General features: G+C 49.0%; 1 protein-coding gene across 7 annotated transcripts; it reads right to left on the reverse strand.

Moving 5' to 3' along the window:
- Positions 1-30,283: 30,283 nt before the first annotated feature.
- Positions 30,284-112,713, reverse strand: PPARD (peroxisome proliferator activated receptor delta). Of its 7 annotated transcripts, XR_006785261.1 has the most exons (9): positions 112,577-112,713; positions 108,741-108,824; positions 45,527-45,757; positions 36,189-36,392; positions 35,283-35,421; positions 33,774-33,976; positions 33,164-33,614; positions 31,416-32,425; positions 30,284-31,277 (listed from the first exon to the last, which is right to left on the reverse strand). XR_006785261.1 is itself a non-coding variant. In XM_045835212.1 (8 exons), the coding sequence occupies exons 3-8, from the start codon at positions 45,654-45,656 to the stop codon at positions 32,178-32,180; spliced, it is 1,326 nt and encodes a 441-aa protein (XP_045691168.1). In that variant the 5' UTR covers positions 45,657-45,757; positions 108,741-108,824; positions 112,577-112,713; the 3' UTR covers positions 30,284-32,177. The 7 variants fall into 7 exon arrangements, 6 of the variants coding, with proteins under 6 accessions (XP_045691168.1, XP_045691164.1, XP_045691188.1 ...); XM_045835212.1 differs by having other exon boundaries at positions 30,284-32,425; positions 36,238-36,392; XM_045835208.1 differs by having other exon boundaries at positions 30,284-32,425.
- Between the last annotated feature and the right edge of the window lie 4,072 nt (positions 112,714-116,785).

The raw sequence follows: 116,785 nt of genomic DNA on the forward strand, positions 1-116,785 counted from the left end.
ATGTAGGGCCTTTTGTGGTTCCATATAAATTTTTGAAATAGTTGTTCTAGTTCTGTGAAATACATCATTAGAATCTTGATAGGAATTGCATTGGATCTATAGATTGCTTTGGGTAGTATGGACATTTTAATGATGTTAATTGTGCCTATCCATGAACATGGCATGTGCTTTCACTTATTTGTATCTTCTTCAATTTCTTTCTTCAGTGTCTTATAATTTTCTGAGTACAGGTCTTTTACATACTTGGTTAGGTTCATTCCTAGGTATTTTATTCTTCTTGTAGCAATTGTGAATGGGATTATTTTCTTAATTTCCTTTTCTGTTAGTTTGTTATTGACATATAAAAATACAACTGACTTCTGGATATTAATTTTATATCCTGATACTTTGCTGAATTCATTTATCAGTTCTAGCAGTATCTTGGTGGACTCCTTGGGGTCCTCTTTGTATAGTGTCATGTTATCCACAAAATAGGCAGTTTTACTTCTTCCTTTCCAATTTGGATACCTTTTATTCCTTCTTCTTGACTGATTGCTGTGGCTAAGACTTCTAGTTATATTTTGAATAAGAGAGGTAAAAGTGGACATCCCTGTTTTGTTCCCAATGTTAAGGGAACCCTTGTAATTTTTGCCCATGGAGTATGATGCTGGTAGTGGGTTTGTCATACATGACCTTTGTTATATTCAGGTATGTTCCCTCTATTCCCACTTTGCTGAGTTTTTATCATAAATGGGTGCTGGATTTTATCAAATGCTTTTTCTGCATCTATTAATATGATCATGTGGTTTTTAATCCTTCATTTTGTTTACATGGTGAATGTCATTTATTGATTTGTGAAAGTTGTACCAACCTTGCATCCCCAGAATATCGTTCAACACGTCGTTACTGTGCACCTAGAGCTGGGGGTACAGGGAACAAAACAAACACCCTTGCTCGCATTGTTGTTGACACTCAAGTGTGGAGACACAGATAACTAAATGAGTAAATAACAGAATGTTTCATTGTGACAGTTCTTTTAAGAATATAATAGGGAAGGGAGAGGTAATTTTAAATAGGTGGTCAGGTCTGTGGGGAGACCATTTTAATCAGTGGGAAGAGCAAATGCAAAGGCCCGGGGGCAGAAATGTGGCTGGAGTGTAATAAGAAATAAGATCAGAGAAATAGCCAGATCTATGAGGTTTTGTGGTCATAGAGGGGAACTTGGCTTTTCCTCTGAATAGTATGGGAAGCCATAAGAAATATTTTGAGCTGGATCTGATTTCCATTGGAACCAAAATTTAAAATCTGTTGTGCCCTGGCTGGTGTGGCTCAGTGGATTGAGCACTGGCCTGCTGACCAAAAGGTTGCCAAGTCTGATTCTCAGTCAGGGCACTTACCTGGGCTGCGAGCCAGGCCCTCAGTTGTGAGTGTGTGAGAGGAAATTGAGCAATGTGTCTCTCACACATAGATGTTTCTGTCCCTCTTTCTCCTTCCTTTCCCATCTCTCTAAAAATTAATAAATAAAATATTAAAAACGAATTTCCCCCAAATAATTTCAAGGCAGTTGTTGGAAAAGACTAAGGAGTATTTCTTGGCAGTACTTGCTCCACAAAGGCCAAAATAGCAGCCAAGAAACTTTTTTGCAGGTACCTCTATCTCAGGTTAGCAATTTTAACTTTAGAGGAGGTGTTTTTGGTCTTCCGATGAGCAGCTGTGGTAGGGGCAGGCCCTGACAAGTGGTGGGGCAGAGCCGGAACACTAAACAGGCCTCAGTGCCCTGCCCATCCGCCCTCAACTACCAGCTCGACTTCCTGGTGGCTCCAACCCATGCCCACCAAGGTCTGCATTCTCGCCAACACAAGGAGAGCAGGGAGGAAATTTCTAAGTGTGATTCAATAATGCTGGGGGAATCTTCCATATACCTATATGGGATCTGTGACAGCATTACTATTTTTATGGTACTAAAATGTCAGATGCCCTTTCCACTTATACTCTTGTGAGTGTTGAGTGAAGTTTTCCAGAGGCTGAGTGATGGCTGATACTGAAACAGACTGAGTGCAGAGCCCCCTTTGGTTGGATGGGGGTGGGGCACCTGGGCTGCGAGCAGACACTCTTCAGACACCAGCGGTGATGGCTTAGGTGCATTTTATTGGTTTTCTTTCACAAGCCTTCTACAAAGGAGCAAAGTTAAAATCCAAGTCCCTAGAGAGAGACAGCGCCCCCCCACCCTTCTTCCCTTGGTCACAGAGATGGAAGGCTGGCTACTTTCATCCCCCAACGAACCCCAAAAGGGAAGGTCCCCTCAGCCCCCGCCCCCATGAGATCCTGGCTACAGGAGACTGTGATAAGAACTGTTGGGATCCAGCAGGAGTTCGAAACCCCAGAAGGCCACGGCCAGGGCATAATCTGGGAGCACTGCGTCCTCTAGCAACGCCGTTGGGCCCCACACCTGGGAGTGAAGGGAGAAGTCAGTGAAAATCTGTCTGCTTCAGCCCGTATTGCCCAGGAATAACAGAATTGGGCTCCCGCATAAGGTCGGGCAGGTGCCACCATTAACATCATAGACGTCACACAGGTTTCACAATCGTCAGACATTTGTCATAAAACGCCCCATATCAATATGCTGTTACCTGCTGTTACCACCTCAGTCCCAGAAGCCAGCTGGAAACTCTGAGGGCAGGGAGGGTCCAAGGCCGGGGCCTCATCCGGGAGCTGGTGCAGGTAAATGCAGTCAGACTTGAAGGGGCAGTGGCTGTTCCCCCGCATGAAGAACCGGCACGGGGTCTGGCTATGGGGGGAGATGACAGGAGGAGAGAAGACCGCTCACCGCCTTCAGGCCCTATTGCCCCAGGAACAAGGGACACTCAAGGCTGACACACAAGGTTTGGCAGGTTGGACTCGGCACAAAGGCACCAACAACCAGCATCATAGTGTTGATTTCACATTTATTACAACTGTTCTCCAGCAGATGGCAGTAAAGTCTCAAGGAGGGGGGCCTTTCTCTAATTCCCAGTCTGGACTTCCTCCTGCAGTCAGCTGGGATCTTCTTTCCTCCTTTGATCTGTTTCAGTAATACCACCAAAGGAGGGGGGATAGCAGAGAACCCTAAAATATGTCTCTGTAACCAAGTTAGAACAATGTCCTATTCTTATGATTTGATAAATGCTAGTCAATGAAACTGATTAAGAAGTTTCTCACTTCTGAGGTTTCAAATTCACTCAGGGAAAGGTTAGATACAGGAGGGGTATGTGGGTAAATTGTGACCCACTTAAGTGAGAGCAGCGATCTTGTGAGAAAGACGGAGGAAGGGGACAGAGCTCATGTTTGTAGCCTTTTTCCTGCGCCATCACTCTGCACGATTCCAACAGTCCATTCTTCCCCACTTCCTCCGGTCCCAGTGTGAATGCGGGCCGCCCAAGCTGGAGGTCTGGGAATTCCTCTGAACAGCCACTTTTTTCTCTTCCTCCTCCTCCCATTTGACCAAAGCCAGCGCCAGGACCATTCTATCCCAACAGCCTACAAAACCCCCACTTTGACCAGTCCAAATTCCCATTAGCCCCCCTAGCCTAGCTCTCATGACAGCAGCAGTCCTGTGGTCACCAAAGTGGGGACATTAGTCATCTTGCATTTTCCTTTGAACCTTATGGCCAGTTGGCCACCCGGTCTTGCCCTTCTTCCTCTGAAGGCAGTATGGCCGCCACCATTCCTTCCGGCACCCACTGTGAGTCAGCCTGCCAGCTCAAACCCACTTCCTCACTCACGTCACACAGACAATACCTCAGTTTCCTCTTTTGCAGTGCGAGGACAGTCAGGGTCTCTACTTCACTGAGTTTATGGTGTGCAAAGTCTGTTGTACATAATAACCCCCCACGTTGTTGCCTACCCCCCCAGGTGAAGACCCCCAACTGGTACCCTAGCAGCCAGGAGTTCCCTGCCTGGGCCTCTCCCAGCCTGGAGTGCCTCCCTCTCCCCCCAGGAGCCTCTGCTCCTCTCCCAGCACCAGCTCAAATACTCCCGCCCTGTGAGACCCAGGTGTGTGTCTCAGTAACTTTGTTGATGGAGGTACTACAGTTCGCAGGCAAAATCCAGGTGTCTTCTCAACAAGGTTGAATGTCTCAAGGGTAGACAAAACCTTCTTTATGCCACCACTTATCCAAATATACTTTGCATATTGCAAGTGTAAAAAACCCTTTGGGAAGGTGGCATTAAGAACCTGGAGTTGTAGCTTAGTCCAGGTTTTGAATAAATGTCTTCCTTCCCCAAAAAGATTAAAACCTACCCAAATTTCCCCTCTCTCCAAGGGCTGCCTTTTAGTCTCCTCTGAGACTCAAATTTCCAAGGTTATTAAGCAAACAAATATGTATTCCTATCAATTTACTGTCCTGTTTTAAAAACATCAGAAATAAAAGCCAAGCAAGAACCAGAGTTGCCTGCATTGACCCTGAACCAGGCAAGAAGGGAAGCTTGATCTCGCTCTGCTGCTGCTGTTTCGGTCACTCGGGACAGGAATTTATTTATTGGGCTTTCAGAAATAGTGGAAATAGCTCAAACACTCGCCTGCCACCTCCATCACTTTGAACCTCCAGGATATGGGGGACCCTGCGTGGGGAAACCGTGGCTGAGCTGCAACAGACCAGGGGCCGCCTTCCCTTCTTCCCTAACCCCGGTCACGCCCCCCCTTCCAGCCCTGCCTGGTCTGAGCCCTGAAGTTCCTGATGAGCTGCTCCTTCTCAGCCCCCTTGCTCACCCAGAACCTGTGGGGGATGATGTAGCTGGAATGGACCCGGCACTGGGGGCAGGCCCTGCGAGGTAGGAGAACAGTCACAGCTCACAGGCTGGCCTCCAAGCCCATGCCCCTCTGGGGCACTCATCCCCCTCCCTGCTGACCTCTCCAAGACACTGACTTGATGACATCCAGCGGGAAGTCCTGCTGGTGCTTTCGCCAGGTGCTCAGGCAGCCCAGGCAGTGGGCGTGAGTGCAGTTGGGCAGGATGCCAAAGATCCGCTTGGCTTCTGGCTTGTCCCACACCTTGTCCATGCAGATGCCACACACGATGTCCCGACTGTCCTGCTCCCTCTGCAGCCATGGGAAGGGTCGGAGAACACCCACCCACACACAGACACTGCCACCCCAAATACGGCCCAGCAGGTCTGGGCATCCTAGGGTTACCGCATGGTCGCACCTCTCTCACTCTGCCTCCCCCTCCCCCACGACCTGCTGTACCTCCAGGTCCATGCTCTTGAATGAGGCCACCAGCTCCTGGACAGGCTGTGGCTTAGGCTGAGACTCCTGGGCGTGGCTGAGGTCTCCATCAGCAGCTATCGAGGAAAACTGGGTCCGTTCATTCATTTACTCATTCCAGCGGCATCCATGGATGGACTGCTGTGTGCAAGGCTCTGTGGGCGCACGAAGTCCTGCCTCCAGCAGCCCAGAGCCCAATGGTGACTGTAATGTCTCTAACACAGCCACCGGCGCAGCAGCCACTGGCCACAGGTGGTTACTGAGCACCTGACACAAAGCTAGTCCAAACTGAGATACGCTGTAATGTGCACATAAGATTTTGAAGCTTAGTATAAAAAAACTAAAATATTTCAGCCCTGACTGGCTTGGCTCAGTGGATTGAGCTCAGGCTGCGAACCAAAGTGTTGCAGGTTCGATTCCCAATCAGGGTACATGCCTGGGTTGCAGGCCATGACCCCCAGCAACTGCACATTGATGTTTCTCTCTCTCTCTCTTTCTCCCTCCCTTCCCTCTCTAAAAATAAGTAAATAAAATAAAAAAAAAGCTGTCTAAAAAAAAACTAAAATATTTCAGTAATAATTTTTATATTGATTACATGTCGAAATAATGGCATTGATATTAGATATATAACTTTTTATATATTGGGTTAAATAAAATATATTATTAAAACTAATTTTATCTGTTACTTTTTACTCTTTTAAGTGTGGCTACTGGAAAATTTTAAATTACATATGTGAATTATAAAATGATGTGACCTTTGAAAAAAGTTTGGCAGGTCCTCAAAACATGAACATGTCACCATACGACCCAGCAATCCCACTCCTATGTATTCACTCAGGAGAAGTGAAAATATATGTCCACACAAGAATTGGTACATGAATGCTGATAACAATATCACTCATAATAGTCAAAAAGCAAAAGCAACCCACATGTCCATCAATCGTTGAATAAACAAATCAGGAGCAGCAGTGTCTGTGCCATCGCACAGTACTCAGCCACAAAAAGGCACGAAGCACTGCTCTGTGCTACCTGTGTGAAGCTAGAAAATATCACGCCGAGTAAAAGAAGCCAGACCCAGAAGGCCACATATCATGTCACCCCATGTACATGAAGCGTCCAGAGAGTCCACAGAGATGGCAGGCACGTTAGTGGGAGCCAGTGGCTGGTAGGGGCTGGGGGAGGGTGAAGAACGACTACCGATGTGCTTCTTTTGGGGGTGATGAAAATCTCCCAAAATTAGATGGCGGTAATGTTTGTTCAACTCTGACCACACTGTATTATATTGAGTTGGATGCTTTAAATTGGTGAATTTTGGGGTTGTGAATTATATCTCAATAAAGCTGTTACAAAAAGTCATGTGTGACTTATATTTCTGTTAGACAGTGCTGAATTACAGCAAGTTTAATAACCACTAGCATTTAATGTTTTCTCTGTACCAGGTACTTGGTACTTTGCTAAGCATATCACATGTATGAACTCATCACACCCTCACACCACCCTGTGCAGTAGGTATTATTATCAGTGCTCATTTGTGGATGTGAAAACCGAGGCCCAGAGAGGTTAAGTGACTTGTCCAAGATCACACAGCCATTAAATGGTGGAGCTGACATTTGAAACTATGTGGTTTGGTGCCACAGGCACCAGGGTATTCTGCTTCTGGAACGCAGACCGCAGCCGAGGGGGAGGCAAGCTTCTCTAGCTGGGAATCTTGAGGAGGGAGAGAGGTGGGAGGAAACATGAACCTTGCTCAGGGAGAGCAGGAACCCAGGCCTCAGACCCCACTTGTGCCCACCTGCTGTGCCCCTGATGACTCACATGATGGTGGCAGGAACTTCCAGGAGCTGCCTCCAAGCTCCTCATTCTGGCTGGCCAGCACCTCCAGGCCAAGCTCCGTGCCCCAGCTGGCCCCAGCCCAACCGACAGCCACTGAGGGCAAGTAGGCAGGCTCCGAGCCCCTTTGGGTCAGCACCAGCAGGGGTCCTGGCAGAGTGACAAGTGGCTCCAAATGGTGGAATGGCGGAATGGCAGCGGCCCGCTGCAGGCAGCCAGGGGGCTGCAGGTGCTGATAGCTGCGTGGGGAGGAGAAGGTTGAGGTCACAGGGTCAGCCTCTCCAGGGCCTGGAGCTAGCTCGGCCTGGAAGTTGCTGCAGAGGGGAGAAGAGGCTCAAGGGAGACGCATGGTCCACGAGGGACAAGTCCTCCTGTGACCCCCACCCCACTCTCATTTGACGAGAAGAGGTGCTCACCTGCATCGATGTCCGTGGAAGCAGAAGCCTTGCTGGAAGTATCTGCAGACTCGGGACACCTTCCCATCTTGAGCCAAGTGTCTGTTCGACCCCCAGTGATAGGCCCCATGGGCAAAGGTCCTAAAAGATTATGAGTCAGTTGTTGGCAGGCTGTGTGATATGAGAAGGACACGAGCTCCAGAGTTGGTCCTGTGTTCAAATCCGAGCCCCACTGGGTAACCGTGGGTGGGAACTCACCCTTAAACATAAGGGTCAAAATGCCTCAGGGTCATTGTGAGGGTTTCTGAAGATTGTGCACAATGCACATAGCAGGTGCTCAGTAAATCACAGTGGTTACTAGTCCTTCCTCCAAGTGCTAGTCTTGTGGGTCCCAGAGTCAGAATTCTGGGTTCGAATGCTGGTAGCAGAGCTGGCTCCATGAGCACGAGCCTGTGCAGTCATGTGCTTTAACGCTGTGCTGGTGTCATCCGGAAGTTATTAAGTTGGGCTTTTTTTAAAGATTTTATTTATTTATATTTTAGAGAGGCAGAAGGAAAGGAGAAAGAGAGGGAGAGAAACATCAATGTGTGCTTGCCTCTTGCACACCCCACACTGGGGACCAGGCCAGGTAAGCCAAGCAGGTACCCTTATTGGGAATCGAACCCATGACCCTTTGGTTTGCAGTCCCATGCTCAAGCCACCGAGCCACATCAGCCAGGGCCTTGGAAGTTATTAAGTCTTTGAACAAGGGGCCCTGATTTTCATTTTGCACTGGGTCCCACAAATCGTATAGCCATTTCTGCCTGGTACTTCTTGGTCATGTGAGTCTGGACAAGGCACTCCACCTTTCCAAGCCTCAGTGTCTTCACTTGTAAAACGAACATAATATTAGTACCTACTTCATGGGGTGATGTCAAAGTTAAATGAGACAATGCATGTAAAGTATCTGGCACATAGCAAGCCCTTAATAAATATCAGTTGTTACCATTATTCTGCTGTTATCATTACCCTCACCATCACCACCTCCTCCGCCACCATCCTCACTACTACAGGGGCTTTTGAGGGTCAGGGTGTGAGGTGGAAAAGGGTGGGAGGAGGCTGAGCTGGGCAGACGTTCACTGAGAATCTACTCTATATGTCCGGGCCTGAGCCAGAGTCCGGGACAAGTGCAAAGTAGAGGGGACCACTACTCTTGTCATGTGCGTCCTTGCCTGGAGGGGGATAAGCCCACAGGTGACACGACAAGGGTATGAGGGGCGGGGATAGAAGTCACAGACTGCCTGCCGTGCAGGGAGCAGCCGCACCATCCCCCAGACCCTGTCTGAGGTGAGGCGCTGGCGGAGAAGCAAGCGAAGGGAGGGAAAGATGGGCGACCGGCACCAGGTCCTGCTGGTGAAGGTCCCAGACGCCATCACGTGGTCCTTCATTCACAACCACGGCTGAAGCCTCTGGCCGGGGAATCTGCCTTGGAAGCCCAGCCGAGGCGACAGGAGACGGAGCAGAGAACCTGGAAACCAGGGCCGGGACTGGGGGAGGCTAGGGAGCGCTCGCTCCAGATCCCAGACTTCCGGGGATACCAGTACAGCTCAGTGATAAGTAAGAAAGCACACTATAGAGCAACTTTTTAAAAGATTAAAATCAATGCAAACAATAGTCACAAAGAACAAGCAATCTACGGCTGGCGGGCCCGGCGCCTGCTTCAGACGGCAGCGGCAGCGAGGGAGGCCGCAGAGGCGGGGCCGGAGGTAATGATCATTATTTGTTAAAGTGATCAGGATTACAGCATTACATAATATATTTGTAATAATAACAGTAGTTACTCTTGTTATTTTTACGGAAGTTTTTATGAGGGCCTGGGGTAAGAAGTGAGATCTTTAAACAACCATTTTTGGGGATAGGCCACTGTAATTTTTGGCATTTAATCCAAAGGAAATTCAGAGAACTGAGTGCCTCTCCTACAACAAACTGCCGCTCATTTCCACCCACTTGTCCGTGTGAACAGGATCTCTCAGCGCTTCCGTTTATGACAATTATGAATTGAAGCTGATGCTGAACCCTGCCTTATGCTCGCAATAAGTAATATTCACTCATGGGTACACGAGCAGCAGTGCATCTATGTAGGAGAATACTTCTCTAAAGAAAATGTTTTATTATTTAGTAATTAATTGCTAAAGTGTGTAATATATTGAAACTGTTTTGATTGAGTGCTACTAATACCTAAATCTAAAAAAAAATTAAATTTCTGTTTCACAAAGATTTTTCTTGCAGGAATGTGCAATATTGTGATCAGTAAAAGACTTCTGAGAGTAAAAATATTGATATTAGAATAAAATTCTGTGGGGGAAATAGAATAGGCATTCAAGGAGAAAGAGGAATTATGTAAAACTGTAAGAGCCTGTTTATATATTTTTTTTCTTTTTCTTTTTCTTTTTAATCAATGTGTAGTTGCCTCTCACGTGTCCCCTACTGGGGACCTGGCCTGCAACCCAGGCATGTGCACTGACTGGGAATCGAACCAGCAACCCTTTGGTTTGCAGTCTGCACTCAATCCACTGAGCTACACCAGCCAGGCCTGTTTATATATTTTTAAGCAGATGACATTGTGTGTTAAATCTCTCTGGTACTTGGATGCTGCTGGATACACAAGAAGAATGCACTCGTTCAAACCCACCCTGCTTGCCTGCCCCTTCTGGGCAGCTGGCTGCACAGCAAGCTCACTGGCAGCCCCGCCCGAGCCACCTGGAATACCCTGGATGTGGGCTCCACACAGCCTGCAGCCAGCCCACCTGCGGTGCTCCACCCCCGCAGGTGGAAGATGGAGAAGCCCCCGCAGGAAGACCAAGGGCGAGTTTTGTGGGCTGACTGCTTTAAACACATCCCTTGCCCTGTCCGTGGGTCAGTTAGTTGAGCCTTGTCCCGCAAAGCAAAATGTCACCTATTCAATACCTGATCAGGGCACATGCCAGGGTTGCGTCCCAGTCCTGGGGCAATGGATGCATGTTTCTCTCCCCCTATTTCTCCCTCCCTTCCCCTCTCTCTAAGAATAAATAAGTAAAATCTTTAATAAGAATACACACATCCCTCAAAATCTTGCCTAAAGTGCCAGCCTTGGAGAAGAAAGATTCAGAAATGGTGAAAAGCATATGATTTAGTGATGTACCATACTTTTCAGACTATAAGACGCATGGTTTTTACCACATTTTTTGCTTCAAAAATTGTTTCCCTATTTTCCTCTTCTAAAACCTAGGTGCATCTTATGGATACCTAAGATCCATAAACCTAGGATACACCTAGGTTTTAGAGGAGGAAAATAGGGAAACAAATTTTGAAGCAAAAAATGTGGTAAAAACCATGTGTCTTATAGTCCAAAAATATAGTGACTTCTTTTTAAAATCTTTGGGCTTCTCATGAAGATGGCGCTGAAAGCAAATAAGGAAGCCCCTGCCACTTTGAAAGCCAAAGCCAAAGCCAAAGCCAAAGCAAAGGCTTCGAAGGCCAAGAAAGCAGCGTTGAAAGGCGTCCACAGCCACAGGTGGTCCGCACGGTCACCACCTTCCCATGGCCGAAGACACTGCAGCTCCAAAGGCAGCCCAAGTGCCCTTGGAAGGGCGCCCCACAGGTAACAGGCCTGACCACTGCGCCCTCACGGGTTCCCCTGACCACCGAGTCAGCCGCACAGGAGATAGAAGACAACACACCTGTGTTCACCGTGAGGTCAAGGCCAACAAGCCCGGGTCAAACAGACTGTGAGGAAGCTCTGTGACACTGACGCGGCCAAGGTCAACATCTGACCAGGCCTGACGGGGAGAGGGAGGCACGTGCTCGCCAGGCTCCCGGCTGTGACGCTTCGGACGTAGCCAACAGAACAGGATTATCTGCACCAAGTCCAGCTGGCTCATGCTGAATACTAAAATTTACACAGTAAAAAAAGTCTTTTGGAATAAAAAAACCCTGTAATATACTCATTTTATTTTAAAATAGGAACATTTATAGTACCTTAGAAATGATAACCTTTTATATCAAGACAAAAAGCATTAGGTAATTTGGAGCATGGAGGGGATTAGTGGGTTTTCCAGTTTCTTTTAGGAGGTTTATAGAAGATGCCTGAACTGCTGTTTCCGATCCCAGTTACAGTGTGGGGCGTAGCTGGGCAGGGGCTGGGCTGCGGTGGGACCAGATCAGTGGGTGACAGCTGGGAGGCCTGGATGAGGGGCGAGAGTCACTGTGGAAGCTGTGGGTGACCGTGAGAGGAAGGGCCCCTCACGTCCTAGGGGAGGGGTTGGTAACACCCAGAGGAAGCACTCACAGGCCTCACCCTGGTCCACCAACAGGAAGCCTGGCAGGGGGAAGCCGAGCTGGCAAAGCTTGGCTTTTTCCCTAAGACCACCCATGAGGCTGACCTCCAGGACTGCCTAGAGAGGCCGCCCCACTAGCTCCTTCACAAGCTGAGACGCCGGTGACAGAGCTCTCCCCACACTTCCAGAGGGGCTTAGCCCCTAGGTGAGGTTAAGAGCCTTGTGATCAAATCAATTTGAGAAACTCTTCCTATTATAGTTTCTTAGAACCATGTTGCATATTGCTTATTGTATATGAACACGTTAAAGGCTCTGATAAGTTCTGCAGAGGAGCCTGTTGGATGCCAGCCAGCATTGCTCAGACTTGTTTCTGTTGTTTGTTCACGCCTTCCATCCACACGGCCTTAACATACCCATAAAACACCTCTTGTTTGGGGAAATGTCAAATTAGCTAGTTTAATTCTCAAAACAAGCCTTGAAAGTCAGGAGTCATTTTTTGTTTTCAAGATCTGAGGCTCAGAGGGGCAAAGTAACAGAGCCGGCACTAACCCAGGTGTCCTCACTTCGCCCTGTGATTCCCTTGTTAACTTAGATCGACTTGTCACGGGTGCGGGGTGCTGGGCTTGGGGAGTTTCTGGAGCTAATTTCTGAGGCCAAGGGGTGGGGACAGGGAAGCCAGAGGTCACAGGAGGCAGCAGAGGGGTTGGTAGCAGTGTGTCTGGAGGCACAGACCCCTGAGCAGGGAGCCTGGTGAATCCGGACGGACTGTTGGGGCAGGGTGGGGGGTGGGAGGAGGGCAGGGACTGGGGAGGGCAGGGTTGCAGACAGAAGTGGGGGAGGCGGAGCCTGCCATGGGAGCCCCTGAGCAGGCTTTTGAAACTTGAAGGCCCAAAGTTAGCCTAGGATTGCCCCCTTCCTGGCCCTCTGCAGGGCCCAGAAAGAACCGAGTGAAACCTCCTTTAGAGAGCATCTACATTCTTGGCCCTTTTTTTCTCCCTCTAGCCACCTGGCCGCCTTTCCTCCACTAAAAGGAACCGGGAAAACCACTTCACACAGAGACCCTAGGATCTACAATTATCCCTCCCTTACCCAAACCCAGTTCTCTCTGGGGAGTCCATCTATTCCAGCTGTTGGCAAAATGAATTTGCACTAAGGTATTCAAATCTGATGGAAGGCCTAGTGCGCTAGCAGGCCCAGAAGAATGACTCTGTAATGGTGTGATGTTCAATCTGAAGTGTTTCCATTCAAATATTCATGAACACCTCGCCCTGTGCTGGGTCTGCAAAGGTGACCAGAAGACCAGGTCCCACCGGCACGGGGCTGGGAGGTGTTTCTGGGCAGAGAAACCTTTGTCAGGTGAAAGGGAAAGCAGGCGAGTAGAAACCCCTGCCCTGGAGGGTCAAACCTGAGCTAGCTGTGACCCACCTGCACAGCCCTAGTACACCTTTTACCCCCCTGGTCTCAGTCTCCTCCCTTGGACTTTAAGGAGCTGGGAGATGATCTCTAGGCTCTTCCAACACTGGGGTGGAGGACAAGGAAGTCCCTCCTCCCCTGAATTCACTCCCAAATTCTCAAAAATTTGGCTTTCAGTGGCCAGGTCAAACCCCAGAGAATTTCCCCCCCACCTCAACTGTGTCCCCCTGAGACCCAGATCCCTACCTGAATGGCCAGGGGGAGTGGGGTCTGCCCTCCCCATCATGGCCACTGTTGCCCTCCTGCCAGGCCGGTCTATCCGGGCTGCTGCCCCTAGTGAGAATGAGGCAGGGCACCTCTGGTGCCCCTTTATCCCTCCCTCTCTGGGAGGGGCCAATGGGAGGAGGGGCTCTGTGGCCAGGCCCACCCCTTCCCAGGCCCCCAGGCCTGCAGGCAGGAGGGATAGAGGGTGAAGGCAGGATTGCTGGGGACCTAGGATGTGGGTGGGATGGGCATGAAGGCAGTGGTTCCTGCAAGACACTGGGGGTTAGTTTAAGGACTTTAAGGGTCCAAGAAGGCAGGGTGACTTGGGAGGGGCTCATGAGGACCAAGGGCCTGGGAGGCTGGGAGTCTGAGAGGCCTGGGCCGGCGTCTGAGGGGATTTATAACTGAGGAGGCCGGAGGGGAGCTTCCCCCAACCTCGGGGCGGTGCGAACCCACACGTGGAGCTGAGGCCGATGGACAGATCGCAGGGTGGGCCGGGAGCCTTTGGAGCCTCGAGGACGTGGCGTGCACAGGTGTGCACAGGTAACCAGGTTCTTAGTGATCGAGGACAAAGAATTGAACCGAACACACAAAGTTTATAGCATAAAGAAAGAGGGGAGGTTTATTAAGTGATAGTACACACCACAGGACACGGGAGTGAGCCAGCTCTGAGCAGAGGGGAAAAAAAGGGCACGTGGGCTGGGGGGATTCTATTCTTATAGAGGCAGAAGCCCCCTGCTAGTCTTTGGCGGGCTTTTTCCTGCGCAGGTACAAGGAGTTGGATTTCAAAGCTACTGCGCATGCGTGGTTTCCCATGACTTTCTTGATTGGCTACTGGAGAAGGGAGTCCCACAATGTTATTTCATTATAATGATATTATAATGAATCAGGGGTAGCGCGCAGGCGCATTCTATGATTCAGAGTTGTCCCAGAAAACAGGAACAACCCGTCTTAGGGGGTCTTTGTCATGTATAGGTGTTTTCTACCTCAGCCCTGCGGGGCCTTGGGAGCTTCCTTCCTGACTACCTCCTGCCTCAACTTCCCCCTGAGAGACATGGTTCTCAAAAATCTTTTTGGGGTTGTTGAAGGATGAAGATCCGTCTTCCATAGCTGCTTCAGGCTTAGATTGGACAGTAGACCCTGCCTATTGAGAACCACGGAACTCTCGCCCTATTCTATCTAGGGGTTGAAGAGGAATTCCTGAGGCCACCGCAGATGCTGTATGTTGGTCAGCTTCGACATCGTTCTCAGGGATTGGTTGGAAACCTTGGAGCGTCATCAGTTTGACGTGGAACTGCTTAAGTCTAGAAGAAACAAATTTAACAAGTAGATTAAATAAGCAAGGTCCTAAAAGTAGTAAAACCAGCAGTGTTATTAAGGGCCCTAAGAAGGGTAATAACCATGTTAAGCCAGGGAACCAGGAGGTCAGGGCTTCCTTAATCCCTTGGCCCTGTTGATTATACTTATGTAGCCATTCTGCCTGTTCATAAATTTTCTTTATGTTAGTTTCGATCATTCCAGAATTATTTACATAGGTGCAGCAGGTTTTATTGATAACAGCACATACCCCTCCTTGTTCTGCTAGAAGATAGTCAAGGGCAAGGCGGTTATCCATGACTACATTTGCCAATGAGTCTACTGATCTTGAGAGTCCAGCTAGAGTACCAGCAGTATCTTTGGAGATTTCTTCTATAATCTTAGTGAGTTCCCTTAGAGTGGCCTCATGATAGGCGAAGCCTCCCCAGGGGGGCTGCAGCGGCTATAGTGGCAGCAGCTCCAGCCACTACTAGACCAAAAGCTCGTTTTTTTTCTGCTGAGAGATGGACTCCCAGGACCCATAGTTATATTTATAATGGTAAGGTCTTGGGGTGCCAAGGTCCCTAAGGTACAGTCACCCCCCATGTTTAGAGTTGCTGAGATGAGTATAAGCAATAGCTTCTTGAAGTTCTGAATGATCCGTTAGCCAGTTATTGGGAGTCCCACATAGCCAGACGAGCCCCGGGGGTGCTGCAATAACTGTGGCATTAGTGGAGTTATATTTGTTAAGGAGGGCATATGGCAAGGGGGGAAAGGCAGTCCTTAAAAGGGCCTAAGTTATTTCCTTGATCTTTCCCCCCTGCAGGAGGTGGTAGAAATTTTGCTAATACTCCTTGAAGAGATTGGTTTAATTTCCAAGTAACACATTTAGAAGTATCGTTTGTATCTGCATTGTGAGTTTTGTCAAAGCAACAATGGGTACTATTAGGAATACAGTTAGAATCATAATTCGGGTAGCATACTATATGTGACCAATTTAAAGGTTTGAAAATTTCTTCCTCAGAAAGATTCTCTAGAAAGCTGGAACTTGAAAGAGAAGCCAGGGCTTTAAATGGGTCAATGGCCCTTGTATGAGTATTATTATAACATGGGGTACATCCCATCGTACTGTTGCACTTAAGAGAGGTGCTGGAGTAGTTAAATGGCTTTAATTCTAGTGGGGTCATACGGAAACACAAAGGAGGATTTCTCTCCCATGTGACTCTTAAAGAAAAAGGGGAACGCGTGTAATTGGCAGAGGAATTCAAAGCACTGATTAAAGATTCATTAGCTATTGGGTAGGCTTTTATATGAGTATTATATCTGGAAGGAGTTTCCGGGTTAGGATGACATATCCAACATTGGGCCAGGTTTTCTCCTGCTGCTAAGGTTCGAGAAGCATTCACTAGAAAATTTTCATCCCATTCCGTTACACAGGGTGCAGGCGAGTAGAGAATGGTTAATAGAAACAACAAAGACATTTTCATTTTAGACAATCCACCCAGATACAATTCCACCCAGAAGGAAGTGAGCAAGCCTTTATATGAAGCAGAGGACCAGTACGAATAGGAAGTTTTCAAGAAGTGCAACTATCCAGAACAATGGTGATCTTAGTGCACTGTTATTGGTTATTACTTATCTTTTTTAGGGCTTCCTCCTTTTGAACAGGAACCTGAGGTCCTCCAGTGGCTCGCAGGTATAGTCTGGGCTTTGGGTCTCCAGCCGGTCCTGAGTCAGATTGGGATCCGTGGGGGGCTAGTTTTACCCTGGAAATATGAACCCAACTATCGACCCCCTAAGAGTTTCACAGCCATAGGGGTACTCAGGGCTACCTGGTAAGGCCCTTTCCATTTAGGGTTGAGTTGGTCTGCTGGTGATCCCTCCTTCCAGGTTTTAAGGAGTACCCAGTCTCCCGGAGATATGGCAGTTTGAAAATTCCCTTTTGGGGCTGGTAAAACTTTATTTCCATATTCCTGTAAAGCTTTCTGCACTTGTCCTAAGTTTATTATATACTTAATTGCTTGATGGGTTTCTGTATCAAATATTAGATCTAGAGTCAAAAAAGGGCCGGGCGTACAACATTTCAAATGGACTGAGTTTAGTATTGGCCTTAGGGGAGCCCCCTAATTCTCATGAGGGCTATAGGCAGTAACTTAGCCCAGTTTTCAGAAGTCTCTTGACAAAGTTTTGCTAATGTCCTTTTTAAAGTTTGATTTGCTCGTTCTACCTTTCCAGAGGACTGTGGTCTCCAAGCAGAATGAAGATAATATTTTATGCCTAGAGCTTCAGAAACTGCTTGAGTGATTTTAGAAGTGAAGGATGGCCCATTATCACTTTGTAGGGACCGTGGAAGACCAAACCTAGGTATTATTTCCTTTAAGAGAGCCTTTACTACTTCTGTGGCCTTCTCTGTCCTTGTCGGAAAGGCCTCAATCCATCCAGTAAAGGTATCTACCAGGACTAGTAAGTATTTGTATCCTTTACAAGGAGGCATTTTGGTAAAATCAATCTGCCAGTCCTCTCCAGGATAAGTCCCTCTTCGCTGAATAGGTTCTATCAGCGGGGGCAGGGATGGCTTTTGCCCAGGGTTGTTATAGGCACAAAGAGTACAAGCCTGGCAAATATTCTTTATGGTAGTAGCTATTCCCCTACCTATGAATAATTTGTTAACCATTGTCATTGTAGCATCCCTCCCAATGTGGAAGGAGTCATGCAAAGCTTTTAAGAACTTCCACTGGGAGGCTTGAGGAAGGAAGAGCCTCTGGCCAATATATATCCAGGGTCCTTCATGGATACCTCCTTGCTCCAAAGCCCAAGATATTTCCTCAGATGTATAGTTGGGCTTGATATCTGAGACATTTACAGGGGGGAATAAAGCCATTTGTCTATCAGTCCCTAGCGCTGCTTTCTTTGCTTCTTGGTCTGCTCTCCTATTTCCCTGAGAGATATGGGACATATCCTTTTGGTGGCCTTTGCAATGCATAACTGCCACTTGCTTAGGGAGCCTAACTGCTTCCAATAAATTTAAAATTTCTGGTCCATGTTTAATAGGGGAATTCTTAGCGGTGAGGAGCCCTCTTTCTTTCCATATGGCAGCATGAGCATGCAGAACAAGGAAGGCATATTTGGAGTCTGTATATATATTGACCCTTCTTCCTTGTCCTAGAATGAGAGCTCGGGTGAGGGCTATAATTTCAGCCTTTTGGGCCGAGGTTGAGGGTGGAAGGGGTTGTGCCTCAATGGTGTTATATAAACTAACTACTGCATATCCTGCTTTTCGCTGCCCATTCTGTACAAAGCTGCTCCCATCAGTGAACCACTCATCATCAGGGTTTTCTAAGGGCTGGTCTAATAAGTCAGTCCTGCTCGATTGAGTAAGACTAATAACGTCTGAGCAGGAATGGATCAAATCTGGGGATGATTCTGTAGGCATTAAGGAGGCTGGATTTAGGGTGTTACAGGTCTTTATAGTTACTTCAGGATTGTCTAGAAGAAGGGCTTGATATTTGGTCAGTCTATTTCCTGTTAGCCAGAGGTGCCCTTTCATTTCTAACACCCCTTGTACCTGATGTGGAGTTAAGACTTCTAACTTCTGCCCCGAGAGTTAGTTTACTAGCTTCCTCGGTTAGCATGGCTGTGGCTGCAACTGCTCTTAGACACGGAGGCCACCCAGCTGCTACAGTATCCAGTTTTTTTGAGAAATATGCAACTGGTTGAGGCTCATTCCCTAGTCGTTGGACTAAGACCCCTAAAGCTATCCCTTGCTTCTCTGCTATGTATAGAGAGAAAGGCTTGTTTAAGTTGGGGATGCCTAAGGCTGGGGCTTCGACTAGAGCCTGCTTGATTTTATTAAAAGCCTGATCACATTCTTTTTTCCCATATAATGGGTTCAGTGTCTGGCCCCTTAGTAGCTTCATACAGAGGTTTGGCGATTAGCCCAAAGTTGGGGATCCAAATCCTACAGAATCCTGCCATTCCTAAAAAGGAGCGAAGCTGCTGTTTAGTAGCAGGTGGAGTTAATTCAGTAATGGCTTTAATTCTCTCCTGTGATAATTGCCTACATCCAGGAGTCAAAATATACCCTAAGTAATTTACTTTTTTGTTTGGTAATCTGAGCCTTTTTCTTTGATACCCGATATCCTCTTTCAGCTAGGAAATTCAGAGTCTGGATGGTATTTTGATCAGAAGCCTCCTTGGAGGGGCTGCAGATTAGTATATCATCTACGTATTGTAAAATGGCCCCTCCTTGTAGCTGTAAATCTCTAAGATCCTTTTCTAATACCCTAGCAAAGAGATGGGGACTGTCCCTAAACCCTTGTGGCAATACAGTCCAAGTATATTGCTGATGTATCATTGTCTTTGGATCAGTCCACTCAAAAGCAAATAAATACTGAGAGTCAGGATGCAAAGGGATGCAGAAGAAGGCATCTTTTAGATCTAATACTGAATACCACTGAGCATCATCTGGTATCTGCGAGAGCAAGGTGTAAGGGTTAGCTACTATTGGATGTAAAGGGACTACTGCTTCATTGACTAACCTTAGGTCCTGGACTAGCCTGTATTCTCCTGTAGGTTTCATCACTGGTAAGATGGGAGTGTTGCAAGGAGACTGACAAGGGACTATGAGCCCATGTTGTATAAATTTAGTTATGATGGGCTGTAACCCCTCCAAAGCTTCTTGTTTAATAGGATACTGCTTCCTGTGAGGGTAATCTGACCTGGGTTTTAACTGGATTTTAACCGGTAATGCAGTCTTTGCTCTTCCAGGAACCCCTGACTCCCAAACTAGTGGGTTTACTGCATCCAGAACTGAACTTGGGATTTCTTCCTGATTTCGAACACTACTGATTATCATCACCTTACTTAACTCAAATGGCACTTCAGGGAACAACAAGATGGTTCCCATCCGAGCTAAAAGGTCCCGGCCTAACAGAGGAATAGGGCACTGAGGAACAATTAAAAAGGAGTGTTTGAATATTCGACTCTCAAATTGGCAAGTGATAGGGAATGTATAAAAAATATGCCTTAGGATTTCCTTCGACCCCCATTACCTTAACTGATTTGGAGGAAAGAGGTCCAGAGTAAGAGTTAAGGACAGAGTAAGTGGCCCCTGTATCAACAAGAAAGTCGATTTTCTTACCTGCCACATCTAGAGTTACCCGGGGCTCCTCGGTAGAGATGGGAATATGAGTATTCCCTGGGGCCGACCTGTTCCCCGGGCACCTTCAGTCCTCAAGAGTAGCCATGGCCTTGGGAGATGACCCCTTTCCACTATGGGAACGGGGGGCAGTCTACCTTCCAGTGCCAGGGATCAGAACTGAAGTTCTTGCATAGAGGACAGGGCCTCGGAGGTGGCTGAGTGCAGTTCTTTGACCAGTGTCCAGGGCGTTTGCACTTATAACAGGTCTGATCCTTTTGCCCCCTGATTCCTTTGAGGCCTCCCGAGCTCCCCTGATGGGGCTGGTTTCCGCCAATGGCACTACTAAAGGCTAGTGCAAGGAGCTCTGCTTGCCTCTCCCTTTCCTTCTTTCCCTGTTTTCTTTCCTCCAAATCCCTATTGTTAAAGACTGAAAAGGCTGTATCCATGAGCTGATCTAAGGGGGTCTGCGGGCCCATTTGTAATTTCTGAAGCTTCCTGCGAATATCAGGGGCAGATTGAATTATAAAATGCTGCCCTATCAAGATTCGACCCTCCGGGGATGAAGGGTCCAAGTTTGTATATTTTTGGAAGGCTTCTACTAGTCTGTTTCTGAAGAGAGCTGGGTTTTCTTCCTTGCCCTGAAAGATTTCCCTAACCTTTTCATAATTCACAGGTTTCTTGATGCAGTTTCTCATTCCTGCCAGTAAGCAATCTATCATTGCATCCCTACTCCGGATCCCTGCCTGAGTATTGTATTCCCAGTTAGGTTCCTGGTCCGGGACAGCTTGGGCAGCTGGCTGGTTAGTGCCAGGGTTCTGGGTATGCAGCTGATCTGCATACTTACGAGCCTCCTCCCAGATCCGCTGTTTCTCATCTGGGGAACAGCAGGTGGTCAGAATTATGTACAAATCCCTCCACGACATACTAAATGCTAGAGTAAGAGTCTGGAAATTACTAGTGAAACGTGAAGGGTCCTCTGAAAAACTCCCTAGCCTGTCTTTACATTGTTGTAAATCAGTTATAGAGAATGGCACTTGTACCCTTATAGCACCTTCAGGGCCTGCTACCTCCCTCAAGGGTAGGAGTGCAGAGGTGGTAGGGGAGATAAGAAGCGCCACTTCTAGTATGTCCTGCAGGGCTGGGTTTTTCCTCAGCTGGTGGCTTTAGGTTATCCATAGCATAAGGTGGTGGAGAGGTCGCTCCCTCTAAGGTAGGGGCAGAGACTTCAGAACTCTGGGGTTCCCTTAATCTCCCTTGAGAGACAGGTGGGGGAGCTAAGGAGGGTATCTTCTAATTGATCAACACTTGGGCCTGTAGGTTTTGTCAGGGTGGGGCTGGAGCAAAATGAGGGATCTCGGTACAGAGCCATAAACGCCTGCACGTAAGGAACTTCAGACCATTTGCCTTCCCTCCGGCAGAATAGATCTAGCTGTAGGATAGTATTATAATTTGTGCTCCCATTCTCAGGCCATATCTCTCCACCCCCTAATTTATACTGGGGCCAAACAGTGTTACAAAAGAAAACTAATCTCTTCTTTTTTAAATTTCTGGGGTCAAATTTATCCCAGTTGCTAAGAATGCAACCCAATGGTGATTTGGAAGGGATGGAAGATGTAGTTCCCATCTCGACTGCGGTGATCCTAAGAGAGAAGAAACACAAAGATACTCCTTTGCAGACTAGAGGCGTCCCTCTCTTTGCTGCCCTTAGGAGATTCCTAGTGGGCCATGGGCGTCCCCTGGGATCCCACCGAACTACCAGACGTCTCTGGCGAAAGAGATTCTAGTGAGAAAAATACTCCCTTGCAATCAAGAGGCGTCCCCCCTTTTCTTGCCTCAGGAGCTTCCTAGTGGGCCACAGGGCGTCCCCTGGGATCCCACCGAACTACCAGACGTCTCTGGCGAAAGAAATCCTAGTGAGTGTCGGCCGACAGAAATCGAAAAAGACTTGAGAGAATCACCACAGTCTACTTTTGTCTCTAACTATTGGGAAGGAACCAGTCCTGCATTCTTGAGCAATTGCCTATAATCCTGAAAATCCCAGACTCTACCCTTGTGGCCCTAGTACATTTCCATTTCTGTATTCTTCATCTACAGGGGACCCTCATTTTCCTGTAAGCTTTAAGATCTGGGGGAAAAGGAAGTGTCTTACTAGAAAAAATAATTTCTGGCCCTGTAAACCATTAAGAGGAGCACCAAGATGACCTTATTATAAAATGACTCCTTTCCAGATCACAAAGAAGACCCTTAAATATTCTATGTAATTTTCCAGAGCTTTAAGAAATTGTACCTGCGTCTGAAATCTCCCAGAAGGGACCTCAAGCGATGTCTAAATCACCACCCTTCATACTGGAGGCGTATCTCATGGAGGGACAATGAACTGAGAGGGGGAAATTAAAATACCCTTATAGAAACAAGTAAACCACCTTAGAATTCCAAATTCAATTAATTAGGTAAAAGTGGCTCTATGCAGCCATTCTAGTAACCAGCGACCAGCAGGTACCTGTTGTGCAGTTCTGAGCGATGTTGCTGCTTACAATGATAGTATACACGTGGCAAAGATGGGAGTGGCTCATTCCTGCAACTGTACTTAGCGCTAGCCTAACAATGACCCCCAAGGTAGATATCTTAGTACAAAGACAGCAGGAACCCTTCATACATAAAAAGGCAAGTGGGGTGTGAGTGAAGGTATAAAGATCAGAAGTCAGTTGGGGAGGAAAAGCATAAAAAGACTGTCCGTGGGCCTGATGAAAAGAATGCAAAAGGAAGTCACAGTGCAGGTGAGGTGGTGACTGATATCCCGCTTGGAAGGTCCGACTATGCCTGCTGGGGGGAGTGGCCGCGGGGTGGGGGCAGTGTTTTGTGCTTTCCACAGTGTGCCTGACCGTTGTGCGGACATTTTCTTGTACCTGGCGGGGGACTAAGGCTAACCCCGTTCCGCATCCAAGTTATCCTATCACAGGAGTCTTCAAGCGGCGGGCGCCCTTGTGGCTTTTAACTGCCCGACCTGTGCCCGCAAATTAGCGGCCGACCTTCCATCACGGAACATCAGAGTCACCGAAACAGAATAGGTGATAATGGAAAAGGGCATCCCGGGTGTCAGAGCAGCAAAGGGGGCTTACCACTCCGGTGTCTTCTCCTAAGCTGGCTCGCCAAAAACTGTCACAGGTGTGCACAGGTGTGCACAGGTAACCAGGTTCTTAGTGATCGAGGACAAAGAATTGAACCGAACACACAAAGTTTATAGCATAAAGAAAGAGGGGAGGTTTATTAAGTGATAGTACACACCACAGGACACGGGAGTGAGCCAGCTCTGAGCAGAGGAAAAAAAAAGGGCACGTGGGCTGGGGGATTCTATTCTTATAGAGGCAGAAGCCCCCTGCTAGTCTTTGGCGGGCTTTTTCCTGCGCAGGTACAAGGAGTTGGATTTCAAAGCTACTGCGCATGCGTGGTTTCCCATGACTTTCTTGATTGGCTACTGGAGAAGGGAGTCCCACAATGTTATTTCATTATAATGATATTATAATGAATCAGGGGGTAGCACGCAGGCGCATTCTATGATTCAGAGTTGTCCCAGAAAACAGGAACAACCCGTCTTAGGGGGTCTTTGTCATGTATAGGTGTTTTCTACCTCAGCCCTGCGGGGCCTTGGGAGCTTCCTTCCTGACTACCTCCTGCCTCAACTGGGGGTTAGTTTAAGGACTTTAAGGGTCCAAGAAGGCAGGGTGACTTGGGAGGGGCTCATGAGGACCAAGGGCCTGGGAGGCTGGGAGTCTGAGAGGCCTGGGCCGGCGTCTGAGGGGATTTATAACTGAGGAGGCCGGAGGGGAGCTTCCCCCAACCTCGGGGCGGTGCGAACCCACACGTGGAGCTGAGGCCGATGGACAGATCGCAGGGTGGGCCGGGAGCCTTTGGAGCCTCGAGGACGTGGCGTGAGCCAGGCGAGGACTACAGGGAGGCCTGTTCCAGGCTGGCCCTGTACTGGACAGACCCAAGAGGCTCTGGGGACCTGCCTCCAGACCTGAGATATTCTTTCTACAAAAAGGCACCGTGGTCTGGTCTGTTTCACTGTAGCCAGCCTGCTATCCTGATCACAAGAAATTAGACTAGTGTTGATGGCTCAGCAGCGGGGCCCCTCATGAGAGGTGGCCAGGAGGGGGCTTGCCTGAGGCTCTCTCCAATGAGGCGGTTCCAGATTGGCTGATAGCAAGTCCGATGATCCCAGCCTGCTCCTAGGCAGTACAGATGCCTGGTGGATTCTGGCTTGCAGCAGCCGGGAGGGGGAAGGGCTGGGCCCTTTGGGTCGAGGTGGGAGAGGGGAACTGTGACTTTGAAGAGTCTTTCCAGCCCTGACTACTTCTAAGCCCCCCTGCTCCCATGCTACTCCTCCAAAGCTGATGCTCTCTCCACTAGACTACCCCGGCCACTGAGGGAGGTAAATTGGGGAAGTTGAAAACCAGCAAATAAGAGAAATGTCCTTAAAAATTAAAAGGGAGATTTGAAAATTGAATTTAAACAACTCCCCATGTCTATCGGAAAATGGAGATGCTAGATTGGGAAACCAATAGTCCTGGACATCTAGTACTTCTTTTACTTTTGCTGTATCAAAATTATTTTAAAAAGTTTTTTCACAGGTGCTGCCAAGCCATTCTCTGAGGAGGCTGCGCCGGCTGATCCTGCCCCCACCGCAGAGCAAGGGCGCCTGTTTCGGCACAGCCTGGCCCGCACAATGCTGTCACACTGTGTGGCATCTGTTAATTCGGTAAGTAAAAAGCTGTATCTCGTAGCTTTAATGTATATATTTCTCTTACTGTGAGTGAGGTTAAGCATCTTTTCATTTGTTTAAGTGTTTCTTTTCCTGTTCATATCCTTTGCCTATTTTTCTATTCAGTTGCTCATTGATTTCTATATTAAGAAAGTTAGCCCTTTGCCTGATTATGTTACAATTTGTTTACATGGTTGATTTAAAAAAATTTTTTTTGTCCCTTGGAAATTTTAAAAATGTATATATGGTAAAATTTTTGTTTTTAAAATTTTATAGAAATTAAAACACTCTAAGTTTCATGGGTACTGCATGAAAGAAATTTGGGGGTATACACTAGACCTTTGAAAGGTTTATCCACTTCAAGATTATATACATTTTTCCCCATGTGTTTCTTTAGTTCTTTTCTTTTTTTCTTTTTTACATGTTACAAACATATCAAGTTTATCCATTTTACTGTTGAAGAACAACTTTGTTGTTTCCCAGATTTTGCTGTTGCTGCGACGAACACACATCCGAGGTGTCATCTGGTGGGTTTCACCGCCCAGTGTTGTCTTGGGCTGGTTTCTCCAGGAAACAGATTTGGAGGTTCACCGCAGGGCGCTGGCTTGGGAGTGCTCTTTGGAAGGACACCTGCAAGGAATTGAAGGAAACGGGACGGGGTACGGGGAGAAGCTGAACTGCAGCGCAGTTGTAGTAGATACTTCTGCTCTGGGGCTGGGATGGTCCAGCATGTTGTCCCAAACTGGGGCAAAGAAGCGTGGCCTTACACCCAGGTTGGGTATGGGCTGCCCTGAGGCGGAGGGGGAACGCTCATTGTGGGCAAGGCAGCTCCCTTCAGAAAGGGCAATTTCCTGAGAGAAACTCAGCTGCAAGCTCAGCAGCCAACTCTCTCAGCAGCATGGAAATGAGTGCCTGGGTCCTAAGGGGTGGAACGGGGGTGGGAGGGGTGGTGGTCGGGAGAGCCCACTGCATCCATAGGCACAATTTTTAAATGTATTTTATTGATTATGCTATTACAGTTGTCCCCTTTTCCCCCCTTCACTCCCCTCCACCCTGCACACCCTCTCCCACCCACATTCCCCCCCTTTAGTTCACGTCCATGGGTCATACTTGTAAGTTCTTTACCTTGTACATTTCCCTTACTATTCTTGCCCTCCCCCTGTCTATTTTCTACCTACCATCTGTTCTACTTATTCTCTGTGCCTTTTCCCCCTCTCGCCCCCTCCCATCCCCTGTTGATAACCCTCCATGTGATCTCCATTTCTGTGGTTCTGTTTCTGTTCTAGTTGTTTGCTTAGTTTCTTTTTGTTTTTGTTTTAGGTGTGGTTGTTCATAATTTTGAATTTGCTGTCATTTTACTACACATGTTTTTTATGTTCTTTTTCTTAGATAAGTCCCTTTAACATTTCATAAAATAAGGGCTTGGTGATGATGAACTCCCTTAACTTGACCTTATCTGAGAAGCACTTTCTCTGCCCTTCCATTCTAAATGAGAGCTGTGCTGGATAGAGCAATCTTGGATGTAGATCCTTGCCTTTCATGACTTGGAAGACTTCTTTCCAGACCCTTCTTGCCTGTAAGGTCTCTTTTGAGAAATCAGCTGACACTGTTATGGGAACTCCTTTGTAGGTAACTATCTCCTTATCTCTTGTTGCTTCTAGGATTCTCTCCTTCATTTTAACCTTGGGCAATGTAATTATGATGTGCCTTGGTGTGTTCCTCCTTGGGTCCAACTTCTTTGAGACTCTCTGAGCTTCCTGGACTTCCTGGAAGTTTATTTCCTTTGTCAGAATGGGGAAGTTCTCCTTTATTATTTGTTCAAATAACTTTTCCACTTGTTGCTCTTCCTCTTCTCCTTCTGGTACCCCTATAATTCAGATGTTGGAACATTTAAAGATGTCCTGGAGGTTCCTAAGCCTCTCTTAATTTTTTTAAATTCTTGTTGCTTCATTCTTTTCTGTTTGGTTGTATCTTTGTTCCTTCTGGTCCACTCCGTTGATTTGAGTCCCAGTTTCCTTCCCATCACTATTGGTTCTCTATGCATTTTCCTTTATTTCACTTATTGTACCCTTCATTTTTTCATCTAATTTGCAACCAAATTCAATAATTTCTGTGAGCATCCTGATTACCAGTGTTTTGAACTGTGCATCTGATAGGTTGGCTATCTCTTCTTTGCTTAGTTGTATTTGTTTTGGAGCTTTGATCTGTTCTTTCATTTGGGCCATTTTTTTGGTCTTGACGCACCTGTTACATATGTGGGGTGGAGCCTTAGGTGTTCACCAGGGCGGAGCAACTCACATCTCTGGGTTGTGACCTGTTTGTGGGGGAGGGGTCCAACAGGGAACAGTGGCGGTTGCTCTGCTGGTGCTGACTCCCGGGTGGGTAGGTTTGTGTATGTCGTAGGACCCTGTGGGTCTCCATAATGAACTCTCCTGTGAGGCTGGGAGTCTCTCCTGGCACCTCAGCCCCCACAGGTGTTTTCAACCGGTGTTTTGAGGCTTTATTTCCCCACAGTGGGGCCCTGGGTTTTGAGGTCTGTCTTGCTCCCCAGTTTTGCCTGGTTTATCTGTGAACAAATGTGGGACCACCCAGTGCATCAGCTGCCTTGCATGCCGCACCCCTCCGCAATCCAACACCTTGCCAGGTCCACCCACTGTCACTCAGCACCAGGGTCTGCCAGCTGCTGCTTTTCTTGCCGAGACCCCTGTCTGCCGGGCTACCCAACTCCGCCCCTCCTACCAGTCTGGATGAATGTGTCTATTTTAACTCCTTGGTTGTCGGACTTCCATACAGTTCAATTTTCTGTCAATTCTGGTTGGTTTTTTTGTTTCTAAATTTTTGTTGTCCTTTTGGTTGTGCAAGGAGGCACAGTGTGTCCACCCATGCTTCCATCTTGGCTGGAAGTCCCGCAGGCACATTTAACTTCAGTGATTTTGCTGAGTTGTTTTTCAGGTTGTTTGTACAAATGTCTGCACTATATGGGAGTTTGTATTGCTATTATTTCCATTCCCCATTTTCTATCTTGATTTTCCTGTACCAATTTCAGGATAATTTCTCCAGGTCTTTCTTGGTGTGCAAAAATTATCTCTTTGGGTATTTCTAGTCTTTTTTTTTCTTAACTCATTGAGTTTTCTTCTTTTTTCTGGAAGTCCCAGGTATTTCTTTAAATATATTTGTCTTTTTCCTTAAAAAGCAAATTATTCCTTTCTTATGGTTTTGATTTCTTTATATGTTTAAGAATATGAAACCTCTCCTATTCTATAATCAATGGTTCTGTTTCTTTGAAGCCCCAGGGCTCTAACCTCACTGGTGGTTGTGTCTGTGTGTTTCCCCGCGGGCTCATTTCCTCACACCCGTAGTTTTGGAGGAGCTCCGCGCTGCCTGCACCTGAGCCCGGCAGAGGCTTTGTGTCTGCTCCTTAAAGCCTGCTCAGGGGGTTCCCCTCTTTTTCTTTTCTTCCTTTGTCCTTTTCTATTTTAAGATTTTATTTATTCATTTATTTATTTTAAAGAGGGGAAGGGAGGAAGAAAGACAGGGAGAGAAACGTTGTGTGAAATATCAATTGGTTGCCTCTCGTATGACCCCAACAGGGACCCAATCTGCAACCCAGGCCTGTGCCCTGACTGGGGATGGAACCGGTGACTTTCCACTTTGCAGAACAACACCCAGCCGACTGAGCCACCCCAGTCAGGGCAGGCCCCGTCTTTCTCTTTTCCTCCTTCCCTCCTTCCCTCCTTCCTTCCTTCCTTCCTTCCTTCCTTCCTTCCTTTTCTTTACTTTTTTATTTCCTAAGAATTGTGTTAAATCATTGCAAAGATAGTATATTTTAATTCTCTTAAGGCTGCTTTCTTCTTTTTTAATCTCAATATTTGCTTCATTTGTCCTGACATCATGAAAAAGAGACCAGGTGACTCTACTGATTGTCCCCAAGGTTTTGCCCCTGGGTAGGAAGCGGAGCCCAAGGCCCTGGATCCACGCAGACCTGGGGACGCCTCTTCCTGGCTGAGTGACCCAGGCCGCGCTGCGCTTTGTCACTGCACTGCTCGTAGGGTTGTGGTGAATTGGAGGTGATACACGCACAATGCCTGGCACACAGTAGGTGCTTAATATAGAACATCCCTTAGCGATGGTAACGGCAGGTGCCAGGTAACAACAGAACATGGGTGCTGGCACTTAGCTTTTCTCTGAACTGAGTTGTTATTTTGTGCCCTGTTATATCCCTGGAGCACTGGGCAGAGGGCTGGCCCTGCGCCACTGAGCCACAGTCCTCCACTGATTTCCTCCCACCTGATGGTGTGGGAGGGTAGGGAGGTGGGAAAAATAAACCAAGCAAACTAGAGGAAGACTCCATCATAAGCAAGGCTTCTGCTTCAGAGGTGCCCATGTTCCAAGCATTCCTCCTCCTCTTTCCCTCCTCTTCCCCGGGGACTGTCACTCTCCTGGCTGAGACGAACCATGGGGACCTGACAGTTCCGCTGGCTCTGGCCGGCTGGTCAGCGAGAGAAAACAGGGTCAGACTTGACCACCACCTTAGTCTGTGAGTGCCCCCCCACCCCACCCCACCCCGCCCCTTGGGCCGCTGCGTGCACTTTGTGCTCATTTGCTGGCTCTTGGCTCTTCCACTTGCTCCTCCATCCCACAGGGGCTGGGAGTCTGCAAACTACATTCCCTAGACTCCCTTAGCTATTTTTTTTTTAGTGGGAGGTACAGGCAAGGGACTGGAAGACAGGGAGAAGGAAGACACTGTCCCTCCACCCCAAACTGATGGCACTTGTGGCAGGAGCAGCTGAGTTTCAGCTCCAGCCTTCTGCTCAAGTGGCCCGGTCCCAGGGCGGTGGAGCGGCAGTGGTGGTGGCCACCGGCACCCTGGCAGCCTGAGATGCACAGTGAGCGTGAACTGCTTCTAGTCAAACCAGCAGGCGGCTCGGACTCCTGGGCTTTGGCAGTGTTGGTGGGTATTTTAGACTCGGTGGCCTCCTGACAACATTTTCTGTCTAGCCCTGGGGGTGAGTGGCTTCCTGCAGTTACCAATGCCTGGATCTTTCAGTCCTTTCAATATTTTTGTAACGATGCCCTAGAGTCAACTCCCCACTTTGGAATATTTAGCAATGAGTGTTTTCTGGCTGGACAAGCACCAAGATGCAGCCTGACCTTGCTTCACACTGCAGGCAAGCCTACTGGTTGCCAAGGGCTGGGTGCCCTGGAGTCTCTGTGGAGACAGCACCCCAGAGAGTAAAGGAGAAAACTGGGGCGTTGGCAAAGGAAGAAAACCCTGATCGTTCGTGTGGGCACCAAACTGACAGTGAATGACAGGCTTTGGGTTTGCAAGGCCCACATTCTGCTCTCGGCCCAGGGTGGACAGCCACTCTGAGACCCTTCAGAGACCCTCCCCCCGGCCCCGGTCTGTCAGAGCGTGTCTTTCTGCCTTACACCCGCAACTCCCTGCAGGGTAGGGGTGCATCCTCTCTGTGCTCCGCAGCCCTTGCTGACAGAGGAGCAGCAGCGAGCAGCGGAGTGAGGGGAAGCCGGGGAGCGCCCGCCAGCCAGACTCTGCTGGCCCCCCAGTCCCACTTGCCCGACTGTCTCCGCCCCTGTGCAGCGGGCACGGAGTGGGGAAAGACACATGAGCCCCCCAGAAAAACACGCGGAGAACTGAGTCAGCCTAAGTCAACTCTTAAATAATTAGTTCCCATTTATTTAAAGTTCCACCAGTCTGTGTACACTATTTATATTAAAAACACAGAAAACGGGTGCTCCTAGCAAAAATATACATTTCCATTTTGGAGATTGTTTGGACACTGAGAAGAGCTGTACTCTCAGCACTAAGGCGGGAGGGGACCCCTGCCCCGCACCCCTGGTCAGCCATGGGTGGGATGGGAGAGGGAAGAATCTTGCCGGCAGGCAGTGATCCTGGGGCAGGAGGGCCACAGCACCGGCAGGGACCGACTCGGGGTTTGCCCTTGCTCTAGGGCATTTCCCACCAGGGCTGCAGTCAGACAGAAAGGCCCCTTTCCAAGGAGGATCACAGGACCCAGGAAGCCTGGGCTCTAACCCCAGGTTCTCAGAGATCCTAGTCAGCCCCTCCCCACTCAGGCCAGCTCCCTTCCTGCAAAGGCAGCCTGGGCCCGCCCTCCTGCTCAGACAGCGCAGCAGCTGTGCTTGAGCAACTTGTCTGTGGCACTGAGGGCACCGGGAGGGGTGCGGAGGGGCAGGGTGCAGAGGACCCTGACACTAGGGGCTGTGCGGGGCGGGGCGGGGGGTGTTACAGGTGACCAGCTGGGCTGAATACCGGGAAGGGGAGGGCAGCAGAGCTGCTGGGACAGATGTCTCAGTAAATAGGCTCAGTTCATCCCCGGCATGTTCCCCTGCGAGCAGGTGCTGGGCTGACTCACAGTACACGGCTGCTGACCAGAGATCTGGCCCAGCCCTGGGAGTGGGCTCAGCTCTGCCTGCCCACCTAGAGGCCCCTCTGGGCGCAACCCGCCTGGGGGTCGGGGGCTGCAGATAAAGTGAATTCAGTGCTTGTGCTGGAGTGGCGGCTCCAGGAGTGTGTGGGGCATGAGCGTCTCCCGCCTGGACAGAGGAACTGTTGTGGGTGAGGCCAGGCCTGGCCCTGAGGAGGGAGGTGACGGCCATGGCGCTGACAGGCGGGCTGAGGCTGCTGCAGACGGGTGGGCAGGTGAGTGCTGATGGGGGGCCACCCCCGAGGCCTGCTCACTGCTTCCCCACCAACCACTAACTCCCTTGAGACTCGCTCCTCTTCATGGGGGTGTGGGTTTCCCACCTGCAGGGAACCCACCTCCTTCCAGGCTGGGGACTGGTCCCCCAGCAGCCAGCGCAGGGGCCATCAGCAACACTGGCCTGGAAGACAGGCGAAAAGAACAAAAAGCGTGTTGGTGGGAGCAGGGCCGGAGGGGCTAGGGGGCGCCAGCCTCAGCCTTGGGAGGGCCGACGGTCTCAGGGAGGCACCCTGGCCTTCAGGGCAGGGGCACAGTGACAGGGGCCACTGCTGAGCCGGCCCAGGTGCTGTTTGGCTTCCCCAGGAAGCTGGGCCCAGGGCTTAGTGTTTCTCTGGAGGGCTCCAGTCCTTGCTGTGAAGACGGGGGCAGCATGGGGCCCCTGCCCCCAGCAGTGAGGGTCGGTGCAGAGGGCTGGCCCCGCTCCCTCCACACCGGGGCAGGGGCGGAAGCAGAGGTCCTGTTCTATGCTGCTGGTGAAATGACACAAACTGTCTCAAAGAGAGAAAGAGGCACACACGGGGACGGGGAGAAAGGGAGGGCAAGGGAGGAAGGAAAAGGGAAAGCTATGTGAAGGAAGAGAAGGAGCAAAGACATTAGAGAAGAAAGAGGAACTGAGAAAGAGGGAGAGGGGGAAGGGAAATTGGGGAGCGAGGTGAGGGTCTGTTCACGTGAGGGTGTGCGCCCGCTGCCTGGGCAGCGGCGCTAGCTGAGCCCTCGGGGGCAGCCAACAGGAGCGTCCCATGGTGGCCCCGTCCCGGCGAAGTCCGCCTGCCCCTGGCTCCCGGCTCCCAGAGGCCTGCTGGGAGGCCTGGGTGAGCCCTTCAGTACATGTCCTTGTAGATCTCCTGGAGCAGGGGGTGCAGCGAGGTCTCCGTCTCGGTCTTCTTGATCCGCTGCATCATCTGGGCGTGCTCGGTGACCAGCTGCCGCAGGTCAGCCATCTTCTGCAGCAGCTTGGGGAAGAGGTACTGGGCGTCGGGGTGGTTGGCATGCAGGTGGAACTCGAGGGCACGCAGGATGGTGTCCTGGATGGCCTCCACCTGTGACACGTTCATGAGGCCTGGCCGGTCTGTGGGGACACAGGCAGAGGTGTGGGAGGGAGTGGGCACACTCCGGGGGTCTCAGAAGGGCAGAGGAGCTCCCCTAGCCCACCCTGCGTGGGGGACCTGGCCCAGGGGCAGCAGGCCTCCTTACTGTGGCGGCCCCAGCTCCGTCCTGCCAGCGATCGCCTCGCTGAGTGCCCTCAACCCGAGTTTTCCTGACCGGTCAGTGCAGCGTCACGGTTACGAGACTCACTGCCTGATCCACACCCTGGCCCTGCAGGACCAGTGGCGAGGCTCTAGGCAAGCCCCTCAGCCCCTGGCCTGTCCCTCCCCTGTAACCCGGGGACACAGGAGTGCCTGTGCACAGGGACAATGTGAGGGTCAAATGAGGGACCGGCTAGGGAAAGGAGCTAGGACCAGGCCTGGCTCGCAGTAGCTCCTGGCCGCTGTCAGCATGATTCGTATTACAATGACTGTGTTGGAACAGAAAATGTTGGTAAAACACAGAAAACTTCACTGCCACCAGAAACAGCCCCTATCGCCATGCTGGTGCATGTCCCTTCGGTCTTCTTCCTGTCTCACCTGCACCTACGTGGGACAGAGCTGCCCCCCGATGTACGGTTGGTGCCTCGCACGACCCAGTGCCATCATCACAAGACGCTGCCCCCTGTGGCTCCCGCTCAGTCTCAGCGCCCTACAGGAGGGCCCGGCCCTCAGCGGGGCTGGCTGTGTTGGGCCGGCCCACCGGCCCCACCCTCACTTACCTCCACACAGAATGATGGCCGCGATGAAGAGAGCCAGGTCACTGTCATCAAGTTCCAGGGCATTGAACTTGACAGCAAACTCGAACTTGGGCTCAATGATATCGCTGAAGGGCTTGCGGAGGCTGCGCAGAAACTCACGGGTGACAAAACCAGTGCCGTTGGCCACCAGCAGCCCATCCTTGTTGACAATGGAGGCCAGCATGGCGAAGATGGCCTCATGCACTCCGTACTTGAGAAGGGTCACCTGGTCGTTGAGGAAGAGGCTGCCGAAGCTGGGGATGCTCTTGGCGAACTCGGTGAGCTCACGCACAGTCTCCACCGTGGTGCACTGGCAGCGGTAGAAGACGTGCACGCTGATCTCCTTGTAGGGCGGCAGGCCATTCACCAGCTGCTTCCACACCAGGCCCTTCTCTGCCTGCCACAAGGTCTCGATGTCGTGGATCACAAAGGGCTGAAAACCAGGCCCCATTAGAGGCCAGGCCCCAGGGCCCCTGCCCATGTGCTCCCCATAGCCCCTGGCCGTACAGTGGAGCTGGGGAGAGAGGGGTCTGGTTCTCCCAGGAGTTAGGCGGGCAGCCTTGGGGCCCGGAGCCAGGGCGGTGACACTCACCGCCGTGTGGCTGGTCTTGCCGGTAAGGATACCACGGGCCTTCTTTTTGGTCATGTTGAAGTTTTTCAGGTAGGCGCTGTAGATGTGCTTGGAGAAGGCCTTCAGGTCAGCCACCTGTGGGTTGTGCTGGCTTCCCTCACTCGACGTCAGCCCTGCCACCAGCTTCCTCTTCTCAGCCTCCGGCATCCGGCCAAAGCGGATGGCTGCACGGGGAGCAGGGGCGACAATCGTCAAGGAGTCCACACAGGTGCCAGCCCCTCTGACCTACTCACCCCTCTACAGGTGCGCTGGCCAAAGATGGAGACACATATTTTAAGCCCAGGGCCCTCAGAAGCCCTAGGGGCAGCAAGCTGGGATGTTGGGGAACCCCTCCAGGATGGAAGCTCTAGGGGTACAGGACCCTGTCTTCACAGTGCAGGGCACACAGGCCCTCACTCAGAGCGACTGCCCTGCATTGCTGGAGGGAGGCGGCGTTGCGTGACAGCTGGGAAGACGGCCGTGGCACCAGAGGCCTGGGCCCGAGCTCCAGCTCAGCAGCTTGCTGACAGCCCTGTGACTTCAGGCAGGCTGCTTTATCTTCTTTTTTCATTAGGAAAATGGGGCTGACACTTAAATCTCACTGGCTTATCAGAACAATTAAATAATTCCTATTGTAAGCACTTAAAAACTGCAGTCATTAGCAAGGGAACAGGAAACAAGTCCAGCTTCTCTCAAGAAAAAGCGAGAAGAATTCAGTCAGCTCTGAGGTCTCTGGGAAATGCCCTCACTCAGCCAAGGAACGGGGCTCGGGCAGATATGGACTGAGGGGAGGGGTCAACCCCCAGGCCTGCCAGGCGCTACCTCCTGAAAGAGCTGCAGCCAGAGCGCTCAGGTCCTGCCACCCTCTGAGATGCAAGGCAGTTAGGGTATCTGTGGGTGAGGACATTTAAACAGCAGGCTCTCCCTGACCTCTGGGGGTCTGAGCCAGAGGGGCAAAGAGGAGGCAACACCCTTCCCTGTGGGGTCTGAAGACGAGACTCTGCAGGAGGCCGAGAGCGCAGGGCAGGGCAGGGCGTCTCCCGGAGTGGCTGGCTTCCAGGACACTCCTGCCTTGCTCCTGGCAGCAGAAACACGTGGTCACTTCCTGGCTCCCACCTGCCCTCCATAACCAAGAGGGGCTGAGGGGATGCCAGGCCTTTGTGGTGGCCTTTCATGCTGTGCCAGGCCACCTGAGACAGCCTTGAGGTCCTGGGGGTGGTGTTTCCAACAGCAGTGGGGCTGGGGTCAATTCCCACTTCCCTCAAGGCCAGAGAGGTGGTGACTGCCCTGGCCTGGGACCCGTGGTGGACACTGGGCAGCCTGGGGGAGGCAGATCTTGGGCCGGCTTGTGCTGGCTCCAAGACTCCGAGTCCAGAGCAGCAAGGTCAGCAGCTGACACTTGGCAGCACCTACGGGTGCCAGGCACAGCTGAGGGCGCCCCCTTTCTAGGCTCCCTGAGACCGGCTCTAAGCTGCCCAGGTCGGCTCTCACCGTTGTGCGACATGCCCAGCGCCAGGCATTTCTGGAAGCGGCAGTACTGGCACTTATTGCGGTTCTTCTTCTGGATCTTGCAGCTCCGCTCGCACTTCTCGTATTCCAGCTTCATGCGGATCGTCCGCCGGAAGAAGCCCTGAGGGACGGTGCACGGGGAGGAAAAGCCACAGGGAAGGGACAGCCTGAGGGCCTGCTGCCCACCGGGGCCCCGCTGTGCACACAGATGTAAAAGTCCTGACACTCGGAAGGAGTGGGGGAATCTTCTGGAGGGGAGTAGAAGGGAGGTAAACAGCAACACACGCATCTGTGCTCACCAGGAATATTATCCCGTAGTTGCTTTTTTAAAATAGTTAAAATAATACACCACATTTACTTTAAATACTTCTTTGTTAATTTGGTAAACTGTACCATGACTAACTTGATTTATTCCTAATTGTAACTGGTTCTATGTATTTTTCTAGGTTTAATAAAATAATGTGAAATTTTGATGGGTGTGCAGTTAGGAGGAAGAACCCAAAAGCACCACTAAACAAAAAAGAAATGTAACGACTCCCCACCCCCCCAAAGAGTTCCCTTCAGGCTTTGGAGTGCAGACACCCCCGACCTCGGGAAGGCTCAGGAAGACGCCTCAGCCCAAGCCCTGGGTTTGGTCCACCTGTCTTTTCCAGCCAGGTCCCCAGGGGGCGCATGCAGCCCAGGGAGCCCAGGTAAGTGGCTGGATCAGCACTGCAGGTGGCCAGCAGGGCAGCCCTGACACGGGAACCCCTCTCTCCAGCAGGACCGAGAGCGGAGGCTTGGAATGGGCCCCAGACCCTGGCGGTGGCCCGGGCAGGAATTCCACAGTGGGTATATTCAGGGACCTGCCCCCTTGGCAGGGAAAGCCTTTTTGGCAGGTTAACTTACCATGTGACCACAGCCCTGCCAGCCAGCCAGCACCCCCCGCTGCCCATACCTTGCACCCCTCGCACGCGTGAACGCCGTAGTGGAAGCCTGATGCCTTGTCCCCGCACACGCGGCACTCCATGTTGAGGCTGCCACACGGAGCCCCGTCGCAGCCCGTCTGCAGCTGGTCCAGCAGCGAGGGTGGGGAGGCACTCCGGGAGAGGTCTGGGGACACAATGTGGGGGCTTCGCGTTCTGCCGGGCTGGGCCCGTGCGCCTCTCTCTCACGGCCTCAGCTCAGCTGAGAGCTGTGTGGCTGTAGAAGTCAGCCTTTCTGAGGACCAGTTTCTTCACCTAGAATGTGGGGTTAGACAGCTTCTCTGGGAGGATGGCACCTTTCCCAAAGCGTTCCCCCAGAGCTGACCCACAGCAGGTGTTCCAGAAATGGTGGCGGCTACTGCCTGGGGCAGGTCGGAGCCCCCCTGGGCTGAACTCACCCTCAGGGAGGAGAGGGTGTGGAGGGATGGTTGTGTCTGGGGAGGGGGAGGAAGCAGACGGAATCTCTTCAGATTGTCCCTAGGAAGTGGCCCTGTCGGGGTCGTGTGGAACGTGTTTTGTGCAGACGGCAGAGTGCAGACCTCTGCCGAACCCGCTCCACCCGGGAGATCTGATTTGTGCACGGACTCCAGGGATGCTGGTGGGGCAGGTCCAGCCCGAGGCCCAGGATGGCCATGAGTGCGGCCCAACACAAACTCGTAAATTTATTTAAAACATTATGAGGTTCTTTTTGTGATTACATGTCACAATGTATTTAACATGTGGCCCAAGATAACTCTTCTTCCAGTGTGGCCCACAGAGACCAAAAGGTTGGACTTCCCTGCAAGGATCTCCCAAGAAGCTGAAATTCATTCCCATGAAACTTGCTCATGTAGAAAGAGTGCAGGTATCAGTCACACTGACTGGGCAGCACACTGAATTTCCACGAGTGTTTTTCAATTAAACGTATGGATGTTTAAACCAGGTGCTGAGTGTCGGCAAGGAAAGCAGTCGGCCGCGGCTATGGCTTCAGGGTACACACACCGTCAGGCGACCCAGTAAGAAGTGCCGGGAGCCTCTCCTGAATCCCTGCCTTGGACACGCGGAGGTGAGGGCATCCCTCGGAAAGGGGACCTGCACTGAACCCCCGTCTCCTGACCGCCAGCCCAGGGCTGCGTGACCCGCGCTGCCTGCCCTGCCTCTGTCGCACTTGCCTGCCAATCTGCTGTCCTCTGCTCTCTTCCCTGGTGACCGAGCAACACCCTCGGGGTCAGGGTCCGAACCTCAAACCAGGGAACTGGTGGGTTAGAGCGGAGAGCTCTAAGGAGGACCCAAGCCATGGCAATAAGCCCAGACTTAACACTTTCTGCTCCGCAAAAGAGCCAATTTTCCTCACCATGGAGTAACCTCCGAACTGCACTCCACTTCTCCTACATCTCCCTCCCACTCCCCTCCTCCCCTGAGGTCCCAGGAGCACAGGAGGAAAGCCTCCAGTCTCCGCCAGCCCCCATCCCGGACACAGAAGGGGAGCACATGCACCAGCCCACAGCAGAGGACCCGGCCGCCTGCTCCCCTCCAGACGAGGGCAGGGGTAACAAAAGTCTTTGGTTCCTAAAACGCCCTGCCCTGTGCCAAAGCCTTAGCTCCCAGTCATCTGAGGGGTGTACTCCGCCCCTCACCCCAGTCCACTGATAGGGAAAGGGGAGTGGGCTCTGAGACTGCAGCCTGGGAGGAGGGGGAGGCCACTTTGGACTGCTCTGTAACCTTTTTTGGGTAAATTTAAAGATTTTATTTATTTAGAGGGGAAGGAAGGAAGGAGAGGGGAAGAAACATCAATTGGTTGCCTCTTACACACCCTCAACTGGGGACCTGGCCCACAACCCAGGCATGTGCCCTGACTGGGAATTGAACCCATGACCTTTTGGTTTACAGGACAATGCCCAATCCATTGAGCCACACCAGTCAGGGCTGCTCAGCAGCCTTGACACACCCAACGGCCTGTGTATTTCCGCCATTCTGGAGCCCCAATAGAATGTAAGGACCACAGGGCAGACACTCAGTGACTGTGGAATAAGCAGTCCTCGAGCTGCCAGGGCGTCCTGGCCTCAGCACCACTCCGCTGGGGGCAGCGCTGCCACTCCTGGAGGCATTAAACTGGGGCAGTGGAAGTCACATTCTCAGTTGCTGGGAGGAGAATGAGGCAGTGCAGAGACCCTGTGTAGAGACCGGCGCAGATGCTGGCCGAGGGGCTCCCGGCACTTCCTCCCCCGGACCGTGTGGTCTGTGTGTATGGGCACTTTCCCCTCGGAGCTCCAAGCCCCTTCCACAGGCACCAGGCACCTCAGAGTGTGCCCACCTTTCAGTGCTTCCCCGTTCTCCTGGCCCCGGGGCTCAGCAGGTGTCAGTCGTTTGGCTGCTCTTGGTGCTGCATGTAGCAATGCCACCCTCTCTTTCTGCCTGCTGAAATGCATTCAGCGGACATTTGATGGGCACCTGCTGTGTGCAGGGCAAGACCCAGACCCTGCCCTCGACTGGATGAGGTAAGAAAACCACAGCACACCGCAGCAAGTGGCCACACCGTCCAGCCAAGGGGCAGGCGGGGTGGTGCAGGGCTGCGAAGGAGCCGCCACCTGGGCATGAGGTGGTCAGGGAAGGTGACTGCTCCCCTCTTTAGCTCAAGGGTGCACGCTCTGGATGACCTCCAAGCCGGCTTCCAGGTGCTCGGAGACAGCAGGCGCGGAATAATGCGGCTCAGAAGCCACGCAGCCCAACGTCAATCAGTGTCCTGTGCTCACCACACAGCTCCACCCACTGCGCCTCAGTTTCCCGCTCTGTCAAAGAGGGATGGCAATGGTACCTGTCTCAGAGTCGCCTCACTGTGAAGCACACAGGAGTTAATACAGAGAAAGCTCTTGAAACTTAGAAGTGCTATGTAAATATCAGCGTATGAGGGGGACCCCCAAAACCCAGAATTTACTTATAAAAAATTATTTATTCTTACATGTTTAAACTTCAGTCACCTTCAAAGTACTCTCTATTAGATGCCATCAATACACTTATTGAGATTTTTTTCCCCACTGCTCAAAAAAGGTTTTGAACTTGATTTTGATGCCGTTTAGTGCTCCTGCTGTTTTTTGTCTCACTTTTTCCACACCAGAGAAACATTTCTCTTTGAGGACTTTTTTCATCCCAGTAAACAAAAAAAAATCACTCAGGGCAAGACTGGGTGAATAGGGAGGGTGGGCGGTGCATGAGGGTCATGCTATTTTTGGTCCAAAACTACTGAACACTCAGTGCAGTGTGGGCAGATGCGCTCATTATGAAATGGGCAAATGCATTGCAAGTCTCCAAAAAAAATTCACTGAGGCAGAGTGCAGCCTCTCACAACACCACCAGCTGGTACACTAATACAGAAGAGTTCCTAGAACACTCACCTAGCGGGCGAAGCCTATGCTACAAGGGGCCCGCCCTCCAGATGATAAATCTGGGTTTTTCTGGGTCCCCCCTCATAAGTTCAGGTGATGCTCACTAGAAAGCTGCGATCTCGCAGTTTCCCAGCGGTGTGCCCCACACAGATAGGGACTGCCCTTGCCTCTTCTCTTCCTTCTGGTTATCTCTCCCCTCACCCCCCACAGCTTCACAGAAACCCAGGGTGTGTGAATATGTGGAGGGGATGTCTCTCTGCTGATGAGGCCTGGAGCACCCCCGGGACGAGACCTAGCCTCCTCTCGTGTCATCTGGCCGGCTGCTGGTCCCTGGCTCAGGGGGTCAGGACTACCCCAAACCCTGGAAGAAGCCAAGATGCCCAAGCCCTACTAGCCACTTAGTCAGCCAGGGCTCTGGGTGCTGAGGAGAGAGCCGGGGTGGAAGTCACAGAGGGGCCTCAGTCGGCGGGGGACCCGGGAGACGTCCCGCCCCAGGTGGTGGACAGGAGCAAGCTGCCAAGCCTGAAAGCAGTCAGAGAGGCCTGGCAGTCTCGGTGATAAGGGCAGCCCCTGCCTATTTCAGGGGAATAAGAAAACACTAATAACTGACACACAAGGCAGAGAGAGGCAGGGGAGGGGAGGTGCTGGGGTGAGCAGAAGTGTATACACCCCACAGGGAGAGCTTTTGCTGAGGTGTGTACTGGGGATACTGAAGTGATGGTAACATGGAGGTGAGTTTTCCAAAGATAAAGGTTCTGTTTCTCCCTGATTAACCACCTGGCTTAAGGGTTCACCCTCAAATCGCCATCACATCCTACCTGAAAGCAATGATGGCAGGGTGGCCGCATTCTAGGGAACAGGTTCTGAAGGCCCCCTTACCTCCCATGAGCTCCTAGTGGGAGCCTGGGGTTCCGAGGCCCTCCTCCACACCAGCAGCCCCTGCCTTGGTGCCCCTCCCCATGCCAGGTGGAAGGGACCCTAGGCTCGCCGTTTAAAGGCCATGTGCCTGCACAGCCACTCTGCAGCCAGCCCGGCGCCCTCCTCTGCTCTCAGGACATGCACTTGCTCGCCCTGCTGGCCCTCTCATGGGCCGGAAGCCCTGCCTCTGACACTCTAGCCACATGCTGTCTGACCCTGCCCCCCAAATATCTCCTACCTTTACTACCCCCAGGAGAAGAGGAGAAAGGACCAGCCTTTATGGGTCACCCACTAAATGCCAAGCATGTTACAAGTGTCTGTATGCCTGTCAGTATCATTTCCTGTCACTTTGGAAGATAGTACTGCACCATGTAAAGATGAGGAAACTGAAGTTCCGTGTGGTTATAGGATCTGCCCAAGGTCACCTGCCTATACTTGGTGGGACTGGAACTTGAACCTAAACCTGACTCTCCTGCAAAGGCTGTGTGTCTGCACCAATCACATCTCTCTTTTAGCACGTGCCTGCTATGTGCTAGGCACTCCGCTGGACTTTACATTATTAATCTCGTGAACCTCAAGACAACCCTTCCTTACCCCCATTTCATAGGAAAGAAAAGGGAGGCTCAGAAGGCTAAGTTACATGCCGACAGTGGCTCTGATGGTTAGTTTTGTGTGCCAACTTGGCCAGGCCATGGTGCCCATGGTGCCCAGTTTTTGGTCAAACACCAGGACAGATGTTGCTGTGAAGGTATTTTTCATATGTGATTAACATTTAAATCATTACTCTCCATCAGGTATGTAGGCCTCCCAAAGGAAGAAGGAATTCTGTCTCCAGATTGCATTTGGACTTGAGCTTCAATATCAACATCCCTCTGGCCTGTCCTACAGAATTTCAACTTGCCAGCCCTCACAAGTGCCTGAGCCAGTTCAAATCTCCCACACTTTCTCTCTCTTTCTCTCTCCCTCCTTCTCACTCTCTGTATAAACACACACACACACACACGCACGCACGCACGCACACACACCCTATTAGTTCTGTTTCCCTAGAGAACCTTAACACAGTGGCACTCGTGTGCAGTGTGCAGGGGTAAGGCCTAGAGAACCTTAACAAAGTGAGACTCGTACCCAGCCCTTGGGGCTGAGGCCTTACCCCTGCACACTACAACACCCCACACTTACAAACGCGTGTTCACTACCACCAATCAACCGTTTGTGGTTATGATAAACAAGACACGTCGCTGCTGAGGATGACACTGTGCCATTGTTTGTTGTTGGACGCAGCATAACCACTACCCCTCACCCTGAGAGTGAGGATCTCTGATTACAAGTTCAGCAAACACACCGTTGACCTTGCTGACGTCACTCCCATACGTGGCTGAGAGTGCGCGGCCTCTCTCTCTCCATCGCTGGAGGTATGCTGTTGTCAGCCCTGTGACGGGAGCTAGGAAGGCAGCCTTCTCTGTTTACTTTGCTGGCAGAACCCCACAGGCAAACAGCTTCTGAAGCCAGGGCCAGTTCTGCAGGACTCGGGGGCTGGGTCAGCCAGCAGCCTCCTTACTTCGGTTGTCCTGTTTGCCCGGGCTGTGGGCTCCTCAGGGCAGCTACTCGGGCTGCTCCTCCACTGAATGGCTGCCTGGGTACTCACCAAGCATTTGCTGAGTGAGGGGAGCTGCCAAGACCAAGAGGAAGGACACTGTATCTTCTCAGCCCCACACTCAAGACCCCAGCCTCTTTGTCCATGTGACTGGGACGTTCATCACTGGAGCAGGAGGGGACAAAGATAGCAGCATGCTGTGAGCACCAGCTCCAGCTGCCCCTGCCCCTTTCCCCCCACCCAGCTGGGGAACCCTGGCCATGTGAGTTTCCTTGACGCTGAGTGCTAACGATGAGGCCTGCCCTGCCTGCCTCCCAGTGGGAGAGGGGGAGGGGTTGGGCAGCTGCAGAGCTGGGTACAGAGATGCACGTCAGTGCAGAACCTCGAGCGTCGAGGGCAGCAAACTGTGCAGCCTTCCTGCTGTGTCAGGCTCAAGCTGCATCCATCCTCATGGGTCTCTGAGGGGACTCCAGAGGTCAAAGCCATAAATTAATGGGGTGAGGCAGGGAACCAGCAGGTGCTCAGACCTGTGCTGTGTTGGACAGCACCACTTACTGCTCACCTGGCAGGCCCTTGAGGCGGGCAGGACGCAGCCTTCAAGGGGGAGAGACTGTGGCATGGAGAGGGCCGCAGCTCACATGGCTGGCCTGGGAGTCCTGCCCTGGCGTGTGTGATCCTCAACACAGACAGGAGGAGGCGCTGCTCCAGCGCCCCTCACCTGCCAGGCTTTTTAAACTTTTATTTTTTAACTTTTTAAATAAAAGCAATATAATTGCTTTTTAAAGTATGGGAGTATTCCAGGCTTGTTGGGGGAAATGCCTAAGGGCATGCAGTGTCTTATGACAGATGCTCTCCACCCACGACCCCTCCTGTGAGTCAGCCCGGCTCGTCCCCTGTGTCCACTCCCCTAGGGCCTTCTCGGGCACAGAAGGGTTTTAAACAGAGGGACCTGCAATCTGTCGGGAACTTACTTCCCTGCCAGCACATACAGACCCACCTTGCCCTTTTCAATGACTGGAGCACCCCACAGTGCGGCTCTACCACAGTGCACACACCCAGTTCCCACGGACGTGCGCTGTCCATGTTTTTGCTTTCCGAACAGTGCTGCGGGAAACACGTGCGGACGTCTCTCTGCACAGTGAGCCAGAGTTTACAGGGGACACGCTCCCAGGAGAAGACTGGGGCTGAAGGAATGCACAGGAGAAGTGCTGGCTGCTGCCGAGCTGCCCGTGCCCCACGGCGGCGGGAGGCCAGGTCCTCCCGCTCTGGCCAACACCGTCCTCCCTGCCAGCCTCATCTGGGGATATCTTCTTTGACCGATGAGTGGACTGAAAAGTGTTTCTTGTTTTCTAGCCATTTGCATCTGTCCTGCTGAGAACTGCCTGCTCCTATCTTTCTGTCAGGTGGTTTGTCTTAGAGACTTTGTGGGAAATTTTATATACCATGTCTTTAACATGCAGTGATTATGTTAACCCTCCTTTTTAAATTACTGAACAAAGAAGTCCTTCTACCCCCACTTCACTGATTCATTGATAGATGGAATCTATCAAACACGGGTGGCTGATATCTCCCCGCATGCCCCAAACCCCACCAATAAAACTCCCTGGATGCCATCCCTGCACCCACCTGGCCCTGCCCGTGCGCCAAGGCCCCGCACTCGGGCCTGCACGTGACCAGCAGCAGCACCTGGGGGGGAGGTGGTCCCCACAAGGGTCTGTAGGAAGCCCCAGGGCAGCACGTTAGTCTTCGGGTAACTTCTGTGTGCCTGGGCCCAGACACAGGGACGGGGTGGGCCAGGGCAGGCAGTGAGGCCACAACCCTGGGCCCTCTCTTCCCTTTCACTGTCTCTTGACGTCCTCGGTGACGTCACTTGCTCATTCTTAGCCCCCAGGGTCTTCCCTCTGGGTCCTGACCCTCCTCACCTGTGTCAAGCTCAGAACAGTATGTTGTTACCGACCAATGACTGATCTCTCCTGGCTGGGTCTCCAAAGCCAACCCAGCCAGCAGCCAACCAACAGGGGGAGGTTGCCCTGGACCAGGGGTGTCACACTCGTTTTCACTGGGGGCCACCCAGCCTCGAGGTTGCCTTCAAAGGGCTGAATGTAATTTTAGGACTGTATAAGTGTACCTTATTCCTCAACTAGAGTCAAGGAGCTCGGTGCTGCCACTGGGTAGAAACAAGGTGTTGGGCCGGATAAGACAAGATGGAAGGCCTTGTGTTTGCCACCTGGGCCCTAGGGGGTGGGGAATACCTTCTTTTGGGTCCTAAAATCACATAAGCCTGCTTTGGTCACTCCGGGGTATCTGGGTGGGGTCAGGGGGCCCGGGTGACAGCTCTCCCCTCACTCTACCCACCATGTGCCCTGAAGAGGAAGAAACTCTGCAAAACCCCAGGACTTCCTTGCAGGTTCACAGCAGCATGGCTCAAGGATTTGGGGCTCTCTTAGGTGCCGGCCCAGAAAGGAGGCTGTGCTACCTCAACAGCATCCTGTCCCCCATCTTAACTCAGACACCATCCACCTCCTTCTCCCCACGCAGGCACAGGGGTCCAGGACCCATCCAGATGAGACAGGCCTACTCCTCTGCCCGGACTCAGCACCCAGCTCAGGGCGTCCCCTCCTGGCAGTATATCCTGACCCCGAGGTCCCCCTGAGGGAGGGAGCAAGGATCAACTGGATGCAACTCACTCAGGTAGAGGGAGAGAAGAGCGGCTGGGAAGATGGGGCAGGGAGCAGGGAAAGCCAAGGGCCGAGAGAGGTGGATCTGGGAGCCCTTGCAGGTGGACACAACCTCATGATGAGGAGGAGGAAGATGACAGAGAGTACAAGGTACCAGAGGAAAACGTCTACACTGCGGCTGACAGCAGACAGGTAATGGGGAACCAACAAGTGAGACAAGAGCAGCTAAAATCTGGCTGCACAAAAGTATTATTATTACAGTTGTTCACACTGACGGCTCAGCACTTATGCCTAATCACGGCGCAGCTCGGTCAGGTGTACAGTCAGCAGCTGATCAGCTGAGTCGTACATTTTGAGGGATCATGACAATCACAGGCACAGTGACCTTTCCAGCACGCTGTTGATGCAGCTGGGTCCCAGATCCCTTGTGGCAGTAGTGGAGTGATGACAACATGCAAGGCACATGCTAATTCAGGTCGTTCTCACAAAAGCCCACGTATAGACCCATCACATTCCTCATGAGCCCCGCCTGTTTCACAGAAAGAAGAGGGCGGCTTGCCCGAGGCACTGTTGCTGATGAGCGGCACAGCTGGGTACGAACCCAGGCTGCCCGGCTCCAGGCCTTAACCGCTCTGCTGCTCTGCACTCCCACGAGGCTGTGTGTGGACGGCCATGGCCCTCCGCCCTGTGTCCACCCACCCCTCCTCACCTGTACAACTGCTGGAAGGAAGTGAGTGCTCTGGTCCTCCATTGAGCTCTGGGGCTCCTTGGGTCTCTGCCACTTCTTCTTTCTCCTCCTCTTCCCAGACCTCAGGGGCTTCCTCCGGTGGCTGCTCCATGGCTGACTTCCCCTCGGCGCCACGCCTGCAGGCCAGGTCATAGCTCTGGCATCATCTGGGTCTGAACGCAGATGGACCTCTACAGGGCAGTTCCCGTCAGCCTGGCCAACGGGGAAAACAGGAAGACGATGAGAGGGTGGTGGGCGTGGGCCAGAATTAAGGGCGACCATCTGGGGGGACCCTATGGAGTTCCCATTCTGTTGCCTCAGAGCAGGAGCGCCTCGCCCCGCAGTGTGATCCCATGGTCTCCTCTCCCTGATAAAAGTCACTGCCCCTCCCGCCCCTCGCCCACTGGGCTCTTGCGGCAGGTCTGTGGGACTCAGAGCACTCTTCATCAACCAGCGAGGGGTGACACGCCCCGTGCCACCTTTCCCTGCCTCCTCTGGGGTACTCTGTTCTTCGGGTTCCTGAATCTTCAGGAGACACACAGGAATGACTTGGGGGGCTTTCGAACGCTCCAGTTCCCCTGGAGATCCTGACAGGCATCATGCCTCCCAGCCCCTGTCCTGTCCCCACCAGACTCACGCCCAGGAACCACTGCTCTCCGAAGCCACCCTTCGTGAAGGGAGTGTTCGGGTACGGATAAAAGACATGAGTCCCTGCTGGGCTCAGTCACGACGGACAGCGGCCCTGCAACCAGACCCTCAGTGGCAGAGCCATCAGGCAAAGGGGAAACGTACTCTGTCCTGGAATCTTCCCGAAGGTCAGCTGTTAGATGGTGACCCCCATGTCTACGATCACCCAGGAGGAGACAGTTCCCACCCTCAACAACTAACATACTGCCCACAAATGCCACAGTCAGAGGTGGTAAGATCCTGAGGTGCTGTGGGCAAGTCTTCCCGGCATGGAGCAGGAGGAGATGCCCCGAGATGGGGAGGGTCTTGACCAGGGGCGGTGGCATGGAACACCTCTTGGGGATACAGCTTGAGAAAAGACTCAGAGGCAGCACGGTGAGGAACGGTGGGGGATCCTGTTGGCTGGGGAGTGGGTTGCAGTAGGAGAGGATCTGGTGGGATGGCTGGGGAGATGGGTTGTATCCGGGCATGTGCTTCAATACGCTGGCCCTGGGAGTGAAATTGAACTCTGTCCCACATCAGGGCAGGCCTGGAAGGCTTAGGAGCAAAAAATAACTGCTTTATGGAGATTCCAGCATCTGTGGAACCCTTATCTCGGATGTCCCCATGCAGCTCAAATTCAACCTATCCCAGCAGGATCCACCATCTTCCTCCAAACCTTTCCTCTGCAATTCCTACTCTAGTGACCCACGTGCCCATCCATCCACCTGCTTAGCAGAGCCAAAAGGCAGGAGTCACCTGAGATTCCTCCCTCTCTCTCACCTTGCCCTAGGCTTGCAAATGTGCCTACACTGGAATCCTGGGGAGTTATTATAAATATGGGTGTCTGAACCCATCCCCCCCAAATCCTCATCTAATTGGTTTGGGAGCAGCTTGGACACTGGTATTTTTATTTTAATTCCCCTGGTGGTTATAATCATTCCTCTCCATCAGGACTTCACCGTCCCCTGCTTGGACGGACACGGTACCCTCTCAGATGGTCTCCTGAAGGCAGTATGGAAACTCAGCCCTAGAGTCTAAGAGTTGGGGAGCTATAAATCTGTAGGTCTGGGGGCATCCTTGTTGGTCCCAGGAAGGGATTCAGTTCACCAAAGGAGGAGGCAGTGACACATCGAGAAAGGACTGAAGAGCCACCAGGGCAGACAACGGGGCAGTGGGTGGAGGCAGGAGAGACTCAGGACAGCCTTGTGTCTCAGAGCCATGGGAAGGGCTGTCTTTCGGGGGAAGGGGTCTCCCCAGCTCAAATTCTGCAGTTTTAAGGGTGATAAACTGACACCACTGGATTCAGTGACTGTGAGGTCGTCAATGACCTTGTAAAACAAGTTTCAGAAGACACCCTGACTGGTGTGGCTAAGGTGGTTGGGCATTGTCCTACAAAGCAAAAGGTTGCCAAGTTCGATTCCCAGTCAGGACACATGCCTGAGTTGCAGGTTCAGTCTCTGGCTGGGGCCCTTGGGAGAGGCAACTGATAGATGTTTCTCTCTCTTTCTCCCTCCCTTCCCCTCTCTCTAAAAATAAATACAATCTTAAAAAAAAAAATCCACATCTGAGGGTATATTTACAAGTTTCTGCCAAGTGGCTGTGATGGAAACCCGGGCTCTGAAGAATTCGTGGTAGCAAGGAAGCTGGGAAAGTGAATGGAGATTAATTTTTTGGTGACTACACCAGGGAAAGAAATTTGTAAGAGCACACTAGATTGAGAAAGTAGCAAAGCCAGGAAGAGATTTTTTAGAGCAGACAGGACTCAAAGAAGCTGTGGACAGAGCAGAGGTCTGCGGAAAAAGACAACTGGGGAGACTGAAGGAGGGAGGCCAGGGTAGATTGACTGACAGGAGGGGAACAATTCAAGGGGCGGGGCGAGGAGAATACAAAAGTGCATCCCTGCGGTGTGTGAGGGCGGGTGAAATTCCTGTGAATGGCCTCGGTCTGAGCGTAAAAGATGGAACTTGAAGAAGGTGAAGGGCTGGGAGGAGCCACTTTGGCAAACAGGACAGGGAATCAGCTGGAAGGAATGAAAAGAATTATAGGAAAGTTACAATAAGCGAAACAGTGTGGCACTGGCATGTGAACAGATAGTCAATGAAAGAGAACACCAAAGTCCATAAGTGGATGTGAACACGCGTGGAACTTGATGTGTTACAAACACGGCCCTGCACATCCAGGGGGAGGCAGGACCTTCAATGAACGGTGCGCATCTGGAGAAACTAGGTTGGCCGCTACCTTGCACCTTATACCAAGACGAGAACCACACGAATCAAAGACTTGAAAGTTAAAACAAACATACATGAACTATATAAATAGTCTTGAGATGTGGGAATAGATAAGAATGATGCTAAACCCATAAAATTTTATGAGTTAAAAGATTATGGGTAAAAATTAATAAATATGATTACAAAAAATGTAAACTTTCTACATGGTAAAAAACCACAAGAAAAGAGCAGACAATAAATTGAGAAAAGCATATGCCACTCTCATCAGACAAAGGGCTAGTTTCTCTAAAATAGCTCCTACACACTAATAAGCAAGAGACCAGCAGTGGATAGAGAAATGCGCCAAAGGTATAAAAAATGTATATAGGAAAAGTATGCCTTTGACTCATAAACATGAAAAGATACTCAACATCCTTCCTAAAAGAGAAATGCAAATTAAAACAACACTGGAATATAGTTTCCCAATCAGATTAAAACAAATGCTAACACGTCGTTGCTAAGCACTCGGGGAAACAACCTCACATCCCTGGTGAAAGGGAAACTGCACAACCTCTGAAGAGGCTAATTCGGCTGCAACTATCCAAATTGCAGGCACACATTCCCTCTGACCCAGAAACACCCCTTCTAGGTTAAAACCTAAGCTATATCACTTGAGCAAAATAACACAATATATTAGTACAAGGTTATTTATTACAATATTATTTGATTCATAAGAGGTAGGGAACCACCTAAAGGCCCATTAATAAGGGACTCATTTAATAAATCATGATATGGAAACACGGAATTCTACGCAGCCACAAAGAATGCTGGCATTATGGACTGGTAATGAAGTCAGATATACAAGGGAAAATTTCAAAGGTACCAAGATATCATACATAGAATGTATAATTTCCAAATTATTACAGTAGAATGGGAAAACTCAGGAAAGTTGTGCAGAATTCCGGCTCTCTGACCAAGAAAAGCCTCCCCGACAGGGAACTGTGCAGACAGGACAACTCCATGCAATGCAGGGCGGTGGGCTGGCTCCCGGAACAGAAAGGGGACGGTGGTGGAAGAACTGGTTAAGTTCCAAACAAGCCCTGCTTACTGAGTTAATGGTACCGTCCGGTGTCCACTTCTTAGTTTCCGGAGGGCACATGAAACGATAGCGCTGGGGGAGGCGGGATGACGTCCCGCAGTGGGCGACCGGAGGAGGAGCCCGGTCACTGAGGCACTGCGGAGCTGCTGAACTGGCCCCGGGAAGCCCACCCCCAGACTGCCTGTCAGGTGGGAAAACTGAACGCCTGTTTGACAAGCACCGTGTGCCAGATTTCCAGCACACGCAGCTGAACACCCTCCTAAGTGAGACAGGATAAAGGTCACTCAGCCAAAGAGGAGATGAAGGCCGTGGGGAGGGGTCAGTGACAGCACTGGGAAAGGACGCTGATGATCAAGAGCAGTCAGTGGATGTTGTGGCGTGTATCAAACTATCTAAATAACTTCACTGCTATCCAAATAACAAGGGCCAGAGACACTGATTCTTCATGTTCCACAGAACGGAAACGTCTGGAGGTGGAGGAGTCAGGGGCAGGTGAGGGAAGAGACACCCTCAACCGGCCCTGTGGCTGACGGGCCACGGGAGGTTTTTGAGGAGCAGCATCAAGAGGACAGGCAGCAGGTGACACAGGGCCAGACAGCACGATGTCCGGGAGCCATGAGCACAGCGGTGGCACTGGCCACACGGAAAATGGGATGAGACTGAAAGACAGAACGCACTGTTTGGGATCCGTGCAGCTTGGGTGTCAGTGCACACTGGGAGAAATGCACACCAAGCTGTGGTGACGAGGGCAAGGGAGAGGGGGGACATGAAAATTTGGGGGTCCCCCTAGCAGGTGGAAACAGAGGAGAAAAAACTACAATGCTACACATTCCCACAGACCCTCTGAGTGACTGCAGGAGATGGGACCAAGTCCACTGTCAGGACTGAATCCTAGAGGATAAGGGAGGAGCTGGTCTCCACTACACACCCGGCACCTGCTGGGAACTCGACAAACAGCCTCTGCTCAGTCCTTACCCCACGAGGGGAGCCTTGTGAGCTCCCCTGGGCAGATGAGAAACATGAGAAAGCGTGCAGGCCTGCGGAGCCTGGCAGGGTGGCTCTGCAACGGCCAGAGGATGCAGGAGATGACCGCGGGCCTCAGGCACACTGGAGATGGTGCCTGGCTAGGCTTCCAGGAGCTGTGGCACCCGACACCCCTGAGCCTCAGCTTCCGCTTCCACACCAGCTGGTCAGTTATTTCACCATGACCAGGGCTGCTCTTCTCAGTTTCTGGGGGTGCATATGGTTGCCTCTTGGGATCAGATGGGGTTCCAGGCTCTGGCGAGAGTGTGGGTTTGGGGCCAGGGTTCCCAGATTCCAGGCAGGTGTCCCCCCCCACCGGCCTGGCGTTGTCTCTTCTGGCTGTGACCTCTTGAAGACACAGATGAAGCGGGGGGAGGGCTGTAGCCAAGGTTGTTCTAAAACACACCCCCCCTTGGGCTGTTTCATATTTAGACGTAACCACTATGCTGCATCCATCCCTGCATCTTGCCAGAAGCCACCGACTTGCACACAGCCTGACTGTTCCATCTACAGCTGAGGTCTGCCTGTCCACCCAGCGCCAAGGCTGCCCCACCCCCCGCTGTTCGCAGCTTGTCTGGCCAGGAGCTACTCTGACAGCCCCTCACCCCCGCCGCCCCCGCCAACACTGGGCCCAGGCCCATGGGCTGGATCTTCCCAGATAGCTGCCACCCACCATCATCCTTATGATGAATCCTCCTCTCCTCTTCCTCCCTTTAGGCCTGGCACGGAAAACAGCACACCCCGGCACTAGGTCTGACCTCCACGTGGCTGTGAAACCCTGGTTTTCACCATTGCCCCCCCCCCCCACTGTATCGTGTGCCAGGGCCAGAAACTCTCCAACCATGTCACCGCTTCACCCCACTCAGGGGCTGGTGCTGTCCCCACGGAGGACAAGGGTCCTGCAGCCAGAATGAGGAGGGCCCACTCTGCTGCTCCTTGGACAAAGAGTGGAATAGTTTAGCAAAATAATTTCTTTTCTTTCTTTCTGTGTATGATGACCCTCAGTGAGAAGTACACTGTATACCACAAGATAAAACACACCCAGGCGCACACCTGCACACCCACACCATGAAACACAGCTTCGCAAAGCACCTCTTCCCCTTCCTCCAGCAACCCGCTTAAATGTCTTCTGTTTCTTTTATTTATTTGTACTGTATTTTTTACATTACCATTTATCCCCCTTATATCCTCTTCTACCTCTACCCACCCTTTCCTACCCCCTGCACTAAAGAATCCTTACAAGCGAACGCCTGGACTGCTCCAACACTGTGCGCACACGCACCCACAGCCTGCAGCACGTGGCCCCGGCACTCCCATTCCAAGACCCACTCCCTTGCCCTGAGAAGAAACTCAGGCCTTTTGGGAGCTAAGGTGGGGGAGGGGCATGACTCCATTTACTTCCCATCGGGCAGGTAAATTTCATGGGCAGAGAGAATTAGGAGCTTAACCCAAATGACCTGGAGCTGTAGAGAGGCCTGGTCTAGTGCCGGAGCAACAAAGCCACCTGGAGTCTTAATCCTTTCCACTAAGTCTAGTCATCCCCAGAAAACGGAGCTTTTCTGATGCCCCCGGACTGGCAGGCTGTACACTGAGTGGGGTCAGTCCATGAGCCAGGGCCCCAGCCACCACATTGCATGGCCTAGGAGGCCTCGCCCCACACCGGAACCCCAGCGCAGCTACAGCTGCAGAGCCCTGGGCTCACCACCCCCATCACAATGGTACCGGCCTCCATTCTCCGGGGCTTCCCACACACCAGGCTCTATGTACACAAACACGTCTCATCCTCACAATACCCCTAAGAGGCAGGCACTATCCCTACCCCCAGTTAACTGAGGAGGAAACTGCACAACAGAGGGAAAGGAACTGGTTCCAGGTCACACATTAACTGAAGGAGCAGGATCTGAGCCCAGGCAGCTTGACTCAGGTCCTGTTCACTGTGCTGCAACCTTGCATGTGGTGCTGGGTAAGCCTGGCCAGAAGCTGACTGCCTGGCTGGGCCCCCAAGGGTCTGGATCCACCACCGCAGAAACTCTGCCTAGCTGCCAGTTGCTAGCTGTTTCTGTGGAGAACACCCTGGGCAAAGCCGTTCCGGACGCTCCCTGCCAGAAGGTAGCCAGTGTGTGCTAAAGACAGCCATGGGCTCGGGTCCCTGCTCCTTCTCCAGCCCCACCCCACTCGCCCGTGTTCCTGCGTCACTCCCTGAACACGGAGGCTTGGACTGGCCTCGGCCAGGAATGCTGCTCCCTCTACTAGCCAAGGCCCACTCCTTCAGGACCCACCTGCAGCCCCTCCTTTAGGAAGCTCCCCTTGACCAGTTCCATCCTGCTCCTTCCTGCAGCAACCCTGAGCCAGGCCCTCCAGCTCCGCAATTACTGTAGCAAACCACAACGTCTGTTAGCTGCTCTGGCCTCACCCTGCCATCAGTCACCCAGACAGTACTTCTATCTTGCCAAGGTAGGTCCCCAGCACCTGGCGCAGTGCCTGGCGTTTAGTGGGTGCTCAACATACACTTGTTAAATAAATAAACAGACAAAAAATATTAACCACGATCACACTTATTAGTTGTAGTATCTGCCACTGTATCAATTCTAGCATTATTACTGCCCTTGAGGTGCAGTACTCCGCAGAAGTTAATTCCCCTGACTTCCGTGTGAGGCCTGGATTCAAGCCCTGCCTCTGTCCTTCCCGCTCTGTGATTAGAAGACACCACCCCTCAGAGTTTCTCAGCCCTAAAACTGGGATACTACCATCTAACCTGAGCAGCAGTCATAAAGGTAAAATGCCCACAAGCAACTGCTTAATAGCGTGGGTATACAGTAAGCGTCCCACACAGAGGGGCTGTGGCTGCTGCTATTATCGTCACTGCTGGCTCGTTTTGGGGACTATATGGAACGAGTGGTATTTCAGGTCTGAGAGTGCACTAGCCTGCTGGCATTCTAGGGACCTAGACCGATTTTCCCAATTCCTTGCCTTATAACCAACTGTGGGGACAGAGAACTGACAGGGAGCTCCCCACTCCGGCCCAGGCTTCCCTGTTCAGAGAAGAGTCCAAACCCTCCTCCACTCCTCTCTCCCTCCACCCCACCCCTACCCTACAGCTGACCCAGCTGCTGCCATTTCCTCTCCCCAACCCCCTCCGCCTCAGGGAGATGAGGACCAGCCGCCTCCCGATACAGGGCAGAGGCTGCCCCATGTCTCTGGCAGGTGCTCTCTGGGCAGGCAGGGATGGAGGTCACAAGAGAATGGGCCGGGTTAATTCCCTCCCAAGCTTTCCAGTCAATCATTAATCTGGGCCCTGACCCAGTGCCCTGGTTTCCCAGACAAGCTGCTCCACGGTGCTCTCTGCTCCCCATCTGCTAGTCCAGGTCATGCCCCTCTCAGGGCCCACAGAGGCCTGTGTGGTCTTCTTGCCAGAACTGATTCAGCCCAGTGGTTCACCCCGGAGAAATGGTCCGGGGATAGTTTTGTTCAGAGTGCTAGAACCGGGAAAAAACACCTATCTTTTCTCCTGCCCTTCACATTCTACAATTCTTCCAATTCCACCAAGAATCAGCCCCTAAGGCCCATGGAGTGGAGCCTTCGGGAGCTACTGAGAATGTGCTGGAGAAGAGATGGGAGTGCAGAGCGGGACCCTCACCAGGGACCACAAGGGGCCCCGAGCGGGCGGGCTGCCGAGCAGGGCAGGGCCTCCAGCCAGCAGCTCCCCAGTCCCGGCTGCCTCTGGTTGTAACCAGTGAAGACTGACGAGATGCTAAAAATCTACAGTTTTCACAAGTGACAGAAGCTCAACAAGGTCAAAACATGTATAAGAAAGTGGAAAGACATGGCCCAAAATGTTTAATGGTTGTTTTTTCTGAGCATTGCCATTATAGGCGATTCTTATTTTCTTAATTACATTTTCTGTGTTCTCCAAATCCTTTACAATGGTGAGATACTTTCGTCATTGAGGGAAAAGGGAGGAATGTTTCAAAAACTGTTTTGAGCAAAGCAGACTGAACAGCATGCTGAGAGACACTGCGGAGGGAAAGGAGAGGCCTGCCCAGGTTCCAGAAGAGACCGAAATCTCTTTCTGGAGGCTTTCAGGGAGCTGAGGGCCCCTCAGTGCTCAGACAGGGCTGTGGGGTAAGGCAGTTGTGCCAAAACCGGGGGCTGGACCAGGGGCCCTTCTCATCCCAGGACCTCAGATCTGCGGCTGCTGACGCCGTCGATGCCCCTCCACTCTTCCTCTGCTCCCTGCCAGCTGCTTTCATTCACTCATTCAGCAAGTATTTGTTAAGCATCTACCACGACGAGCCCGGCTACATGAGTGAAGAAACCAACCCAACCACACAACTGGGAAGGACGACCAGGCGGTGAAGGACAAATGTGGAGCGCAGTGGGGGCACACTCGGAGCAAGCTGGCCTAGGGTGGGTAACTCAGGGGAGGCGTTCCTGAGGGCGTGGCCTTTGGCTCAGAGGAAGGAGAGCAGGGTTACAAGGCAATTGGGGAAGAGATATGTGAAAAGGCCCCTCAGGGGGAGGATGGCACGGACCCTCTGAGGGGTGGGAAGAGGGCTGTGGCCAGCATGCTGGGAAGGCAGGGAGGCTGGTCTAGCTGAGGCCAGTGATCACTCAGGGCCTCAAAGGGTAAGTTAAGGATGTGAGTTTATCCAAAAAGCAGCAGAGAGCCTAGGACAGTTATGAAGAAAGGATGGGCAAGATCAGAGCTGCAGTTAAAAAAGAATTCCTCTGGCTGCTGTGGAGGACAGACTGGAGATGACTTCAGCTGGACTCTGAGAGCCAGGGTCACAGCAAACCCCGCCGGGGCATCGGCAGGAGGGGAAGGCCACCCCAGAGCCCTGGAAACCTGCTTGTTCAATCAAATCCTGGGGAGAGCCAGGCCGAGGAGCCAAGGCACGAGGGCCCTACGCAGAGCTGAGTGCTTCTCCCGTGCCCTCTCCGAGTAAAGCGCAGGGCAGCTTAGAGGAGCTACGGGCGTGCACCCTTCCTGCTGGAGACCTCCCTGGCGCCAGCCTCCCAGCACCATTCGAGTCCTAGTGATTCCCATCTGTGACACACACATCTCTGGAAGCAGAAGTGGCATCTGGCACTGGTTGGCAGGAGGCCAAATGACTTACCCACCCCATTCCTAGGCCTGACAAGTCCATCCAAGCCCCTCAGACTTCTGACACACGGCCGCTGTGTGGGTCAGTGGCCCCACTCTAGGAGCTATGTAGTTACAGGGCATGGGCCAGACACCACAGCTCACATCTTGTTCTTTATTTTTTATTTTCTTTATTTTTTAGAGAGAGAGGAAGGGAGGGAGGAAGAGAGGGAGAGAAACATGCATGTGAGAGAGAAATGTCAATAGGTTGACATTTCACCCTGACCAGGGCTCAAGCCCACAACCCAGGCCTGTGCCTTGACTGGGAATAGAACCTGCAACCTTTTACTTTCTGGGACAACGTTCAACCAACTGAGCCACATGGATAGGGGTACCCTTTTCTTTTTAAACAACTAAGACAGCATCAGCCGGCCCCTAAAAGTTCATGAAGCACCTTTACATAGTAATGTCATTTAATCGACCCTGTGAGAGTGAGATGGGACAGTGAGAAGCTGGGGAAACTCCCGGGCAGGTGGAATGGGGAAACTGAGACGGCTGAACGCAATGGCCTGAGCAACTGACAGCCAGGGGCAGATGGCAGTGGACGAAACTGGGAAAAACAAGGACCTCACCCCCAGGGTAACCTCTCCTCCCCTGGCCTTTCCTTCCTGGAAATAATCTAGACCTCAGTTTTGTTTTAGCTCCAGACCCAGAAAAACAACAAAACCAGGTGGGGAAGCCAGAACCAATTCAATGACTAAAGACCCCCACCCTGGATCTGACCAGTCAGTGGAGACCACGACCCTGAGAGAGCACACCTGGAGAACCAATGAATATTCTGCCGAAACCCTCCCCTGAGACCTCCCCTGAGATTCCTGCCTGCAGGAGAGAGATAAAGGCCTCAAGACAAAGGACCCAGCACATGCTCTCCCTCTGGGGACCAGCCGGTGCCATTCCTTTCCCTTCTTCCCTCCTTCCGCCGCTTTTCTTCACAGGCAGGAGTCTCCAAAACTCTAAGGCAATGGGTGGCTGGCAGCTTGTCCCAGGCTGATCCCCTGAACCTGTCCCCAAAGTCCCCTTTTTTCCTGCACTTCCCAGTGAGCTGAGGCAGCCCAGCCCAGGCTCTCCTGTTGCTTCTTCTATGCCAAGCCCTCCCTTGTTTCACTGCCCCAGCTTTAATAAATAGTCCCCTGGACTTGTGTTGTGAAACCTTTCCTACACGAAGTCAAGCACCCACACGCTACACCAGCCCAAGCAGACCTGCGCAGGGCCAGACACTCGCCTGGTAACAAGAGAACCGCAGACAAGACTAATATGTGTTAAGCACCTACAATGGATACACTGCAGTAGCCTTCTGAGGGAAGCTTGACTCCTGCTGACCCAAAGGACAAACTGGGTGAGGGGACAGAGGCTGGTGGCAAGGAAATGTGCAATGCAATGAGGGGTGCGCAGGCCTAGTGACAGGGAACGAACCTCTGACCAGCTCAGGAAAAACAGGACACATAGCTGTGGAGGGGGAGGCGGACAACGGGTCAGCAGGGCTGAGCGACTTCTGAGCCTCCCCGAGGACAGAGGAGACACAAAAGAACGCCGCAGCTGAGCTGCACTGTCCGTTCCATTCAGGGGAAACCGTGGCTGCCAAGTTCAAGCTTCACCTGAAAGTATCCATGCCCTCTGACCCTGTACAACAGTCCCCTCCTAGGAAAATGTACTGAGCTGTCCAATACAGTGTTATTTATTTATAAGATGAAATCGAGTTTTATAATACTGAAAAATAACAGAAGTGATTCAAAGTCTAATAATAAAGAAATGGTTAAATGAGGTCATCCCCAGAAAATGGAGTATTATCCAACCATTAAACTCACGTTTCCATGGAATAGTTAGTAACTCGTTAAGTGGAAAACAGCAGAATTAAATTACATAGCATAAACCCCGCAAGAATGGCTAGAGGAAGAATGAAAGGAAGTTTCTGAGCATGAACAGGGCAGCAGGGGATTTACTGTTTTGATGTCACTGTCCTTCTTAAGCTTTCTGTGCTGAACACGCACTACCTTCGCCTCACTTACCCGCCAAGCACGTGACACACTGCTGAACGCGTCCTCCTTCACGCCTTTCTTCACTTGGCTCCAGGTTTCCTGGCCGCACTGCTGCCCCTTATCAGTCTGTTTTGCTGGTGCCAGTGAGTTATTTTCTTCCCGGTCTCTTTCATTCTATAGTCATATACTTATAAGAACCATGACCTTATGCTGGTCCATGGCTTTCATTACCTTCCGACTCCCATATTTGTTATTCCTCAGTCCCAGTTTCGCTGATATCTCCATGTGGATGCCCAGTGGTATCACAAATCTAACGCATCCAAAACCAAGCTCTTGACCTCCTCCGCCAACACCTTTCCCATCTCAGTGAATGGCAACTCCAACTTTCTAGTTTGGCAGGCCAAAATGTTGGGGTCAGCAAATCCTGTCGGCTCTCTGACTTTTGTAAATGCCCACAATCTGATCACTTGTCATCACTCCGCTGCTACGACCCTGGTCCCAGACATCTCTCACCTGGACTACAATGCCAGCCTCCTAACTGGCTTCTCTGCTTCTGGCTTTGTCCCACTACCCTCCACACAGCAGTCAGAGTCTTCCCGCCTGTGATCAAATCCTTCCAGAAGCTTCCTGTCCATCTTTACACTGGCCTGCAAGGCCTTCTGGGACGGCCCCTGCCCACTGCTCTCGTCCTGATGTGCTGTGTGCCAGGCACGTGGCCTCCTGCTGGTCTTGAACACAACAGGCACATTTGCCTCAGGGCCTCTGCAGCTACTCCCTCCAGCTGAAATGTCTTCTCCCAGGAATCTACGTACATGGCTGGCTGCCTCACTTCCTCAGGACTCTGGTTACATGTGACAGTCGACCTGACCACAGTACTTAAAATCACACCCTTGGGCACTTCCTTTCCCTTCTCTGTTTCAGTCATCTCCATAGCTCTTAACACTATTTGGAATAGTGCACATGTGTGTATGTGTGTATGCACACATGGATGCATATAGGCATATATGTACCATATTGTGCTGTGTTTAATGTGCTCCCATGTATAATGCACACCTCTGTTTTTGTGAGCATTATACACAGGATTATTATACCCATAGTATGTGATCCCTGTACCCATGTATAATGAGCATCCTTATTTTTCCCTCCAAAATTTGGGCAAAAAAGTGCATATCACACATGGCAAAATACGGTATATTCATATACACATACACATGTATTTTTTAAAAGATTTTATTTATTATTTTTAGAGAGGGAAGGGAGGGAAAAAGAGAGAGAGAGAGAAACAACAATGTGCAGTTGCTGGGGGTCATGGCCTGCAACCCAGGTATGTACCCTGACTGGGAATCGAACTTGCGACAGTTTGGTTCGCAGCCCGTGCTCAATCCACCAAGCTACGCCAGCCAGGCACATGTATTTTTTTAAACTCTTTTCTTCACCCTGACAGGTGTGGCTCAGTTGACTGGGCACTGTCCTACAAAGTGAAAAGTCACCAGTTCAATCCCATTCAGGGCACACACCTGGGTTGTGGGTTCAGTTCCTGGTCCAGGTATGAGAGGCAGTCAATCAATGTTTCTCTCTCTCTTTCTCCTACCCTTCCCTTTCTCTGAAAGTAAATAAATAGCTCTGGCTGGTGTGGCTGAGTGGACTGAGTGCCGGCCTGCAAACTGAAAGGTCACCAGATCAATTCCCGGCCAGGGCACATGCCTGGGTTGTGGGCCAGGCCCCCAGGCAGGGGCATCCGAGAGGCAACCAATCAACGTTTCTCTCATATGCAGATGTTTCTCTCCCTCACTTTCTCCCTCCCACCCTGTCTCTCTAAAAGTAAATAAAATATTTTAAAAACTAATTTTTTTACTGCTTTTGTCACCCCAAAAGAATATAAACCCCACAAGGCAAAAATTTCATATGCTGGATTCATACTGATCTCAGGTTTTGGGAAAGTGACTAGCAGACATGTAATTGCTTGATAAATATTTGCCGAATAAATGAATAATTTTTATAATTGGAATAAGAGTTCTGCTCACTGACCAGCCTGAAACAGCCCCATAGGGATCACTTGTCCTCGGCTTCAGTTTTCCAGGCACCAAGCAGCCCTCCAGCCCATCCCAGTCAAAGGGGCTCTTCAGGTTTACAATAGACCGGCAGCCACATGGAGCAGGGCACACGATGAGAGTCCAGACAGCGGCTCTTCTACTGATGTGCCAGGAGAGCTGGGGGAGGCAGCTCATTTGCCTGGGCGCCACCCTCCCCACGGGGGAGTCATGCCAGGCGCTCCCACCCACTTGGACTCTCCAACCCTCTCACGGAGCAGACCCCACGAGGAGCTCAATGGAGCAGGCCTGGCTCACTTACAGACTTGGCTTTTCTTAGGGGAGGGGGCAGAGAGGTGGTGACAAACCCTCAGGTGACTCTAACATATCTACATGGCAGTCAGGGAGGAAGATAAGACCAGCACCTGCTACTACCAAGGCAAGGGCAGGAGTGTGGCTGAGGAGCAGGAAATGGCTTCTGCTCAAGGCCTCAGTCCTCCAAGGCCAAGGAGAGCTGGGTCATCCAGATATGATCGTGAAAGTAAAATATGCTCATTAGAGAAAACAGTTCAGAGAATAAAATAAAATCAAGAAGTGGACAGATCACTTTTTTACACAGACTGAGGGGTAGGGTGTTTTAGGAAGGGGGCATGCAGGCTTACCTAGGCCCCAAGAGGCGGGTAGGGACACAGGAAGACCAGGGTGGTGGGGTCTAGAGAAGGCTGGGGAAGCAGGTCATAGCCACACACAAACACACAGAATGATTCCTACGATGCTTTTTACACAGTGCCTACTAAAATTCTGCTTGAACCGAACCGAACCGAACAGTACATAGCGTTTCTGTGTGCCAGGCTGTAAGCTCCTCATGTAGCACAAGTGAGGACTGTGAAGCAGGTACTATTATTATCTCCATTTATAGAAGAGGAAAACAGAGCAAGGAGGAGTGAAATAATCCCCACGACCACCGGAGCCTGGCTGCAGAGCCTCGGCCAGTCTGCCTTCAGGGTGGGCACTCTCAGCACTCCGCTGGACTGCCTCTCATTTCCATTCCTGAACCGCTAATGCTAACAAGTGTCCCATGTCCTGGTAAGTGGACCCTTCCCTCCAACTAACTTCCATTCCTAGCCTGTTCCTGCCTGATCTCTGGTCACCAAGTCTCAGCCTGCACTCACCTTCCTCCCCAAAGCCATCACCCCCAGGTGAAACCTCTTAGTTACCGCGGCATTTGTCATTTGACAGCTTCCCAGCCCCTCCTCTCCCTGTCGATCACTCTCTTACTGTGCTGCTCCTAAAACCCCCAAGACCAAGATGAAGCTGAAGTGTTGGAATGGCAATACTTTAAACCTAAGAAGCAATCTCCTATCTTTTCTCCTAAGTCAGTGAGAGGCCAAAGTGTCACCTCGATGCCATTTGCCTATTAACCCTTGGATAAGGTCATTCAACGAATTATAGCCAGTGCCCAGGCCCTGCTGAAGTCCAGACTGCCGGCCCCCTCCTCTCCACCTGCAGGCGAGGAGACGGGGACACAGCAGACAGGACATTAGTGCTGAGCTGTGTGACAGGTACACTCTAGCCCTGTCATCGCTAGGCTGTGTCCCTCTGGGCAATCTTCTAACCCTCTGTGGCTCAGTTTTCCCGTCTCTAAGATGAGATCAACATCCACAGGCCTTCCCTAATGAGGGCGGCAAGGCTCGGGTGAGAGAGTAAATGTGAAAAACATATGTATTATATAATTCATACACCAAAATGTTAATGATGGAGCTCTCTTAAGGGTAATTTTTATGTCTTCCCTTATTGCTTATCTGATTTTTCTATAATGAACATGTGCTGTGTTCAGTAAGCAAAAAAAAAAAAGGTTTTGAAAGCATGATGCACACATGAGACATTATTTTAGAAAGTCCCAAGAAGAAACAGAAAAAGCTGAGGAAGAAGCTCTTCGATGTCAGGATGTGACATCCCGGCACATCCACGTCCCGGGCTTTTCTGCTGACCTCCGCGAGCAGCAGGCGGCACAGGTGTGCTGCTCGGGCAGGATGGCCACGACACGGAGCAAGAGGTCAGCCTGCGTGCCCGTCTGCCTCACGTGCACTTTGTGTAAGACAACAAAGAGCTAACACACACTTGCCCAACAGCATAACGACTGTGAAGCGAACAGAGTCAGGAAGGGAGGAGGAAGGAGGCAGTGGTGGTGGGGAGAGCTACGGGTCTGGAGTTGCGGTCTGGAGAAGTCTTTTGTCACGAAGCTCAGTAGAAGAGCCAAGAGTCTCCTTCAGACACTTCTTGCTTTCTCTCTCACAAAAGCTCTGGCTCTCACTTGAGTGAAACCAGCTCAGGAACTAAAAGCTCACCTGGTGTTGGATCCCAGACACTTTCAGTTATTTGCTTTCTGTTCTCCCATTTCTTTCCAAGTGCCCTTATCTGGTTGCTCTCTGAGGTCCCAGATAAGGGCTTAGTCAACAAATATTTGAAAAGCATGAAGACCCGCCCAAAAGGAAGGGAGAACCAGAGGTGAGGGAGTGAAAGGACAAATAAAACAAGGGTATTCAATCTCAGCGAGTCTGGAACAGACTTTTTAAACATCAAAGCACCTTGGGAGAGCCAGCAAATTGGCCCATGCCCTGCTCACCTTCCAGTTTTCATTTGCCCCAACAGCGAGCGGCTTATGGATTTCATACCAACATGACAGCCTGCAAGAGGTCTCGGTGCAAAAGCTGGTCTAAAACTGCACCCTTACTTCTCAGGACCCAGGGCCAGTCAGGAACAGTGTGTGGGAGGTGACGGGGAAATGCCAGGACTGGCATGACTGAGCAATGACTTGGTGAATTCGTTCAGAAAGCAAGAGGCTTTACACGTTGGGTCATGTCAGTTCCCAGCCTGGAGTTCAGACTCCTCTGGCAGGATGGAGATGGGGCTCCTGCCAACTATTCAAGGTAAAATACTGCCACTGTTCCCTGTGCCACAACCAGTGACGACAGGGAGCCTACTGGGCACACTGCCTTCCCTCTGAGGTCCTCTCTCCAGGGTCCCCTCTGTCCCTGCCTACTTGGCTGCCAGTAACCAGGGTGGGATGAGAGGCCCCCTCCAAGAGGCACTGTAGGAGGAGGTAGAAAAACTCCCCAGAATCCCCTCAGGGCCCACACTGCACAGCCTGCTCCTTGTCAGGCCCCTGTGGCCCTGGCCCCGACTTCAGCCCCATTCCCTGGAGGCCTGTGAGAATAAATAGTGCAGGGAGAAGCAGATGGAACTTGAGAACTGGGACTCTCCTGGACTCTCAGCCCCACAGCAACAGGACAACAAGGCCTTAACAGACCAAACCTCCTGATTGAGCCAGAGCCACTGTTTCCTCAAAACAACCGCTCCGGGGAAGAACACCACGGGAGCATGAGGAGCAGATGCTACTCACCAAGTGCTCAGGTGCTCCTTGCCTTGGGGAGAGCTGCTAACCAGGAAGATGACAGGCTGGTGGGCTGGGGGGACACCGGAACGGAGGGCCAGCAGGAGCAGTTCTGGAGTCCTCAGTGTCGCCGCCATGGCCCTCCTTCCTGGCTGACTCCTCAAGAACCTCCACCCAAACCCTGGGGTGGATAGAACACGCAGGCAGTGTCTCCCCACCCACAGAGACCTGCTTGGCAAGGCTCTGCACACCTTCCCCCCATTAATGCTTCTGTTCTCCCACCCTCCCCTAAGCCCAGGCAGGCTTCTCCATCCACCTGGACTGCCCTCAGGACTCACCGGCCAAGCTGGAGATCCTGGGCACTGACCCTGACACAGGCCACCACCACATACATGAGGCCTGCACTTCCGTGTCTGGGTGGGGACCAGTGCCAGCAGCTCACCTATGTTAACACCCCACACCAAAGCATTTATTCCAAAGGTGGCTAAGCAGCACCCAACAACCTGCCTACCAGCTTGTCCCAAGTGCCAGCCCTTCCTGGGCAATGGCCTGCCACATCCAGAAGAGTATCCTGGGCAAGAGAAGTACACCTCTCTACCCTTTCAGCTCGGATCCCACAAGGGTTAGTCTTCTGCTGGGTTCTGAACACCAGTACCTAGTGCTCAGTGCCACCACAGTGATGCCCAGGCCCCTCAGAGAAGGCAGACTGGCCTAAGAGCAAGGGCAGGATTTTGGCCCAAACAGAACCGGGTTTGAATCCTAGCTTTGCTACTTACTAGCTGAGTGGCCTTGGGCAAAGTGCTTCACCTCACTGAGTATCTATTTCCTTATATGTACAATGGCCCAGCCCAGGGAGATGACATAACTTGTCTACAGTCATGGGGAGAGATGTTGTAGAGCTCGGCCCCAAATCCCACTTCCGAGATCTCAGGGCTTTTTTGACCACTCCGGTGATTTTCAGCTGTGTGCTGCAAGAATGTTTAAAACATGCAGTACCTGACTATTCGGTCAGGGACACCGACCTCCTTTCCCTTAGATTGTCAAGTAAAAAAAATGACAACAGCCACCACAACAATAGCCATCCAGTGTGAATGATCAAAACCATACTTATTTTTTTTGTTAGATTGGCAAAAAACATAATATATTTTTTGGTGTTCTGCAGAATTTTAGTAATTAGTATACTGTGCCATGAGATGAAAAGGGCTGAAAGCTGCTGGACCACATTGACATGTTTCTCAAGAGCAGGTACAACGGACAAAGAAATAGTCCTTTCCAAAATGGCTGCCAGCTATTCCCAAAAGTCAGTGAAAAGCTCCTTCCAAAGTTCCCTGCCTTCAAAAACCAACCAACCAACCAACCAACCAACCAAGAAATGACAAAACCCCAAAGTTCTCTGCCTTAAAATGAAAGTAGTCTTCATAGGCACCAACTCAAGCAGGTAACTAAAATTAGCATCACCTTTGCTGGGGACAGCTGGCACCATCATGCTTCCCGGTGGGAAGCAACAGGAGGCCCCCACCACCCCTGCGGGCTCCCACCAAAAATGTGAACTAAATGGAATCACGGGGAAGCGATCACACAACATGGAGTGAGGACGGTCAATGATGCCATGCCAAGAAAATGTAGTCAGTGGTTTGCAATTGGTGAATCTTAGTGAAGGAAATACAGAAGTTCACAGTAGTATTCTTTCCATCTTTTTTTTTTTTTTTTAGCTCTGGTCTTTTGCCTAAATAAGAATATATGGAGAGAAAAAGCTGCTCTACCCTCAGCTCACCCCGTGGCTCTGAACCAGCCAAGACTCGGTTGTGTGCTGTTTGAGTCTCTCCCCGGTGTCCAGAACAGAGCAACCCAAGCTTCTCTGCTTGTTGTTCAAGGCTTGGCACAATAGGGACCTCACAGTTTTCTAAGCTTATCTTCCACAAACTCTATAACCTGAACCATCTTGTCAGCCTGAGTTGTTTCCACGACGGTTCCAAACAGTCAATGGTTGGAAAGCCATTTGTTCAGCCGGCAACTCTCACAGGCACCCTCCAGGGGCCAGGGGCCAGGGGCCAGGGGCCAGCCAGGTTCCAGAGTCCCTGTGATGCACAAGGCACAGTGACTGCTCTGTGGGGCTGACCTTACACGTTTCCCTTCAACACCTGGCTTTCGTCAAACCCTGCCTTATGCCCTCTCTCGACTAGTATTTCCATACAAGATTTTCTTCCCAACTTTCCTTGGGAAACTTATGTTTTACTGAATCCCAAACTCTGAGAAACATCTCAATATTAACAAATTGGGAAAATGGGGAAAAGTATTATAATCCTCCAGCAAGAATTAAAGCTTAACAATCAACCTAGAGATGTTATTGGTTTGAAGGAATCGCTATTTCGAGTCAAAGCAAGAACAAGAACGTGCAGAGCTGGAGGTGCAGGCTGACGACCCTGGGGACCAGGGCAGGAGTGGCCACACTCTCATCAAGTCTTGCCTGCACACTGCCACGCTGCAAGGGTGTGTGCACAGCCTTGTCTGCTGTGAATGGTGAGTCACTCTTACAAATACGTATTAATATGTCAATAACACAGTGTATACAAATCCTACAAGTGGTACTCTACAAAATAAGTTTGGAAACAAGTAAGTCCTTAAACTGATTCTGTACAGTGCTATTAACTTTCTTAGGAGACACACTTGTTGGTGATTCAAATATTACCCAATAATGTTCACTGGCACCTTGTAGCATTTGACTATTTGCCAGAGGAGAAATAGGGGGAAAATGTGAATATTGTGGAATTCTAGAACACAAAATCAGAAACTGATCTAAAATCTGAATTAGTAAAAGCAGTATTGATTAGTAAAAGCAATAGCTAAACCAAAATTGGGGCAAGTAAAGTGCTTTCATCACTAAAAAAAAAGAAAATGAGCAATATATACCTCAATGTTCATCTTGAAAATACTTTTGGACACGTTTTAATTATTCAACCAACATCAAGTCAAAAAGAAATAAACTTTTCTGTATCTGGAATATTTGTCATGAAACAAAGATCAAGATACTGGAGCCCTGGCCAGGTGGCTCAGCTGGTTGGAGCGCTGTCTGTACACCGCAAGGTGGCCGGTGCGGGAGGCAACCGATCGGTTTCTCTCTCTCCCCCGACCCACCCGGCCCTCTCCCCACCCCTTTACCTCTCTTTAAAAATCAATGGACATATCCTAGAATGAGGATTTTTTTTTAAGTTAAAAGTAAAAGAGAGAAAAAAACAAACATCCCAATTAAGAAACAGGTGAGCGGGCAAAAGATCTGAATATCTGAACAGATACTTCACCAAAGAAGATACACAGATGATAAATAAACACATGAAAATGACGCTCAACATCCTGAATCATTACGGAAGAGCAAATTAAAACCACAGTAAGATACTACTACATACCCATGAGAGTGGCCAAAACAAAACAAAACAAAAACTGACAACACCAAATGCTAACAGGGTCACGGAGAACCGGAACTCGCGTACACTGCTGGAGGGATGCCGTGGCACCGCCGCTCTGGAGAAAGGTTTGGCCGTAAACGTATTCTTATCACACACCCAGCAATCTTGCTCCTAGGGATTTGTCTAAGTGAAATGAAAACCTGTGTTCAAACCAGCATATGATTGTGGAATCCAAACTGCCAAAAACCAGAAACAACCTAAATGTGCTTCAACTGAAGAATGCATAAACAAACTGGGGCACATCCTTTCAGTAGAATACTTCTTCAATTAACAAAAAGGGACAAACTACTGATATATTTCAATACATTATGCTAAGTGAAAGACTCAAAAGGCTACATATCTCATGATTCCAGTTATATGACGTTCTGAAAAAGGCAAAACTGTAAGAACAGAAAATAGATCAGGGGTTACTGACGTGATGAGGTCTGACTACAAAGGAAGCAGCACAAGGGAATGTCGTCGCTTTTAGGGGGTGATGGCAGCGTTCCGGATTATGGCGGTGGTTAATGACTGTGAATTTGCCAACACTCAGACTGCACACCAAAGGGTTTTGGTAAATCTTAGTGTCTGGGAATTTAAAAATAAAGATTTTAAATATCACATTAAGAGTCACTTTTCAATATTAAATATTTGTGCATTACCCTTAAAACATTAAATGATTTTTATTTGGAATTCATTTTGTTAATATTTCTTCCTTTAACATTTTCTACTATCAAATATCTACATAAGGTGAAGATCATTTTTACATGTTAATAGAGTATATAACCTTATAACAATATACCTTCCCTAAATATTAATAAACCATGCATTTACTAGTGTATTTTTTCTTTTACAGGAAAACCTCTGAAAGTTTTATGACCAAAAAAAAATCAGAGTTTATCATGCGCTCTCATTCTTACTTAAAAACTCATAAACATAAGTGTTATGAAAGATATGATTTTGGGAATTCCCAGGAAATTTTATGCCTTTTTCCCGAATTCTGAAGGCTAGTGTCAGGAATTCAGAAGCACCAGAGTCTCAACACCTCCCCAGGCAGCCTTGGCCATGGCCCCCACGGCAACCTCCCACCCTTCCCCAGCAGAGCCCCATCCGATCAACAGGTCGTTTAAGGGGTGGATTTAGGAACTATGTGCAACAGCTCTGACCCTGAATGCTGCAGGGGGAGATGCCAGCAGGTGCAAGGCACTTCAAAGGGAGTGATATTTCCCATCGGGAGAGGCCGGGATGATATTGGAGCAGGTTTTACAGCCTTTTTTCCAGCTGCGCCAGAGGTGGAGAAAGGCACTTCAGAGAAGGCCACAGTGAGCCAGGCATGGCGGGTGAGAACACAGCGCACATCTGGAAATGGTGAGCTGTCCCTCTGGGGGGGCATCCAGTTCTCTGACGGACAGATAAGGCACCCGGACATGGCCTGGACTTCCTAGTTACTAAGGGTGAACTTAATTCTGTGGCGAAGGGAAAGGGCAGAACCAGACAAGTGCTTTGGTCTCAATGCTTGTAAGAACAGAGAAAGCCAATGAGACCCACTGGGGGCTTCTGAAACAACAGTGAGAGAAGCTGAAGGTCTGAAAACTCATTTCTCATTCCTTCAAAACTCTACACTCTGTTCACTGAACTCCCCAGCACACAGGCTCTCGCCCTCTGGGCCTTGGCACAGTCTGTTCCTTCCACCGGGGACACTTCGCCCCCTTCTTACACTGGCCAACACTCCCTCATCCTTGAAGTCTCAGCTCATACATCACTTCCTCAGATAAGCCTCTCGTGATGCATGCTCCTGAAGTCCCTGGATTTTCCCAAGCATTGCTCTTCCACACTTCCGCTATTGCAGTTTACTTACCACATTTATTTATTCAGGGATGTGCTTTATTTATTTGCTTGCTTGCTTGCTTTATAACATTCCCACAGTTAGAGTGTGCAGTCTGCATTAACTTATATAGCATGTGGTACCATGAAGTGCCTTACATTACACACCACCACACAATCATCTTACACTATTTACCACCGTGCAATCATCACCCAGCTTAGGACAGCAAACCTTTCCAGAACCCCAGACGACTCTTCATGCCCCTTCCCAGCAGTGCCCCAATTAGAAGTGACTACTATTTTGACTCTTTCACCATCAGTTAGTGTTGCCTGCTGTGCATCCCGCATCTTATAGCTAGAGTGTGACAGCCATTTAAGGGCAGGCATTAAGTTGTCCCTGTTGCTCTCAGGACCCCAAAAGTGCTGGCCACAAAGGAAAGGTTTTCAAATATCCACTGACTGGGTGAAGTTCCCAGGGGCCCAAACTTCTGCCGACGCTGCTATCCTGCCTGCAATGCCCTCCCATTATCGTTCGCCTCATTCCTAACCCCCTCTTATTAATGATTTGTTCAACTTCCATCCCCTTTGTGGAAGCTTGTTCCCAAGGCATCCGCCACCCACCACATTCGCTCCACAGACGCTGCTCACGTGCTCTCTCTGGGTACGTGTGTGCATACCTCTAGACCCAGCTCCCCACACAGTCCGAGCCTCTCAGGGGAGAAACCCAGTTTTATTCTTCGTTAGAGGAACACCAACCTCTCTCAGCTCCTCATTGTTTACAGACAATCCTGGGCTGCAAAGAATTTTTTCTGGTGTGTCTTCCACATTGGGCTCTGAGGATCACACCAGAAAACAGCTGGGAAGGTGTCTTACACACCACAGTTCACCTGACAAATCTAAGGCATTTAAATGTCCAGTTATATGAATGTTTCTGGAAAATTATTCCTTAAACTATACATATATCATATGTACAACAAAAAAAGTTTTTAAAAAAGAATACAGTGTCAACTATCCTTTAATAAAAAATAAATAAAAGAATTTTAGCCCTGGCTGGTGTAGCTCAGTGGATTGAGCGTGGGCTATGAACCAAAGCATCGCAGGTTTGATTCCCAGTCAGGGCACATGCCTGGGTTGCAGGCCACGGCCCCCAGCAACCACACATTGATGTTTCTCTCTCTCTCTCCTTCTCCCTCCCTTCCCTCTCTAAAAATAAATAAATAAAATCTTTAAAATAAATAAATAAATAAAATAATTTTTAACTATAGCCTTAAAATATAATTAACTGAGTATTCTCAAGAAAAGTATACCTTTAAAAAAAAAGAATGCAGTAGATCTGTACATGCTAATGTATAAAAACCCCTAACATACACTTAAGTAAAAAGAGCTAGGTGTCACAACAACAAAGTGTCCTCCCCACGGCCACAGGGAACAGGAGGAGCAGGAATGCTACCAGCCGACAGTCCGCTGAGCACCAGGAAGTCTCCCCCATCGGCCAAGATGGCAACACAGAAAGGTTCTTACACTGAGAGCATGCAAAGCTAGAAATATCAATGGATAGGACCCAAGAATGTGAAGAGCTAGAAAGACAATTGGATAGGAAAAGGTCCTTATCCACACCTCTGGTACCAGATTGGGGGCAGGACCAGAGGAAGGCAGGTACGTGCACCACGGACGTCCAAATGGCACAAGGGGAGGGGCTGGACCAAAGAGGCCTGTCAGTCTAGCCTGGGGAAAGAAAGGATTGGTTGGGAGGTAAAACCACTAGAAGCTTGTAAAAGTTTGGGAGGTTGACTGGTCGTGGGGTTTTGTTTTTTTTTTAAGATTTTATTTATTTATCTTTAGAGGGGAAGGACAGAGGGAGAGAAACATCAATGTATGGTTGCCTCCTGTGTGCCCCCTGTTGGGAACTGGCCCACAACCCAGGCATGTGCCCTGACTGGGAACCAAACTGCAATCCTTTGGTTTACAGACCCGCGATCAATCCATTGAGCTACAGCAGCTAGGTGACTGGTCTTTTGGAGAAAGCACCTGGCCAGTCCTACGCCCAAGCTAATATAATCGCAGAGGAACAAAGTGACTTTCTGGCTCATGACCTGCAACCGCACAGGACACTGGCTGGTTCTCCCCATGACAGGCATGCATCCTTAGCAGTTACATGGTCCATGGCCTCTGGGAGGTGCATCCGTGTGCTCTTGCAGCCATAGCAGGCACATAGCCCATGGCTGTGTGTGCCCCACACACAGGCTCCAGGAAGGAGCCTGAAATGAACAGCAGTCGGAACAAGCTAAGCTACCTGGATGGGGGCTGTGACTGCTGAGCAGCTGCCCACAGGCTCCAAAGGGCTGTTCTTTAAATTGGAACAGGAACCCTAGACACTGGTGTCTGTCTTGGTCTTGCTGAGAAGACAGGATTTGAGACGGGAGTTTGCCATGTTCCCAGATCATGCAGTACCTGAATAAAACCCCTTTCCTTTTGCAGCAGCATCTGCCTCACAAGTTTGGCTTTTATGGCAGACAGGCAGCTGAACCTCCTTCTTTTGCTCAGTTACAGGAAGAGGAAAAGTGCACATACACATGAATATGTGCATAAAAAAATGTTGGGCCCCTGGCTGGTGTGGCTCAGTGCATTGAGCACCAGCCTGTGAACCGAAAGGTTGCTTGTTTGGTTCCAGTCAGGGCACATGCCTGGGTTGCGGGCTGGGTCCCCAGCTGAGGGTGTGTGAGAAGCAACAGAACGATGTATGTGTCTCACACATCAATGTTTCTCTTGCTCTCTTTTCCCCTCCCTTCCCCCCCTCTAAAAATAAATAAATCTTTTAAGAAAAGAAAAAGAAGACTTCCAACCAAGATGGAGGTGTAGGTAGACACACTGTGCCTTCTCACACAACCAAAAGAAGGACAACAAATTTAAAAATGAAAAACAACCAGAACTGACAGAAAATCCAACTGTATGGAAGTCCAACAACCAAGAGGTTAAAGAAGAAACACCCATCCAGACTAGTAGTGGGGGCGAAGACAGACAGTGGGGCAAAGAGGACCCACAGCAAGGCGGCAGCTGGCAGACAGGACAGTCCCACATTCGTGTGCAGATAAACTGGGAGAACAACTGGGGCGTAAGACTGACCACACAACCCAGGGTTCCAATGCTGGGAAATGAAGCTTCAAGCCTCTGATTGAAAACACCTGTGCGGGTTGTGGGGGCAGTGGGAGAAACTCCCAGCTTCACAGGAGAGTTCATTGGAGAGACCCACAGGGTCCTAGAATGTATACAAACCCACCCACCCAGGAATCAGCACCAGAAGGGCCCAATTTGACTGTAGGTAGCGGGGAAGTGACTGAAAACCAGCAGAGAGCGAAGCAAGCTGCATTGTTCCCTCTCTGACCCCTCACCCACATACAGCGTGAACACCTAAGGCTCCGCCCCTCACTATGTAACAGGTGCGCTGAGACAAAAAAATGGCCCAAATGAAAGAGCAGATCAAAGCTCCAGAAGGAATACAACTAAGCGACAAAGAGATAGCCAACCTATCAGATGCACAGTTCAAAACATTGGAATCAGGATGCTCACAGAATTGGTTGAATATGGCCACAAATTAGAGGAAAAAATGAAGGCTCCACTAAGTGAAATAAAGGAAAATGTATAGTGATGGGAAGGAAACTGGGACTCAAATCAACGGTGTGGACCAGAAGGAAGAAAGACACATCTAACCAGAAAAGAATGAAGAAACAAGAATTCAAAAAAATGAGGAGAGGCTTAGGAACCTCCAGGAAAACTTCAAACATCTCAACATCTGAATCATAGGGGTGCCAGAAGAAGAAGAATAAGAGCAAGAAGTTGAAAACTTATTTGAAAAAATAATGGAGAACATCCCCAATCTGGCAAAGGAAATAGACTCCCAGGAAGGCCAGGAAGCTCAGAGTCCCAAAGAAGTTGGACCCAAGGAGGAACACACCAAGGCACATCATAATTACATTAGCCAAGATTAAAGAGAAGGAGAGAATCTTAAAAGCAGTAAGAAAAAAGGAGACAGTTACCCACAAAGGATAACCCATAAGACTGTCAGCTGATTTCTCAAAAGAAACCTTGCAGGCAAGAAGGGACTGGAAAGAAGTATTCCAAGTCATGAACGGCAAGGATCTACATCCAAGATTGCTCTATCCAGCAAAGCTATCATTTAGAATGGAAGGGCAGATAAAGTGCTTCCCAGATAAAGTCAAGTTAAAGGAGTTCATCATCACCAAGCCCTTATTATATGAAATGTTAAAAAGACTAAGAAAAAGAAGATAAAAAATATGAACAGTAAAATGACAACAAACTCAGTTATTACAAACCACACCTAAAACAAACAAAAACAGAAACAAAAACAAAAACTAAGCAAACAAGTAGAACAGGAACAGAATCACAGAAATGGAGATCACATGGAGAGTTATCAACAGGGGAGTGAGAGGGGGAAGAATGGGGGGAAGGTAGAGAGAATAAGTAGCATAGATGGTAGGCAGAAAATAGACAGGGGCAGGTTAAGAATAGTATGGGAAATGTAGAAGCCAAAGAACTTATATGTACAACCCATGGACATGAACTAAAGGGGGGTAATGCAGGTGGGAGGGGATGTGCAGGGCAGAGGGGAATAAAGGGGTGAAAATGGGACAACTGTAATATAATAATCAATAAAATATATTTTTTAAAAAAGAAAAAGCAAAAAATTTTTGGAAGAATACACAGGAAACTGATTACCTTCGCCCCTAGGTATGGAGATCCCATATCCAATCCCTTTTTGTCACATAACTTTCTCATCTGCCAAGGTTTTATTTTTCTATCACTAAATATTTTAACATAAATATAAGCTACAATGAGGGGCTGAGCTGTACCACCACCACAGTCCTCCACAACTGCCTGAAGTTCATCCTGAGGGTAAACTAAAGGCAGCCTGTTTAAACCAGGGAGCAGGCCCTCGTATGCAAGCAGACAGTGTAACAGGCTCAGAGGCAGCGGTGGAAGGGATGGAAACAGCCTGTGAGCCACGCAGAGCGTTCCCTGGGGCCTTGGAAGGAGCAACAACTGATGCAATTCCACCTTCTGTCTAAAGCTGAGAGCTGACAGCCTAGGGCCAAAGCAGGAGCAAGGGGTCAGGGCCACTGGTAGATCAATGATGCCCACCCTGTCCTGTGGCTCAGACTGATCCGGGCCTTGGGGAGGCCTGGCTTTCCCACCTGACAAACATGCAAACTCAAAGCTGGGAGAAGCAACCCAAGGGCGAAGGCAGAAAGACAAGGGCCTCCAGGGGGCTTGCTAGTCTTCCCAGCCCGAAAAGTTCCACACAGCACATGGCAGGGCTTCCTGGGGCCAGAAATAACCACATGCACATGACTCCTCTCCTACCACCTTTACCTGCTCCTCCCTCAGCGTCCCCCACCCGCCTCATACCAGTTAATGGAAAGTGTTCCCTAGTCATTCGGGCTGACGTGCCAATGTGTGTGGGTCGTTCCTCACTAGCTTCTTTTCAACCATCCACTGTCCCATTTCCCTGACTTTGTGGCAGTCCTGGCTCAGGCCCTGCCTACCCCACTTGAACCTACCTCTAGACACTTCTTTGACTCCAGTCCAGCCTCCCCACTCCTGCTGGTGACATTCCCAAGCCCACACAATTAGTCACTCCCCAGCCCATTCCTGCAGCTCTCTGTGCTTGAAGAATACAACCCAGCTTCTTCACGTGGCACCCAAGGCCTCCCACACGGGCCCCCAACCTGTTGGTCTAACGACAGTGGGTAAGAGCAATAGTAGTAACAACCGAACATGCCACGAACAAGTGCGTCCTGAGCACCTCTTAATCCCTGTAACAACCAGGATTTCTTTTTTGGCAGATGAGAAAACCGAGCACAGGAGGGTTAAGTAACTTGCCTAGGGTCACAGTCCAAGCTCATAAGGAATGTACTGGATTAGAACTAACAACCTTTTAACCCTTTTGCCTTCCCTGAAAGATTAAACCCTCAAGGGCTGGATTATGCCTTCCTTTTACCATTGCAGCAGGCTCCCCATTGCTTAGTGAAGCAACGGAACTCTGCAATGGGAACTGGGTGAGGGGTGCGGAAGGAAGAGGGCACAGGTGTTCCTAAGATGGAAACCAAAGATACTGCAGGTCACACAAATTATTCCTAAAATTCTCTTTGAGTTCCAAGAAGGAATATCAATGTTTAATGGCAAAGAAATTTTATAGAAAGCCGAAGCTGTATATATATATTTTTAACATATGATTAACTACAGCATCTTCAGACTCCGGATTAATCAGTGTGGATAAAACACTCACATCTCTTCTATGAGACCTGGAGAAGGATTTTACTGCTCTGATGGTTTCATTTTACGACAAGCTGCCAGGGACAGCTCGGTGCAGCTGATGCCGGGTGCCTGGTCAGAAGCGCCCCTTCTGAGGGCGACCCCGTTCCTGGAGCACCGTCTCCTGGCAGCGCCAAGGCATGTCCAGGAACAGGAGGCACTCCTGCCACTAGCCTCTGGGTGCCTACGGGCCTGGGACTTGGCTCACCGAACACATGGCTCCCGTCCCAGAGGCTCCCACTAAGCTGCCAACTGTTCCCACTTCCTCGGGTTCTAAGGGCTATTGCTGTGGTCAGAAAGAAGGGGCAAAAACAACCCACAACGATGACAATGACAATGACACTAAAGGAGACAGAACAGGAGACGGCATGGAGAAACTAAATGGCAGAGGAGAATAGTGATTCGATAAACTTTGGAGCTGCTCTGACAGCTTCCTGGCAGGTGTGTGAGGCACATTTTCTCAAGTCTTCTCCCACGCTTCCTCTTCCTCTGGCACCCTCACTCCGTACTGTATCTGTTTACTCTTCCGGGTCTCCCCTCTGGATGGCACTCCTTGATTGGTCCTAGGAACTCGCTCAGCTAATGCTAAGTGAGGGGTGGCAGACCTTGCAGACTGTTTACAACACATGTACCCCCCGGTTTTATTTCAGGCAGGAATGCATACAGCTGAAAGACTTCTTAGTCTCTCCTGCAGCTATGGGAGGCCAATGAGGCAAAGAGGAAACCACTGGGTGGGACTTGCAGTGAAGTCTCATCTTCTACCTTTCTTCTCCTTAGAAAGGAGACAACAGTTGGCACGTGTCCTACTTGTCTCTCTCCCTTGTCCCTGGAAAGCTGACCTGATAGCTGGAGCTGCAGCAGCCATCTCAGACCAGGACGCAACCCTAAGGATGGCAGAACAGGGAAGCCGGCTCTAGACTGTCTCCCCCAGATTTCTTTTAAACACCTACAGAGAATAAACCTCTGTTGGTTTAAGCCACTGCTATTTCTGGTCTCCGCTTACTAACTGCCAAATATAATTCCTAATTGATTAATGAATAAACCAATTAAACTTGGTTTTCTTAAATTACTCACCATTAACTTCCAGTTCAAAGACCATTTACCATATCTAACCTTTGTAATATAATGATACCTTGCCATTAATGAGGGACATCAGGAAGACAGAGGGACAGAGGCAACACAAGAAAGAGGTAGGAAGGGATGGAGAAGTTAGGATAAATAAAGAAGATGATGAGGGCTGGAGGCAGGAGGGGAGCAGGAAAACTAGGGGCAGAGAAGAGAGGCAATGTGGGGGAAAGGCAGGGCAGGGACAGAGGGAGCCAGAACAAAGGACAGGGGAAGACGAGAGACGGGGCAGGACAGAAGGGCCGGGGAATGATGTCAGGTGTGCAGCAGCGGCAGTGGCCATAGAGAGAGCACTCGCTGCAGGCTGGGCACTGTGCTAAGCACTCTATGCGCATTCTCTCTAGTCCTCATCCTCCTGAGGCATTATGCCCATTTCACAGATGAGGTAACTCTGGCTCTGAGATGTTAAATAACTTTCCCTCATAGAAGGTAGTAGAGATAGAAGACTTTCTTGAAGTATCCTTAAATGGGAAGGAGGGGGCCCATCATCCTTCAGTCTCTCTTTATTCCACAGCCTGGAATATAGATGTGGTAGCTGGATCCATGGCAGCCATTTTGGACAATAACGACAACAGCTACACCCCAAGAATCACAGAGCAGCAAAGTGGATGGAAGAAGCTTGGGTACTCTGTGACCCAGTGGAGCTTCCACAATCACCTGACACGACAGACTACATGGTCTGTCGGCCCAGAGTCCTCATCCATAACTGCTTCAGATCTCAACTTACTCTGTTTTTCCTCTGATCCTCAACAACGGATTCTAAGGCCCACTCCCAGAGATCCTGATTCAGCGATCACTTTGAGGTGCACTCTCCTAGGAAAATGGAGTCAAACTAGAAAAGGTAAAGAAACAATCTGAGAATGCACAGGAAAAACCCTGATACCTTAAAAGCAGCAATGGCTGATGACCTGATCCCAGGAGACCTTGGAGATCAGGAAATGACATTGTAAAGTTCACCTTTAATTATTTAGAGAAACGGAAGCAGGAGAAGTTCACAAAAACAGAGTTGAGATCACTCCCCAGAAATATAAAAGGCGGTCTGAGTAATCTCAGACCAGTCTGTGACGGTGCTAGCAAATCATCCAAGAAAACAAACTGTGCAAATCTCAGACAGAGAATCACTCCTCTGAGTACGCGCAACAGCTGTCAAAGAGACAGATGTGCACACCACAGCATCGCATGGCATTAGTCTAGCACGATTGGCTCCTGCCTCCTGTGTGCTAGGAATTATCTCCAACTAAACCACAAGCTCCCCTCTCTGAGGAGAGAGACTGTGTCATTACCATTTCAGTGTGTTCAGCAATAGCATCCAGCGCAGTAGTAAACACACAGGTGCTGAATTCATGACCACAGACTGAGTTGTCCAGAAGAACTAATGTCGATCGTGTGTGTGGGCCTAAGCGGTCCACCAACCCCTTGCCCTGTGCCTACCTCTGAGCTGAAGCTGATTCCTGAAATCCCAGCCAAAGAGCCTGAGAATTAGTGCTGTGGTTGTTCACCACTCCCACCAGATGGCGGTCTGCCAGACACCCGTTAGGGGTCTTCAGAGATCTCCTGAGAATATTCCTGCGATAGTTCCAAGAGGGCAGAGAATTCAGGTGAAGCTTAGGGGGAGGGACGGCACAGGTTCTGTTTAGCTCTGTCCAGAGCCTATTAAATCCGCCCCTTTTCACTGCTGAAATCTCAAAAGTGACAGAAACCTTTACTGGGCTGGAAATGATGGGCAGTCGCAGGTGACACTCGTCTCTAAACACCAGGCTACTGAGCTTTCATGCCCTGGTCTCCTTGGAGGCTGCAATATGCAGAATCATCCATTCCCTAAGCAACGGTCTCTTCTAGAAGTGAAGACTCATTCTAAAATTAAAGGTTCTGCGGGCCCACCAAGGATTATAATTAATTTGTATTCCTCTGCCTGGCACTCAGAGAAACTGAGTTTGGGGATGGAATGTGGGATATGAATTCTTAAGGCCAGAAACCACTTTAGTTTGCAGGATGTAGTGGCTTTTTCGGGCTGCTAGCTGTTAATCTCTGGCACCTCAGCTAGACTGAGAATTGCTATCCTGTGTCCCAGCCACATTTCCACCAACCTGGCACACGACTTTCCAAAAAACAAACTTTCCTGCTCTCTCTTCCTGCACCTGTGTCTCACACCACTTCCAGCCCTTGCCTCCAGTCAACCACAGAAATTCAACTCAACAGGCAACACTGAGTGACAGGTAGAATGCCAGGAGCTTCAAGCACCAAGAAGAGCAAGACCATGTTCTCAAGGGGATCAGAGTCTGGTAAAAAAAGGAGACATGTAAACAACAGCAACCCACAGAGTGATAATTACTATAAAAGAGACCCGGTACAGAAAAAGCAAAGGCCACTCTTCTGAAAGGGATGAGAAAGACAGACAAGGGGGAGAGGCACTTCCAGGGAGGAACAAGCATGCGCAAAGCTGCAGGAGCCTGCGTGTGCTGTACCGGAGTCCGCAAGCAGAGGGGGCTAACAGGGACCCAGCTGACCACATGCCAGACAGTGCCATTTTACAGAAGAGGAAAGTAGGGCACAAAGAGGGTGAGCAACATGTCCAAAATTACAAGTTACAAAAGGATAAATGTAGGTTCTAAATCAAACAGCTGGACTCTAGAACATGAGCTTTTAAGCATTATAGTACATGCTGAAGTGTAGAAAAGGTAAATTTATATAGGACAGACATCGGCTGGATCATGAAGGGCTTTATCTACCATGTTAAGGGCTTAGACTTGAACTTTCAGCAGTACAGTGGACTGACTTAATGTGAAAGCACTTCTCCTTCCCACTACAGTCACACAGAAATACTATATAAAACAAACGACATCCTTAAACATATAGTCAAACTTAAAAGAAAAATATCCCACATGCCAAAAATCACAAGAAAAACTGAAATATGAACAGTAAGTGGAACTAACAGCAAAACGACCTATAGACTTTTGAAACCACATATGAAGTGGTTTTAGTACCTTGCTGTGGCTTTGAGTCCTGATAACAAGGTGAGAGCTTTAAAGGGCTGCCCAGCACAGTAGAGCGACAAGAAGCCGGCCACTTCTCCAAGGCTGTATGGAGGGAGGGAGGTCACCCATAAGAAACTAAACTACTAAGCTAGCCCCACCCGTGGATATGAATCTGACTTTACACTAACGGAGTGGCGAATGGGCTGCCGAACTGAGAAACGAACATAAAAACTGAGCCAGGCCCTGGCCGGTGTGGCTCCGCTGGGAGTGTTGTCCCATAACCAAAAGGCTGCAGGTTCAGTCTCCAATCCCAGGCGGGTGCGTGCATCCCCTGGCCTGGTCCAGCCACACAGGGCAGGCAACCGATGGATGCTTCTCTCTCACACGGATATTCTCTCTCTCCCCTCCTCCCTCTCTAAAAGCAATGAAAAAAATAATGTTCTTGGGTGAGGATTTAAAAAAAAACCCCACAAAACTGTGAGCCAGGACCACTGAAACACCTGTAGAAGGCCCCGCCAGAAGCAAACTGCCTTGAGAAACACCTTCGCAACCCAGGGCACAAAACTTGCCCATAAAACAGAGTCCATCCTGACGATAAGCTCACAGCCCAGAGTTACAAACCACACAAGGAAACAAACCATCAGCAGGGACAAGTACTGGACACAGAAAGATTAAGTGGGAGCACAAGAATCAGAAACAACAAAACAATCTGAAAGAGAGCACAAAATGGCAAAGTTCAGATGTTTGAAAAGATAAAGCAGCACACAAGAAACAGACATGGAGACTTGGTGGTGGCATGGTCAACGTGTGTCTCAGAAGAATTCTGGAAAGCAGAGTAGAGAAAATGGGAGGGAACCAGGGAGATAATGACTGAGAATTTCCCAGAATTAAAAAAAAAATCTTTTAAATGTAAGATGTTAACATTAGGGGAACCTGGGTGAAGAGATACGGAAACTCAAAATCTAAATTTATCTAAAATGATTTCAAAATAAAGGTTTTTTTAAGTCTTCAAACAGACCTAGCACACCAAGCCTAAGCAAGAAAATGAAAAACAAATCCATATGTACTTTCAAATGGTTCAAAACAAAAATATATAAAGAAATGTATCAACTAAAGTAAAACTACAGATGTTCACTATACTATTTTCATGTAGTAAAAAGATGAAGGAAAAGTAAGACTAAGAATAGAAGTAAGATGTGAATAAAGAAAAAATCTAACATAAGGCAGGAAAGGAGAAAAGCAAAAAAGAAGGTGTATGGCCAGTACTCAAAACATTATTGTATATTTCAGTCAAAACCTAAAAATGTAAATAGATTAAATGCATTTAGGACAGATTCCTCAGATTCTGTTTATGAAACTTCTAAAGCATCATGAGGCGGCAAGGATGAAAATATGGGGCAAATAACCACAAGCTGAGGTAGCACTAGTATCATCAGACTTAAAGGCAAAGCAGGAGAGACACTAAAAAGGAAGACTCAACAAGCCTTGGTGACTGATTAAAAGAGACACTGGGGAGAAGGGACAAATGGAGGACAACTATCAAGCAACCAAGGGCACGGGAATATTCCAATTAAGGTGGAGGCTGCAGGAAGAGCAGGTCTGGCAAAAAATATAAGGGTCATCAGGAGCTCTGGACACTCCCAGGTGAAGATGCCCCATAAGCAGTCACAGACATAATCACAAAGTCAGTGGTTATTCCAGAGTTTTTTAGAGACGATTCTTAACAACACAGTATTAAGAATGTACATAATTCTGCCCTGGCTGGTGTAGCTCAGTGGATTGCGTATGGGCTGCAAACCAAAGGGTCACTGGTTCGATTCCCAGTCAGGGCACATGCCTGGGTTGCAGGCCAGGTCCCCAGTAGGGGGTGCACAAGAGGCAACCACACATTGATGTTTCTCTCCCTCTCTTTCTCTTTCCCTTCCCTTCTCTAAAAACAACTAACTAAATAAATAAGTAAATAAAATCGTTTTAAAAGGCATTAAAAAAAGAATATACATAATTCTTATTTCTTTCTTTAAAAAAATCCTAAAAGCAACCAAACCCCAAGCCCCAATCCAGGGACTTATCACAGCCATGGCAGTAAACCCGTGTTTCCCACGCATTCCTGGCCCATCCAAGCTGTGCTCCTGTCAGGTGGTGAAAAGATGGGGTGGTGAGATGACAGTCAGAATGTGAGTGCCTCAGGCTTCCAGAGCCACTTCCAGTCCCGCACACACAGTGGAAAAGCTCCTTGGAAGGAGGAATCCTGAGTCTGTGCAGCCGCAGGTGAAAAAGACTCACCAGGATCCAGACTCACCATAAACAGAATCTGGATCAGGAGCCAGACACCTATGGTTTGCTACCAATGAGTCGACCACTCCCACTGCTCAATCTCAAAGTTTGGTTCAGGTAGTCACACAGTTACCCAGTGCTGACCCTGCTCTGATGTGGAATAAAGGATAACCATAATAAAGAAAGACCATCACAAACACCACCAGAAAAATGCCAAAGGCTCTGTGGTTCGAAGAATGGCAAATCCCTGTGTGCTATTCACTCACGCGGAATCAGCAGTTCATGGAGCAAACAACACTGGGAACGTGACTTCCCCAGGTCTCCTTGTTACATCATTCCAGGGCACCACTGCCCCTGCAGCTGTGCTGCCCAGGGGCTCAGGCCTCCATGCACTCCCCCTGCTGCACAGTGAAGCTGGTTATTTCCACTCACATATACGAAGTGCTTACAAAGAGTCAGGCACATGCTGCATGTTTTATGAGCGTTCTTTCATTTAATTCTCTCAGTTACCCTATGAGGTGTGTGCCCCTATTATTCTCATTTTACAAATGAAGAAACCGAGGTTCATAGAGGCAAAGAAAACCCCCCCAAGGTCACTGCGTTAGGGGCACAGGGCCTGACTCTGAACCCAGGTCTAACTCCAGACCTACACTCTTGTATGACACACTGCTTAGTCATACGACCTCATGTACGTCTGTATTCTGTTCACCCTCCTAGACCGCCCACTCTGCAGTCCACCATCATGGCCCCTGCCACAGCCAGCTTGGGCACAGTGGATAAATGGGGAGCACGGTGGTGGGGTGGCAGAGGGAGAGGCTGGATTTGAGCCAGAGCTCCTAGGCTAGTCCAAGCTTTGGATACTCAAAGTACAGGCTGATTGACCCTCTCCAATGACAAAGCACACAGAGTCAGGCACAGTGCTTAAACCCTGGAATCTAATCATCAAAATGGCCCATTATACCCACTTTCCAGAAGGGGAAACTGAAGCATAGAGGGGTTAATAATCTGTCCAAGGCCCTCGATTAATGAGTGAGAGAACCAGGATTCAAACCCAGACCCGCCTCTCCAAGGACTGCACTTGCAGTTGCTATGTACACAGCCTTGCTCATCTCCTGACCTAGGTAGGAGCTGGGGGACAGGGGAAGGCAGTGAACTGTGCCTTTGGGCCTGGGAAGTAATGAACATGTAATCACTGTACACTGGAAACACTGCCCCTATTTCAGGCCCAGGGAGGAGGCCAATGAGCGCAGATATATACACAGCTGCAGCACAGGGAAGAACCCTACAAAGCCTTTTTCCAAACAAGGTCACATTCACAGGTTCTGAGGAGTACGACATGGACTACTTCTTGGGGAGGGCACTATCCAGCCCATTACAGGTGGTGAAATCAGAATGCTGAGAACAAACACCGCGAGAATGGGCAGGACACCTGTGGACGCAGACAGAGGTGTTCGAGCTGTCCAAAGGCTCCTGGGAACTGAAAGAATGGCATAATGTGGGAACTGGAGACATAGGAAGAGGGCAACAAAGAGGAGCTCTGCTTGAAAACTGAGTGCTCCAGCCCTGATCGGTGTTGCTCAGATGGTTGGGTGTCATCCCGCAAAGCGAAAGGTCACCATCTCGATTCCTGGTCAAGACATCAGATCCACCTGGGTTGTAGGTTTGGTCCCGGGTTGGGACCTATAGAAGAGGCAAATGATCAATGTTTCTCTCCCTCTCTTTCTCCCTCCCTTCCTTTCTCCCTAAAAAAGGACATGTGGGTCTGCACTCTGCAGAGAAGGATTTAAGGCAAGAGGTTCAGTATTGGTATCTACAAGAGGTCACAGCCACAGGAAGGGCCAAGGGGAGAGGGGGAGAGAAGCAGCAGGCCAGAAGCCCCCAGGACCCTCACACTCAGCGAGGGGCAAGAGGAACCTAGGCAGCAAAGGTGAAGTCAGAGAGGAAGAGAAACCAGGCCTGGGAGGGGAGATGTTTCGCCTCCTAGAGTGCAGGGCCCATCTCTTCCTGCTGTGTATTTCCAGAGTCTAATACTGTACTGGCCACAACTGCTGAATAATAAAACAATGAACACTTATGTGAAAGACCAAACATAAGAGATGCCTGAGATGCAAAGAAAAGAAGCTAAGGTACATGTAATACAGGTGATCTCCGCAGTTACAGGAGGCAGCTCCTTATGAGAGGGATGGGGGGAGGGGGGAGGGCTTAGAGTGAATGTCGAGGGCAATATGCTATGAAAACCAGAAGGTGAATAAAGGATAACCAGCCAGCTGTTGTTGGGGAAGGTGAATTTCTCAGGCCCTCACTGACCCCACACAGGGGCATGTGAGCTCTTGGCTCCGCACGAGCACTGCCCTGCCATCCTGCTCTCCCTTCAAATCCCAAGAGTATACTCCACTTACTCATCTGAAAAACAAGCAGATGCCTCAATTCCTCCTTGAAGAAAAGAAGTGCTGTGAATCCACGAGCAGAGGCTGCTGCCATGACCCGGGGAGACCTAACCCGAAACCCTGGCGATGGTCCTTGCCGTGGGCGGGCAGCAGGCCTTTGCAGACAGGAACTGTGCGGACAGGAGTAGGGAGTGCAGCCAGCGGTGACTCAGGCAGTGTTTACCAGTGTGTGGGTGCCTACCACCTCTGAGGGGACAGACTGGGTTGATTGCATCAGACTTCCAGGAAATATTTCTTAATTTCTATTTTTCAAGGCACACAACTTCCAGAGTGACATCCCTCTGATGACTTCAAAAGACATTTCAGTCAGCAGTTGAAACCAACATCTTACACACTCAACCAACCCAACTTTACTCATTCCCCGATGTGTCCACACACGACAGGGGAAGTAGCCAGAGAATGCCATGCAGCCCCCGTCAAGGCAATAGGAAATGAGGTGACACCACAAGGCCACATGAGGACCAAGGCCAGAGCTCCTAAACACCACCTTCTTACCCAACAGGCAGGGTTTCGTGGCCCAGGAAAAGGGGCGTGTGACCACTGACTCCCAAACTAACTGGTTCACAGGACTTCCTTTATAAACTGACTCAGATTTACTGAGTCAGGTGCTCTGGTATATTGCAGAGAGGGTAAATCAGTACAACTCTCTGGAATTTGGCCAAATATCAATGCCCTTACATTTTGGTTCACACAATTATACACGCATGCACGCACATCCACACTTGTAAAACAATGCCTACCAAGTGCAGGACTCTGCAGATAGCAGGAGGACAATGCTGACAAGACAAGGTAGCCGCCCTCAAAGAGCTGCTGTGCTAGTCAAGATTCGGACAATTAACCAATAAATTAACAAACAAGATGACTTCTGAGGACAGGAGGTATTAGATGCAATTGTAAAAGATAAGAAACAACCTAAATATCATCAGCAGAACTGGTTAAACATGCTCAGATATACCCATAAGAAGGAATACTGATCTACTGTTAAAAATGCATTCCTGAAAACTCTCTTCTAATTACTAGTGATATAAATGTTTAAAGCATGTTTCAAAACAGCATCACAATTATATTCAATGAAAGAAGGCAATCACAAAAGACCACATGCTGTATGACCCCATGTATATAAAATGTCCAGAACAGGCAAATCTGTGGAAACAGAAAGTAAGGGGAAGAATGGGAGCAAATGCTAATGGATACAAGATTTCCCTTTAGGATGATGAAAAGTTTCTAAAATTAGATTATGGTAATGACTGCACAAATCTGCAAATATACTAAAATCCATCAAATTGTTTACTGATTTGAAAATGTTAATTATTTATTAAATTAATTAATATATATTATTAACCAATTAACACTGGTTCCAATGCCATGTATTTGATCTCCTTCACTTTCTTGTCCTCCCCCACTCCCTCCCCCGGTAACCACCATTCTGTGGCCCGTATCTGCGAGTTTGTTTTCTGTTTGTTTTGTTATGCTCTTTTGTTTTGGATCCCACATATGAATGAAATCGTATAGTTAGTTCTTGTTCTCGTCCTTTTCCGTCCAACTTATTTCACTTAGCACAGTACTCGCAAGGTCCACCCACGCGTCGCACGGGAACACTTCATCTCTTCCGTGGCCACACGGTGCCCACCGTTCACATGCGCCGCATCTTTATCCAGCCATCTGCTGAAGGGCACTTGGGTGGTTTCCACGTTGGCTACTGTGAATAATGCTACAGTGAACCTAGGGATACATATATCGTTATAAATTAGTGTTTTCAAATGTTTCAGGTAGATACCCAGAAGAGGAATTGCTGGGTCATATAGCAGCTTTGTTCTTGATTTTTTGAGAAACCTCCATACTGTTTTCCATGGTGGATGTGCCAAACTGTATATTTTAAATGAGTGAATTTATGGTATTGGAAGCATGTTCAATAAAGCTGCTAAATAACAGTATTCACTATGGTTTTCAAAAAAAGGATGTGTGAACGTATGCATGGAAGGGGGAGAGAGAAAGCAAGAAAGAATACCCATCGAAATATTAACTGTGGTGATTCTCTGAAAGTTTTAGATGACTTTTATTTCCTTCTTTACAGCGTCCCTCTGTGTTTTCCAAATATTCTAAAATGTAGATGTGAGTTTACCTGACAAAAGAAATCAGCCAGGGTTTTAAAATCTAGAACTAAATGTTAAGGAAGTCTAAAGCACAGAAGCAAAAAGGTCCAACTGAGTTAACTCGGGTGTACCTAAGGATGTCATATCCTTCGCACCAAAAACAACCAGACAGCTAAGCAAAGGAATTTTGTATTCCAGATAAATCAGACCAGCAGGTCCTGGTTAGGGAGGGTTTGTTGACCACTGCAGAGCTTGTTCCCGTCCGCAAACATTTTAAAATAAAACCAGCCGTCACCATAAAGCTCAGATACTATCAAAGAATGCAAAAGAATATCAAAGATTTGCCCCAGCCAGGCAGCTCAGTCAGAGCATCATCCCAATATGCCAAGGTTGTGGGTTCAATTCCTGGTCAGGGCACATACAAGAATCAACCAATGAATACATAAATAAATGGAACAACATATTGATGTCTTTCTCTCTCTGTCTCTCAAAAAAATCAATAAATAAAAAATGTTTTTAAAGAGTATTAAAGATTTGCCTGATTGGTGTAGCTCAGTAGATCCAGCACGGGCCTGCAAACCAAAGGGTCGCTGGTTTGATTCCCAGTCCAGGGCATATTCCTGGGTTGCTGGCCAGGTCCCCAGTGCGGGGGGGGTGTGAGAGACAACCACATATGGATGTTTCTCTCCCTCTCTTTCTCCTTCCTTTCTTCTCTCTCTAAAAATAAATAAATAAAATCTTAAAAAAAAAACATTTCATGAGATATTAAAAAAAAGAATATCAAAGACTTGAACAAATGCAGTTGGAAGCCTCCTGGAACTTGTGTTTTTTTTTTTATTATATTTTGTTTATACTATTACAGTTGTTCCAATTTTTCTCCCTCTGCCACCTTCCATCCAGTGCCCCCACTCCCTCAGACAATCCCCACACCGTTGTCCACGTCTACAGATCATACATATATGTTCTTTGGCTACTCTATTCCCTATGCTGTACTTTACATCTCCATGACTATTCTGTAACTACGAATTTGTACTTCTTAATCCCTTCACCCTTTTTGCCTATCCCCCCAAACCCCTCCCATCTGGCAAGCACCAAAACATTTTCTGCATCTATCATTCTGTTTCTGTTCTGCTTATTTATTTTGTTTTCTAGATTCAATTGTTCATAGATATGTATTTATTGCCATTTTATTGTTCATATATACTTTTTAAAGTATTTACTTATTTTTTAGAGAGAGGAGAGGAAAGGGAGAAAAAGGAAAAGAAGCTTTGATATATGGGAGAAACACCCATCTATTGCCTCTAGCATACCCCCAACTGGGGACCCAGCCCACAACCCAGGCCTGTGCCTTGACAGGGAATCAAACCAGTGACCTTCTGGTTTGTAGACCCACACTCAATCCACTGAGCCACACCAGCCAGAGCTATTGCTCATATTTCTGATGATCTTCTTCTTCTTTTTCTTAAAGAATACCCTTTAACATTTCATATAATACTGGTTTGGTGGTGATGCACTCCTTTAGCTTTTGCTTGTCTGGGAAGTTCTTTATCTGGCGTTCAGTTCTAAATGATAGCTTTGCTAGGTACAGTAATCTTGGTTGTAGGCCCTTACTTCTCATCACATTAAATAATTCTTGCCAGCCCTGACTGGTGTAGCTCAGTGGATTGAGCGCGGGCTGCAAACCAAAGCATCACAGGTTCGATTCCCAGTCAGGGCACATGCTTGGGTTGCAAGCCATGGCCCCCAGGAACCGCATATTGATGTTTCTCTCTTTCCCTCTCTTTCTCTCTCTCCCTCTCTCTCTCCCTCCCTTCCCTCTTTAAGAATGAATAAATAAAATCTTAAAAAAAAAAGAGTCTTATCTCTCTAAACAAAAAAAAAGTAAAATTATTTTTTCAAAAATTGTTCTTGCCGATCCCTTCTAGCCTGCAAAGTTGGGATGTTTGTTTGTTTGTTTGTTTGTTTTGTTTTGTTTTTGAGAAATCAGTTGACAGTCTTATGGGAGCTCCTTTCTAGCTTACTAACTGCTTTTCTCTTGTTGCTTTTAAGATTCTCTCTTTGTATTTAACCTCCGGCATTTTCATTATGACGAGTCTTGGTGTGAGCCTCTTTGGGTTCATCTTGTTTAGGATTCTCCTTGCTTTCTGGATTTGTATGCCTATTTCTTTCACCAAGTTAGGAAAGTTTTCTGTCATTTTTTCAGAGTGGTTTCCAATTTCTTGCTCTCTCTCTTCTCCTTCTGGCACCCCTATGATGCAAATGTTAGTGTGCTTGAGGTTGTCCCAGAGGCTCATTACACTATCCACATTTTTTTGGATTTTTTTTTCTTCTTGCTGTTCTGACTGGTTGTTTTTGCTCCCTTATATTACAAATTGCTCATTTCACTTTCAGCTTCAACTACTCTTACTGTTTCCCTGTAAGTTGTTCTTTATTTCAATTAGTGTGTCCTTCATTTCTGACTGAATTTTTTTTATACTGCTGAGTTCTCATTAAGTTCCTTGAGCATCTTTATAACCCGAGTTTTGAACTGTGCCCCTAGATGATTGCTTGCCTCCATTTTGTTTAGTTTTTTGGTTGTTTTTTTTTTTCTGGAGTTTTGTTCTATTCTTTCATTTGGGCCATGTTTCTTTGTCTCCTCATTTTGGCAGTCTCCCTGTGTTTGTTTCTATGTATTAGGTGGAGCTGCTACATTTTCCAGGCTTGGCAGAGTGGCCTAATGTAGTAGGTGTCCTGTAGAGTCCAGTGGTTCAGCCTCCCCTATTACCTGAGTTGGGTACTCAAGGTGTACCCACCATGTGAGCTGTGTACACCCTCCTGTAATAGTTGAGCCTTGATTGCTGTTGGCACGTCCAAGGTCAGCAACCACCTGTGTTCTGTCTGGGGTCACACAGCATAAGTTACAAAGTCATCTACAGATGGCTGCTAATTATGCTGGGCTTGGAGGTGCCCGGGTGAACCCAAGTTGTGAACCAAGGCCAGCTGCTGCTAGTGCCACTCCTGGGGCAACTTAGCAAGAGATACAGGATTCGCTGAAGCCAGATATCACTTATTAGAGAGAATTTAGGAAAGTGTGAAGCATGGGCCAAAACAAGCCATTCCTATGGAAACGTCACTGTAAACAGCTTGGGTGGGCCTGAAAGGTGGGAGAGGCAGGACCTCAGAGAATCACCAGGGTTGGGCAAACAGTGTGAGCCAGGTTGATGGAGTCTCAGATATGGTGCCTGCCTGCTGGCTCTGTGGTTCTGGGCAGAGGGAGGGCTCAGGAAAGGAACAATTGCCTTTGCCAGCATTTCTGTCTGGGATAAAGCTGCCCCCTCTAGCTCTCACCCTGATGCTGTACAATTCAGTTCCTCCCCAATATGTCTCTGGTGCCTTTCAATCTGCTGCCCCCATCCTGGAGCTCAGAGGGCGTGAGTCTTGAGTAAGTGTATGCATGGGCCCTTTAAGAGGAGCTGCCTGGGACTCCAGAAGTTTCTGTCTTCTACAGCCTCAATCCCCACTGATTTTTATAGCCAGAAGTTATGGAGACTTATCTTCCTGGTACTGGAACCCTGACCTGGGGCTAATATGGTGTTGGGACCCCTCACTCCCGAAATATCCCTCCCCATTTTTATCAGCCACATGTGGGTATGAGACCAGCCTGTTCCTCATCTCCGCCCCTCCTACCAGTCACAGTGTGGTTTCTTCTCTAATTCTGCAATTGTCAAACTTCTATTTAGTTCGATTTCTGACTGTTCTGGATGATGGTTGTTCTATAGTTCAGCTGTAACTTTGACACAGTTGTGTGAAGAGGCAAGCCGTGTTTACCTACGCCACCATTCTGACCAGAAGTCCCTCCTGGACACTTTCAAGAGTCACTTCTAGGATGTAGAGTGAGAGGCCCTCAAGACAATGATTTGTAGGCCCCTCGTGACCTCTAATCAGTGACTTCAAAGGCACCTTTCTGAGAAGTCAGTGATTCCCCAACTAGGCTCCCCACTCAAGTCAATGGGGAGCTTTAAAATTCCTGGACTTTATTCCTGGAAATTCTAAATCAAGAGGCCTAAGGCAAGGTGCAGGAATCTACATTTTCCCCAAAACTCCCTGGCGAATCTGCCAGCCGAGCCATGTCTGGGAATCACTGGACTAGACGCCATCTGGAACAACTTGCACCACAGCCAGCCTGCACATCTGGCCTCAAGGATCCCACAATGCCAGCAGCCCAGATCAAAAGGCTACTTACTAAGTGCAGAGAGGGAAACTCCATGGGGAAATTCCATGTGTGTTAGATAACTGGTGCTGAACCCTGAAGGGCAGAGAGCAAATCCCTAGGACAAAGACTATTTGGAAGGTTCTCTCAGCAAGTGATCCTGGGTGCTAACCTGGGGAAAACAGTGACTAGTGCAAATTCCTCTCTGTTAGGTCAAAATAAAAATCAACTCCCTCTAGCAACACACATGAGCCAGCAAGCATGGCAACCCCCAAGGAGTCAGAAGTAGAAAGGGATGCAGTGTGGTATTGCACAAAGAGCCTGGGCCAGAGTCACACAGATCTGGGCTCAAAATCCCTGCTCCTCATTACTTACCAGATGTCTGTGGACTAAATATGGCTACAACCTCTTTGCCACTCCCCTCCCATCAAGGCATGAAGTCTAGTTCCCCTCCTTGAGTCTGGTTGGCCCAGTGACTGCTTTCCCAGTAGAATATGGCAGAGGTCCCACCACGTGGTCTACAGGCTGCCGAGGGAACATGTAAACCCAGTGTCTGAACAAACAACCACCCCACAGTAAATACCCTTTCACCAACAAGCTCCCCATTTTAGGGCCCTTTTCCGCCCAGGGTCCATCTTCACATACCAAGTACAGGAACTATTTAAGCTCCCCCAATAACTGGGAAGGACCCTGCCAACATGTGCTCAATCTTCCAGAATGACTCAGCATACCCCACCACACCAGTGTCCCTGTTGGCCTCTCTTCTTCCTGTCAGTGTCATCTTTGCCCCAGCCACCTAGGTTTAAGAAGTCAACCTCCTAGACTTGTCTCTCTTCCTTCAGCACCCAGGGAAAGGCCAATACCTCACCTCCTCAGTCACCCCAACCTTTCTGTGCCCAACACCACCAAAGGCAGTCTTCCGGGCCAAGCAGATCCACGTGCTATTCTGCAAGTTACTAACTGAGGGCCATACCCAAGTTTCTTCACCTCTCTGAGGCTGTTTCCTTAGCTGCGAACTAAATATAAATCAGCAATGCCTTCTTTTTGTGGTCATTTCAAAGAGAAAATGCAGACAAAGTATATAATACACAAGCACTTCATATGCAGCAAGTGTGACTACAGGCCAGAAACTTTCACCTGGGTAAGTACAGACATCTCCTCATCTTAGTGTCTACCAGTGTAACTCTCTCCACGTTGACCCTCTGGTGTAATGCCAGCAGATTAACCGCCCTAGGTGACAGCTATCACGATTATTTTCCTGTGCAAAGGCCTTCCATGACTTCAACTGTTCTCAAATCAAACCCAAATTCTCAAACGTGTAAGACTATTTTTAATAATGCCTCCATCCTGTCACCCTGACCTGCAAGCTGCCATTGGAGGCAGCCTTCTAAAACGGCTCACAGTAAAGCTGCCTCCTGGTATTCACGCCCCTGCCTAATTGAACCCACAGAAATGCCAAGACCATAAATGTCATTATAAGCCACTAACTTGGTATAATTTGTTATGAAGCAATAGATAACTAATACTCTGATATCCCCAATATCATCTGAGCTATTGTTCCTTTACTTGCACCTACTCTTCCTACAACATCTCCACCAGCTGCAATTCTGCCTAGGCAGCAAGGCTCACCTCATGGGCCAATGCTCACTCTGAGCCCTTCTTAAGACTCCATCAGCCAGCCTCCCCGGGAAGCCTTCCCTTCCTCCCCGCATTGTCCCCATATATATCTCCATCGCTGCAATCGCTGCATCTGTCACACTGTCATTATCAATCTGTTTGTTTATGTGTATGCAAAATGACACACATCAAAGTTATTCATTACAACCAAAGCCTGGAAATCACCTGCACATCCATCAATAAACAGGGGAATGGCATACCCACATGACAGTGAGAAAGAATGAGGAAGCTCCACAGGCACAGGTGTGCGAAGATGGACAAGAAACAACACATGAAGGAAGGGGTGGTGGACCAGCGGGCATAGCAGACAGTCATCTGCCTGGAAAATAATAATGTAATAAGAGATGTGGGTGCATGATCATAAATGAAAGTAGCTATGAGAGCTGCCTCCACAAGGGGTGACCGGAGGGCTGAGAGGTGGGAGAGGAAAAGAAGGAATACCTTCTGAATTTTGTAGCAGTCAGGAATTATCTATTCAAAAATAAACAGCTCTAAAAGACTGAAGGCTTCCCCGCTAAGGTCAGGAACGAGACAAACGTGTCTACTCTCACCACCTCTGTTCACACTGTACTAGAGATTCTAGCAGGGCAATTAGGTAAGAAAAGGAAATAAACATCCTCAGGACTGGAAATAAAAAGTGTACCTCTGTTAGTAGATGGCATGATCCTATACATGGCAAATCCTAAGAAATATACTAAAGAATTATTAAAAATTTTTAAAAAGTTCAGCAAGATTGAAGAATATAAGATCAATACAATATAAAAGTCAATCATATTTCTACACACTAGCAGTGAACCAAGAAGTCAAAAAGTCCTGAGTCTGTCTAATTAAGAGTCCTAGAAGCAGAGGATAGAGACACTGAAGAAAAACAAACAGTAAAACATTACCTGAAGATCCCAGAAGGCTTGCCTTCAGCAATTAAGGGCCCTTTAGGAAATAAGGAAAGAAGACCAACACCTACATACATCTTTGAGATATGCCTGAACTCCAAGAATAAAGAAAATTCTTACACCTTTCAGAGAGGAAAAAACAGGTGACTTAAAAAGGACCTACAATTCAACTAACTTCATTATTCATACTGAAACATGGAGCAGTGATCTCAAAATTCTTAGAATTCTATACTGAATCAAATTATCAATCAAAGGTAAGGGCATGGGAACCCTTGTACACTGTTGGTGGGACTATAAAATAATGCAGCTACTATGGTCGTTCCTTAAAAAAAAATGAAAAACAGAATTACCATGTGATCTAAGCAATTCTACGTCTGGGGACATCCCCAAAAGAACTGAAAGTGGAGACATGAACAGATATTTGTATATTCATGTTTATAGCAGCATATTCACAATAGCCAAAAGGTGAAAGCAGCAATAGATGGCTAAACAAAATGTGGATATACCTACAGTGGAATATTACACAGCTTTGAAAAGGAAACTTTGACACATGCTACAACAAGAATGAACCTTGAAGGCATATTGCTAAGTAACACAAGCCAGTCACAAAAGGACAAATACTGAATGATTCCAGTCATATGAGATGCTTAAAGTAGTCAAATTCATAGCAACAGGAAATACAAAGGTGGATGCCAGGGACTGGGGAGAGGGGAAAAGAGGGAATTATTAATAGGTACCAAGTTTCATATGTGCAAGATGGAAACCAGTTCTGGAGATAAGTGGTGGCAATAACTGTGCAACAATGTGATGTATTCAATGCCAATGAGCTGTACATTCAAATTCAAAATGGTTAAGATGGCAAACTTTATAATATGTATAGTTTACAATTAAAATAGCCAATAAACACAATACACAAACAAACAAACAAACAAACAAACAGATAAGGGATGGAGGGAGGAAGGGAAGGAGGGAGAAAAGGAGGACATAGTGCAACCACTGGGGAAAACAGTTTGCCAGCTCCTCAAAATGTTAAACCCAACAGTTACCATATGACCCAGCAATTCCACTCCTGGGTATATTCCCAAAAGAACTTAAAGCACTTGTCCACACAAAAACCTGAATATGAATGTTCATAGCAGAAAAAAATGGAAACAATCCAAACATCTATCAGCTGATAAATGAATAAACAAAATAAGGTATTACCCATACAATGAAATATTATTCAGCAGCCATAAAAAGGAATGAAGTACCATTACATACGATGACATGGATGAACCCTGAAAGCATTATGCTAAGTGAAAGAAGCAGGCACAAAACCACATAGTGTATGGTTCTATCTACACGAAATGTCCAAATCCGTACAGGACGGTAGACCCGTGGTGCTAGGGGGTGGATGAGGGTGGTAGCACGAGTAACTACTAAGGTACAGGGTTTGTTTTGACAGTAATGAAATGTTATGGAACTACATAGTGGTGATGGTTGTACAACATAGTAAATATACTAAAAATCACTGAAGTGTATACTTTAAAGTGGTGAATTCTATATTATGCGAAGTATACAGCAATTTTTAAATGCTGTAGAAACATACAGATTACAAAAGAATCTCACATTCTGCCTCATGGCTCAATGGTTTGGAAGCCTTCCCTGTCCACGCCCTCCAGCCCTGCAAAGCTGCCTGCCGTCTCCTCCACCTGTGTCCCTTGGCACTCTGGCTGCTCACCAGCCCTTCATTTCCCCATGACTTTCCACTTCTGGCTCTTGGGCAAGGCCTGTCCCTGCCTCGCTACACCCACCCCTTTTTGGTGGGTCCCCTCCTCCTACTCAGACCTATCCAAGACCATCTGCAGGCTGTGGCACCAGCCCCACGAGTCACCCCAGAGGAGCTGCCCAATGACCAGGACTGCGGTTACAAGCGTGTGTCAGCTGAGGGATATAGTTTCACACAGGAACTTAATTATAGCTCAGGAGTGGAGGAAGGGAGAAGAGCATTGCTGGCTTTGAGGAGCCCTACAGGGGAGCTACCCTGCTCTGCAGTGCAGAGGTTATCTGTGGGATTTTGCCAGGACTGGGATGCACAGGGAAATGAGTATGATCCAGTGAGGTCCATAGGGCACAGCCTATGGAAATGATCCCATTCATAAGTGTGAATTCTTGGCCCTGTCATGCAACACCAACCTGTGTACAGGCCGGAGCAGCACAGACAAAAGCCGAGGATGCCAAGTCTCACTCTCAGGGCTCACAGAGGCCTTCTCCTCACCTACTGACAGAGACCCCATTTTATTCTGTCAGCAGTAAAGTGGGGGGGCATAGCTTGTTCCTCCCAGAATGCCCTTCTTCAATTTTCTCCCTGGCTCCGAGTTGCTTTTCTAGAGTGGAATCTGAGCTACCGATCACGAGGATACTGGGAATATGTTCCTCATGCCTGAGACTGCTGTGCTCAGATTCCACCTACTACCTAGGGAAGCGCCATGCAGCAGCTGCTGGCGCACAGCCATCAGTAGGGCATGATGGCCAGGGATACCAGACCTGCCAAACCACCTGGCCTTGGCACTGCCAGGTGGGGAAAACAGACCAAGCGAAGGGACTTGGAAAGAGCAGGGCCTGGTGCAGGAGCAAATCCCATCAAGACATATTTCCTTCGCCCCTATTTCTGACCCATACGTGGGTCCCTTAGCCTCCAGGCGTCTCCTGGCCAGCCTGGTCGCCATCTCAGCAGGAAGTCCTTACAGCCACCTGCCACCTGCCCTGCCTTGTTCTCACTGCAGCAAGGCAGGGCCGAGGAGCCAGGCCCTCCTCTCTGGTCCAGGCGTGAACTTTCCCATCTCCTCTGTGTATCCTTCTTTTCTGAGCTCCAGAGAGGTTTCTCCCTAAAAGCTATGGAAAGACACTTTCTGACCAGAGGTAGTACATTTCTCTGGGTTTGTATGGGAAGAAACACAGACAGAGGGTGAGTAAGAACAGCCGAATTGAAGGGGGCATCAGAGACAGGCAGAGACATGGACAAAGACAGACCCCATGCACCTCTCTGCCTTCTACCTTTTAAGCAATCACACCAATGAACAACCAGGGGGCTTTTTCCAAATGCCACCCTTTGAGCAAAATGCCTTTCTGTGCTTACTCACAAATGGTAGTAAGGTCAGAGAGCAAACAGAGACGTAACGACACTACCTGAAATATGGAGAGGCGCGTCACAAAACTGAGTGTTAAACAGTGTCCCATTTTTAAAAAAATATTTTATTTATTTTTAGAGAGACGAGAAAGGAGGGGGAGAGAGAGGGAAATATCAATGTGTGGTTGCTTCTCAAGTGCCCCCAAACCCCCAGGGCCTGCAGCTCAGGCATGTGCCCTGGCTGGGGATTGAACCAGCAATCCTTTAGTTTGCAGGCCAGCACTAAGCCACACCAGCCAGGGCAACAATATCCCATTTTTGAAGGAAAAAAAAAAAAGCAGATATGCCCAGCCATGGTAAAATATGAAAGAACACAGACCAAAATTTATAGCAGTCACCTATATTTGGCATGATTACGTGTGACTTTCATTTTCTTCTCAGTGCCGATCTATATTTTCTAATTTTCTATAATGAATAAGCATTCTTTGTATAATTAAAACATTTTAACCTGGCTGGCGTAGCTCAGTGGATTGAGTGCGGGCCGAGAACCAAAATGTCGCAGGTTCAATTCCCAGTCAGGCTACATACCGGGGTTGTAGGCCATGGCCCCCAGCAACCGCACATTGATGTTTCTCTCTCTATCTTTCTCCCTCCCTTCCCTCTCTAAAAATAAATAAATAAAATCTTAAAAAAAAAACATTTTAACATAAATTAAAAATCACACATATAAACTCTTGTGCCAAAGTATCAGCTCCACATCCTAAAAAAGACAGTTCCCCAAATTCCTACAATCCTGGTCATTGATGGCATCTGATTGATTTCTACGACCCCAAATACAAGTTTCCAAAGGTGTCTCTCACTATTACTAGTTTGATAAAAAGCCTGCACCCTGGCTGGTATGGCTCAATGGATGGAGTGCTGGCCCACAAACCTAAAGGTTGCTGGTTCGATTCCCAGCCAGGGCACATGACTGGATTGCAGGCCAGGTCCTCAACTAGGGGTGTGCAAGAGGTAACCAACTGATTTATCTCTTGCACATCAATATTTTTCTCCATCTCTTTCTCCTTCCCTTCCCCTCTCTCTAAAAATAAATAAAATATTTTTTAAAATAAGTAAATAAATAGCTTGCCTGGAGCAAGCCCTTCCTACAAAAACTTAGGCCCAAACACCCAGAAGCACCTGGCAGTGTCTGCACCCATGGGACACAGGGTCTGACCCTTCCAGAGCTCATACCCGAAAGTCAGAGACTCAGAAAGCAAAAACAGGGCTTAGGGACTACTGAAATCCTCAGGGTGGAAGACTCCTCACCTCACCTGGCTGCCTCTTCCAGGGCCCAGGCAGGGGCTGGCAGGGGTGGACTGTGGCAGCTCACGGGAACTACCCTGTGGGATTGAGTTCCGCAGACAATCACTGACTGGAGTCAACACCCATTCCAGCCAATGTTCAGACACAAAAAGAAAGACAAATAGTCTTGAAGTTCTGTTCAGTCCAACCAACACTTACCAACAACAACCATCATTGGTGCTGGGTCCCCAGGGTCCAGAGATATGGAATAATAAAACAACTGACACTCCCTGAGTGTCTCCTCTGTGCCTTTATGTATGAGCTCTTTCAACCCTCAAGTCAGCCCTGAGCAGCAGGGTCTAGAGTTATCCCCCCCACTTTACAGATGAAGAAGCCATCAAGGAACAAGGCATAGCAGAGCCACGACTTAGCCCCACGCTGTCTGGTCCTTAGCCATTACCTCTCCATATCGCCTCGAAGTCCTTATTCTCAGAAAGAGCCACTGATCTAGAAATACAGAGTGCCTCCTGCTACTTCCTATTCTGTTCCTGGGAAAAGCTCATTCCTTCAGAGAAGTCAGGAAATGAGGAATGCCTTGTTTCTCTGTCTAGGATGCCCTGGACCCACTGTTGGCCTGAGGAGGGGCCATCAAGGCAGACAGGTGGGCACAGTCCCCGGAGCTCAGCCAATGTCACCGATGAGATGCCACCTATGCCTGCCTCTTCTGATTCCTAATGCCTTCCATGCAGCCCAACCCCTGCCTCTAGCCAGGAAGTCAGAGTAGAAATAAATACAGCTCTCCAAAAATAAACCAGGATGGCAAGGTGCAAGAAAGGAATAAAAGGAAATGTCACCACTGGTCTGAGCCCAGTAAGTGCTGCTCGTCTAGGAAGGACCCGTGTTGCTGAGCAGGACAGATACTGAGAACCCCGATGCCCCTTCAGCCTCTGCTCACAGCCTGTGCGTGCATACCCGCGCCCATTTGCACCTGACTAGAAAGCTCAAGCTAAGGTGACAGGAAGAGGAACAGCAGTTACTGAACAAAGACGATGGGCGTCTAAGGGCTCAAACCCCAGCTCCATTATTTGTCAGCTGTGTGACTTGAGCAAGCTGTTGAACCTCTCTGATCCTACCTACTCTCCTCCTCTGTTAAGTGGGAAGAGCACCAATATCCACACTTTACAGGCTGATGTGAGGGCGAGTAAGCTTATCCATGGGTTAACAGCTGGCTCAAGGGAAAATCTGAATAAAGGCAATTTCCCCTCATTCCTGCTCTCCCAATGTGCACATCTGGGCCATCTTCTCTTTCTGTTCTCCCTCCACCAGACAGAAAGCAGGCTAATTAATCACTTGGAGAAGGTACCGTTTTTCTTGCTATGAGTCCCTCCCACCCTACCAGTCAGCTGGTTATTTCTCATGGCTCTAGAAGGCTGCTCACTGCCTTGGAGCACATCCAGGGAGCCACTAAGTGTAGCCGTTCTCAGGGCTCCTCTGTCCACTGACCTGAAATGAGACTCTGCGGGGGGCCCAAAGCCTGCCAATATCTTCCTTCTGATCAGTGAGCAGCAAAAGACTCTGCAGTACTGGAAAGCAGGGAGTGTTCCCTGAAGCCAGCTCCAATCTGGCCAGTCAAACAGGTATTTTCAGAAACGGAAGAATTAGATTCAGCCAGCCAGTCCTCTGTAGGGAGGCCCTGCATGTGGTGATTAAAGACACAGACCTTCATCACCTGGGTTCAAATCCCAGCTCTGTCACTAGTTGCTGTACAGTTTTTGGCAACTTTTCTAACCAGTTTGGCCCTCAGCATCCCCATCTGTAAAAGAGGTACAATGATTCCACCTCTAAGGCTAGTGTGAATTAAAACCAGGCGATGTAGAATGATGAACAGTGCAATCAGCACATGAGAGCCATGGGAAGGGATTATACCCAGGTGAGCCCAGTCCTGAAGAACTCAGAGTCCAACAGCAGGGCTTAGAAGAATGCAAGCAAAACCCCACATGGCAGCCGCCAAGCCAGGGGTGTGAGGAGGGAGCCCTACCAGACCAGGGCAACCAGGGAAGACTGTCAAAGCCAAAAATCTCAGTTGTCTCTAGTGAGCTTCAACCAAACAGAGGGGTAACAACTAGGAAAGGGGTCCAAGAGTGAACACGTCAGTTTAAGTTGCCTTCAAAAGGCGTACGACTGTTACCCCATGAAATGACTTCCCAGATAGGGCTCTGGTGAAGGCTAGCCCCAGGCCCATTCCATGGGAAGAAGGCCACTCAGACTGGCCCCAGTCTCCATCCCATACAACAAGTGCTTGGTGAGCCTCTCTGCACAAGGCAGTGGCCCATTAAGCAGCCAATTCCTAAGGAGTTAATCTCTGATCACAGCCAATGAATACCTACCAGGACTGAGGACAGAACCATACACTGCAGGCTGCTCCCTTGAGACTCAACAAGGTCTCTGATTCAGAGTACATCAGATGAACAAGCAGTTTTTTCTCATGACGGAAGTAGGAAGCAGAAAGAAGAATGAGGTTCAGGCTGCAGTCCACTGAGAGAGAGAAGTATACAGGCAGGGGCTCTCAGAGCACTGGAACCTCCTCGTGAGAGGTGCCCCTTGGCTATCCACAGCACACCCAGGGTGGGGGTGCAAATGTGAATCAGAGACAGATGGTCCTGCTAAGAGGAGGAAAAAACAAGCCTATCCTAGGCTTGCAGGGGACAGAGGCAGGCCCTGGCCTGGGTGCAGATATGCCTACTAGACTAGAGAATGGCCAGAAAATGGACTAAGTGTTTTTCTGAAAGGTGACGCACTGCAAGGATACGAAAGGCAAATTGTAAGCAGGTGGTGTAAACATCGTGAGGCGCTCAGGTGCCAAGAGCAAGATCACTGGAGTGAGACGATACGACACTGTAACCAGGGCTGGGCCGACAGAACTGTGACTGGGTGCCTCCTGCAGTTCGGGAATAACCTGAGTGACTTTTACTTGGGAGACAGAAATTAATATTGGCCAATTTGTTCATTACCAAAATTTTTTTAGTTTTCAATGTTCATCTGTTTATTATCAAAGTTTTTTTTTCAATGACAATCTATTTGGTGCCATTGTTAAAAGTAGGTACTGGACAGAGGACTATAAAATCAGAGACACAGACCTGGAGGATCGAATCTGTAGAGACAACGTGCACCTGGCCCCCAGACAACAACGACGCTCAGTGCAGACCACTGACAGCCTGTTGTTTTGGAGAGCTGTCAGAGCACCAGCACTGCCTGGGGCAGCACTGCCTGGGGCAGCACTGCTGAGGGAGTGAGTTTTCAAGCTGGGCTTACTTGACCCTTTGGGATCTGATTCTTAGAAACCCAAGCAACACTGGGGGGATCTACAGGAGCCCTGAGGTTTGGGTGGCCACTCCCAGGAACGAGCAGTGGCTCAGGGACAGGTGGGGGATGAGGAGATGCTGAGGACCCCGGTGACATCTGTAACTGTGCAGTGGCACCAGCTCAAGTACTTTGTTTCTCCTCTGGCAGCCCCCGGGGCACCTGGGTGGAGTAACAGGGAAGAGGGCGGGCTTGGTGCTGTTCTGGGGAGACAAGAACAGGGAGATGAGGGCCTTGTTGGGAAAGCATTTCAGGTGGTCAACTGTGGGACCCACACTGGGTAGACCAGGAGGGGTGGAGTGGAAATAAGTGGCAGGCTCGGGGGCCCTCATGGAGCTAAGAAGGAGGGCAGTAAGTGAAGAGCACCCAAAACCACCCCAGAACCTCCAGTGAGGGCAGCCAATCCTCATTTCTAGGTACACAGCTCCAGACCACCACTAACAATGGGGCTGCTCTCATTAACCACAATGAGAAGGATGCTTTCCCCACCTCTAATATTTTAGGTTGACTATGTTTACCTGCTGATATTCCCTAGGTATGCTATGACAAATATTCTATAGAAAGGAACTAAGGAACACAGGGATATAGATCCAGATATGGCGTGAGAAGGGAGGAAGGGAGGAAGGAAGGGGCAAAGGGCCACGTGAAGGAAAATTTTACAGTATTTCAGGGCATTGGTGAGCTGACCCCAATCACAACTCTGACCTTGTCTTTTATTCTCTTCCTCCCGCACTCTGCTCCAGCCACACTGGCCTCCTGACGCTTCTTCAAACACACCTGCCTCAGGACCTTTGTACTTGCTTTCCCTCTACCTCTAAGATTCTTCCCACACACAGCCCAGTCTCCTCTTTCAGCTTAAATGTCACCTTCTCAGTGAGGCTGTCCCCAAGTCCTCTATTTAAAGCTGCCACTACCTCTTCCCTGCTTTATTTGTCTAGTATTTATAGTATTTATCATCATCTGACAAGTTTCTACTTAATTCTGGCCCTCTCCCCTGTCCCCCACCACAGCCACCATAAAAGCAGGAAACCGTTTTATCTGCTTTGTTCACTCCTCCATCCCCAGCGCCTCAAACAGTGGCTAGCACACAGAAGGTGCCCAATAAATACCTGCTGAATGAATGACAGGAAGATGAGAGGAGGAAAAGGTGAAATTAGTCAGATTTAAACTAATCTTGGATCCTCAACAGTCTGAAAGAAACCCTTTATTACTGACCTAATTGAATGTGTGGGGTGAGGTCCAAAAGCGAGGATCAGACACTACCTGAGGCTTCTGTGTTACTCCCAAGTAGTCATGAAGACTCCCCTGAGAGCGTATTGTTTCAAACATTGTTCTGGAAAGAGGTTGAACCTAGATTCCACTGTCATGAAGGGGATGCTCTTAGACCACCATAAAATAAGAACAAGGGTCAGCCAAGTCACCTACCAGTGGGTAAGCCCTGTAGTAGCTTCCTACTGCCATGGAAACAAACCACCATAACTTGTGGCTTAAAACAAAACATACGTATTCCTCTAGAGTTCTGGGGGTCAGATGTCCAAGGTCAGTTTCACTGGGCCAAAATCAAGGTACTGGCAGGGCTACACTTCCTCCAGGTGGTCTAGGGGATCATTTGTTCCCTTGCCTTCTCCAGCTTCTACAGCTCATCCCTTGCATTCCTTCGCCTCTTCCTCCATCCACAGAGCCAGCACTGTAGCACTCTGCTGTAGCAGTCGCACTGCCTTCTGTATCAAATCTGCCTTTGCCTCCCTCTTAAAAAGACATGTGACTTCACCTAGGGCCCCATCCTGGATTATCAGATAATCTAGGATAATCTCTCCATTTCAACATCCTTAATTGCATAGCATCGGCAAAATCCATTTTGCCACAGAAGGTAGCATCCACAGGTCCCAGGGGTTATGACTCAGATATCTTTGTGGGACATTGCCTAGTCTACCACCATGAAAGACAGACTCTGAGAGTGAGGAAGAGACATAGTTCAGGCCTCTGGTCCACACAAAAGAAGAGTCAGTCCTGGCCGGGTAGCTCATTTGGTTAGAGCGTCATCCTGATACACCAAGGATGTGGGTTTGATCCCCGATCACAACACATACAAGAAACAACCAAAGGCCCTGGCCAGGTGGCTTAGTCATCCAATACACCAAAAGGCAGCAGGTTTGCTTTCCAGTCAGAGCACATACCTAGGTTGCGGGTTCGATCCTCAGTCGGGGCATGTATAGGAGGCAACCAATCGATATTTCTATTTCTCTCTCTCTCTCTCAAATCAATAAACATATCTTCAGGTGAGGATTTAAAAAAAAACAAATCAACAAGTGAATACATAAATAAATGAAACAACAAATTGTTGCTTCGCTCTCTCTCTCTCTGAAATCAATACATTTTTTTTAATTAAAAAAAAAAGAAAGAAAGAAAGGGTCAGATCAGGAGTCTTGGCAGCATCCCAGGCCAGGGTCTGTCTTTGGCTATGATTGCTGCTGGCCCTGCCAAGCTCTGACTTTGGCCCAGTGAAATGAACTTTGGACTCTGACCTCCAGAACTGTAGGAAAATAAATACGTTTTTAAGCCACAAGTTCATGGTGATTTGTTACAGGACAACAGGGGGTGTAATACTAGGGAGTGGGGAATTAATTTCATGAAACTGAGCACTGTGGCCCTAGGAGGATCTTCTTAAAAGAGAAGGGTAGTTTTCTGTTCTCCAGTCTGAAGCCCCCAATGGACACTAAGGAGTTTGTCTCAGGATACATGTGGGGAGGGTTAAGGGGAACCCATCAGGATCTCTGCACTGTCCTGAAGGCTTTTATAGGAGGGAAGGCTGAAAACAAAACAAAAATAAAACAGTCTGGATCAGGTGAACAAGCTTGAGATCAGAGTAGCGGATAAGCTTTCCCTCATGAGAACTGCTGGGGTGGAGGGCCCTGAGCACCCATCTGGGTCTGGAGAGGAAGACTGCTGTGATCAGATCAGCTGATAATGTCTGACAGCAGGGACTGACTGGTTAGTGACAGTCCACATGCCACATGTTACCAACTCTGCTCCACATGGCACCACTAGGAGCTGCAGGAAAGTGGCTTCTGCCCAAACACGGAAAGACTCAGAGAAACACAACCACTCCAGGACACAGCTGTATACCTCAGATACCCTCCCTCTGCTGTGTGACATCACATGGTTTCTTACTAAGTTGGAACACCTTGCTCATTGTGAACGATTTCATTCCACCCCCAAAACCCTCTGTGAGGTGACTGACTAGGGTAAATTTCCAATGTAAGAACTATATTATCTTATTGATTTTACTGGTATGTTCACTATTGGACCCAGCTGGCCAGAAATATTTAGTGGGGAAATGCCAGAGCAGTGGTTCTCAACCACAGGTGGTTTTGCCCCCTAGAGGGGCCTGTGGCAATGTCTACAGACATTCTCGGCTTTCACCACTGGAGGACTGGGAGGCAGGTATTGGCATCTAGTGGGCAGAAACCAGGGATGACACTAAACATCCTACAATACACCGACAGCCCACACAACAAAGAATTACCCAGCCCACAATGTCTATAGTCCTGGGCTGAGAAACCCTGTGCTAGAAAAAATGGAACTGCAGACAGAAAAGTAAAATGAGAGTTATAAACAAGGAAATGTTTCAGGTAACTAAGGGAAATTGAGGAAAAGCGTGCTGTACTTGCTTGTTTGGACAAAGGGGTGCTGAGTAGCACTCTGAGTCTGGCACACTCAAGGGTGGCCTGTTTGTGAGGTGGGTAGGCCCGCAGACTGCTGTGCACGCAGGGCAGTCCACTTAGCTAACACTGCTGTTGAAAGAGCAAACTTGGCCTGTATGGCCACTGTGGTGGTGACCAATGACTCTGTGCTACTGAAGCCACAACTCATGGATGAGAAAAATGGGAAAAGCAGCAGTAAGATAAGGCTCGAAGAATTAAAGCAGATTATACATGGAAGCAATGAAAATCTATTTTAAAACAATAATGTAGAAATGAACTTAAGTGTGAGGTGGTTCCCCCGTGACACCGGGGGCCTCTCCTTCAGCATCATCTTCATGAGAGAACTCTTTCCAAGCTGTTAGCTATGGGGAATTCGGTAATGGTTTCAGGGGAGCCCCTGAGACACTGACATGGCTGAGTTAGAAGTTAGGCTTTAAACACTGGGCTCGAAATAAAAAGGAGGGGCGCCTCAATGCACTCCCTGGACGCCAGCACAGGAGGCAGAGACGCCCCGTTCAGAGGCTGGGCTCCTGACGCCACAGCCTGCACATTGGGAGGAACTGGCGCAGACCGGCACGTCTCCCTGAGTCCAGCACCTCAGAACTGAGCTTAGGAAGGGGCGAACCAGCGCTTATTGAGGTTCATTTTAATCATACTTACTGAGTCCTAACTCTGCTTGACACCAAATCCACTCCAGCCGTTCCATGGTGTCTTCACAGAGAGAGCTACAGAGACAGGGAAAGGCCAGGAGGTGCTAAAGCCCAGGAGCCAAGGCCACAGGGAACCACAGAAGGAGCCAGCTCTGCTAACACTAGTCCATGCGGAGCCTCCTCTGTGCCTCAGGCAGTTCCTCCAATCCCGTCCTCCTCCAAATCCTTTCTGCTGTCTCCCCCTCTCGACCTCCTCCTTCCCCTGCCCTGTGGTCTTTCTTCCTGCCACTCTCCAGTCTGTCCCCTCTCTCTTCACACTTCCTGCTGGTGGATGGTACTGAAACTGAAGTGTGTCTGGAGCACTGTTAGTGGTATTACATGAAGTTCTATATTCCCTTTTTTCAAAATTAATTATGATTAACTTTAATGTACCTTGACAATTAAACCTAAATGTAGTTGCCTCAACTTTTGTGAACCCATAAATCTCTCCCGTGTATCAGCACCCCTAAACAACAGGGGTGGGGGTGCCACTCCACCCCTGTTCTGGGTACTTAATCTGTGTGGCACATAGATCAAAATAAATAATTTTAACAGTAACCAGAGGAACTCAAATTTAAATATTTTACTTATTTATTTATTTGGGGAAGAGGAGGAAAAAAGAGAGGGAGAGAAACACTGACGTGAGAGGGAAACATCAATCGGTAGCCTCTTGCACATGCCCAACTGGGGACCCGGCCTACAACCCAGGCATCTGCCCTGACTTGGCATCGAACCAGCAAACCTTTAGTTCCCAGGCCAGCAATCAATCCATTGAGCCACATCAGCCAGGGCAAGAAACTCAAAATTATATGAGGAAGAATTTCCTAACATTTAAATTACTGCAGTAGTCAGTCTCCTACCCAACCTCTCTACCTCCATTTTTTCTCCATTCATTTCCCCTTTTTTGCAACATTAATACAATCACTCCTTACTCAAAACCACCAATGGCTACCTACTGCCCAAAGTGCTCATTCCTTCATCTGGCTTTCAAAAGCTATCAACCTAGATACTGCCAACAATGGTTTCTGAGAATAGAAACCACGAGAAGATGCACTTTTCTCCTAGAAGTATTCAGATACAGGCCAAGTTACCTCACATAAGAGATGCTGGTCTCCAGGAGGCCTCTCTCCCTCCCAATAAATCATGCCTCTTGGCATTCACACCCCTGTGCAGACCCCCCCTTGTATCTGAACTGGTCTTATGATCAAGAAAATACATCAGTGACACTGTGACTTCTAAAGCAAAGTCATAAGAAACCTCGCCATTTATGCACGGATCTGTCAGTACACTCACTCTTGGGATGTTTCTACCCAGAATCCAACTGTCACGCTGTGAGAAGCCCAAGGTACATGGAGAGGCCACATGCACACACTCTAGTGAACAGCCCGTGCCAAGTGCCAGCACATGAGTGAGCCAGCATGGACATCCAGGCCAGCTGAGCCTTCAGATGACTCCTGCCCCAGCGCCCAATTGACTACAGCAAGTTACAGCCCCCAACTGAGGACCGCCCACCTGAGCCCAGTTAACCCACAGAACCATTAAAGATAATAAAGTGCCAATTTCACTTAGGAATGTCTTAGATGAACCAATAAAAACTAATTTATTAAATCTTGACCCTTGAGTACATGTCTTTTAAATCTTCTGTTACAAAATAGAAATTATACAAAAAAGCATTTGTGTGAGTGAGTTGCAAGCTAAACTAGCCACTTTTCTCATGAAACACAATTTTTACTTGGAAAAAATGAACAAATTATAATTATTTAGATTTGGGTATTTGACAAACTTTTCTTGAAAATTAATGAGTGACACATGCACTTCAAGAAAAAAAAAATCTGACAGTATATGACCAATGGTAAAAAAAATACCAAGCTTTCATGAGAAATTCAAAATGATGGAAAACCTGTATCCACCACTGCAAACTCGACAGCTTCCCAATACTTGAAGACTTTTTGTGAGATCATTGGTGTTATTAATGAATATTATTCACTGATGTTGTAAAATGAAATGCCAACATTTACAAGATCTCTACAACTCAGTGAACTGATGACAAATTCAAAGTAAAAGATCCAATTCAAAGTGCAAGAGGGATTTCAAGGCCACAAAGCACAAAAAGCCTGCAGACAGGGTTTCGGACCCCACATTCCAACTAACCCTCAGGATCACTCTACCACTTGTCAAGTTTTGGTATCATCTTTGTCAAAGAATATTCACAATTACCTGCAAAACAGAATGAAATAACCCTCTCATTTTCAACTAGATTTCCATGTGAAATCAGATTTGCTTCATCTCCTTCAAATAAGATGTATTTTAAGAAGTTGAACATAAAGACAGTTATGAGAATCCAGCTGCCTTCCATTAGACCAGACATTAAAAAGATTAGCAAAATGTAAAACAATCTCACCCTTCACAACATTTTTGTTTTGTAAAATAGCTGTTTTTCATTAAAAATTTCATCTGTGAGAAATGTGGGTTTTAAGTATTATTATGATAAATGAATTAATAAGTTAGTAATTCTTAAAAATTTCTCAGTTTTAATTTCCAATTTGGTAAATGAAAGATCTTGGGGCCCTTAATAATTTTTAAGAGCGTAAAAGGGTTTCAAGGCCAAAAGTTTGAGAATCACTGTTTTACAACAGTCTAAAGTTGACTTCAAAATGAACCACCTCTCCTTCAAGCCCAATCTGAAACCCTTCAGGGACAAAGCCGACCCTCAGGGATGACAGGCTCCTCTGAGTGAGCGTCCTTGGACAGCGGCATGTTCTCAGTACACACCAGCTCTCTGGCGTCTTAAAACCCTTTTTGTGCGTATGTCTTCTCTCCCCACCTAGACTCCACACTCTTGGGGCCCGAGACCATGTATGAAACACCCCTCACTGCACCTGGCCCCCAAAAGTGCCTCAGATAGGAAAGACTAAGATGGGAACACCGGGGTTTTTTATATTGATATTAATACTGAAAAACCTGATAAAGCCACAGCCTCACTTTGCCAGGGGAAGCTAAACAAGAACACTTCAAGCTGGAATGGGGAGTCCAGCTCAGGGATGAACCGAACAACTGACCCCTGGACACACACACATCGCTGCCACAACGGCCAGCTGCTGCCGAAACAAATGACAAAGCAAATCAACTGAACTCAGCAGCTCTGCCTGTTCAGGGGAACTTCCACTTCATCTCCTGTCAAGGAATCTCAGAGGCCTCCCAAGCCCCCCTTCTTCCTCCTTCACATTTCCTTCAGAGGAAAGGCCTTGGTATGGGTTTAGGATAGGAGGGGCCCCTGCCTGAGGCCTTCCTGCAAGGTCCACAAACAATCTGACCCCCACAGACAGAGACACATGGGCTCAGCACCCTGTGTGGCAACAGGAAAGCCCACGGGCTGTTAAAGCAGAGAAAGGGAAGTGAAGCCCATAAACAACTGCAGGAACCGCTGAAACTCAGAGACCAAAACAAATTGGACAGGAGTCCCACGTTTCCCCGGCCCCCAGCAGGGACCCCACCAGAGCTCAGCCTCTCTCTTTGGGACAATGAACATCCAATTCCCTGGAGCTCCCCTTCTGAGAGTCTCTAAAACCTGCCAGGCAACCCGAAAACAGGGAAATGGCGATGTCAAGCCCAGAGCATTGTTCAGACTCTGGTAGGGACCCACTACCCCTGCAGGGATGGAAGAAAGAATTCTGTGTATTACGCCCAGCTCTCACATATGCCAGCAAACTACTGACCCACGAGACAGGGATTGATTCTGGTGGGGTTTTTTTACTATCGTCATTACCTAAGTGCCAGTAGTGTGCCTGGCACATAGTAGACACTCAAAAATGTCTGTCGTACAAGTGAAAAGAGAATGATAAACACCACCTTCGTGGCCTGGCACCCAGTGGGCAGGGAAGAGAGTGTGTTGAAAGAGCATTTATTCATTCAACAAAGATTTATTTAGCATCTTCTGTCCCAGGCACTGTCCTAGACACAACAGGAAACAAAGTAAGTCCCTGTCCTTGTGGAGTTTATGTTTTAGCGGGTGTAGAGGTGAAAATCTCAATGCTCCCACAAAAACTATGTAAGTCACAGACATTCAATAATTATTTATTAAGTGCCTGTTATGTGCAAGTGACAAGTACCAGATACTGTAACAGGCACCAGGGATCTGGGACTCAGCCCTAGTGAAACTATTTCATCCTCTAGGCCAGGACCCTAAATCTGGGGTGTGTGTGTCAGTCGCTAGAGGGCCCTGGGTAAGGAAGATGGGATTACCTCTTTGGTGCATCTGTCCTCATCTGTCGGTGAGCAGAAGCCACTGTGTGAGTACCACGTACATGCCCAAAACACCACGCAACACTGCAGGACAGAAAGAAACCCAACATCTTTAGCTCAGAGGTGCCAGGGGTCAGAAAAGCAGCTCTAACTTGTTATAATTAAACACTAGGGCTCTAAGAGTGCTCCTAAGGCACACTGACTCCGCTTGTGTCCCTCATACACATACCCTGATATGTTGTCATTCTGAGCCTGAGTCAGCAAATATTTCCCAATCCTGGAAGTAGTCTGCTCATTTCCAAGTAAGAAGACACCGGCTCTGCTGATTGTACCAGGGTGGGGCAGAAGGAGCTGGCAAGGTGAAGAAAGAGCTAGAGCCCAGCACTCCCAGTGGGTAGCAGATCATAAATGGAGATTCCCTGAGTCATACTTGATTCCTTCACCAAAGCCCATGGAGACGGGACTGGAGTCACACCCCAGTCACCAGCCTCTGAGCTGTGAAGACAGGAACTACCTACCAAGCAAGAACACCCACATGTCTGAAATCTGATGTGAGCGACACTTCCTCCCTGCCAGGCTCAAGCAAGTGCCCAGCTCTCCTCTGACACGATGGAACTCAGCTGCTGCAAGTAGCTCCTCCCCCTAGATCCAGAGGCACAGAAAAATGCTCAGGGACAACAAACCACCTACAAGCAGCAGCCGCTGGGCAATGTGGGACAACACGGCACAGACAAGGGCATCACACACAGAACTTCTGACACAACACGAGCAAGAGCCTAGCAGGACAGAGTCCACAGAGATGCCGCATAGGGAGGAAAAAGTGTTCCCCGTGCGGATAGTGCACAGCTCCTGGCATTTGCAGGAGAGCCCCACAATCTAGCTTGCCAGATGGCAGGGCACACCCTAGGAGAGGGGTGCTCAGTGACAGGATATAGGTGAAGCCTTTAGAAGTGACAGGTCTGACTCCTCCTGAGAGAGAGGAGCTCCCCAGTCCCACATGCCAGCACCCACAGGCCTGGGACAGCTGCAGTCTACCCACAGCAGGGCCCACTGGCTTCCCAGGCCAGCATCCAACACTAGCTGTCCTCTCACGGGTCTTGGGGGAAGGGGTCTGAGGAACCACAGGTGGAGTTGGCAGGCTGAGTAACGGCAGTTCTTCCTGAGTAGGCTGAGGCACACACCAAAGAAGAAAGTAGCAGTGAAGGGGCAGGGAGGAAGGCAGCCAAACAAATGAGGGGTTCAGTAAACTCAGTTCATTAAAGCAAGGAAGTGATAGGCTACACCATCTGTAGAATAATGTCAGAACCCTGTCTGCTCACACCTTTGAAAAAGAGAGGCAGGCTGACCCAGGCTCCATAAAAATCACTGAGTGGAAACTTGGTAATTGACAATCATGACTACCCACAAAGAAAACGACAGAGGGGACAAACTGCAAGAAGCTATCCAGCCAGAGCTGCTGGCGGCCAAGCTGCTTCACAAGGACTGAACTTAACATCTTCTCAAGTCCTTCTCATCTACCTCCTCAGTGGAGAGTGAAGGTGAGCAAAGACAGAGGAGTAGCAAACTGCTCAAGAGTCAGGCAAAATCCTTGGGAGCCAGAGATTAAACTAAATTACCACCAAACATACAACTGCAACTTCATTAGAATGACCCATTAAAACCCCAGAGGGATGTTTTCATAGGAACAAGGGACCCCTTTTGGTCTCTTCTGCCCAAATTCCCTAAAGTGCCTCTTGGGAAGGGTCCCATGAATTCAGCAGAAAGGGGACTGACTCAGCCATCCGTGATCCTATTCCTTTCTCAGAAAAGTTCTGTGCACAAGAGGGTTCCAAAACTTTAAAGTCTGGTCTAGCTGGTTTAGTTGGCTCTCCACCAAAGCTCCTGGAAGTTGCCAATTTTGTGTCCAATTCTGGCTCAAAGAGAGAGAGCGTGATCCTCAAAAGAGAAGACCTAGAAACCCAGAGCCAGGTGAGACAACAGGCCTTCACTTCTAAATGGAGAGTGGGTCACGCTTTCTGAATCCTCCAAGACCAGACTGGGCAGAAACAGAGGATATGTTATTTCCTGATGATTTCTCTAGAGGGCTAACGTTAAACAAAGGACTTCAAATTGAAGACATCTGAAAAGAACTTTCTACCTTGCAGAAGGTTAAGTAAGTACCCAGACATAGCACAAAGGTGGTGGGCTCTCTAGCCCCAGACAGAATGATCTCTATGACTAGGGGGAACTGAAGTTCCTGACAGTCTAACTAATGCAGCCCCACAAACTGCCCAGGCAGGTAGTGACCTGACATTCAATGTCACACCTAGGAAATGAAGAGAACTTCAGTGTCAACTCTTGGATCAACAGGAAATCAAGCTCCCAAGGAAAATGGAGGGAGAAACTTCAAGAGAACCTGCTTAGTGAGTGACCAACACTGGAGGCCAGTGGATCAGAGATGCACAAGGGAAAATCAGCAGCTGGTTCAAGCCACCAATAATAAAAGGGACAGATGTCTGCCAGCCCTAGAGCTATCGGGCAGCAATCTATTTAAAACTCAAACAGGAAAAAAAATTCTGGAGTCAGTACAGAGGAAAAAGGTTGAGAAACACAGGCATTCTCTGGGACATATCTTCTAAAGACTTCCCTTAGCTCTTGGGGATGAGGCACAGGGCAGAGGTGGGAGTCGGGGCAGAGAAAGGGCTGGGGTATTGTGGTTTAAATATGTTCAATACATTCAGAGCACAAAGTTACAGAGCCTGTTTCCTGGAAGGGGAAAAGAGTTGGAAGAGGCCTCCAGCTAGGCCTGGCACACACCCAACTCGGCGGCCAGTCTCTTCCCAAGGGTTCCTGGAAGTCAACAAACCCATAAAGAAGAAGCATTAAAGCTGAGATTACAATGGTCTACAAACTGAACATCATCCCTGATGCAACACTCCAGGAAATTCTCCCACGCAGACATAACCAACCTGTTCTTTACCTCAGAATTCAGTTCCTGACTTCAGTCAGGAGCTGAACACCCTATAACCCCACCAATATCTCAACTGCAGGTGGAGGGAAAAGCACACTAGTGTGTGGAGCTCATGCTTCTCCCTGAAGCAACACTGGAGAGAAGGGGAGGTAGCTGACAGGGACAATACAGAAATCAGAGAGAGGGGTAAAAACAGACCCTCTGGTGAAGATGGGAGATGGGGGAGTAGCCAGGATAGCAGAGGCTTAGGTAAACAGGGTAAGCAAGCACGGGGCTGAAAAAGCCTAGTTAACACCACGATGAAGGTGATGGGGAATCTTAATACTGAGAGCGACCAGGCAACGGGGGAAAGAAGGGACAGGGATGAGAAAAGAGAGAAAGGATGGAGGAAGGACGAAGGCAGAAGACAAGGATAACGAGGGGGACAGAGAAGATCCCCACGGAGACCCTGGATAGGGGGCAATGGATTTGGGGACACCAGATAAGAAATAAAGTAAGGTGTCAGAGGCAAGGATGAGGAATAGGAGAAAACCCCAAGCCCGAGACCCGGCTCTCGGAACACAGAAGTGGGAGGAGACGGAGCCACGAGGCCCAAGTAGGGTCACAGAGTAGGATGGGGAGGCCTGCAGTTCGTGCTCAAACAGCAGTGCAGGTCCAAAGGGCTGGAGGCACAGAAGCGGCGGGGCGCCAGGGCAGCAACGGACCACCGCAGGTTGCACCGGGTCCAAGCGGCGCGAAGCAGTAGCGGCTGCGTCCGTGGACCCCTGCGGCTCTCCCCACCCCACGCCCCTCCTGGCCTTGCGTCCCAGCCCCGTGGGTGGACTCAGCCCGGGCCCGACGTTTACCTCCGCTGCTTGCCTACCCGCTTCTCCCGACTTGGACTGACCTGTCCCAGTAGCCTCTCGCGCCACCACAGCCGTCCCGCAGGCTCCGCAGGCTCCGCAGGCTCCTGCCAAAACTTTTCCCATTAATCCCCAGCTCCGCCGCGGCTGCGGCGTCACACGCTGCGCGGCCCGGCCCCGCCCCTGACATAGTGACGTTACCGCGCAGCTCGGGTTCCCCGCCCCCTCTCCACGCCCCTTTCCACCCCTGAAGGGGCCAATCACCACGCCTTCTGGACATTCCTTTATTCTGCCACTCCGCCCACTGCACGCTGCCTTGGGCCTGCATGCAGCGCACTCTGGTGGGAGATGCGGGCGTGGCAGCTGGGGAAGGGACTGGGAGGCAGTGCCAGGCCTGAAAAACAAGTCTAGCAAGTAACACAAAAAGGAATTTAAAGTTGGAAGGGAACTAGAGGATCATCCAGTATAGCCTCTTCATCACCCAATGAGGAAAAGGTGCGTGACATGCTGTAAGGAAGCAACAGGCCCCGAATCTTCAGACTCCAGCCAGACTCTCCTGGAGGAGATTGCGCTGCTTGTAATTATAATAAAAGGACTTTCCTCCTTCGAGAGGCTTTTGCAACTAGAAATTTATGGTTCCGGACTTCTTACCTATCTTCCCATGTACTTATCTAATACCCTTGTCCACATAAATGGGGGGCATCCTCCCTGCTGTTGTAGAAAATTCTATTCTTGCTTCTTAACCCAGGTCTTTAGGACCTGGAAGGGAACTGTTATCCCAACCAGCCCTTTCACATATACTATTAAAAAGTACCTATAAAAAATAATATAAATAATTTTAAAAGTAAAAATAAATTAATATATTTTTTAAAAGCCCTGGCTGGTGTGGCTCAGTGGATTGAGAGCCAGCCTATGAACCAGAGGCTGGCAGGTTCGATTCTTGGTTGGGATACATGCTTGGGATGCGGGCCAGGTCCCCAGTGGGGGGCGCACTCAAGAAGCAGCCACACATTGATGTTTCCCTCCTTCTCTTTCTCCCTCCCTTCCCCTCTCAAAAAAAAAAAAAAAAAAAAGGATCTAGCAGCTGGGACAAAGTCTGGTGGAAGAAGCTGCATTTGTCATCTTAACTCAGGGATATATGATCAATGGGTAACTTCCTCCTCTCCACTATATTTAAAGGTTACCCCTCCCCTCTGGCATATGTATCTCAGGCCACACCCTTAGATATTTAGATGGTAGAACTACTGAGTGATTTTTTTTAAATTTTATTTTTTATTTATTTTTTTAGAGAGGGAAGGGAAGGAGAAAGAGAGAGAGAGAAACATCAATGTGCGGTTGCTGGGGATCATGGCCTGCAACCCAGGCATGTACCCTGACTGGGAATCGAACCTGCAACACTTTGGTTCAAAGCCTGAGCTCAATCCACTGAGCTACGCCAGCCAGGGCTGAGTGATTTTTTTTGTCCTTTCCGCTTCTCTTTTTATTTTCTAGGGTTAGGATTTTTTTTAAGATTTTAAGATTTTATTTATTTATTTTTAGACAGTGGAAGGGAGGAAGAAAGGGAGGGAGAGAAACATCAATATGTGAGAGATACATCGGATGGTTACTTCTCAGTGGATGAGAGGACCTGGATGTGCTCTAACTCGGAATCCAACCAGTGCTTTTCAGTCTGCAGGCTGGTCCTCGATGCACTGAGCCACACCAGCAAGGGCTGTTTTCTAGTTTTTTTCATTAATACGGCTGGTGTGGCTCTGTTGGTTAAGTGGAAGGAAGGGGTGACCAATCAATGTTTCTCTCTCACATTGATGTTTCTCTCCCTTTCTCCCACCCCTCTCCTCTCTCTAAAAATAAATAAATTATTTTGTAAAATAAAAATAAAATGAATATGCATAACTTTTGTAATTCAAATATCAACTCCTTGCCCTTTGAGATTGAAGCAATGTAATGGGGTGCAGTTGGGGTCCCCCAAAGCAGGAATTTGTAAGGGGTCCAGAACTTGGAATATAGGAAATCCTCAGCCCCACAAGTCTGACTGGGGGATGGGACGCATGGAGCAAGGCCATTGAGAGTTATTTTGCATATCAATAATAACAGCCCAGCTTCATACCCATACGAAAAATGGTTATTTTGCATATCAACGGCAGGCTAACTTGGGAGATGGGCGTGACTTAAACCCATGATGTAACTGGGAGGCAGCTCCCCTTACAGCGCTTGATGAGAGCTTGTAGATGGTTGTCTCCACACAATGAGACCATGCCTTCCTGGACTAAGTATGGCAGCCAAGAAAGGCTGAAAAAATACAGGAGTGCTAGCAGTTGTAGCCGATTGTGGACGGACCCGAATGGGGTTACACAGGAAGATTTGCCTCAGGATTTAAACCCAGGCACAGCAGCCATGTGGGGGCTTAACCATGAGGTTTTGGGAGCGGAGAAGAGGTTCCCTTGACCACATGGCTTAGGGAGCAGGAAAGCATCCATGCAGAGCTCTCTCTTAGTGATTTGAAAAAATGTACAAGAGACAACACAGGACTAGACAGGAAGGACAATGCGAGACCCTGCGGGAAGGAAAGGGGTAAAAGGACTCTCGCTGGTGGGCCAGGAGGACGTGCCACATCGTTTCAGATTAAGAACTGGAGATCCCGGCAGCAACACAGCTGATGGTGCTGGGGACTGTGGGAGACCTGCCCAGCTGAGCTCGGATTACTGGGAGGAACTGGGAGTCTAGCAGAGCTATGGACTTCTTTTTCCTGAGATCTGGTACCCCTGCCTGGCCTGGTTGGGCAAAATGGGGAAGGAAGGACTGTGTGTTTGTGGATGTTTTAAGGGACTTTGGGATTTTAGGGATGACATTCTGCCTTACTCTAAACCTGTATAACTTTTGAACAAATAGTTCCTTTCCTTTTTACCAAACTCTGGCATTGAGAGCCACAGCTCCTAGCACCTGGCAGCAGGAAGACAAACCTAGAACAGAAAGACACCAGGGGAGAGGACTTGTTTTGGTAACAGTATCAGGACCCCTCGGGTGCCATTTCAGTAACAGTGAGAATGGATAGTAGAGGTCAAAGCCTTCCATAAAATTTCTGCAAATCTCTGGGGATTAATATTCTCCTAAATCTTTCTGCTTCTGGGCTCCTTTTTCTTTTTTCTTTCTTTTTTTGAGCAGTACAGATAAATTTATTAGTTAAATACTGATTTTACAGCCATTTCACCTTAAGACAATTGTCTCACAGTAGACTCCTTTTTCAGCCTGGCTTCTGCAGTCCCGCAGTCAGAAATGCGGAGATGAAACTCCACCCTTCCTGAGGACTGCCCACACCTCTTCCCACACAGAACATTCATGGGTACAGAAGTCATTATGATACTCTGGGCGCTGGGGCAGGACAAGTGATGCATTGCAAACAGTTTAAACTCACACAAAAGACATTCTTTAAAGTCCTTTCTCACCCCCAATTGAGGTTTTCTTTGGTACTTCTTTTTTTTAAAGGAAGGTTTTTAAACCTTCAAACCTGTTAAACCTTTTAAACCTGTTCAAAAATATACTTTAGGTTTTGATAAACTGTTATAAATATTCTGAGGTTCTACACAAATCATTCCATGGCTTTACAAATTTATATATACATTTGTTGCATTTCTCTATAATGCATGTACCTTCTTCCTTTTAAGTAGATATAGCTACATCTTGTCAACTCAATCAATTCCTCAACTGAGGTTTTCTCTAACTGGCCCTTTACCCCTTAGGGCCTGGTCTTTCCCCAAATTATCTATATTTTTCGGACCATAAAATACACCTAGGTTTTAGAGGAGGAAAATAGGAAAAAAAATTTTGAAGCAAAAAATGTGGTAAAATGTTTAATAACATAAACAACACTATTTCACCAATGTAAATGTAAACAGAACTCAACAGCAGCATTAACAGCCATTATTGCTCCCCAGTTGGGGGGGGGGTGTCTTATAGTCCAAAAAATATGGTGCTGCCTTTCCTCCCTGCCCTGCTATTCTCTTCTATATCTCGCCCTCTCTGGAGTAAAAACAAATTCCTCTGGCTTTTCAGACAGAAAAAGACATCTTAGCTGCATTTGTCCATTGCTAGGTTTCCTGTCAACACTCATGCCCTGAAGATCTCATTTTCTGTTAATGGTACCTAACAGGCTTATTTCCCCTAAAAAAGATAGCTCTCTCCCTAAAAGAATTCAGGGAACACTGTTAAGATACTACATTTTCACCTCATTTCACTTTTATATTTAAAAGGATAGA

The sequence above is a fragment of the Phyllostomus hastatus genome, unplaced genomic scaffold (genome assembly GCF_019186645.2).
Source record: "Phyllostomus hastatus isolate PE091 unplaced genomic scaffold, TTU_PhHast_1.1 phas_contig_1048, whole genome shotgun sequence".
Taxonomy (NCBI): Eukaryota; Metazoa; Chordata; class Mammalia; order Chiroptera; family Phyllostomidae; genus Phyllostomus; species Phyllostomus hastatus.

Excerpts from the sequence above, each read along its gene's own strand:
- PPARD (XM_045835208.1), bottom strand. The coding sequence starts at position 45,697 with ATGACCTGGCCTGCAGGCGTGGCGCCGAGGGGAAGTCAGCCATGGAGC. Across the intron at positions 36,393-45,526 it reads TCCTTCCAGCAGTTGTACAG|ACCTCTCCCGGAGTGCCTCC; the intron begins GTGAGGAGGGGT and ends TTGTGTCCCCAG. Across the intron at positions 33,977-35,282 it reads GCTGGGCATGTCGCACAACG|CCATCCGCTTTGGCCGGATG; the intron begins GTGAGAGCCGAC and ends CTCCCCGTGCAG.